Source organism: Bufo gargarizans, chromosome 3, assembly GCF_014858855.1.
Source record: "Bufo gargarizans isolate SCDJY-AF-19 chromosome 3, ASM1485885v1, whole genome shotgun sequence".
Classification (NCBI taxonomy): domain Eukaryota; kingdom Metazoa; phylum Chordata; class Amphibia; order Anura; family Bufonidae; genus Bufo; species Bufo gargarizans.
Genome location: NC_058082.1, coordinates 468,747,271 through 468,891,449, shown reverse-complemented (window position 1 = coordinate 468,891,449; position 144,179 = coordinate 468,747,271). Strand labels below are relative to the sequence as shown.

Sequence of the window (144,179 nt, the reverse complement as noted above, 5' to 3'; positions counted from 1 at the left end):
GGGCAGCTTGGGAGGGCCTCGGAGCAAGGCACTGTGCGCAGGTGGGATCTAATTGACCGCACAGCATCTTTTGGTTGCAGCGAGTGCAAGCAAAATAAATGACAATCCCAGGAGGGGGGTTAGGGACTGGGTCCTGTCTGGCAGAGGACATGAGGGCTAGGATGGACCCTGTAAGAAAGAAAAACAGCCAGCCGAAGCTGTCCTACCGGACCCCAGGTGCTGTGTCCCAAAGAAAGCAGCAGCGGGTTCAGAAGACCGTGAGGTGCAGCCAGGTGGAGGAGACCGCTCTCTCCTCGGTGCTTCCATCAGAAAGATCCGCCCCTCAGGCAGAAAGCCCGCACCAGGACGGGATTGGAAGATAGAAAAAAGGTTCCTTTCACAGTCCTCCCCAAGAAGGAGTGTCCACAAGAAGCACCGGAAACAGGCAGGGGGCGGGACTATCGTGGCCGAGTAGGCCAGAAAAAAGCCGGGGCCTCGATTTGCGAGCGCACCCGGAAGTCGCCGACTCCGAGGCCCGCCGGAAACTAGAGAAAGTTGTTGGGGGGAGCAGGAGGATAAGCGACGGCCGAGGAAGGGGACCAGGAAGAGGCAGGAGCCAAGCGGCAGGCAGGGAACACTGCGGCCTAGGCCGGGCAGAAGCCAAGATTACAGGCCAGGGTGGGCGGAGGCCGGGAGGCCAGACAGGAGCAAGAATGTGACCCCCAAAGAGCCCCTAAGAACCTGTCTGCCCCAAGAGAGGTGACCACCCGAAGGAAAGGGGGACAAGGACGCCCTGACTATGAAGAAGGACCCCCCCCCTATACTGGGAGAACTGGGGACCCACTAGTTTAAGTTTACCCCAGGGAAGATTGTAGGTACTTACCCTCAGACGTCTTCAGGCGCAGCTGGGACACCCCATCGGCAGACTCAACAGGGGAACCTGGCAATGCCGCATCCACCGCAGATGCAGTTCTGGGGACTGGGCGACCGGCTAGGTACAAAGTACGTGCCCGCAGGGGGTGCAACTATGGTGGAAGTCCACTATGGAGCCCCAGCCTGCTGAACACCGTGGAAGAAGAAAAAGGAAAAAATATAAGAAAAAAGCAGCAGGACCTTCAAAGAAAAGTGCAGGTCATGTCTGCCTCCTACTGACACTAGAAAAAAACTGGTTAGTTCCAGCAGGTGCAGTGGGTATAGCCCAGATGGGTGGAGCCAACACTTTTCTTTCTAGTGTCAGCCTCCTAGTGGCAGCTGGGCATATTCCCCATGGTGCTGTGTCCCCCCAATGCCATTCACGAGAAATGTGTACTGTATCATAATAAAAAAATCTCTCTCCCTCTATCCCTTGAAGCGAAGAAAAATGGGAAAAAAAAAACTGGCCTATATTTAAAAAGACTGGAGCTTTGCGCAGCAGTCTAAAAATTCCGAGCCGTTGGCATCAGATGAACTGGAATTAATAAGAGATACTCATTAATTAATGATAATACATCGGGTGCAGGCCCATATACCAAAAAAAATAAAAATTGAGATCTATTGGTCTAAATTTCTTATATAAGTTGTGCTGGAAAATCAATGAGCTTCATTTATAAAACAAATAAAGATCTTGCTGCACATAGTAACCACAGCTTTCCATTTCAATAAAAGAGGAGCTATTATTGGTTGTAGTGGGCAATAAGCCTTATGTTACATAGGTTTGCTAAATAAAGCCTATTGCTTGAAAAAAATTTGCTTAACCCTTTCATGATCAAGGGTAATTTACCCCCTTCCTGACCAGGCCTAATTTTGCATGTGTCACTGTGTGTTTTAATAACTTTGGTACACTTATTTATCCAAGCCATTCTGGGATTGTTTTCTCGTGACACATTGTACTTCGTTGAACGAAATAACAACCGCACTCAACTTGAGTTCTGATTAGTTTATTTTTATGGCAACTTCACCAATTTGTGACGTTTCGGTCATAGGACCTTTATCAAACACAAGTTGCCGAGAAGAAATAACGTAGGGAAAGTAGAGCTGATGGTGTATCCACACCCATATGAACGCATATGGGTGCATATGGGTGTGGATACACCATCAGCTCTACTTTCCCTACGTTATTTCTTCTCGGCAACTTGTGTTTGATAAAGGTCCTATGACCGAAACGTCACAAATTGGTGAAGTTGCCATAAAAATAAAAATAAACAAATCAGAACTCAAGTTGAGTGCGGTTGTTATTCCGTTCAATGTGTTAGTGTGGCTGGGAAGCCAACACAACCAGCACCACGATCTCAAGAGACACGAGTGCCACGTCTTATCTATACATTGTACTTCGTGATAGTCATGAATTTGAGTCAATATATTTCACCTTTATTTATGAAAAAATCCAAAATTTACCCAGAAATTTGAAAAATTCACTGTTTTCTAAATAGTGATGCCTCATAAAATATTTATTAATTAACATTCCCCATATGATTTACTTTAAGTTGGCATCATTTTAGTAATGTAATTAAAATTTTTTAGGACGCTAGAAGGTTTAGAATTTTAGAAGCAATTTTTCAAATGTTTAAGAAAATTTCCAAAGTCAACTTTTTTAAGGACCAGTTCACTTCCGAAGTCACTTTGTGGAAACCCCCATAAATGACCCCATTGTAGAAACTACACCCCTCAAGTTACTCAAAACTGATTTTTACAAACTTTGTTAACCCTTTAGATTTCCCCACAAGAATTAAAACAAAAGAAAGGTAAAAAGTTAAAAATATTTTTTTTTTAAGATTTACAATTCTTTATTCATTTTTCACATAAGATAGCAAGGGTAAACAACAAAACAAATCTGAATATTTATTTTCCTGATTCTGAAGTTTGCAGAAACACCTCATATGTGGTTGTAAAATACTCTATGGGCACAAAATAAGGCTCAGAATGAAAGCAGCACAATTTGGTTTTAGGAGGACAGATTTTGTAAGACTAGTTTTAGGGTGTCATGACACATTCAAAGAGACCGTTAAGTACCTTTGTAGTGGATATCCCCAAAAGTGACCCCTCAAGGAATTTGTCATAGAATTTAGAGATACATTGCTGTGAAAATAAAAAATAAATTTTTTCAATAAAATGTCACTTTATCACCAAATAGTTTATTTTCATAAGGGAGAAATAGAAAATTGTGCCCCGCAATTTGTTATTCATTGTCTCCTGAATGCAGCAACACCGCATATGTGGTGGTAAACTGCTGTATGACCACCCCAAAGGGCTCAGAATGGAAGCAGCTCTATTTGGCTTTTGGAAGGCAGATTTTGCTGGAATGGTTTTCTGGCGCCTTGTCACATTTGAAGAGATCCTGAGGTACCCCAACAGTGGAAATGCCCCGAAAGTCACCCCATTTTGTAAACTACACCCCTCAAGGAATTTTTGAATAGGTAGAATGAGCACTTTGACACAACAGGCTTTTTGTAGAATTTAGAGACACATTGCTGTGAAAATGAAATATTGCATTTTTTTCCATTAAAATATAATTTTGCCGCAAATTTTCATAAGGGGGAACTGGTGAAAAAGCAACCCAGAATGTGTTACCCATTGCTCTTGAATACTGTAAAACCCCATATGTGCTTGTAAACTGCTGTATTGGGCATGTCGTAGAGCTCAGAAGTGTCAGAGGTTTTTGGATAGCAAATATTTCATATGTTTGCTGACACCATAGTGTGGTTGTTGGTGTTCTGAAGTGCCAAAACGTCAGAAACACCCTCAAAATGACTAACAAATCTATCTCTATCTCACACTATTTTTATTTTTTGAATAAATTTGTATTTATTGTACTGATGCAGCAAAACAATAAAATCCAACATACACAAAATTTGCTAAAAGTTATATTTCTCTGGAACTAATAAAAGTGAAGTTATATGTAAAACAGTTACATGTTTATAAGCTTAAAAGCTACAGGTTTAACAAGAAAATAAGTCCTTTAAAATGTAACACTTGTGTGATAGTCATGGAAACATTTTTTATACAGAGTCCAGGCTTTGATGGGCATTCCGGGCAGTAGTATCTGGAGTCTTTCCTGACGCCACGTTTGGAGCAAACCCTGCACTTTTTTGGGGGATGATGACCATATTTATTTGCAGGAAGGATGTCAGGAAAATGTCGGCCATGCAGCCTGCTGACTGTTTCTGAATGAATAGTCAAAGGAATAGTACTGGATGGCTAAAGTAGAGATATAATTACTTGTTCCTGAAACTTTAGAAAGAGTTCCTTGTTTCCAGATTTTTTATAAATCACGAAAGAATTGTACGCTGCCAATTGTAACAAGTATAGACATACTTTTTTATACCAGTACTTCGATCTACGCATGACCAAATATGGCCTAAGCATCTGGTCATTAAAGTCAACTGCCCCCATAAATTTGTTATAGTTCACCACACAAGCAGGTTTCTCGGCACGCATACTTCTGCGGGTGACTGCCACTGGGACTGTTGTATCAGTGTGAAGGGTACTGAGCAGAAAAACATTTCTCCGGTCTCTGTACTTTACTGCCAGCAGTTCTGAACTTCTGAGACATGAAGATTCTCCTTGGTTTAGTCTTGTGTTTACAAGAGACTTTGGGAAGCCTTTTCTGTTGGATCTCACTGTTCCACAACAGACTGTGCCCGCCATATACAGATGTTTGAAAAGTGGGACACTTGTATAATAGTTGTCCAAGTATAAATTATAGCCTTTTTGTAAAAGTAATTTTCCCATTAATTCCCATGTAGGTCGGGCAACCAGAAGGACTCAGCTGAGTGTCTTTTCCCTCATAAACTCTGAAAGCATAAGTGTATCCACCTGCCACTCTCACATAGTTTATAAAGCTTGACTCCATATCTTGCTCGGAATATATTGCTTAAAAGCAAGGCGGCCTGTGAAATGGATGAGGGATTCATCAACAGCAATGTTTTTTTGAGGAAGTGGTTGATGAGAGGCCTTATTTTATGTAGTCTGTCTTGACTTCTTCCATCTCGTCTGGGACAAAGGGTGTTGTCGTTGAAATGTAAAAATCTCATTAAAATTTCATACCGTGCCCGAGCCGTCACAACAGAAAATATTGGCCTATGATGAATTGGGTTGGTAGACCAGTATGACCTCGGTTCAGATTTCTTAGCGAGTCCCATGTTAAATGTCAGGGCTAGAAACGGTTTTATTTCAGGCACAGTAGTTGGTTTCCGGTAGTGGGGTTTGGCATAGAAGGAAGAAGGATTACTTGCCAGAAACTGCTGGGCATATAGGTTTGTTTGCAGTACTATTTTCTGTAGAAGCTGTTCTGTTCTAATAAGCTTGAAAAAAATCAATAGGAGCAACATTTTCTGTAGGCACATTTACACCAGCTTGTGCCGTGAATGGAGGAATAGCAGGTCCGTAAATGTCTGAATGTGACCACACTGGATTGCTGATTTCAAAAGGGCAACTTTCCATAGGTGTCAAGGGTGTAAGGTCCTGCTGTCGGTGCAGACTTCCACAAGCCATTACAGGTGCCAGTTCTGTCATCTGTGTATCTGCGCGACTAACAATTGTCTTCCATTGGTTGATTTGACTTGTAGAGGTGCTGGTGCTACCTGTGCATTGTTTGGTGCTGCTAACAGACCTCAGATACCTTCTCTGTAGTTTTATGGCTGGGACATCATCATCTGAACCACAGTCTGAACTAGAAGTTAATGTATGACTGCTTTCCAAAGGCTCATAGTCAGCGTCAGAATTTTCTAAACTACTTTCCTCATCAGAGGAACAAAGCATGGCATATGCCTCCTCAGCTCTATACATTCTAGGTGACAAGTCTGATGCCGAGTACCTGATAAATAAAAAGAATATCCTTTAAATGTACTTAGTAGTAGCTAATTATTAATTTCCTTTAAAATATTATACACTGATTTAGCAATTTATTATGACCACCTTAGGCTTCTTTCACACTGGCATTAGGATTGTCCGGCAGGCTATTCTGGCAGGGGAACACTTTGACCTTCTACTTTCTAACCCTATTCCCTCTAGTGGGCTAACTGCTTGCTACTGTTTAAAACACATATGGACGCACACCCTGCCTACCAGGATTGGAGCCTCAATAGACATAAGGTATAAGGGCTCATTCACGCGACCGTGCCGTGTTTTGGGGTCTGCAAATGGCAAATCCGCAAAACACGGATACCGCCCGTGTGCCTTCCGCAATTTGTGGAACGGAACAGGAGGCCTATTATAGAAATGCCTATTCTTGTCCGCAAAATGGACAAGAATAGGACATGCTATATTTTTTTTGCGGGGACACGGAACGGAGAAAAGGATGTGGACAGCACACGGAGTGCTGTCCGCATCTTTTGCGGCCCCATTGAAGTGAATGGGTCCGCACCCGAGCCACCAAAACTGCGGCTCGGATGCAGATTCGAAATACGGTCGTGTGCATGAGGCCTAAAACTGAAGAAAGAAAGAAATGGCTCTATGCATACCAGTCTCCGTCTCTGGCACGCTGTGATGAGAGGGAGATGATAGTAACTTTATATAAGTTTATTATTCATACACAAACTTTTGTATAATTACTGTGACTGGATGTTACAGCGCTCACATGCCCTGGAGACCATGCTGATTGGTCTGGAGGCAGCAGGAGCCACAGAGGGGCTATGGGGCTATTGCATCTCCCTCTCCAAACAGCCCTTAGGAGAGGGAAATCATTCAAACATTGGTGAGCGCTGTAACTGGAAATTACAGCGCTCACGTGCCCTGGAGCTGATCGGTCTCCAGGGCTTACAGTTTAACATTGTGATGGCGATGATTAGTTTAAATACCAATCTCCCTCTGCGACCGGCAGTAATGAGAGGGAGAAGGTACATGCATTTGTGATCGCTCTGACTGCTTGTCCGGAGACCAGGAAAAAAGGTCTCAGGGTAAAGCTTCATATTCTTGGCTGTCAGAAGGGAGCTCAGTCATGGAGCTTCTATGTACAGGGGCCACGCACGGGGGGGGGGGGGGGGGGAAGCTGCAGGATGTTTCAGAACGTCCATTCAGAGATAGAGATCCACCTCCCAGACGTTTATAGTCAATGGGCAGACGGGAGGTGGTTAAAATGATTAAACATACCATGTCACACTGTTTTTCCAAAATGGCATTTTTTAAGTCTCTGCACATGTAATGCCACTTTCACCAATTTGATCAGTTTGTTTACCTGAAAAGAATGGCGTAGTATTAAACAAGCAGGTAGTGCTCAAACCCACATGCAGTTGTGCATATATATAGAGGAGCAAATCCTGCACTTGTGGCCCGTTGCTAATGACGATCCCCAGCAAAAATGCATACAATGGAGGATGCCCGCAGTGAACCACAAGTACCACAATAGACATCCTACACAAGATGGCAATTGTGTGGATGTGATAATCAATATAACAAAATAATAGCAAAGACAGGTGCACTCTGCGGACTTACTAAACCCTCAAACTGATTTTAAAATTGAGAGATTAGCCAACATGTCCTACAGTGTAGCACATGTCTGAGCCCGAGCACCGCGCCAAGGTTTCTCAAGTAGCTCGGGACCTAACACTCACCTACCTGTGCCGTATGGGCAATACCAGGAGCCAGTGGGCAAATTACAGGAGCATAAGGCCGACTCACAAACAGCTCACCAGCTACCTCCAGCATGTGACCATGCTTGCAATGGGAGGAGGGAGGAGTCTGCGAGTCCCACTCAAGACTGGCTGATATGGCCCAGGCCTCACAGGTGCACCTAAATGTGGCCTGTAGATGGAAAACAGGCACATTTAAATTGGAGTTTATACACCTCCAGGCATCTCTATATATACACAAACTGAAAAGAATGGCGTGGTATTAAACAGGCAGGAAATGCTCAAACCCACATGCAGTTGTGCATATATACAGGGGAGCAAATCCTGCACTTATGGCCCGTTGCTAATGACGATCCCCAGCAAAAATGCATACAATGGAGGATGCCCGCAGTGAACCACAAGTACCACGGTGCTCGGGCTCAGACATGTCCTACACCGTAGGACATGTTGGCTAATCTCTCAATTTTAAAATCAGTTTGAGGGTTTAGTAAGACCGCAGAGTGCACCTGTCTTTGCTATTATTTTGTTATATTGCCAGTTTGTTTACCTTGATAAAAATGTACAGAAAAAAGATAATAATACACTTAATAAAATGGATGCAAGCATTATATATGGACCAAGCCCTCTCTCTGATGTAATAAAATCTGAGACACTTAGCCAATATATTTTGATCAAAACACATCTGTGCCCACCTACCTAAGTCTACCTTCAAGTGTGAATGCGCTCCTATTTTATCTTGGGAGTAGCATTCCTTTGCACTTTTGCCCTTCTTATCCAATAGAGTGCCTTGATTAGGTGGTACATATGGCTGTGCTTGCTCCTCCTCTCATTGGTTGCTTGATGCACATGGAGGTGACTAGGAGCAGCACACCATATGTGCGGGGTCTGCGCTCCTGAATATAGAAGCCCAACGGCTTAGGTAGGTTTAGCGTAGGACCAGCCTGACCTGAGACCACCTTGGCGCTTGGTAGGTGGGCACAGATGTGTTTTGATCAAAATATATTGGCTAAGTGTCTTGGTCCATATATAATGCTTGCATCTATTTTATTAAGTGCATTATTATCTTTTTTCTGTATTTTTTTTTTTCCATTAATGTGGCCAGGGACATCCGCACATTTGTCTGTTGTATCGTGCAGGATGTTTTTATCTTAGTTTTTCTTTGATTTTTCAGTTTGTTTACCTTTGAAAAAAAAAAACTGTTAACCCCTTCAGGACCCTGCCATTTTTCACCTTAAAGGGATTCTGTCACCTCCCCTCAGCCAAAAAACGATTTTAAAGCAGCCATGCAGCACAGCTTACCTGGATTAGGCTGTGCTCTTTTATCTTGAAATCCGTCCAGCAGTTACTTCAAAAAACGACTTTGATCAATAAGGAAATGCGTCCTGAAGGTGCCCAGAGGGGCGTTTTTTTCTTCTTAGAGAGCCCAGTACCGCCCCTCTTTCAGTGCCCAGCCCGCCTTCCTTGTACTTTCTAACCGCCGCCCCCAGCCTGCCACAGCCTCTCCTGCCTCTCCTCCCCCTCCCTCACGCCGAACGAAGTCTCGCACAGGCGCAGTACCCACTGAGGGCTGCGCCTGTGCGATCATCAGGAGACTGAGGGCGGCAGCTTCATCTTCGTCACTGGGCATGCGCCGAGCCCAGTGACGTCCGATATTAGCTCTTTCGCTCAGTCAGCCTGGTAGGAAGCGCAGAGGATTGCCGATCGGCTGCTGCACCCTGCGCTTTCTCCAGTCTGCCTGCCTTTACTTAATATAATAAGACCTAATTCGCCCCAACAAATACTTATTTCTTTCCTGAAGGGAGGGTGGGGAAAGAAATCGCTGGCCGTCTTCACTGTGGCAGGCAGACTGGAGAAAGCGCAGGGTACAGCAGCCGATCGGCAATCCTCTGCGCTTCCTACCAGGCTGACTGAGGGAAAGAGCTAATATCGGACGTCACTGGGCTCGGCGCATGCCCAGTGACGAAGATGAAGCTGCCGCCCTCAGTCTCCTGATGATCGCACAGGCGCAGCCCTCAGTGGGTACTGCGCCTGTGCGAGACTTCGTTCGGCGTGAGGGAGGGGGAGGAGAGGCAGGAGAGGCTGTGGCAGGCTGGGGGCGGCGGTTAGAAAGTACAAGGAAGGCGGGCTGGGCACTGAAAGAGGGGCGGTACTGGGCTCACTAAGAAGAAAAAAACGCCCCTCTGGGCACCTTCAGGACGCATTTCCTTATTGATCAAAGTCGTTTTTTGAAGTAACTGCTGGACGGATTTCAAGATAAAAGAGCACAGCCTAATCCAGGTAAGCTGTGCTGCATGGCTGCTTTTAAATCGTTTTTTGGCTGAGGGGAGGTGACAGAATCCCTTTAAGGACCAGGCCATTTTTTGGAAATCTGACCAGTGTGACTTTATGTGGTGATAACTTTAAAATGCTTTTACTTATCTAGGCCGTTCTGAGATTCTTTTCTCGTCACATATTGTACTTCATGACAGTGGTTAGATTGAGTTAATTTTATTTATTAAAAAAATGTCAAACTTACTAATAATTTGGAAAAATTTCCAAATTTCAATTTCTCAACTTTTATAATAGATAGTAATACCTCCAAAAAATTAGATTTTTGCGAACTCACCTGTAAAATCTCTTTCTTGCTTGATTCATTGGGGGGACACAGGACCGTGGGTATAGCTTGCTGCTGCCACTAGGAGGCGACACTAGGCTGAAAACTGTTAGCTCCTCCCCTGCAGGCTATACCCCCTCCAGCCTGGAGGGAGCATCTCAGTTTGTGCTCCAGCAGTAGAGGAGACCAGATTAAAGTGAAAATCAACAGAAAACTGCACACTGTCATGAGCCCGAACCAAACACAAGGTCCCAAAAGGCAAAACAGAAACCCCACTTGCCTTACAACAATATGTGGGTGGGTGCTGTGTCTCCCAATGAATCAAGCGAGAAAGAGATTTTACAGATGAGTTCACAAAAATCGCTTATATCATTGGGGGACACAGGACCGTGGGACGTCCTAAAGCAGTCCCCGGGAGGGAAACAAAATTCTCCCAAACAAATTCTCTATGGAAGTCACTGTACTGCGGCCTGCAGAACCCTGCGGCCAAGAGAAGCATCCGCTAAGACCAAAGAATGCACCCGGTAAAATTTAGTAAAGGTGTGTAGAGAGGACCAAGTCGCTGCTTTACACAACTGAGATGCTGAAGCGTGGTGGTGATGTGCCTAAGAAGCCCCGACCGCTCTGGTAGAGTGAGCCGTGATCTCGGGTGGAGGAACCTTGTCCCCGGAAAGATAGGCCTCGGCAATGGCCGAGCGAATCCACAGAGCAATAGTTACCTTTGAAGCCGCCAAACCTTTTTACGAGGGCCTTCCGAGATAACGAACAGAGCGTCAGTGCCTCTAAATGGGGCCACCACAGACAGATCTTGAAGGCCCGTACTACATCCAGACGATGGAGGGAGACCTCCCGCGAATGTGAAGGCTGAGGGCAAAACAATGTCCTCGTTCACGTGAAAGGCAGAAACAACCTTTGGTAAAAAAGATGGCACTGGACGAAGAACCTCCTTGTCTTGGTGAAACACCAAAAAGGGTTCCTTGTAGGAGAGAGCTGTCCAGTTCCGAAACCCGTCGAATAGAGGTAATGGCCACTAAAAAGGCCACTTTCCAAGAAAGTAGACGGACTGAAACTTCACTCAGAGGTTTGAACGGCGCTGCCTGGAGTGAACCGAGAACCAGGTTTAGGTCCCAAGAGTGTAATGGGGGCGGATATGGGGGAACGTCGTGAGCTACTCCTTGCAAGAAAGTCTTGGCCGAACCTAGGACGGCTAGAGTACGTTGGAAACAAATGGATAGGGCCAAGACCTGCCCTTTGAGGGAACTGAGAGCCATGCTGAGGTCGAATCCTGACTGAAGGAACGCTAGCACCGTCGGAAGGGAAAAACGCCTGGGAGGAAGAGCTCGTTCCTCGCAGAAGCGCAAGAAGGATTTCCAGGTCCGGTAGTAAATCCTAGAAGAGGAAGGTTTCCTGGCCCTAATCGTGGTTCGAATGACCGCATCAGAAAAACCTCAGCAGAAAGGTTTCAACAGCCACGCCGTTAAACGTAGCGTATCTAAACTCTAATGGAAGACTGGGCCCTGGGAGAGTAGATCGGTTTTGAGTGGTAGAGGCCACGGAGCATCTCCTAGCAGAAGAATGAGATCTGAGTACCAAGCTCATCAAGGCCAGTCTCGGGCGATCAGGATTGTCTTAATGCCTTCCTTCCTGATTATGCGTAGGATCTGAGGTAGAAGTGGTAACGGTGGGAACACGTAAACGGTGGGAACGCAAAGCTGTCCCAAGGTGCCACAAGAGCGTCCACGGCGTGTGCTGTTGGATCCCTTGCGCGAGAGAGGAAGCACGGGAGCTTGTGATTGAACCTGAACGCCATCAAGTCCACTTCCGGACATCCACACCTCCGGATGGATGGACCACTCCCCCGGGTCCACTGTTGTCCGGCTGAGAAAGTCTGCCATCCAGTTGTCCACTCCCGGGATGAAGACTGCCGAAATCATCGGAACATGGGACTCCACCCGCTGTAAAATCTTCGCAGACTCCTGCATCACCGCAAGGCTGTGAGTCTCTCCTTGGTGGTTGATGTAGGCCACAGCTGTGGCATTGTCTGATTGTACCATGATCGAACGACCCTGCAGAAGTGGAGTCCAATGGATAAGGGAGAGATAAATGGCCCAGAGTTCCAATATGTTGATGGGAAGTTTGGACTCCGATGGAGACCAAATGCCCTGGACCGTCCGTGTGGCGAGAACTCTGCCCCAACCGCGCAGGCTGGCGTCGGTTGTAATGATCGTCCATATCACTGGAAGGAAGGATTTCCCCGCCAACAGATGCACAGACTGTGTCCACCAACTGAGGGCTGTACGTGTTTGGAGGGACAGCCGGATCCGCTCATTGAAAACACCTTGTGTGAAATTGAGCGAAGGGAATGGCCTCGAAGGAGGCCACCATCATGTCCAGCACCCGCATGCAATTGCGGATAGACTTATTGCGGCGTTGGAGTAATATGCGTATAGATCTCTGAATGTCCACGCTCTTGTCCAAGTGGCGGGCGTACCACGGCTGCACCTGAGTCTAGTATCATGCCCAAAAACCTGATTTGTGTGGTGAGAGACAAGCAGGATTTCCGCCGATTGACTAGCCACCGCGGACAGAGTGCTCAAAGTGATCTGAAGACTCTCCTCGCATTGGGAGACCGTAGACGCTTTGATCAAGATATTGTCTAGATACGGGAGGAGAGTAATACCCCTGGAGCGCAGGAGACCCAGGAGGGGGGCAAGTACCTTTGTGAACACTCTTGGAGCTGTCACTAGGCCGAATAGCAGGGCGACGAACTGGTAGTGACATGAATGAATGGCAAAACAAAGAAAACGTTGATGAGCGGATGCAATAGGAACGTGTAAGTAGGAGTCTTGGACATCTATCGATGCCATGATTTCCCCCTGTACCAATGAGGCAATCATGGAGCGGAGTGACTACATCCTGAACCGTTAAATGCGGAGGATGCGATTCACTATCTTGAGGTCCAGCACTGGGCGGACATCGCCTTCCTTTTTGGGTACTACGAAAAGGTTTGAATAGAAACCCGTAAATCTTTCGTGTAAGGTGACCAGAATTATCACACCCCGTATGAGAAGGGACTGAACTGCTTGGAAGAAAGCAGCCTGTCCGAACTGGATCCTTGGGCGGCTGGGAGAGGAAAAAAACGGTTGGGTGGGATAGACTTGAATTCTATCTTGCATCCTGATGTCACTACCTCTCGTTCCCAAGCGTCCGATATATGAGTTCGCCACATTTCCTTCATGCTGAGGGATGTTTGCCGGGAGCGGAATGAGGCTGTTGTGCTCGCAGACGCCATGCTGGCTGGAGTTTGAATAATGGGCCCTTTCGTTGGTCCTGATTGGGTGGTCTAGCTGCAGATGAGGCCGCCAGACGAGTGCCCGCAAACCTACGAAAGGACTGGTAACGGGAAGATGTGACCCTAGGACGAAAGGAACGCTTCGCCTTGGGTTGCGGTAAATGGGTGCTTTTTCCTCCTGTTGCTTCCGAAATAATGTCATCTAGCCGGGTACCAAAGAGTCGAGACCCGGCAAAGGGAAGTCTTGAAAGAGAACATTTGGAGGAAGAATCTGCCGACCAGACTTTAAGCCATAGCTCTCGGCAGATAGGTACCGCGAGAGCCGAGGAGCGGGCGACCATCGTCCCCGCGTCCAGAGCCGCTTCGCAGAGGTACTTTCCTGTCTGGGAAATATGTACCGCCAAGGATTGGAGTTCCGCCGGAGGAAGATTGGTTGCAAGGTCTCGTCGGAAAAATCGTTGTGTACGGGGAAGGACTTAGGGGTCTGCCTTGCATGCAAAAACGACATTCCCTGGTGGCTGGAGTGTCCCGGATAGCTGAAATCAGACTATCCACCATAGACGCAATCTGTGAAGACTGCTCCAGGTCCATCTCCGTATCTGAATCCGCAATCTCACCATCTGATAGTGCGTCACCTAAAATGGAGGACGTCTGAGATCGGGACCCGGGGGGGGGGGGGTGATGCAGAGGTGTCGGAAGAGGAATGACTACCTGATCTGGGACGCTTGCTAGTAAGCCTGCTCCTGGTTTGTGCGCCTTGCGAAGGTGAGGGCTGCACTGTGGGTGATTTCTCTCCCAAACGACCCAGTAATGAAAGGGTGCAATGGGAGACTTTGGAGAGGTCTTCTACTGCCCAGGACAGGGACCTTGCCCAGTCAGGTTCTCCATAGCCAGAGGGGTCTTGTACTCCTGTGGGTTGTGACAATATGAATGGATGGCTCTGTGGGGCCGCCTGACATGCAGAGCATAGTAAGAGTGACTGGCCAGAGGGAATTTAACAGAGCATGAGGTGCAGGCAAAATAAGTGGTCCTGCAGGGTGCCTGGGGAGGGGTCTTGGCTGGATCTGACATTGTGTGGATTCTCTATGCTGGAGGGGGTAGCAATCTCCTACCATTAGAAGTCCCAGGTCCTGTGTCCTTGTGGCAAGGGAGCGCTGGAGAGATCTTCTGGACTGCCGCGGTGGGAAAATAGGCTCCGCCTCCCTGTGCAGGTCGTGTGAGGAAAGGCCGGGAAGAAGCCCCGCCCCGATGCTCGCATGTTAGGAGACGCCATGAGACGGGAAGGGGTCAGTATAGCGCCGGACATACTGCCTCAGGAGAGTAATGCCCCTGGAAACTTATGAAGTTGAATGGGGAGGAAGCGTGCTGAAGAGGGAGAGCTCGGACCGCTCTCCTTGTAATTGCAGAGACGCTGCAGCCGCGATGCTGCCGACATTAACCCCCGCAGTCAGGGCCGTTTGAAGAAATTTGGGGGCCCCAAGCATAATAGACATGGAGGCCCCCCCCCTCCCCACCTTACGCACGCAAAGCCTACAGGAACCACAGTATAGCCATACAGTTTAAGTTCACCCACACTTTATATAAATAAAAAAGGAGGTTTACAGTGCAAATACTGCTGTTGCATTTAATGTGCATGAAATTTGAACATTTTCAACAAATGAACATTTGCAAAAAACACCACTGTACCATACAATCCAATATACATTAAAAAAGTGCACAATAACTAAATCCAACATACTTAAAACACACACATTAACATTTTTCAGTTCTTACAAACATGTGCAAATGATCTAAAACTGCTGTTTGCGAACCTTGTTTTCTGCAGAGGCAATCACAATGTCCTCCATGTCCAAAGACTGGCGAACATCACTGCTCAATTGATGTAAGTGCCAGTCCTGTGAGCCTTTCTTGGCCCATGGTGGACCTCATGTAATTTCAGCTGAAAAGCTCCTCTCACCAGAGGCCACTGACACAGGGAGAGTCAGGAGTAGATGCAAAGCAATGCTTAAATTACTGTACAAATCCAGTAGCTTCTCACTGTATATGTAATTAAGCATGTCAAATGGGGAAGTGGCTACATGGTCTGGAAAAGTGTAGAGAGATGAATTGATCTCAAGTGCCAAGTCATCAGCATCAATGTCATGGAGGGTTTGTCCTTCTTACTCCCCCTCCCCGTGTCCTTCTTATTCCCCTCCCCGTGTCCTTCTTATTCCCCTCCCCGTGTGCCTTCTTACTCCCCCCTCCGTTCTTATTCCACTACCCCATGTCCTTTTTAGTCCCCCCCCTCCCCCTCCCTGTGTCCATCTCTACCTCCTCTACCGAGCTCTCCTCCTCTACCTCCTGGCTGTCACTCAGTCCGGCCGGGAACCGCGTGGTACAGGTCAGGAGATTCAGTTTCCTGTTCCCGGCCGGACTAAAAGGAAGTGAGCGCTCACTCAGTGTACAATTCCTATCAGTCCGGCCGGGAACAGGAAACTGAATCCCCTGTTCCTGTACCGCGCGGTACCCGGCCGGACTGAGTGACAGAGGAGGAGAGCTCGGCCACGCTACAGAGCAGCAGTCAGCACAGCAGAGGAGGAACTCGGGAGGTAACCAGGAGTGCTGCAGCCGCCTGAGGCTCTCTATAGAGCGCTCAGGCGGCTGCAGCCTTAAAGGAAGCAAAACAAGCACCGGCTCTGCTTGGGGCCCCGGGCCAGCTCGGGGTCCCAAGCATTTGCTTGTTTTGCCTGTCTGTTAGCGACGGGCCTGCCCGCAGTGCCATACCGTCGCCGCCGGTGAGGATGCGAACACAGGAGGAGGTAGATCGCTGCCCCCGCAGACAGGGGTGAGGAGCCGAGAGAGGGGGAGTAATACTCACCTGTCTTCTGTGAACTTCGCCCTTAGATGTCGTCCCAGCAGGTCCACCCAATGACCGCTGGCAGAAGGCATCAGGGGTCTGGGCAGGGTAGGGCTGGTGAGTAGGTGGCCCTATTGCTGGTGAGAAGCAGGGGAGCGAGGCTGACCTGGTCCACTTGTCTTCTTGGGAGGGGCAAGGTGGTGGGACAAGCGACAGCAGCTAGCCTCCCAGGGAGACAGAGACGCCATGCGAATCTGTGCCCCATGAACCTAATAGAAATAAAAAATTAAATAAAATTTCTAAAAGAGGTCTGCCTCCTACGACACTAAGCTAAAAACTGAGATGCTCTCTCTAGGCTGGAGGGGGTATAGCCTGCAGGGGAGGAGCTAACAGTTTTCAGCCTAGTGTGGCCTCCTAGTGGCAGCAGCAAGCTATACCTACGGTCCTGTGCCCCCCAATGATATGAGCAAGAAATAGTTCTTACTTTACATTCCCCAAATGTCTACTTCATGTTTGGATCATTTTGTGAATGCCATTTAATTTTTTGGGGACGTTACAAGGCTTAAAACTTTAGAAGCAAATCTTGAAATTTTTCAGAAAATTTCCAAAACCCACTTTTTAAGGACCAGTTCAGGTCTGAAGTCACTTTGTGAAGCTTACATAATAAAAACCACCCAAAAATGACCCCATTTTAGAAACTACACCCCTCAAGGTATTCAAAACTGATTTTACAAACTGTGTTAACCCTTTAGGTTTTCCACAAGAATTAAAGGGGTTGTCCAAATTATATTTATTGATGACCTAGCCTCAGGATAGGTCATCACTATCAGATCGTCTGGGGTCCAAAAGCCGTGCCAGCGCTGCCTCCTCTTCATTGTTTACCTGCTCGCCGTTGCTTCTATACACTCTTCAAACAGCTGATCGGCGGGGATGCCGGGTGTCGGACCCCAGCCGATCTGATATTGATGACCTATCCTGAGGATAGGTCATCAATAAATATAACTTGGATAACCCCTTTAATGGAAAATGGAGATGAAATTTCAGAATTTCACTTTTTTGGCAGATTTTCCATTTTAATCAATTTTTTTACACTAACGAAGCAAGGGTTAACAGCCAAACAAAACTCAATTTTTATTGTCCTGATTCTGTAGTTTACAGAAACACCCAATATGTGGTTGTAAACTTCTGTACGGGCACACGGCATTGCGCAGAAGGAAAGGAACGCTATATGGTTTTTGGAAAGCAGATTTCACTGGGATAATTTTAAGCTGCCATGTTACATTTGAAAACCCCCTGATGCACCCTAGAGTAGAAACTCCCAAAAAGTGACCCCATTTTCGAAACTATACAAAACTGATTTTACAAACTTTGTTAACCCTTTAGGTGTTCCACAAGAATTAATGGAAAATAGAGATACAATTTCAGAATTTCACTTTTTTGGCAGGTTTTCCATTTTAATCAATTTTTTTACACTAACGAAGCAAGGGTTAACAGCCAAATAAAACTCAATATTTATGGCCCTGATTCTGTCGTTTACAGAAACACCCCATATGTGGTCGTAAACCGCTGTATGGGCACACGGCAGGGCGCAGAAGGAAAGGAATGCCATAGTTTTTTCAGTTTTTGGGCGATTGTCTTAATTAGGGTATCATTTTTGCGGGATGAGATGACTGATTGGCACTATTTTGGGGTGCGTATGCCTTTTTGATCGCTTGTTGTTGCACTTTTAGTGCTGTAAGGTGACAAAAAATTTCTTTTTTGACAGTTTTTTTTTGTTTTGTTTTACGGTGTTCACCTGAGGGGTTAGGTCATGTGATATTTTTATAGACCTGGTTGATACGGACTCGGCGATACCTAATTTGTCTACTTTTCTTTTTTTTCCTATTTTTACCAAATTTTTTTTTTACTTGAAACTTTATTTATTTTTGTAAAACTTTTTTTTTACACTTCCCTGTCCCACTCTGGGACTTCAACTTTTGGGGGTCTGATCGATCCCCTTTACAATGCATCACAATACTTCTGTATTGTCATGCATTGGCTGTAAGTGTATTATACACTGTAATACACTTACAGCCTGTTTGCCTGTGAGATCCAGGGGGCTGGATCTCACAGGCTCTCCCGGAAGGCATCAGGCTGCCTTCCCTGCCATCGGGTCTCCGTCACAGCAGCACGGGGACCCCAAGACAGCTCCGATACCCGCAAGGACATCGCACATCAAGGGTTAGTGCGCCGGCATTGGTGATTTCAGTGACTGCTGGACCCCTGCCGCAGATCGGGCGGGCGCAGCTTCTGCACCCGCCCGATCACAGCACCGTACATGTACTGCGGGGGTCCTCTATAGGTTAATGGTATTTTATATAGTTTAAGTATCAAGCATGGTCCAGGACAAAGATGTTAAAAGAAAATCCTCATCCCCCATGTGCAACTAAGAATTGATTCCCCGTTGATAGTGCTGCCAGAGATAGATGAGTGCAGAACGCAGCCATCTCCAGGAGTCTCATAGAGATGAAATAAAGGCCAAAACCATGACTAGAATCTGCACTCTAGATCATCCCTAATACAGCAAAAGCTTAAATGTAAATTGGCTATTTGCCTCTTGCTCCTGGTAACCCTGCCCCTGTACGTGCCTTTGGAGCAAACACAGACTGAAATAGGAGGGATGTGCAGTACGCAGCCCTGCAGGGTATTGCGATGGTGAGGTCACGGTTAATAGGCAAACGAGGGTTGCTCTTGGTTACTCACAGTTTATGGGAGACCCTGGGACGCCGTACAGCAGTGATGGAGAGGCTGGCACAGGAGACCTCTGGGGCACTCTCAGTATATAGGGAGGTGGTAGGTGAGGTGCCCTGGATGTTGCAGGTTTAAAGTGCCGGTGGCAAGATCCCTTTAAGTTTGTGACGCCAGTGCCGGTAACAGTGGCACACCGATTTATGATAGGAATAATTGAGGAACACGTTGTTATGGTGAACCAAAACTTCCTTTTACTGGAAACATCAACTATTTACAGTCTTTTGTAAAGTCCCATACATTGGCAGCATGATAAAGTAAACTCCAGCTAAATTTGCGCTGAAATTCTTTGTATTTATTGTAATGCAGCAAAGTAACACTTTGTGTGACGTTTCGGCTAAATAGCCTTTATCAAACTGTGTAAATACAGAAAAATACAGAAAAGTACAATCAATGAGTGTGTGATTAAATCAACAAAATCACATGATTACAGACAACAAATATACATAGATCCGAACAAGGTGAATGTCAATACGTTTGGAAGAAATAGACTCGCAGGGTCTTGATACAGAGTCCGGGTGTAGGCTGAAGAGTCACTTCTTATGGAGCGTGGTTAAGAAAATGTATCATATGATATGGGTATAGCACTGGTTAACATACAATACAGCCAAATGAAACAAAGGTCCAGAAGTAGCCCCCTTGCATATGACATTACATATGGGAGTCAGGGGTATCATTAAATATATAGCCAGTCAGTAGGAGGTGAAAGGGAAGCTTCAAAAAGATAGAGCACACTATATATAGTAGGAAATGAGGAGAGGTCTGGGGATGCCACTTACCAAGAGCCGCTCTGGAGGAAGGAGCCAGTCAGTGCTGCGCAGAGAAAAAGTAAAGCATGCAACTGCATGCGGTGGATACGTGCGCACCATGTTGAGGTTGAGGCGGTGCATATAAGGGCCCACAGAGCGGGAACAGCACGTCCGGTATCGCAAAACCGGAAGTGCTGCGTTCCAAATGCGGTTCAAGCACCGGAAGTGACGCTGGTGTGTGTGATGCGGTTCATCTGTGTTCCACGGACAGGAAGTGCGTTCCACTAGCCGGAAATAGATGATATGATGTACTAAGAGGTGTTGGACCCATATCAATGTATCGTGGATGTGGAAAGAGAAAAAGGAAAAACTGAGGGAGGAGGGTAGGGGGGAAGGAGAAGGAAACAGTAATATATATATATATATATGTGTGTAATATCATAAACACTATAGGTATACACTATATCATGAACTCTATTATGGTCAACTATAAAAGATCATAAATATAGAAGGATAACTTCTACCAAGATCAACTATAAAAGGATACAGGTCTCCGATGTGGATAATGTTGCTATGGTACCTCTAAAGTAAATGAGTATATTGTTAAAGTACAGTAAGGGCTCTTTCACACTTGCGTTGTCCGGATCCGGCGTGTACTCCATTTGCCGGAAGTGCCCGCCGAATACGTAACACCGCAAGTGAACTGAAAGCATTTGAAGACTGATCCGTCTTCAAAATGCGTTCAGTGTTACTATGGCAGCCAGGACGCTATTAAAGTCCTGGTTGCCATAGTAGTAGTGGGGAGCGGGGGAGCAGTATACTTACCGTCTGTGCTGCTCCCGGGGCGCTCCAAAATGACATCAGAGCGCCCCATGCGCATGGATGACGTGATCCATGCGATCACGTCATCCATGCGCGTGGGGTGCCCCGACGTCACTCTGAAGCGCCCCGGGAGCCGCACGGACGGTAAGTATACTGCTCCCCCGCTCCCCACTACACTTTACCATGGCAAACAGGACTTTAGCGTCCTGGCAGCCATGGTAACCATTCAGAAAAAGCTAAACGTCGGATCCGGTAATGCGCCGAAACGACGTTTAGCTTAAGGCCGGATCCGGATTAATGCCTTTCAATGGGCATTAATTCCGGATCCGGCCTTGCGGCAAGTGTTCAGGATTTTTGGCCGGAGCAAAAAGCGTAGCATGCTGCGGTATTTTCTCCAGCCAAAAAATGTTCCGGTCCTGAACTGAAGACATCCTGATGCACCCTGAATGGATTTCTCTCCATTCAGAATGCATTGGGATAATCCTGATCAGGATTTTTCCGGCATATAGCCCCGACAACGGAACTCTATGCCGGTAAAGAACAACGCAAGTGTGAAAGAGCCCTAAACTAGGGAAGATCGGTAGGGTTAATTAACTGTGAAAAAATGAAAACGTCAAAAGTGGCAATTGGGATCAAGTATTCTAACCACGGGAATATAGGATCCATAGTGGTAAAGTGATGCGGGTATGGGTACAAGGGGAGGAAAGATAATGATGGTAGGTGTAGAATTATGTGTAATGGTAAGCGGCTAAGAGGACAATTTTTTACGTGCAATGGAAAGGGTTAAATAAAGCTCTGAACTTTGTAGTCCCTGTTCAAACCTTTAGGTTCCAAACAATCTAAGGTGTGTATCCAGAAAGATTCTCTTTTTTTGAGTTGTGCAATGCGGTCATATCCATGTCTGTGTGAAGGGATGTTCTCAATAACCTGGAATCTGAGCTGAGAGATATTGTGGCCCATCTGGTGGAAGTGGAATGGGACTGGAAGTAAGAGATTCTGGTGTCTGATGGATGACTTGTGTTGGCATATTCAATCCCTCACTTTTTGTGTGGTTTCCCCAATGTAAATTTTGCCGCATGGACATTTTAGCAGGTAAATGACAAATGAGGAATCGCACGTGAAGAAATCTTTTATGGGAAAGCGATGACCAGACCTGGGGGTGGTGAAAGTAATTTTCCCTAACTGGTTTTGAGCACCTGCTGCAACATCATGGCAAGCGGAACCTTTTCCTTTGCACAAGGTGAAATCACTTCCATGCTTTCCCAAGTCAACATTTCAGGAGATTTCCTGCAAACCTCTTCTTCAGAACTCAAATCAAGGGATCTTGAAAGAGAGTCCCGAAGGCTGATGAATTACGAGTTACATTGTGTCACATTGGCCGAATATCTGAAAGTCGAACGGATACCCCGCTGCCTCAGAATTTGCACAAGACCGATGTTCTTCAAGGACGATTCAGAATTTAGCAAAAATTTTGAAATGATCCTGAACAAATGTTCATTCGACCTGATGGCACTGACGCTGTCATACCTACAAGAAGCCATAACCAAAACTCAGATGGAAATAAAGACGATTGAAGATCAGCTCACAGCAATCCTACCACCTGAAGAACTTCGCCAACTACAAACAAGAATACAAGAATCGAATCCACACTCCAAAGACACAGAAAAGAGATAGAGAACACAAAACTGAATAAATTTCTCTGCGATACAGAGGACTATAGACTCAATAGAGTCTACAAATGGCCTGACTACAACCGTAAATCCACCTACAGACCAAAATACCGCTCACAATCAAGGGATTCGTCTCATTCAAGTGTCAACAGCGATTCACAGATTCAACCTGATGCACAGACCCAACGCTTCCCAAGAGGACGACGAGGGAATCGAGGAGGACCAGTCAACACAGCACGGGGACCCATTACTACAAGATCTCAGGTATTATCACTAGTTGTGAACATTTCATCACACACACTGGGACCAGCTGAGATGGCCCTTCTCGAAAAAGGCTTATCATACTGCCCGTCGGTCCAAGTGGACTCCTTCCAATTGGACTTAGACCTCTGCAGACTTTTTAGGAACATTCGTCTCAAAGCACACTTTGCAGAACAAGAAGGCCCAACTCGGACCATTTCCTGTTCTTCTAAGCCCACAGGTTTCTATCAGCAGCCTGGGACTAAGGAACAAGAGCCATTACATGCCGCCCAAAAACAAACCCGCAATAGAAACTTTCATCTCACTGGTTAAAAAAGATGTCACCAAGTTCAAAAAAGATCTGTCCACAGGCAAATACAAATTTCAAAATAACCTAGATGCAACACAGCGACAGGCACTTACTTTCCTCCGTAAACAAAAAAACATCATTATAAAACCAGCGGATAAAGGGGGAGCAGTTGTCCTCCTTGACAAAACCCAATACAAGGCAGAAATTTATTGTCAACTACAGGACGAAACAATATACAAAAAACTCTGTTCTGACCCCACATACGCAATCGGAGACAAAATCCACAAGGTTATCACCGTTACCATGCATCGAACACTATTGACAATGCCACCCTCACTTTCCTCACCAACAACAATCCAGTTATTCCGGTCCTCTTTACAAAAACCTACACCAACCCCCAGGTCGTCCAATGGTTGCTTCCACTAGCTCACTTCTGTCCCCATTATCTATCCTCTTGAAGAAAACACACCACTCATCAAAAAGACGAGATCATTCATTTTGGATACTTCTGAATTCCTGAGTCTCATTCACAATTTCCCACCATTACCACCCAACAGTATTTTATTTACATGGGATGTTACCAGCCTTTATACCTCCATACAACACCACAAGGATCTTCATGCAGTCTCCAACTGTCTCCATTCCAATTTTTCCAACCAGGATACCATATCTTTCTATATGGATATCCTTGAATTGGTCCTGACAAATAATTTTTTTCTATTTGAGGACACATTTTACCTACAGTGTAAAGGGACCGCAATGGGGTCCAACGTGGCCCCTCCATATGCAAACTGTTACATGGCAGAATTCGAAGAGACACATATTTACCCCCAACCCTTATTTCATTGATCATGCGCTCTTATGGAAGCGTTACATTGATGACATTTTTTGCATATGGAGGGGCCCCGTTGAGTCCCTCACCGAATTCCACAGCTTCCTGAACAACATCTATCCGGAACTTCAATTTACCGTCCATTTTGACACTTCAACCATCAGCTTTCTAGACACGACAGTCATCATAACACCCACAGGCACACTGACCACTGATCTCTATAAAAAAAACAACGGATCGCAATAATCTTTTACATTACACCAGTTTCCATTCTCCTAACACTAAAAAAATCACTTCCCAATTCACAATACTCCCGCTTAAAACGGATCGTGTCCAACAGCTCACAGCGTGAAATCCGACTTGCTGAAATGAGAGACAGATTCAGAGAACGAGGGTACCCGGAACATGTCCTTAGTGACACTAGCCCCATAACTCTGCGGTCCACTAAGACTACCACTAAAACTACCCTAACCCGCATCCCATTCGTACACACTTACCATCCCAGTATCAAGAAGGTTCTGAACAGTATCCGCAACCATTGGCCGATATTACAGAAGGCATTTCCCAAGATACAAGAATTCACAAACCCCATTCTGGCATGCAACCTCAGACCCAAAAATCTTAGGGACCATCTAGTAAAAGCTGACATTGGCCCATTACTCAATATACCTAAACAGAGGTTCCTAGGCACACCCAAGTCTGGCACCTTTCCATGCCTCCACTGTTTTCAGTGTTCCAACATTCTCAAGGGCTCTTACTTCCACCACCCCCAGTCTGGTCATCGCTTTCCCATAAAAGATTTCTTCACGTGCGATTCCTGATTTATCATTTACCTGCTAAATTGTCCATGCAGGCAAAATTTACATTGGGGAAACCACACAAAAGTGAAGGGATCGAATATGACAACACAAGTCATCCATTCAGACGCCAGAATCTCTTACTTCCAGTCCCATTCCACTTCCACCAGATGGGCCACAATATCTCTCAGCTCAGATTCCAGGTTATTGAGCACATCCCTTCACACAGAGGCAGATATGACCGCATTGCACAACTCAAAAAAAGAGAATCTTTCTGGATACACACCTTAGATTGTTTGGAACCTAAAGGTTTGAACAGGGACTACGAAGTTCAGAGCTTTATTTAACCCTTTCCATTGCACGTCAAAAATTGTCCTCTTAGCCGCTTACCATTACACATAATTCTACACCTACCATCATTATCTTTCCTCCCCTTGTACCCATACCCGCATTACTTTACCACTATGGATCCTATATTCCCGTGGTTAGAATACTTGATCCCAATTGCCACTTTTGTCATTTTCATTTTTTCACAGTTAATTAACCCTACTGATCTTTCCTAGTTTACTGTACTTTTACAATATACTCATTTACTTTATAGGTACCATAGCAACATTATCCACATCGGAGACCTGTATCCTTTTATAGTTGATCTTGGTAGAAGTTATCCTTCTATATTTATGATCTTTTATAGTTGACCATCATAGAGTTTATGATATAGTGTTTATGATATTACACATATATAGAGATATATACAGTACAGACCAAAAGTGACACACCTTCTCATTCAAAGAGTTTTCTTTATTTTCATGACTATGAAAATTGTAGATTCACACTGAAGGCATCAAAACTATGAATTAACACATGTGGAATTATATACATAACAAAAAAGTGTGAAACAACTGAAAATATGTCATATTCTAGGTTGTTCAAAGTAGCCACCTTTTGCTTTTGATTACTGCTTTGCACACTCTTGGCATTCTCTTGATGAGCTTCAAGAGGTAGTCACCTGAAATGGTCTTCCAACAGTCTTGAAGGAGTTCCCAGAGATGCTTAGCACTTGTTGGCCCTTTTGCCTTCACTCTGCGGTCCAGCTCATCCCCAAACCATCTCGATTGGGTTCAGGTCCGGTGACTGTGGAGGCCAGGTCATCTGGCGCAGCACCCCATCACTCTCCTTCATGGTCAAATAGCCCTTACACAGCCTGGAGGTGTGTTTGGGGTCATTGTCCTGTTGAAAAATAAATGATGGTCCAACTAAACGCAAACCGGATGGAATAGCATGCCGCTGCAAGATGCTGTGGTAGCCATGCTGGTTCAGTATGCCTTCAATTTTGAATAAATCCCCAACAGTGTCACCAGCAAAGCACCCCCACACCATCACACCTCCTCCTCCATGCTTCACGGTGGGAACCAGGCATGTAGAGTCCATCCGTTCACCTTTTCTGCGTCGCACAAAGACACGGTGGTTGGAACCAAAGATCTCAAATTTGGACTCATCAGACCAAAGCACAGATTTCCACTGGTCTAATGTCCATTCCTTGTGTTCTTTAGCCCAAACAAGTCTCTTCTGCTTGTTGCCTGTCCTTAGCAGTGGTTTCCTAGCAGATATTCTACCATGAAGGCCTGATTCACACAGTCTCCTCTTAACAGTTGTTCTAGAGATGTGTCTGCTGCTAGAACTCTGTGTGGCATTGACCTGGTCTCTAATCTGAGCTGCTGTTAACCTGCGATTTCTGAGGCTGGTGACTCGGATGAACTTATCCTCCGCAGCAGAGGTGACTCTTGGTCTTCCTTTCCTGGGGCGGTCCGCATGTGAGCCAGTTTCTTTGTAGCGCTTGATGGTTTTTGTGACTGCACTTGGGGACACTTTCAAAGTTTTCCCAATTTTTCAGGACTGACTGACCTTCATTTCTTAAAGTAATGATGGCCACTCGTTTTTCTTTACTTAGCTGCTTTTTTCTTGCCATAATACAAATTCTAACAGTCTATTCAGTAGGACTATCAGCTGTGTATCCACCTGACTTCTCCACAACGCAACTGATGGTCCCAACCCCATTTATAAGGCAAGAAATCCCACTTATTAAACCTGACAGGGCACACCTGTGAAGTGAAAACCATTTCAGGTGACTACCTCTTGAAGCTCATCAAGAGAATGCCAAGAGTGTGCAAAGCAGTAATCAAAGCAAAAGGTGGCTACTTTGAAGAACCTAGAATATGACATATTTTCAGTTGTTTCACACTTTTTTGTTATGTATATAATTCCACATGTGTTAATTCATAGTTTTGATGCCTTCAGTGTGAATCTGCAATTTTCATAGTCATGAAAATAAAGAAAACTCTTTGAATGAGAAGGTGTGTCCAAACTTTTGGTCTGTACTGTATATAATATATATTTCTATATATTATATATATTACTGTTCCCTTCTCCTTCCCCTCTACCCTCCCTCCCTCCGTTTTTCCTTTTTCTCTTTCCACATCCACGATACATTGATATGGGTCCAACACTTCTTAGTACATCATATCATCTATTTCCGGCTAGTGGAACACTTATCGAACGCAGATGAACTGCATCACACACACCAGCGTCACTTTCGGTGCTTAAACCGCATTTGGAACGCAGCACTTCTGGTTTCGCAATACCGGACGTGCTGTTCCCACTCTGTGGGCCCTTATATGTGTAACATCCTGAAGTATGTCACTAAACTTCTGTCACCCTGCTTCATAATATGTTAAGTGTATATTATCATCTTGTGTAATCTTGCTTTACATTTACCAATATATGTATTTTTAGGCCTGTATTATGTATTAGTTGTCATTTCAATGTACACCACCAGGTGGCAGCAGTGTGTAACAGGTCATAGTTAGTATCTCTAGCCTGGAATAGTCCATTCCAGGTTAGCTCCCCCCTTTCTGAGGAGGAGTGGAATGTTCCCACTTCCTACCTCATGGGGAGGAAGGAAAGTTCTAAGCAGTGTACCAGCCACCCCTGCTGGGGTAGGTTGCGTTAGTAGGAGCTCCCAGAAACAGGGATCATAACCCTGGATCCAGCCTCGGCTGAGGTAAAGATCCATTTCCCCAGGCTGAGTCATCTACCTCAGCTGGTGGACAAAGAAAGCAGCCCTCTACAGAACTATAGATCTCCAGGAAGACACCACCATACCCTGCGAGCAGTCCTGTGAGTACAGATCCAAAGACAAAGAGAAGATAGATACCTCTTCAGCTAGTCAGGCCCAAACAAAGCAGACTAAAGACAGAGCAGAAGATAGATACCTGCCAGATTCTACTAGGCGTATGTACAAGAAGCAGAATAGATATAAATTCCTGCCACATATTGCCAAAACCTGCTGGGACCCAAGACTAAAGCTGTAACTTGTATGGATCAAAGCTGCATCACCAAGTAAACTCAAGTTGGACTTTATTACTAGTGATGAGCGGCAGGGGTCATATTCGAATTCGCGATATTTCGCGAATATTTTGTAGAATAGTCGTTGAATATTCGCAATTTTTTTTACTCGAAAAATTGGCAAGGTAATGATTGTGTAATATGCAAATTTTCATAATTCGATTTTTTTATTGCGAATTTTTAAACTTACAACTATTAGACAAAGAAGATTATAGCACTATATTAGCTAAATTGCTCTATATTCGATTTTTTTCGATTATTCGCTATATTGCTATAACTTCCTTTTTTCGAATATTCGTAATATTCTAAAACAAGAATATATAGCAATATAGCGAATATTCGAAAAAAATGAATATAGAGCAATTTAGCTAATATAGTGCTATAATCTTCTTTGTCTAATAGTTGTAATTTTTTTCTCATCTGAAGTTCAGATTGGAAAAAAATTACAACTATAAAAAAAAAAGATTATAGCACTATATTAGCTAAATTGCTCTATATTCTTTTTTTTTCGAATATTCGCTATATTGCTATAACTTCGTTTTTTCGAATATTCGTGATATTCTAAAACAAGAATATATAGCAATATAGCGAATATTCGAAAAAAACTCCTAAAGTCTTTTTCTCTACTTTTTCTCTGCGCAGCACTGACTGGCTCCTTCCTCCAGAGCGGCTCTTGGTAAGTGGCATCCCCAGACCTCTCCTTATTTCCTACTATATATAGTGTGCTCTATCTTTTTGAAGCTTCCCTTTCACCTCCTACTGACTGGCTATATATTTAATAATACCCCTGACTCCCATATGTAATGTCATATGCAAGGGGGCTACTTCTGGACCTTTTTTTTATTATGTGGACCTTTGTTTCATTTGGCTGTATTGTATGTTAACCAGTGCTATACCCATATCATATGATACATTTTCTTAACCACGCTCCATAAGGCCCCTTTCACACGGGCGGGTGCGATCCGTGCGGCGAACGTATGGCACCCGCACTAAATCCTGACCCATTCATTTCTATGGGGCTGTGCACATGAGCGTTGTTTTTAACGCATCACTTGTGCGTTCAGTTGAAATCGCAGCATGCTCTATATTGTCCGATTTCGACGTGACGCAGGCCCCATAGAAATGAATGGGGTGTGTGAAAATCGGATGGCATCCGCAAGCAAGTACGGATGCCGTGCGATTTGCACGCACGGTTGCTAGGAGACGATCGGGATGGAGACCCGATCATTATTATTTTCCCTTATAACATGGTTATAAGGGAAAATAATAGCATTCTGAATACAGAATGCATAGTAAACCAGCGCTAGAGGGGTTAAAAAAAAAAAAAAATTTAACTCACCTTAGTCCACTTGATCGCGAAGCTGGCATCTCCTTGTGTCTCCTCGGCGCTGAGCGGCTGAACAGGACCTGGGGTGAGCTGCTCCATTAAATATCGGTTAAGGACCTTCGATGACGTCACTCCGGTCATCACATGGTCTTTTACCATGGTGAATCACCATGGTAAAAGATCATGTGACGTACCATGTGATGACCGGAGTGACGTCATCGAAGGTCCTTAACCTGTATTTAATGGAGCAGCTCACCCCAGGTCCTGTTCAGCAGAGCAGACACAAGGAGATGCCGGGCTTCGCGATCAAGTGGACTAAGGTGAGTTAAATTATTATTATTTTTTTTTTAACCCCTCTAGCGCTGGTTTACTATGCATTCTGTATTCAGAATGCTATTATTTTCCCTTATAACCATGTTATAAGGGAAAATAATACAATCTTCAGAACATCAAGCCCGAACTTCTATGAAGAAGTTCGGGTTTGGGTACCAAACATGCGCGATTTTTCTCACGCGAGTGCAACGCATGACAATGTTTTGCACTCGCGCGGGAAAATCACGCATTTTCCCGCAACGCACCCGGCTCTTATCCGGGCAAAAAAACTGACGCCCGTGTGAAAGAGGCCTAAGAAGTGACTCTTCAGCCTACACCCGGACTCTGAGTCTATTTCTTCCAAACGTATTGATATTCACCTTGTTCAGATCTATGTATATTTGTTGTCTGTAATCATGTCATTTTGTTGATTTAACCACACACTCATTGATTGTACTTTTCTGTATTTACACAGTTTGATAAAGGCTATTTAGCCGAAACGTCACACAAAGTGTTACTTTGCCGCATTACAATAAATACGAGGAATTTCAACGCAAATTTTGCTGGAGTTTACTTTATCATATATACGGGGTGGGATCCCGACTCCACGCAGCAACACCTGGTGTGCCACACTGGTTTACTACTCCATACATTGGCAGCAGTCACAAGCAGGCTCATTAAAATGGCAGACAACAATGGTCTTGCAAGATACTCAGAGGGTTAATATACTTACAGATCAGGCTGCAACTTTCCTCAGAAATCCAGTCTGTCTCAATCCCAAGGCCCGTATGCCCTAATGCTGGCTTTATCCTTGGTAGAAAACTTCCTCAGGTATATATATATCCTTGCTTTAGGTAAAATCCTTCACCCCTCAGGTCGGCTGGTTCCTCTTCTGCTCTGCACTTTGCTTTGGGAACTGCAGGTTTCTCAGGAGGTAACTCTTCCCCTGGTGGTCAGCTAGAAGCCTGGGCTGTCTATCTGCATGTCAGAGTCTACACCTCAGCTCCTCTCTGGCTAAAGTGTCCTCTTGCTTCTGACTCTGCACACAGACTAACCCTTCCCTGTCTGGGCCTAACTACCGTGTTTCCCCGAAAATAAGACATCCCCCGAAAATAAGACCTACTCCTAGTTTTGCCTCTCGCTATAATATAAGGCATCCCCCCGAAAATAAGACATCCCCGATAATAAGGCATCCCCTGAAAATAAGGCCTCCCCGATAATAAAGCCACCCCAAAATATAAGGCCCCCGAAGCTACGGTATCGTAAGGCGTCTGACTCCTCTGGACCCTACAGGTGCCGCAGCGCAGGCGGTGCGAGGTCTCTTTTTATTCGCGCTGCCGCCTTCTTCCGCCCGCTGCTCGCTCTGCCCTGACGGAGTCTGGCTGACTCACAAATTGGCTGGCATGGACACAGGGGTGGGGGGGACGGACTAAATACGGTAATCCACTGGCAAAGGGGAGGGGGGTCATTTAAAATGACACAGGGGAATCAGACGGGAGAATCAAAATGACACAGGAGGATCAGAAGAGGGTACTAAAATGGTATGGTAATCATTTTAAGTGATCCCCCTCCCCATCCTGATACCCCTGTGCCATTTTAAGTGATCCCCCTCCCCACCCCGGAATGAAATTTGTGATTTCAGCCTAAGGCCTCATGCACACGACCGATGTTTTGGTCCCCATCTGAGCCGCAGTATTTGAGGCCTCATTCAATTCAATGGGGCCGTAAAATATGCGGACAGCACTCCGTGTGCTGTCCGCATCAGTTGCTCCGTTCCATGGTCCAAAAAAAAAAACTGTCCTATTGTCCGTTTTGCGGACAAGAATAGGCAGTTATATTAATGTCTGTCCGCGCAGTTCCGCAAATTGCGGAATGCACATGGACGACATCCGTGTTTTGCAGATCCGCAATTTGCAAACCGCAAAACACACAACGGTCGTGTGCATGAGGCCTAAGGGTGCTCACACAGGACTCCAGCTCGTCTGACGCAGCTTGTCATGCTGTGTCTTTAGGACAGGTTTTCTGTTTACTAACTGACCGCCCCCGATACATGACAAGCAGTGACACTTTTTCATGTACAGGTTCAATGCAACAACCCCTTGAATATTGTTTGTAGTGGTACATACAGCATGCTTCCTGCTATCAGACTGTACAGCAGTGGGCACTGTGTGCTCGTCTCCTCTGGCTCTGCTGGACGGCAACCCCTCTGCTCTGCCATCCTGCTCTCAAGAACAAAATCTATGGGGTGAATAGACAGAAATGTGTTACCACAGACCAGCTACAGGAGAAGAAAATGTAGGATGTTTCACAGAAACCTGGATACACCCAGCCACAGACAGACAGCATCCACCAGTCCAGGCCCTAACACCCAAACCCCCCCCCCCCCCCCACACACACACGCTTACACCCCCTGCCCCTCATTGATCTGCACCCTCATGTAGGGTGACCACATTTCCAAACTGCCATTCAGGGACACCCGCCCCGGCCCCCCCGCACCCATGTCCACTCCCCAAAAAATATGATTTTTGATACTTTTTTTAAAAAATTAAGTCACTTAGTGACAGCGGCGTACTTTGTACTTACGCTGGCAAGTTCATTGCATCGAAGTTATGCTTGAGATTGCTATAAACATAACTGCCTGTGCATTGTTCAGTAATTTGTGATTGTGCCCTGCACACAATCACTGGCTACCTAAAACAGGTCATATTTTTAATGTGTTAGACATCTCTTAAGAAAATAGAAATAAGAAATAGAAAAAACAAACAGAACAAGTTGCAATAAATTAACAGATTTTTTTATTGTTTTTTTTTTTAATGAGCAAGAACTTTTAGAAACTAGGTATAAACTAGTAACCATATATAAAAAAACACAAACAAATCCACATATTTCTTAATGTGTAAAAAACAGATATATTACTATAAATATATTCTTGAAAATATATTATTAACAAAACAGTCAACTATAATATAGTAGTAAATACTGTATAATATTTCTGGAATATTAATGCTGTGTCTAATTCAGCTCACATGGCAATATGACCATAACCAAATCTTTCCATGTTGGACACCAGCTCAGTATCTTTTGTTTTCAACACTGTCTAAAAGTGTATTTCTTATCACTTCTTGCACATTGCAAGAGTTTTTTATTTTGTTTTACGAAGCTGTAAAAAGATTGACAGCCCATGTCAAAATTGATTTTAACCTGAAGTTCAGATTTTATTAGATCAATGCTGCATCTGTTTCTTGTGTCAGACCAGCACATTCCCATCATGCTGAAGACCCTTTCAACTGCTGCATTTGAGCATGGGATGCTAATGATGAATGAAACCACTTTCAAGAGGTTTGGCAGTTTTTCAGGTCCAGCCTTCATGAATATTGTTGACCATTTAACATCTGTGTTCAGATCATTATCCGCTTCAGTACTGGTCAAAAACTTTTGAAAGTGTGGACAAACACAAGTATATTCTTCATAAAGGTAGTCTATTGAAACAGAGTCTAAATTCAGAGCTTTAACTGATGCCACCAGATTGTCAAATGTAAGGTTCTCCTTCAAATTCAAGCATTGAATTTTAGACAAATAGTTTTTGTCTGAAAAATCAAACCACTGTTCTAAATACTGAACAGCTCTTTGATAAAATTTTAGGAATTCGGATTCAATTTTTTTTGCTTGCAGATGAGGTAGTTTTTTCAAAGATTTCCCAACTAGATATCCAAAAAAATGATCTATCTGTCGTTGGCTTAGTTTGTTCTTGACTGATGTCATGATCTCATATACATCAACTGCAATCAAGTCATTTCTCTCCAGTTTTAATATGGCTGTCTGAAAAATAGGCAAGCAGTTATGTAAAAACTGCAGATATAACTCAGGAACTGATGGCGTGTCCAGTTCTGTGGTCTCACCGTCTTCATCCACAATAAATTGCCATATTACTTTAGGTGTTTCGTCCTCACTAGAGTTGAGCGAACACCTGGATGTTCGGGTTCGAGAAGTTCGGCCGAACATCCCGGAAATGTTCGGGTTCGGGATCCGAACCCGATCCGAACTTCGTCCCGAACCCGAACCCCATTGAAGTCAATGGGGACCCGAACTTTTCGGCACTAAAAAGGCTGTAAAACAGCCCAGGAAAGAGCTAGAGGGCTGCAAAAGGCAGCAACATGTAGGTAAATCCCCTGCAAACAAATGTGGATAGGGAAATGAATTAAAATAAAAATTAAATAAATAAAAATTAACCAAAATCAATTGGAGAGAGGTTCCATAGCAGAGAATCTGGCTTCCCGTCACCCACCACTGGAACAGTCCATTCTCAGATATTTAGGCCCCGGCACCCAGGCAGAGGAGAGAGGTCCCGTAACAGAGAATCTGTCTTCATGTCAGCAGAGAATTAGTCTGCATGTCATAGCAGAGAATGAGGCTTCACGTCAGCCACCACTGCAACAGTCCATTGGCATATATTTAGGCCCAGCACCCAGGCAGAGGAGAGAGGTCCCGTAACAGACAATCTGGCTTCATGTCAGCAGAGAATCAGTCTGCATGTCATAGCAGAGAATCAGGCTTCACGTCACCCACCACTGCAACAGTCCATTGTCATAAATTTAGGCCCAGCACTAGTGTTGAGCGGCATGTCCCATATTCGAATTCGCGAAATTTTGTGAATATTCGAAAGAATATTCGTAAAATATTCGCGATTATTCAAATTCGTTATTATTTCGCATATGCGATAATTCGAATTTTCGCATCGCATAATACATATGCTATGCAAAATTCACATGTGCGCTAATGAAATCGCCTTACGAAGATTCGCAACTCAATTCAATCACTAATGTATGAATGCAATGCCCTTTGCCTCTGTTCTGGGACAAGTGTAGATATTCGCATGTGCGCTAATAAAATCGCCTTACGAAGATTCGCACCTCAATCACTTTCTAGGGAATGTGAGACTTTTGGGAATCAATCGAGATACAGTGGGGGGTGATGACAGTAGTTGACAGAGTACAGATCAATGTAATCTGTAAGGTGGAAAGTAAAATAAAAAATACGAATATTCGTAAATCGAATTTTACGAAGTTCTACGTATTCGCGAATATGGTGCTATACTATATGAATGCACAGGCCTTTGCCTCTCTGTTCTGGGGACAAGTGTAGATATTTGCATTTGCGTTAATAAAATCGCCTTACGAAGATTCGCAGCTCAATTCAATCACTAATGTATGAATGCAAAGCCCTTTGCCTCTGTTCTGGGACAAGTGTAGATATTCGCATGTGCGCTAATAAAATCGCCTTACGAAGATTCGCAACTCAATTCACTAATGTATGAATGCAAAGCCCTTTGCCTCTGTTCTGGGACGTGCCGATATTCGCATGTGCGCTAATAAAATCGCCTTACGAAGATTCGCGCCTCAATCACTTTCTAGGCAATGTGAGTAAGATCTGAGCTGTTGGACCTTTGGGAAACAATCAATTATATGTGTACTGTAATTTTGTGGGGGGGGGGGGGAAAAACAAAAAACGAATATTCGTTTTTACGAATATATAGCACTATATTCGAAATATTCGCGAAATCGCGAAGTTGCGATATTCGCGAAAAAAATTTGCTTTTCGAATATTCGCTCTCAACACTACCCAGCACCCAGGCAGAGGAGAGAGGTCCCGTAACAGACAATCTGGCTTCATGTCAGCAGAGAATCAGTCTGCATGTCATAGCAGAGAATGAGGCTTCACGTCAGCCACCACTGCAACAGTCCATTGGCATATATTTAGGCCCAGCACCCAGGCAGAGGAGGGAGGTCCCGTAACAGAGAATCTGTCTTCATGTCAGCAGAGAATTAGTCTGCATGTCATAGCAGAGAATGAGGCTTCACGTCAGCCACCACTGCAACAGTCCATTGGCATATATTTAGGCCCAGCACACACACAGGCAGAGGAGAGAGGTCCCGTAACAGAGAATCTGGCTTCATGTCAGCAGAGAATCAGTCTGCATGTCATAGCAGAGAATGAGGCTTCACGTCAGCCACCACTGCAACAGTCCATTGGCATATATTTAGGCCCAGCACCCAGGCAGAGGAGAGAGGTCCCGTAACAGAGAATCTGTCTTCATGTCAGCAGAGAATTAGTCTGCATGTCATAGCAGAGAATGAGGCTTCACGTCAGCCACCACTGCAACAGTCCATTGGCATATATTTAGGCCCAGCACCCAGGCAGAGGAGGAGAGGTCCCGTAACAGAGAATCTGTCTTCATGTCAGCAGAGAATTAGTCTGCATGTCATAGCAGAGAATGAGGCTTCACGTCAGCCACCACTGCAACAGTCCATTGGCATATATTTAGGCCCAGCACACACACAGGCAGAGGAGAGAGGTCCCGTAACAGAGAATCTGGCTTCATGTCAGCAGAGAATCAGTCTGCATGTCATAGCAGAGAATGAGGCTTCACGTCAGCCACCACTGCAACAGTCCATTGGCATATATTTAGGCCCAGCACCCAGGCAGAGGAGGGAGGTCCCGTAACAGAGAATCTGTCTTCATGTCAGCAGAGAATTAGTCTGCATGTCATAGCAGAGAATGAGGCTTCACGTCAGCCACCACTGCAACAGTCCATTGGCATATATTTAGGCCCAGCACACACACAGGCAGAGGAGAGAGGTCCCGTAACAGAGGATCTGGCTTCATGTCAGCAGAGAATCAGTCTGCATGTCATAGCAGAGAATCAGGCTTCACGTCAGCCACCACTGCAACAGTCCATTGTCATAAATTTAGGCCCAGCACCCAGGCAGAGGAGAGAGGTCCCGTAACAGACAATCTGGCTTCATGTCAGCAGAGAATCAGTCTTCATATCATAGCAGAGAATCAGGCTTCACGTCACCCACCACTGTAAGAGTCAATTTTCATAAATTTAGGCCCAGAACCCAGGCAGAGGAGAAAGGTCCCGTAACAGACAATCTGGCTTCATGTCAGCAGAGAATCAGTCTTCATATCATAGCAGAGAATCAGGCTTCACGTCACCCACCACTGCAACAGTCCATTGGCATATATTTAGGCCTAGCACACAGGCAGAGCAGAGAGGTCCCGTAACAGACAATCTGGCTTCATGACAGCAGAGAATCAGTCTGCATGTCATAGCAGAGAATCAGGCTTCACGTCAGCCACCACTGCAACAGTCCATTGTCATAAATTTAGGCCCAGCACCCAGGCAGAGGAGAGAGGTCCCGTAACAGAGAATCTGGCTTCATGTCAGCAGAGAATCAGTCTTCATATCATAGCAGAGAATCAGGCTTCACGTCACCCACCACTGTAAGAGTCAATTTTCATAAATTTAGGCCCAGAACCCAGGCAGAGGAGAAAGGTCCCGTAACAGACAATCTGGCTTCATGTCAGCAGAGAATCAGTCTTCATATCATAGCAGAGAATCAGGCTTCACGTCACCCACCACTGCAACAGTCAATTTTCATAAATTTAGGCCCAGAACCCAGGCAGAGGAGAAGGTCCCGTAACAGACAATCTGGCTTCATGTCAGCAGAGAATCAGTCTTCATATCATAGCAGAGAATCAGGCTTCACGTCACCCACCACTGCAACAGTCCATTGGCATATATTTAGGCCTAGCACACAGGCAGAGCAGAGAGGTCCCGTAACAGACAATCTGGCTTCATGACAGCAGAGAATCAGTCTGCATGTCATAGCAGAGAATCAGGCTTCACGTCAGCCACCACTGCAACAGTCCATTGTCATAAATTTAGGCCCAGCACCCAGGCAGAGGAGAGAGCTCCCGTAACAGAGGATCTGGCTTCATGTCAGCAGAGAATCAGTCTGCATGTCATAGCAGAGAATGAGGCTTCACGTCACCCACCACTGCAACAGTCCATTGGCATATATTTAGGCCTAGCACACAGGCAGAGCAGAGAGGTCCCGTAACAGACAATCTGGCTTCATGTCAGCAGAGAATCAGTCTGCATGTCATAGCAGAGAATGAGGCTTCACGTCACCCACCACTGCAACAGTCCATTGGCATATATTTAGGCCTAGCACACAGGCAGAGCAGAGAGGTCCCGTAACAGACAATCTGGCTTCATGACAGCAGAGAATCAGTCTGCATGTCATAGCAGAGAATCAGGCTTCACGTCAGCCACCACTGCAACAGTCCATTGTCATAAATTTAGGCCCAGCACCCAGGCAGAGGAGAGAGGTCCCGTAAAAGAGGATCTGGCTTCATGTCAGCAGAGAATCAGTCTGCATGTCATAGCAGAGAATGAGGCTTCACGTCACCCACCACTGCAACAGTCCATTGGCATATATTTAGGCCTAGCACACAGGCAGAGCAGAGAGGTCCCGTAACAGACAATCTGGCTTCATGTCAGCAGAGAATCAGTCTGCATGTCATAGCAGAGAATGAGGCTTCACGTCACCCACCACTGCAACAGTCCATTGGCATATATTTAGGCCTAGCACACAGGCAGAGCAGAGAGGTCCCGTAACAGACAATCTGGCTTCATGACAGCAGAGAATCAGTCTGCATGTCATAGCAGAGAATGAGGCTTCACGTCAGCCACCACTGCAACAGTCCATTGGCATATATTTAGGCCTAGCACACAGGCAGAGGAGAGGTTCATTCAACTTTGGGTAGCCTCGCAATATAATGGTAAAATGAAAATAAAAATAGGATTGAATGAGGAAGTGCCCTGGAGTCCAATAATATATGGTTATGGGGAGGTAGTTAATGTCTAATCTGGACAAGGGACGGACAGGTCCTGTGGGATCCATGCCTGGTTCATTTTTATGAACGTGAGCTTGTCCACATTGGCTGTAGACAGGCGGCTGCGTTTGTCTGTAATGACGCCCCCTGCCGTGCTGAATACACGTTCAGACAAAACGCTGGCTGCCGGGCAGGCCAGCACCTCCAAGGCATAAAAGGCTAGCTCTGGCCACGTGGACAATTTAGAGACCCAGAAGTTGAATGGGGCCGAACCATCAGTCAGTACGTGGAGGGGTGTGCACACGTACTGTTCCACCATGTTAGTGAAATGTTGCCTCCTGCTAACACGTTGCGTATCAGGTGGTGGTGCAGTTAGCTGTGGCGTGTTGACAAAAGTTTTCCACATCTCTGCCATGCTAACCCTGCCCTCAGAGGAGCTGGCCGTGACACAGCTGCCTTGGCGACCTCTTGCTCCTCCTCTGCCTTGGCCTTGGGCTTCCACTTGTTCCCCTGTGACATTTGGGAATGCTCTCAGTAGCGCGTCTACCAACGTGCGCTTGTACTCGCGCATCTTCCTATCACGCTCCAGTGCAGGAAGTAAGGTGGGCACATTGTCTTTGTAGCGTGGATCCAGCAGGGTGGCAACCCAGTAGTCCGCACAGGTTAAAATGTGGGCAACTCTGCTGTCGTTGCGCAGGCACTGCAGCATGTAGTCGCTCATGTGTGCCAGGCTGCCCAGGGGTAAGGACAAGCTATCCTCTGTGGGAGGCGTATCGTCATCGTCCTGCCTTTCCCCCCAGCCACGCACCAGTGATGGACCCGAGCTGCGTTGGGTGCCACCCCGCTGTGACCATGCTTCATCCTCATCCTCCTCCACCTCCTCCTCATCCTCGTCCTCCTCGTCCTCCAGTAGTGGGCCCTGGCTGGCCACATTTGTACCTGGCCTCTGCTGTTGCCAAAAACCTCCCTCTGAGTCACTTCGAAGAGACTGGCCATGAAAGTGCTAAAAATGACCCCTCTTCCTCCTCCTCCTCCTCCTCCTCCTGGGCCACCTCCTCTTCCATCATCGCCCTAAGTGTTTTCTCAAGGAGACATAGAAGTGGTATTGTAACGCTGATAACGGTGTCATCGCCACTGGCCATGTTGGTGGAGTACTCGAAACAGCGCAACAGGGCACACAGGTCTCGCATGGAGGCCCAGTCATTGGTGGTGAAGTGGTGCTGTTCTGTAGTGCGACTGACCCGTGCGTGCTGCAGCTGAAACTCCACTATGGCCTGCTGCTGCTCGCACAGTCTGTCCAGCATGTGCAAGGTGGAGTTCCACCTGGTGGGCACGTCGCATATGAGGCGGTGAGCGGGAAGGCCGAAGTTACGCTGTAGCGCAGACAGGCGAGCAGCAGCAGGATGTGAACGCCGGAAGCGCGAACAGACGGCCCGCACTTTATGCAGCAGCTCTGACATGTCGGGGTAGTTGTGAATGAACTTCTGCACCACCAAATTCAGCACATGCGCCAAGCAAGGGATGTGCGTCAAATTGGCTAGTCCCAGAGCTGCAACGAGATTTCGCCCATTATCACACACCACCAGGCCGGGCTTGAGGCTCACCGGCAGCAACCACTCGTCGGTCTGTTGTTCAATACCCCGCCACAACTCCTGTGCGGTGTGGGGCCTGTCCCCCAAACATATGAGTTTCAGAATGGCCTGCTGACGTTTACCCCGGGCTGTGCTGAAGTTGGTGGTGAAGGTGTGTGGCTGACTGGATGAGCAGGTGGAAGAAGAGGAGGAGGAAGCCGAGAAGGAGGAGGTGGCAACAGGAGGCAAAGAATGTTGCCCTGCGATCCTTGGCGGCGGAAGGACGTGCGCCAAACAGCTCTCCGCCTGGGGCCCAGCTGCCACTACATTTACCCAGTGTGCAGTTAGGGAGATATAGCGTCCCTGGCCGTGCTTACTGGTCCACGTATCTGTGGTTAGGTGGACCTTGCCACAGATGGCGTTGCGCAGTGCACACTTGATTTTATCGGATACTTGGTTGTGCAGGGAAGGCACGGCTCTCTTGGAGAAGTAGTGGCGGCTGGGAACAACATACTGTGGGACAGCAAGCGACATGAGCTGTTTGAAGCTGTCTGTGTCCACCAGCCTAAATGACAGCATTTCATAGGCCAGTAGTTTAGAAATGCTGGCATTCAGGGCCAGGGATCGAGGGTGGCTAGGTGGGAATTTACGCTTTCTATCAAATGTTTGTGAGATGGAGAGCTGAACGCTGGCGTGTGACATGGTTGAGACGCTTGGTGACGGAGGTGGTGGTGGTGGTGTTGGTGGTACATCCCCTGTTTGCTGGGCGGCAGGTGCCAACGTTCCTCCAGAGGCGGAGGAAGAGGCCGAGGCGGCAGCAGCAGAATAGGCCGAGGCGGCAGCAGCAGAAGAGGTAGCAGGGGGAGCCTGAGTGACTTCCTTGGTTTTAAGGTGTTTACTCCACTGCAGTTCATGCTTTGCATGCAGGTGCCTGGTCATGCAGGTTGTGCTCAGGTTCAGAACGTTAATGCCTCGCTTCAGGCTCTGATGGCACAGCGTGCAAACCACTCGGGTCTTGTCGTCAGCACATTGTTTGAAGAAGTGCCATGCCAGGGAACTCCTTGAAGCTGCCTTTGGGGTGCTCGGTCCCAGATGGCGGCGGTCAGTAGCAGGCGGAGTCTCTTGGCGGCGGGTGTTCTGCTTTTGCCCACTGCTCCCTCTTTTGCTACGCTGTTGGCTCGGTCTCACCACTGCCTCTTCCTCCGAACTGTGAAAGTCAGTGGCACGACCTTCATTCCATGTGGGGTCTAGGACCTCATCGTCCCCTGCATCGTCTTCCACCCAGTCTTGATCCCTGACCTCCTGTTCAGTCTGCACACTGCAGAAAGACGCAGCAGTTGGCACCTGTGTTTCGTCATCATCAGAGACATGCTGAGGTGGTATTCCCATGTCCTCATCATCAGGAAATATAAGTGGTTGTGCGTCAGTGCATTCTATGTCTTTCACCGCTGGGGAAGGGCTAGGTGGATGCCCTTGGGAAACCCTGCCAGCGGAGTCTTCAAACAGCATAAGAGACTGCTGCATAACTTGAGGCTGAGACAGTTTCCCTGGTATGCATGGGGGTGATGTGACAGACTGATGGGGTTGGTTTTCAGGCGCCATCTGTGCGCTTTCTGCAGAAGACTGGGTGGGAGATAATGTGAACGTGCTGGATCCACTGTCGGCCACCCAATTGACTAATGCCTGTACCTGCTCAGGCCTTACCATCCTTAGAACGGCATTGGGCCCCACCATATATCGCTGTAAATTCTGGCGGCTACTGGGACCTGAGGTAGTTGGTACACTAGGACGTGTGGATGTGGCAGAACGGCCACGTCCTCTCCCAGCACCAGAGGGTCCACTAACACCACCACGACCATGTCCACGTCCGCGTCCCTTACTAGATGTTTTTCTCATTGTTATGGTTCACCACAACAACAAATATATTATTTGGCCCAATGTATTGTATTCAAATTCAGCGGGATATAAATTTGAGGCCTAGTATTTAGGCGCTGGGTGACCGGTATGGATTTAGTGACAGAATTAGACTTGGAAATGCACAGAAGCGTGTGTGTGAAGTTATTCTGAATGACCCTATGTGCACCTTGAATATTATATACCCTTTTTGGGATAGATTTCAAATAGCTCTGATATAGCAGGAACCACTAAATTATGAAATTGCTAAATTGGGAATTGTACTTCAACCCAGAACAAAAAATGTGCTTTGACGGGCACTAAATAACTTTCCCAGCCACAACAGGACAGCGGTAACGAGAGATTTAGAGGGATTTAAATTTGAGGCCTAGTATTTAGGCGCTGGGTGACAGGTATGGGTTTAGTGACAGAATTAGACTTGGAAATACACAGTAGCGGGTGTGTGTGAAGTTATTCTGAATGACCCTATGTGCACCTTCAATATTATATACCCTTTTAGGGATAGATTTCAAATAGCTCTGATATAGCAGAAACCACTAAATTATGAAATTGCTAAATTGAGAATTGTACTTCAACCCAGAACAAAAAATGTGCTTTGACGGACACTAAATATCTTGCCCAGCAACAACAGTACAGCGGTGGGTAACGAGAGATTTAGAGGGAATTAAATTTGAGGCCTAGTATTTAGGCGCTGGGTCACCGGTATGGATTTAGTGACAGAATTAGACTTGGAAATGCACAGAAGCGTGTGTGTGAAGTTATTCTGAATGACCCAATGTGCACCTTCAATATTATATACCCTTTTAGGGATAGATTTCAAATAGCTCTGATATAGCAGAAACCACTAAATTATGAAATTGCTAAATTGGGAATTGTACTTCAACCCAGAACAAAAAATGTGCTTTGACGGACACTAAATATCTTGCCCAGCAACAACAGTACAGCGGTGGGTAACGAGAGATTTAGAGGGAATTAAATTTGAGGCCTAGTATTTAGGCGCTGGGTCACCGGTATGGATTTAGTGACAGAATTAGACTTGGAAATACACAGTAGCGGGTGTGTGTGAAGTTATTCTGAATGACCCTATGTGCACCTTCAATATTATATACCCTTTTAGGGATAGATTTCAAATAGCTCTGATATAGCAGAAACCACTAAATTATGAAATTGCTAAATTGGGAATTGTACTTCAACCCAGAACAAAAAATGTGCTTTGACGGACACTAAATATCTTGCCCAGCAACAACAGTACAGCGGTGGGTAACGAGAGATTTAGAGGGATTTAAATTTGAGGCCTAGTATTTAGGCGCTGGGTCACCGGTATGGATTTAGTGACAGAATTAGACTTGGAAATGCACAGAAGCGTGTGTGTGAAGTTATTCTGAATGACCCTATGTGCACCTTCAATATTATATACCCTTTTAGGGATAGATTTCAAATAGCTCTGATATAGCAGAAACCACTAAATTATGAAATTGCTAAATTGGGAATTGTACTTCAACCCAGAACAAAAAATGTGCTTTGACAGACACTAAATATCTTGCCCAGCAACAACAGTACAGCGGTGGGTAACGAGAGATTTAGAGGGATTTAAATTTGAGGCCTAGTATTTAGGCGCTGGGTCACCGGTATGGATTTAGTGACAGAATTAGACTTGGAAATGCACAGAAGCGTGTGTGTGAAGTTATTCTGAATGACCCTATGTGCACCTTCAATATTATATACCCTTTTAGGGATAGATTTCAAATAGCTCTGATATAGCAGAAACCACTAAATTATGAAATTGCTAAATTGGGAATTGTACTTCAACCCAGAACAAAAAATGTGCTTTGACGGACACTAAATATCTTGCCCAGCAACAACAGTACAGCGGTGGGTAACGAGAGATTTAGAGGGATTTAAATTTGAGGCCTAGTATTTAGGCGCTGGGTGACAGGTATGGGTTTAGTGACAGAATTAGACTTGGAAATACACAGTAGCGGGTGTGTGTGAAGTTATTCTGAATGACCCAATGTGCACCTTCAATATTATATACCCTTTTTGGGATAGATTTCAAATAGCTCTGATATAGCAGGAACCACTAAATTATGAAATTGCTAAATTGGGAATTGTATTTCAACCCAGAACAAGAAATGTGCTTGAACGGACACTAAATAACTTGCCCAGCTACAGCACTAGGGACAGATTTAGCTGGATATAAATTTGAGGCCTAGTATTTAGGCGCTGGGTGACAGGTATGGGTTTAGTGACAGAATTAGACTTGGAAATACACAGTAGCGGGTGTGTGTGAAGTTATTCTGAATGACCCAATGTGCACCTTCAATATTATATACCCTTTTTGGGATAGATTTCAAATAGCTCTGATATAGCAGGAACCACTAAATTATGAAATTGCTAAATTGGGAATTGTATTTCAACCCAGAACAAGAAATGTGCTTGAACGGACACTAAATAACTCGCCCAGCTACAGCACTAGGGACAGATTTAGCTGGATATAAATTTGAGGCCTAGTATTTAGGCGCTGGGTGACCGGTATGGATTTAGTGACAGAATTAGACTGGGATATGGCCAAAAAATAAACAGACTATTGCTGGTTAAATGCACTTGGTGTGACAGCTTCACCCTGATGTAGGCTTTAGCCAAAAAACAACCACACCATTGAGGGTTAAATGCACTTGGTGACAGGCGCAGCTTGCCCCTGATTTTGTATATGGCCAAAAAATGAACAGACTATTGCTGGTTAAATGCACTTGGTGTGACAGCTTCACCCTGATGTAGGCTTTAGCCAAAAAACAACCACACCATTGAGGGTTAAATGCACTTGGTGACAGGCGCAGCTTGCCCCTGATTTTGTATATGGCCAAAAAATGAACAGACTATTGCTGGTTAAATGCACTTGGTGTGACAGCTTCACCCTGATGTAGGCTTTAGCCAAAAAACAACCACACCATTGAGGGTTAAATGCACTTGGTGACAGGCGCAGCTTGCCCCTGATTTTGTATATGGCCAAAAAATGAACAGACTATTGCTGGTTAAATGCACTTGGTGTGACAGCTTCACCCTGATGTAGGCTTTAGCCAAAAAACAACCACACCATTGAGGGTTAAATGCACTTGGTGACAGGCGCAGCTTGCCCCTGATTTTGTATATGGCCAAAAAATGAACAGACTATTGCTGGTTAAATGCACTTGGTGTGACAGCTTCACCCTGATGTAGGCTTTAGCCAAAAAACAACCACACCATTGAGGGTTAAATGCACTTGGTGACAGGCGCAGCTTGCCCCTGATTTTGTATATGGCCAAAAAATGAACAGACTATTGCTGGTTAAATGCACTTGGTGTGACAGCTTCACCCTGATGTAGGCTTTAGCCAAAAAACAACCACACCATTGAGGGTTAAATGCACTTGGTCGCAGCTTGTGCTGGCGCACCACAAGACACAAAATGGCCGCCGATCACCCCAGAAAAATGAGACTGACAAACGGTCTGTGCAGCCTAAAAACAGTGAGCAATTGAGGATCAGCAGCTCAATGATCCACAGCTGCAGATCGATCAGTTAATCAAGTCCTTTGGAGGAGTTAATCTGCCTAATCTCGCCCTACTGTCGCAGCCGCAACCTCTCCCTACGCTAATCAGAGCAGAGTGACGGGCGGCGCTATGTGACTCCAGCTTAAATAGAGGCTGGGTCACATGGTGCTCTGGCCAATCACAGCCATGCCAATAGTAGGCATGGCTGTGATGGCCTCTTGGGGCAAGTAGTATGACGCTTGTTGATTGGCTGCTTTGCAGCCTTTCAAAAAGCGCCAAGAAAGCGTCACAAAAGCGCGAAGAAAGCGACGAACACCGAACCCGAACCCGGACTTTTACGAAAATGTCCGGGTTCGGGTCCGTGTCACGGACACCCCAAAATTCGGTACGAACCCGAACTATACAGTTCGAGTTCGCTCATCCCTAGTCCTCACCAATACTTTGGAAGTAAGCTTTTACAGCTGGCCAATTTTTTAAAACTCTCTCGATTGCTGGATAAAGAGACAACCATCTTGTTGGTACATGGCGAAGAAGTTCTGACCACTCAAGGTCAACAAAGTCAAACATTTCTTTTAGTGTGGCAACTCTCTTGGCTGATATTGAAAAATAATTGTATAATTTCAAAATTAGACTTTCCACATCAAAATTTAAGACATCTGAAGCTTTTTTAGCTGTATTGTGAAGTATGTGAGCAGGGCAGCCAGCTGGCAATATCCGCTGATTTGCAGCATGAAGCTTCTGGTACACACCGTTATGCTTACCAAAGTTTACACTTGCATTGTCAGCAGAATATGCAGACATCATATCCACAGATAAGCCATTTGTTGTAATCACATGTAAAATTTTCTCTGAAATTGCAGCAGCACTTTCCTCACCTTCATAAAAATCCAACAAGCTTGTTACAACTCCTTTGGAGGGCTGAAAGTAACGCAGAACTAAGGGGAAAAGTTTGGTGTGTCCATGGTTAGATGCATCTGATCCAACACTAAAATAAGCATAATTGTTTTTTAAATCTTTGACTACCATTTCCACACTGTAAGGAGCCAGCACATTTGTTACAATGGCTTCAGCTTTTGTACGACCACATGACATCTTAGTGGCTTTAGCAGAATCCTGAAATATAACAGGAAGTAGTTTCATGGTGCAGTCCAAAGATCTATATGAATGACTGTGGCACACGGAATGGTAAACCATTGATATTTCAGCTGCTATTATGTCATCTTGCATTGCCATATCCTTAGAGGGAATCATGAATTTGGAAAGCATCCCACTTTGTTTTGCAGCCCGATTGGCATTTTTGTGACTTTCGCTAGATATGTGGTTTTTTATATCACCTTCACCACCATGACCAATTCCAAACTCCCGCCTACACAGAGTACAATATGCTCTATGATAGTTACCAGTCACTGCTGTAATGCATGAATACATAGTTTTCCATAAGTCTCGAAAACGGCACAATCGCTTTATCCTCTTTGATTTAGAAGTCGATGGCCTCTGTTCATCCCCACTGCTATCCATCTTAGCACCAGTTGCACGATGTGTGAATTATCCTATAGTAATGTATGAAATGGGCAAGCCAACTTGTAATACAAAGTATTTATCAACATGCCACAGAGCTCCACAGCCATAAAACTCTACAAGCTAGTCTTTCATTGAAAATTTATCTCACCTGATGTACTGATGGCCTATTTCATTTCTTGAGACACTAATGGCACACAAAGAAAATCAGGCGAACACCTTTGTCCAAGGAACGATTGTACGATTTTCCAAAAGTGTGTATACAACTTTTGACAGCCGATTACGAACACAAATTTCCAAAGGGAAAAACGCCAAAATTACTCGTATGGGAACAGAATGGACCATTTTCGCATGAGAAATAGCAGATACAAAAGACTGCGCATGATCAGAAACAACAAATAACACGAGAATTTCCGTGCATTATTTCTATCCTCGGTTCCGACTTGCTGTAAAACATTGATGAAAACCGGCCGATCGTTTGTCAGATTTTCTCATAGTGTGTATAAGGCTTAACAAGCCAGAACTGTACAAAAAAACAAAACAAAGTACCCCTTTTTGGAAAGTAGACATTACAAGGTATTTAGTAAGAGGCATGGTCAGTTTTTTCAAGTTGTCATTTTTTATTTGCAAAATTAAGATTTTTTTTGTTTTCACCAAATTGTCATATTCACAGGTTATTTCTCTAACACAGCATATGCATACTTGCAACTACACCCCAAAATACATTCTGCTACTCGTCCTGAGTATGGCGATATCACATATATGAGACTTTTACACAGCCTGGCCACATAAAGAGGCCCAACATGCAGGGAGCACCTAATTTCCTAACTACCTATTACACTTTGGAAGGCCCTGGAGCACCAGGACAATGGAAATGCCCAAAAAAAAAAAAAAAAAAAACATTTTGAAAAGAAAACACCCGAACATATATTCTATGAGACATGACGAGTCTTTTGAACCTGTCATTTTTTTTCACACGTTTTTGGAAAATGTGGAAAGAAACTTTTTAACCATGAGGCATCAGTACAGTTATGTGTAGCCCACAGTGACAGTAATGCTGAAATGTTCATCTGTTCACTACAAATAATATGTGACGCAGGATCTGACAGTTACAGTTATTTAATGGATAGTAAAATCTCATGGACAAGAAAATATTTTAAACATCATTTTTAACAGGAATTTTTATAAGAAGAAAAAAAAGTTAAAATGTTTTTCAACAACTGAAATTTTTCAGCATGCTCTTAAAGTGGTTGCAAACCTATTTTTATAACATTATGCTACATGTAAGCCTATATTAAGGCTTACATGTAAATACCCTGGATATCTCCTAAACCTGCACAGTTTAGGAGCTATCCCCCTGTGTGTGCATGTGCCAAAGCGATTGGCACATGCACACTGAAGCAATGGCACGTCGTGCTGTTGCTTCAGTTAGATGTGCTGTTACCGGCGGCTCACTTTAAATAATTTGACAAATAGGTCAGTTTTTTTTTTTTGTTTTTTTTTAACAAGAGACATGGCAATATGTTTAATTGCCAATTACCTGTACTGACCTGTAGATAAGCAGATAACACACGACCACCCCAGGTGGAATATTGGCAATTTCTCCTGTCGACCGGAATCTCCTCTGTACTTATCTGCCAGCTAGTAAGATCTTCTCGAGAGACATATATAAAGAGAGAGAAATACGGAAGGTGCTCAGTCTTTTTTTATAAAATTTTCATGAGAGAAACACATGGTCTGCCATTGCTGACCTCTCCTCCTGAAAATGCTGTTAGTCTAGCATGGTGATTCTCTGGCCTTGAAACATTCAGGCACTGAAAAGCAAGCATTTTTATCTGCGTATGTGTTTTGTGTCATGGCTGACACCAGTGGACTACTACGGCAGGTCATGCTTCAGGGACACTGTAGCATTTGCTATTTATTGCAGAAAAAAATACATATTGTAAATTTTACAAGATGCACAAAACCACCACGTATATGGCAAAAAACTCTAACGCTAAACTGCATTTTATGTAACATCTTAGCGTTTTTTACATTTGGGAAAAGCCACAGTGAAGGACCTTGTGAACTAAGCATAAACTTTGTTCTGAGGTAAATTTTGTTAATAATACAAGAACTGAAAGAAAAGTACAGCTTTTATTCACGTTTCAAGTTTTTTTTTTTTTTTACCTCATACGTTACAGGGTACTAAAAGGGTTAATGAGCGTTTGCCAGCTGCAGGCATGGGTTCCATGGGCTTCACGTCACATTGCGTGCGTTCACTTACACCGTGGCTGTCCCTGTTGTTTTGCCCGCAGTTAAGATGGCCACGTTACTATGTGTTTCGCTGATGACGTCAGACGCAGGCCGGTTCTCCGTGTGAGTTGCTGGGCGGGGCTGCCGCGGAGCCTGGAAAGTTTTATCAAGTAGTAGGAGAGTTTTGGCGGCGGCAGGAGCCGGGTTTTCTCCATGAAGAAGAGGAAGGTGAGGCGCGAGTCCGGCACACTGGGGGCGCTGTGTGGATGGAGGGGAGGGGGCGACGGCCTCAGGGGCAGAGCGGTGCCCCCGGGTTATGGGTGAATATGGGCACCAGGATGTTGGGGAGCAGTGCTGTGTAATGGGGCGCTGCAGCCAGGGCATTGGGGGTGCAGGATCTAGTGTGAACTATGGCCGGATAGTGAGCGGTAGGGTTGTCAGGTCACGTGGGCTGTCTGGTGGTGGCACTAAACATAGCCTTATCCAGGAAAGGGGGATATTTTTTTCACAAGTTTTTACTAGTTTGGGGAAAAGTTTGGTTTTCCCTTTCACTGCAGCCCAGTAATACAGAGCAGACAATATACTATAAAGTGTCTCCTGCTAGGAGTATATAATACAATCACTTCCATAAACCTCCACTCCACTTGTAATTGTAATCTATGGCTCATCCCTATACCCCTAATAATTAGGGGTATAGGGATAAGCCATAGATTACAATTACAAGTGGAGTGGAGGTTTATGGAAGTGATTGTATTATATACTCCTAGCAGGAGACACTTTATAGTATATTGTCTGCTCTGTATTACTGGGCTGCAGTGAAAGGGAAAACCAAACTTTTCCCCAAACTAGTAAAAACTTGTGAAAAAAATATCCCCCTTTCCTGGATAAGGCTATGTTTAGTGCCACCACCAGACAGCCCAAATGGACAGTAGAGTGAAACGTTGTAATAAGAAGTTAAGAATTGTCATCATTCATCATCCATTCCCGCCAGCCAGTTACCTCAGCACAGCTCACTGCAGTGCTCACATCACTGCGCCGCCTACTCTCAGACTCACAGTCCTGACGTCATCAGCCAGCGACCTAGGCTAGTGGCGCCGTTAAGTGACGTCGACGGTCACGCTGGGAAGCAGATCACCTCACAGTCACCGCCCAAAGGTTTCTATCCGGGTAGGTGATTGGACTGTCTGTAATGCGGTCGGCGGCTGCGGCTCAGGTCATTCCGGGACACTAAATTGTCCCGGAATGAGGGTGACCGGGACCCGGGACAGACTCTCCAAATGCGGGACTGTCCCGGGCAATCCGGGACATGTGGTCACCATACCCTCATGTCCCCCAGAATAAACCACATAAAGCCCCCCTCACAGATGTACACCCCATAAAGCCCCCCCCCCCCCCACAGAGATCTGCACCCTCATGTCCCCCTCACAGATTTACACCCCATAAAGCCCCCCTCACAGATCTGCACCCTCATGTCCCTCAGAATACACCACATGCCCCCTCCTCACAGATTTACACCCCATAAAGCCCCCCTCACAGATTTACACCCCATAAAGCCCCCCTCACAGATCAGCACCATCATTTCCCCCCTCACACATTTACACCCCATAAAGCCCCCCCTCACAGATCTGCACCCTCATGTCTCCCAGAATACACCACATGCCCCCCTCACAGATACACTTGCACTCTATGAACCCCACTGCCCCTCATATATGAGCTCCATCTGCTCCCCATGACACTCTGTGCACTGCAGCACATCCTCCCTCACACTGCTGCTTGCAGGCACACAGCCCCTCCTCCGTCCACAAGCTGCTGCAGTCAGGTTTGTCAGCACTTCCCACATTTGGTCATGTGACCATGAAGGAGCATGTGACGTCACAGACCTCCTTCTAACAACTCTACCATCTACCGTTGCAGTATATTGTCCTCTGTAGTGTATATATATATACAGTATACTGTCATCTGTAGTGTGTATATATATATATATATATATATAGTATACTGTCCTTTGTAGTGTATATATATATACAGTATACTGTCATCTGTAGTGTGTATATATATATATATAGTATACTGTCCTCTGTAGTGTATATATATATATACAGTATACTGTCATCTGTAGTGTATATATGTATATATAAATATACAGTATATTGTCCTCTGTAGTGTATATATATACAGTATACTCTCATCTGTAGTGTATATATATATATACACAGTATACTGTCCTCTGTAGTGTCTATATATAAATATACAGTATACTGTCCTCTGTAGTGTATATATATATATATATACAGTATACTGTCCTCTGTAGTGTATATATATATATATACAGTATACTGTCCTCTGTAGTGTGTGTGTGTATATATATATATATATATATACACACACAGTATACTGTCCTCTGTAGTGTGTATATATAAATATACAGTATACTGTCCTCTGTAGTGTATATATATATACAATATACTGTCCTCTGTAGTGTGTATATATAAATATACAGTATACTGTCCTCTGTAGTGTATATATACAGTATACTGTCATCTGTAGTGTGTATATATACAATATACTGTCCTCTGTAGTGTATATATATACAATATACTGTCCTCTGTAGTGTATATATATACAGTATACTGTCATCTGTAGTGTGTGTGTATATATATATATACAGTATACTGTCCTCTGTAGTGTATATATATACAGTATACTGTCCTCTGTAGTATCTATGTATACAATATACTGTCCTCTGTAGTGTATTTATATACAGTATACTGTCCTCTGTAGTGTGTATATATATATATATATATATACACAGTATACTGTCCTCTGTAGTGTATATATATACAGTATACTGTCCTCTGTAGTGTGTATATATATACACAGTATACTGTCCTCTGTAGTGTGTATATATACACAGTATACTGTCCTCTGTAGTGTGTGTATATACAGTATACTGTCCTCTGTAGTGTATATATATACACAGTATACTGTCTTCTGTAGTATATGTGTATATATATATATATATATATATATATATATATATATATACACACAATATGCTGTCATCTGTAGTTAGGGGCGTTGCTAGGTTAAAATATTCAGGGCCTGGGCCCCTGATGTTTGGTCCCAGGCCCCAAATGTCCAGCCTGCCAGCTAGATACAACTGTATTGCCATCCTCAGGACGCAATACAATTAAATCGAATGCACTGAAAGAGCTGAAGGACCCGTGATGACCTCACAGGTCATGTGATGAGTTCTAAATGCAGTAGCTGAAAAGGACCTGGGATGATGTCACAGTCATGTGACCAGTGCCGGAGAGGACGGCTCAGCAGTGAAGAGAAGTCATGGGAAGAAGCTGTGGCGAGGTCTGCTACATGAGGAGAGGTAAGTGAAGGGAGAGGCAGAGCAATGTTGGGAGTTGTAGTTATTTAACTGGTACTGTATGTTATTTACACAGCAATGCATGTTGGAGGTGGCTGGGGCAGGATTATGTTATTTACATGGGACTGCATGTTGGAGGCTGCTGGGGAGGGGGTGATATTCTTTACGTGGGACTGTATATTGGAGGAGGCTGGAGAGATTGTGTGATGGTATTTACATGGTGGAGGTAGGGAAATAATGTTATTTACATGGGACTGTATGGTGGAGGGGCTGAGGAATTATAATTTCTGAGGACTGTAAATAGAGGAATATAGCTACAGGGGGCACTGCAGGGGTCATTATAAATATAGGAGGGACTTATACAGCCGCCTTATTTCTACTAAGAGCACTATGGGGGCCTTATTACTACTGAGGGGTCTGTAGAGAGCTTTATTACCACTGGGGGACAATCCTAGGCGTGCGCACGGGGTGTGCCTGGGCACACCCTAATCAAGCCTGATGGCCGGAGAATACTAATGAAGCACTTCCATTGTGGAAGCTCTCATTAGTACCAGAGAACCAGGAAGCTGTGAACGCTCTGTACTTACAGCTTCCTGGTCCTCGGCTGTCGGCTGTGCACAGCGTGAGGTGCTTTGTGACGTTGCGCTGTGCGCGCCAGTTCAGAGCACAGCCGACAACAGGAGGAAGAGGATCGCGGGCGGCGAGGAGCGGCGGCATCCAGGAGCAGAGAGGTAAGTGTTTTTTTATTTTATAAAAAAAAGAGGCTGCTGGGGGCATAATGGAGGCTAATGAGAGGCATAGGGGCTGATAATGGGGGCTAATGGCATAAAGGCTATATATATATATACGCGCGCGGTGTGTGTTTGTGCTTTAGGGTGCACACCTTAATGCAATAGGCTGCGCACGCTCCTATTGGCTGAGAGAAGTTGTCTGGACCGAATGGAGATGATGACAGAGAAGATCTACATCGGAGGAGACGTCACCTGGAGGCCCTGGATGTGAGCGGTATGCGCTGCTGTATAGTGAGTACAGGAAAATGTCTTTAGTGATTGTGTTTGCGGGAGGGGGGGGGTCATCGGTCAACTTAGAGAATTGGGCCATATGCATTGGGGCTTGGGCCCCGGATCTTTTGAGACCCTAGCAGCGCCCCTGTCTGCAGTATATATACAGTATACTGTCCCCTTCCGTGTCAATAACTTTACACAGTTTAGTGTCATCTGCAAAAATTGACATTTTACTGTGCAAGCCTTCTACAAGATCATTAACAAATATATTGAAGAGAATAGGGCCCAATACTGACCCCTGAGGTACCCCACTAGTGACAGTGACCCAATCTGAGTGTGTACCGTTAATAACCACCCTCTGTTTTCTATCACTGAGCCAGTTACTTACCCACATACAGACATTTTCTCCCAGTCCGAGCATTCTCATTTTATACACTAACCTTTTATGCGGTACAGTGTCAAATGCTTTGGAGAAGTCCAGATACACGACATCCATTGATTCGCCGCTGTCAAGTCTAGAACTTACCTCCTCATAGAAACTGATTAAATTAGTTTGACATGACCGATCCCTCATGAAGCCATGCTGATATGGCGTTATTTGCTTATTTCCGTTGAGATGCTCCAAGATAGGATCTCTCAGAAAACCTTCAAACAGTTTACCCACGACGGATGTTAAACTTACCGGCCTATAGTTTCCGGGCTCTGTTTTTGGACCCTGTTTGAATATTGCCACCACATTTGCTATGCGCCAATCCTGTGGGACATTCCCTGTCAGTATAGAGTCTGCAAATATCAGAAATAACGACCTGGCTATGACATTACTAAATTCCCTTAGTGTACATTCACACAACCATTTTTTATTTTTCCGCATCCGATCCGTTTCCGCATTTAGCGGAATACATGCGGATCCATTCATTTCTATGGTTGAATATAATGTGCGGACAACGTTCAGTATGTTGTCCGCATCCGTTGTTCCGTTTTTATGTTCCGCTAAAATATAAAACTTGTCCTACTATTGACCGCAGATCTTGGTCCGATGCCCCATTTAAGTCAATGGATCCGCAAAAATCGGAAGACATACGGAAACATTTCCGTATGTGTTCCAATATTTGCGGATCTGTTTCCGTTTTTTTATTTACATACATTATTGTAGGCTCTGCCCTCAGGGGTTGTGGCTTAAAATTCAAATCTACCTAGCCATAACGATTTGTGAGCCCCCTAAAATCAACATGCCTAGAATTGATGTGTCAAAACTCATAGGACCAGATTTATCACGACTCTGACAGCTCACTCCACTTTCACATATGGCTAAAGTCAGTTTTATGATTGGCCCTTTAAGACTGTAATAAATGTGGTTTGACAGTAGCAGTTTATCCGTCAGTAAGCAGCTTTACAAAAGTCGCACATCTTTACGAAAAAGTCGCACGTTTTTAAAAAAAAAGTCGCACGTTCTATTAAAAAGTCTCATAAGATAAGCATGGTCCTCACTGGAGTGAAATTGCGACTTTTTAAATAGTCCCAATAGTAAATCTGTCTAGAGATTAATTTACATAAGAAAACACGCCCACTTTCAGAAAACTGGCGAGCATAGTGCAGAGCAGAAAAAAGTCGCAAATTTGTGCGCAGTTTTAGCGTTTGGGACTTTCTTTGGGACTTTTTCACTGCATTATTCTGACCTGAGCTAATGATAAATCTGGCCCATAATTCATGAAAGGCCTGAAATCTGGAACTCCAGGCAAGATCTTTATCATGATCGTGTTCGAAAGGACCGGGCATGGGAAGAGGTGGCGCAGGAGCTGGTGCCAGATGATTGGGCGAAATGCAGATCGGACAAGCGTTCAGGAATTAGTAAGTATACATCATTTTTATATATTCATGTAATTTTAATCTGTGTATAAAATCTATAGTTATTATCAAGTCCCTGATTGCGATCTCTAGGGCAGTGTTCAGACGCCTGCACAAGAAATTATCATGGGCCTTGCAGACTTTAGTTTTTTGCAAAATCCTTTGATGCCCATCACCTTTTATATAAAGCATCTCTGCACATTTGCTAACTTTCCTGCGCCACTTTGCTCGGCCCTTGTTTATGTCTTGTGCCCACGTCTGCAAGGATGGAGCACTGACCTTGCAAAACTAATCAGGGGATGCTATGGGACTAGCTATGGTTCTGTCTGACATGAACCTTCTAGAAAATCATCACAGATGGCTTTCAGAAATGTTCATTGGGCTTTGCAAAATGACATTGCAGACTTTAGTTTTTTTTTAAATCCTTTGATGCCTATCACTTTTTACATTGGCTACTTTCCCACTTGCGGTAGGACGGATCCGACAGGCTGTTCACCATGTCGGATCTGTCCTTCCGCTATTTTGCCGGACCGCTGCTCTGTCCCTATTGACTATAATGGGGACGGGGGCGGAGCTCCGGGGCAGCACGGCGGTGCACGGCGAAAGCCGCAGGACTAAAAGTACTGCATATCCAACTTTATAGTCCAGCAGTTTTCGCCGTGCTGCGCTGGAGCTCCGCCCCCGTCCTTATTATAGTCAATAGGGACGGAGCGGCGGAAGGACGGATCCGACATGGTGAACAGCCTGTCGGATCCGTCCTGCCGCAAGTGTGAAAGTAGCCTAATACATCTCTGTGCATTTGCTAACTTTCCTGCGTCACTTTGCTCGGCCCTTGTTTATGTCTTGTGCCCACGTCTGCAAGGATGGAGCACAGTTTTCTATCCTTTGAAGATGTATGAAATAGAAGATGTCATTTAAATCTTGTAAAATGAGAAAATCATAAAAAATTTAAAATATTAATTTTTTTTTTTCTTTTTTCCAGTTAAACAATTGAAAACAAAATGGAATTCCTGTCGGTATCAATTCAGATGAGAATTTAATGCCAGCAAAGGGCATAGCGGCGATGGGAAGCCCAAGAAGAAGCCATACTTTTATACATAGGACTTACAGTTCCTGTTGCCTGTAATGGACCTGCGACTGTAAGTTTCCAGTAACTGAATGGAAACTGGGGAACATGGCGTGAGCAGTCCATCGTATCCTAACCTGGCATCCTGCTGAGAGTTTGAGCGCACAGCGTCATTGTTTTCTATGACGCTGCGGTACAGTAATACACTGATATAGATCATACGAGTGTATTACTGTACGGCTCACGAAGCGCGCGGCGTCATAGAAAACAATAAAACAACGTGCTGTCCTGCTCTCTGCAGGATCCCAGGTTGGAATACCACGGACCACTCACATCCGTGTCCAAAGGCCATGTGCGTTTGGCATAAAAATTGATGTTGATCTAATGTTGCCCTCTCAGCATAGATCATTACCATATGATAGTCTTCACTAGAGTAGCGTGATGACATATTATTTTATTCTATCTGACCCCATAGTAATGACCTCATTAGACAATAGTGAAACAGAGAAAAGGCTGCAGCGTTTACCAAGCGTCACGGCCTCGTCAAACAGCAGAATAGTGACGGTCGGGATAGATCTATCAAGAGCTATATTTTTTTAGACAAAATATTTACATGTAGTTTTCATCTATTTCAGGACTGTGGACAATCTGCAGGATGATGAAGCAGAGTCATCCTCCACAGACATTGAAGAGCCTGCAACACCACCAGCATCTTTTCAAGCCCCGGCTGGACCATCAGAGGCTGAGGAAAGGCCGGGTGATGAAAGCCACCAGGAGAATTCACCGCCACAGCCAACCAGGCGGCAAAGTACAAGAAGGAGGGAGGAAGTACGAGTCAACCTACATCGCAGATGTCCAGGAGAGATTTCATTGATTCCCAGGTCTTCGAATATTTAAATAAAAATAAAAGCGAGACCCGGAGGATAAAATCCTAAGAAGCCTGGCTCCAGGGTTATCTAGAATACCGTACCTCCAGACGGTCATACATTGGTCTTAAATGTGTTCTCATCGGTTTTGTATCTTTTCGAGGGGGATAATATGCCCCTTGACATGATTCAAATGATTGATAAAGAAAAATTGTGGCAAGCACATATCCGGTCACAAATAAGGCCACAAACGCCACCTGCGGAAAGTGTGGCACACTTTTCGGTTCCGGGCCCCACACATCCTGGCAGTTCTACAACAGCTCAAACTGTGTACAGGGGAACAGGTCCATACACTAGGGAGCTGTTTGATTTGTAATTGTTTTTTTTTGGGGGGTTTATATTTTCATAAAAAGTTAATTGAAATCTTCTATGTTGTGTCATTATTTATATTTATCTATAAAATTTATTTTGGACAACGGTTTTTATAAAGTGCCAGGGTCCTGTTCTTCTAGGGAGGCTCACACCGGTATTAGTGTACTCCTCACAATCTCATATACCCTCCAGTAGAAGTAATGGTGTAGGTTGCGGCTCTGGGTTAATCATTATATTATTAATATTTTAGTATTTAGTGAATGTGGAGAAGTAGTGTAGCCAATAGCCAATCCAGGGATATATGAAACCCGCTTTATTAAAAATAAAAGATTACTATTTTAGGAATATTCAATATATAGTAAGGGGCTTCACTTTACATAAAATGTTTATGTTTAAAAAATAATAATAATATTGGTTAATAGCCATGTGGTATTAGAGGGTATTTTTGTAATTTTGTAAAAATTTAACTCAAATTCATATTAAAATATTACATGATCTATATTGTTAGAAAAATTAAAAAAAGTGCATATAGGCCATGAATAGTTTAAATCAGGGCTTGACAAATTTCCTTGGAATCTAGGAGCCAGCTAAAAAAGTTAGGAGCCGTTTTTTTTTACCTTTTTATAAAGCCGTTTTTTTTCAGCGACAAAAATAACACCTCTTAAATTAACATATAAAGAAGTCTAGACCCAAACAACATGGGCATTGTTTATTATCAGTGTGCTTTGACGTCACTGTGTGTGTAATCCCTGCGCTGTGACGTCACTGTGTGTGTAATCCCTGCGCTGTGACGTCACTGTGTGTGTGTAATCCCTGCGCTGTGACGTCACTGTGTGTGTGTAATCCCTGCGCTGTGACGTCACTGTGTGTGTGTAATCCCTGCGCTGTGACGTCACTGTGTGTGTGTAATCCCTGCGCTGTGACGTCACTGTGTGTGTGTAATCCCTGCGCTGTGACATCACTGTGTGTGTGTAATCCCTGCGCTGTGACGTCACTGTGTGTGTGTAATCCCTGCGCTGTGACGTCACTGTGTGTGTGTAATCCCTGCGCTGTGACGTCACTGTGTGTGTGTAATCCCTGCGCTGTGACGTCACTGTGTGTGTGTAATCCCTGCGCTGTGACGTCACTGTGTGTGTGTAATCCCTGCGCTGTGACGTCACTGTGTGTGTGTAATCCCTGCGCTGTGACGTCACTGTGTGTGTGTAATCCCTGCGCTGTGACGTCACTGTGTGTGTGTAATCCCTGCGCTGTGACGTCACTGTGTGTGTGTAATCCCTGCGCTGTGACGTCACTGTGTGTGTGTAATCCCTGCGCTGTGACGTCACTGTGTGTGTAATCCCTGCGCTGTGACGTCACTGTGTGTGTAATCCCTGCGCTGTGACGTCACTGTGTGTGTAATCCCTGCGCTGTGACGTCACTGTGTGTGTAATCCCTGCGCTGTGACGTCACTGTGTGTGTAATCCCTGCGCTGTGACGTCACTGTGTGTGTAATCCCTGCGCTGTGACGTCACTGTGTGTGTAATCCCTGCGCTGTGACGTCACTGTGTGTGTAATCCCTGCGCTGTGACGTCACTGTGTGTGTAATCCCTGCGCTGTGACGTCACTGTGTGTGTAATCCCTGCGCTGTGACGTCACTGGTGTGTAATCCCTGCGCTGTGACGTCACTGTGTGTACAATCCCTGCGCTGTGACGTCACTGTGTGTACAATCCCTGCGCTGTGACGTCACTGCGTGTGTACAATCCCTGCGCTGTGACGTCACTGCGTGTGTACAATCCCTGCGCTGTGACGTCACTGCGTGTGTACAATCCCTGCGCTGTGACGTCACTGCGTGTGTACAATCCCTGCGCTGTGACGTCACTGCGTGTGTAATCCCTGCGCTGCAGCTGACTGAACTGAGATCCCTTCCCTTACCCATTCAAGACTCCTGAATGGGTAAATTATATGATAGCGTATCTAAATGTTCCTATACGGAGATATATTCTCTTCAGGAGACCAGGAAAGCTGGGTGACAGACAGCCTGTATACCACACAGCTCTCCTAGGAGCTGCCACCCGGCTTTCTGTGTGGTATACAGGCTGTCACCCAGCTTTCCTAGAAAGGGACAGAACTAAGAAGTGGCCGAATAGTAACTGCAGGGATGGAGGACGGTGCAGGAATGGCCACCAGTTGTGGCTAGCAGGAGCTCCGGCCTATTGACGGCAGCAGGTGTGCAGCTCCCCCCTGGGATCATGGCCGTAGCAGGCAGACATTACAAACTTAGTGCAGAGCGCCTCATTTACAGCAGCAGAGCCGGCCGGATTGTCTTACCTCCACTTGTCCGCGAGTGCAGCGCCGCTAACTGTGCTCCCGCTCTGCCTCCCCTGCACTAACTCCTCTCTCCCCGCCGAGGCTCTCTGACCGGCACACGTGCTCTGATGATAAATATCGGCCGGGCTCCTGTAACTGCCCTGGAGATGACGCACGCTGCGAGAGAGAGAGGCCAAACCACGATGCAGCCGAAAGCTAAGGGGTCCGGGCAGGGTGGCAGTCCGAGCCTGGGCGCGCCGCGCAAGTGATTAAAAAAAAAAAAAAAGGTTTCATTTTGCTAGCGGTCCTAACTCCTAACCCTCCAGTGTCTGCGCCCGGCTGCTGGGCCTATTTTCAAGCAGAGGCAAATACCCAGGCACCAGGGCAAAATTCCTAGTCGCCATGGCGACCTGGCGCCTGGGATTTGTCGAGCCCTGGTTTAAATAAATATTTATAACGCTAATATTACAAAAAGTACCCCAGCCCGCAAGCCCCCGTCAAGGGTCCACATTGTCTTGCAAGTCCCTAAACTATCTAAAAAAAATTAAAAAAGGGAACTAACTAAAAATTTTGGGGGAATTTTATTAATTTTAATACAGAGACCAGATCAAATCAACGACCACCACGGATGGCATCCATCTGCCACGGCAATGCACCCTCTGGACTGCAAAAGTAGTCCGCATAGCGTTCCCGAACAGCTAGTCCAGCTGTTCCAGGTCTTCCATGTCCGACTTGTTCAAAATTGACAGGTGTGGTAGTCAAGTTTTGAAGCTGTTCTGCATCCAAGGGAACATCGTGGATCCTGGTGAAATTGTGTAAAACGACACAAGCTTGTATCACCAGGGTGACATTTTCCGGATCCATTTGCATTGACGACATGAATACTCTCCACTTAGCAGAAAGTATACCAAATGCGCACTCGACATACCGACGGACACGAGTCAGTTGGTAATTGAATATGCGCTTTCGGTTGTCTAAATCGCGTGTGGGGAAGGGGCGCATCAGATTGGGTGATAATGCAAACCCTTCATCAGCAACAATTATAAATGGAACCGGGGGACCTGCTGATCCGGGTAGTGTTCTGGGCTCTGGTAGGGCTAACTGATTGGCGCGAAGTCGCTCACCTATTCTGGAGGCACAAAAGATGCGGGAGTCTGATGCACTTCCATAGGCCCCGATATCGACAATTACGAACCTGTAATTACTGTCAGCCAAGGCTAACAGCACCACAGAAAAGTACTGTTTGTAATTAAAGTACCGGGACCCTGAGTGAGGCGGCTTCTTAACACGTATGTGTTTGCCATCAAATGCCCCTACGCAGTTTGGAAATTGTGCAGAATTTAGAAAACCCTCGACGGTACGTAGCCAATCTACCGCCTCCCTGTAGAAACGCTCTTTTGAATGATAATTGGAAGGTTATTACTTTGTGGTCACTATTTCCCAGGTGTCCCCCAACCTGCACGTCTGTTGTTCTGTCAGGTCTATTGGTTAATACTAAGTCCAGTATGGCCGTCCCTCTAGTCGGGTCCTGAACCAGTTGGGAAAGGTAATTGTCTTTGGTTATTGCCAAGAACCTGTTTCCTTTATGAGATGTACAGGATTCAGATTCCCAGTCTATATCGGGGTAGTTGAAGTCCCCCATAATAACCACCTTGTTATGATTTGCCACCTCGTCTATCTCGTTTAGTAGTAGATTTTCTGTGGACTCTGGTACATTAGGAGGTTTATAATAAACCTATTAGTAATTTATTATTGTTTTTGCCTCTATGTATCTCTACCCACAGTGACTCCACATCAGGGGCGGACTGACAACTCAAGCCACACCCACATATCACTCAAGCCCCACCCACATATCGCGCCGGCTCCAGGCTCATGTGGGCCTCCCTATACAATGATAATTCTGTGAGTACAGATAATATAGTAGATATCCCCTGCAGTCCTATGTAACAACACAGATAACACAGTAATGGCTGTTAGTGTTACCTGCAGTCCTATGTAAAAACACAGATAACACTAGTCCTGATAATGTGTTAGTGTTACCTGCAGTCCTATGTAAAAACACAGATAACACTAGTCCTGATAATGTGGCAGTGTTACCTGCAGTCCTATGGAAAACCACAGATAACACTAGTCCTGATAATGTGGTAGTGTTACCTATGTCCTTAGTGTGCCTCCCTGTGTCTCTCCCACGGACTCCATGCTGGCGGTGCTGCCTCCTCTTCCATCTTCTTCTTCTTGCCCCGCACAGAACGTCCTTCTGCGTCAAGACATAGGAACACTGTGGGCATGGTGATTATGATAGACACAGGGAGAGACACACAGGGACAGACACACAGGGACAGACAGACACACAGGGACAGACACACACAGGGACAGACAGACACATAGGGACAGACAGACACACAGGGACAGACATACAAGGACAGACAGACACACAGGGACAGAGACACACACACACAGGGACAGACAGACAGACACACACACACACAGACAGACACACAGCTAGGCCTCACCACACTCCAGCCAGGCTCCTCTCCGTACAGGAACACACAGGGTCACTAGTGGGGTGACAGGAGGAGGGGGGAACAGGGTCACTAGTGGGGTGACAGGAGGAGGGGGGAACAGGGTCACTAGTGGGTGACAGGAGGAGGGGGGAACAGGGTCACTAGTGGGGTGACAGGAGGAGGGGGGAACAGGGTCACTAGTGGGTGACAGGAGGAGGGGGGAGCAGGGTCACTAGTGGGGTGACAGGAGGAGGGGGGAGCAGGGTCACTAGTGAGGTGACAGGAGGAGGGGGAGCAGGGTCACTAGTGAGGTGACAGGAGGAGGGGGAGCAGGGTCACTAGTGGGGGGGAGCAGGGTCACTAGTGGGGTGACAGGAGGAGGGGGAGCAGGGTCACTAGTGGGGTGACAGGAGGAGGGGGAGCAGGGTCACTAGTGGGGTGACAGGAGGAGGGGGCAGGGTCACTAGTGGGGTGACAGGAGGAGGGGGGGAACAGGGTCACTAGTGGGTGACAGGAGGGAGGGGGGAGCAGGGTCACTAGTGGGGTGACAGGAGGAGGGGGGAGCAGGGTCACTAGTGAGGTGACAGGAGGAGGGGGGAGCAGGGTCACTAGTGGGGTGACAGGAGAAGGGGGAGCAGGGTCACTAGTGGGGGGGAGCAGGGTCACTAGTGGGGTGACAGGAGGAGGGGGAGCAGGGTCACTAGTGAGGTGACAGGAGGAGGGGGAGCAGGGTCACTAGTGGGGTGACAGGAGAAGGGGGAGCAGGGTCACTAGTGGGGGGGAGCAGGGTCACTAGTGGGGTGACAGGAGGAGGGGGGAGCAGGGTCACTAGTGAGGTGACAGGAGGGAGGGGGAGCAGGGTCACTAGTGAGGTGACAGGAGGAGGGGGAGCAGGGTCACTAGTGGGGTGACAGGAGGAAGGGGGAGCAGGGTCACTAGTGAGGTGACAGGAGGAGGGGGGAGCAGGGTCACTAGTGAGGTGACAGGAGGAGGGGGAGCAGAGTCACTAGTGGGTGACAGGAGGAGGGGGGAGCAGGGTCACTAGTGGGTGACAGGAGGAGGGGGGAGCAGGGTCACTAGTGGGGTGACAGGAGGAGCGGGAGACAGGGTCACAAGTGGGGTGACAGGAGGAGGGGGGAGCAGGGTCACTAGTGGGTGACAGGAGGAGGGGGGAAGCAGGGTCACTAGTGGGTGACAGGAGGAGGGGGGAGCAGGGTCACTAGTGGGGTGACAGGAGGAGGGGGGAGCAGGGTCACTAGTGGGGTGACAGGAGGAGGGGGGGCAGGGTCACTAGTGGGGTGACAGGAGGAGGGGGGAGCTGGGTCACTAGTGGGGTGACAGGAGGAGGGGGGAGCAGGGTCACTAGTGGGGTGACAGGAGGAGGGGGAGCAGAGTCACTAGTGGGGTGACAGGAGGAGGGGGAGCAGGGTCACTAGTGGGTGACAGGAGGAGGGGGGAGCAGGGTCACTAGTGGGGTGACAGGAGGAGGGGGGGGCAGGGTCACTAGTGGGGTGACAGGAGGAGGGGGAGCAGAATCACTAGTGGGGTGACAGGAGGAGGGGGGAGCAGGGTCACTAGTGGGGTGACAGGAGGAGGGGGGAGCAGGGTCACTAGTGGGGTGACAGGAGGAGGAGCAGAGTCACTAGTGGGGTGACAGGAGGAGGGGGGGAGCAGGGTCACTAGTGGGGTGACAGGAGGAGGGGGAGCAGGGTCACTAGTGGGGTGACAGGAGGAGGGGGAGCAGGGTCACTAGTGGAGTGACAGGAGGAGGGGGGAGCAGGGTCACTAGTGGGGTGACAGGAGGAGGGGGAGCAGGGTCACTAGTGGGGTGACAGGAGGAGGGGGGAGCAGGGTCACTAGTGGGGTGACAGGAGGAGGGGGAGCAGAGTCACTAGTGGGGTGACAGGAGGAGGGGGGAGCAGGGTCACTAGTGGGGTGACAGGAGGAGGGGGAGCAGAGTCACTAGTGGGGTGACAGGAGGAGGGGGAGCAGAGTCACTAGTGGGGTGACAGGAGGAGGGGGGAGCAGGGTCACTAGTGAGATGACAGGAGGAGGGGGGAGCAGGGTCACTAGTGGGGTGACAGGAGGAGGGGGGAGCAGGGTCACTAGTGAGATGACAGGAGGAGGGGGGAGCAGGGTCACTAGTGGGGTGACAGGAGGAGGGGGGAGCAGAGTCACTAGTGGGGTGACAGGAGGAGGGGGAGCAGAGTCGCTAGTGGGGTGACAGGAGGAGGGGGAGCAGAGTCACTAGTGGGGGGACAGGAGGAGGGGGAGCAGTATCACTAGTGGGGGGACAGGAGGAGGGGGGAGCAGGATCACTAGTGAGATGACAGGAGGAGGGGGGAGCAGGGTCACTAGTGGGGTGACAGGAGGAGGGGGGAGCAGAGTCACTAGTGGGGTGACAGGAGGAGGGGGAGCAGAGTCACTAGTGGGGGGACAGGAGGAGGGGGGAGCAGGGTCACTAGTGAGATGACAGGAGGAGGGGGGAGCAGGGTCACTAGTGGGGTGACAGGAGGAGGGGGGTAGCAGAGTCACTAGTGGGGTGACAGGAGGAGGGGGGAGCAGAGTCACTAGTGGGGTGACAGGAGGAGGGGGAGCAGAGTCACTAGTGGGGTGACAGGAGGAGGGGGAGCAGAGTCACTAGTGGGGGGACAGGAGGAGGGGGAGCAGTATCACTAGTGGGGGGACAGGAGGAGGGGGGAGCAGGATCACTAGTGAGATGACAGGAGGAGGGGGGAGCAGGGTCACTAGTGGGGTGACAGGAGGAGGGGGGGAGCAGAGTCACTAGTGGGGTGACAGGAGGAGGGGGAGCAGAGTCACTAGTGGGGGGACAGGAGGAGGGGGGAGCAGGGTCACTAGTGAGATGACAGGAGGAGGGGGGAGCAGGGTCACTAGTGGGGTGACAGGAGGAGGGGGTAGCAGAGTCACTAGTGGGGTGACAGGAGGAGGGGGGAGCAGAGTCACTAGTGAGATGACAGGAGGAGAGGGGAGCAGGGTCACTAGTGGGGTGACCGGAGGAGGGGGGAGCAGAGAACTGTGAGACTGGACAGAACCATGATTAGGGGAGGGGGGAGGGTTCCAAGGCCCAGGGTCAGATTTTCTCTCAGACCAGTCCAGTCACATGAGTCCGTGGCTCCGCAGGGTCCTTGGGCAGCGCGCTCCGCTCTCCTTAATACAGCCACTTCCGGGAGCCTGCCCCTCCTCCTTCCAGCTGGCTTCCCCTGCCTGACCCGACCTCTATCGCCAATACCCAACCAATAACAAAGCTCCTTTATTAAGCTTTGTTATTGGTTATTTCAGGCACAGGCAGCATCGCCTGGTCTGTGGCCCTTCACAGTAGCAATGCCCTCTCTGTGCCCCCCCTCACAGTAATAATGCCCTGTGCTTCCCCTCACAGTAATAATGCCTTGTGTCCCTTCACAGTAATAATGCCCATTGTGCCCCCTTCACAGTAATAATGCCCATTGTGCCCCCTTCACAGTAATAATGCCCATGGTGCCCCCATCACATTAGCAATGCCATTGTACCCCCTCCAGAGTAGAAATGCCCATTGTGCACCCTCTGTGTTAAAAAAAACAAACAAAAAAAAAAACACAGTGGGCCAGATTTATCATGACTCTGACCGCTCACTCCACTTTCACATATGTCTAAAGTCAGTTTTAGCCAAGTCAGATTTATGATCGGCCCTTTAAGACTGTAATAAATGTGGTTTATCCGTCAGTAAGCAGCTTTACAACAGTCGCACGTCCTTATGAAAAAGTCGCATGTTCTATTAAAAAGTCTCATAAGATAAGCATGGTCCTCACTGGAGTGAACTAGCGACTTTTTAAATAGTCTCAATAGTAAATCTGTCTAGAGATTCATTTACATAAGAAAACACGCCCACTTTCAGAAAACTGGCGAGCATAGTGCAGAGCAGAAAAAAGTCGCAAATTTTTGCGCAGTTTAAGCGATTGCGCAAAAATTTGAGACTTTTTCACTCCATTATTCTAACTTGAGCTAATGATAAATCTGGCCCAGTAAGTACTCACTTTGTCCGGCTCCTGAAGCTCACAGTCCTCTCTCCCCTGCAGGCACAGGTCGCTCTGCAGCACTGTGTGGGTGGGGCTTATGCAGACTCCCGGGCTGTAGGCTCCACCCACACAGGCTGGCAGCGCGATCCGTGCCTGCAGGCTGAATGATGGAGCGGGGAGAAGTCTTCCTGCTCTACCATTCAGAGTGCCGCCGGCCTGTAGGAGCGTAGGGAGCTGAGCGGTGAGTGACAGGACCCAGCTCCCTGCGCTCCAGCAATGAGCGCTTCCATCTGTATTGATGGAAGCGCTCATTGCTTCTGGCACCCCAGTGAGAGCCTGCACCCAGGGCAGACTCCCCCCTCCCCCTTAGTACCCCACTGAGTAAAAGTTATTGCGACCTCTGTCTGCAGGAGTGAGCGGGCCCCCTATTGGCCGCGGGCCCTCGGTCCATGCCCGAGTGCGCAAATGGTCAGTCCGTCCCTGCTCCACATGTTCATGTCCCTCACTTATATATTCACGGACTGTGGGCTTTAGACAGGACTTTACATAAAGGCAGACCCCTCCCCCTCTCCGGTTTTGGCGATCCTTTCTAAACAGACTGTAACCCTGTACATTAACTGTCCAGTCATAGCTATCATCCAGCCATGTCTCAGTTATTCCCACTATGTCATGTCCTCCTCACACATCACTAAATCCAGTTCACCAGTTTTATTAGTCAGGCTTCTGGCATTAGTATACATACATTTATAAGGTTTCCTTCTGAACTGTTCTAGGTGTGTGTATATATATATATACAGGTCCTTCTCAAAAAATTAGCATATTGTGATAAAGTTCATTATTTTCTGTAATGTACTGATAAACATTAGACTTTCATATATTTTAGATTCATTTCTCACCAACTGAAGTAGTTCAAGCCTTTTATTGTTTTAATATTGATGATTTTGGCATACAGCTCATGAAAACCCAAATTTCCTATCTAAAAAAATTTGCATATTTCGTCCGACCAATAAAAGAAAAGTGTTTTTAATACAAAAAAAGTCAACCTTCAAATAATTATGTTCAGTTCTGCCCTCAATACTTGGTCGGGAATCCTTTTGCAGAAATGCCTGTACACGGTGGCTCTGGATGTTTCTACTCCAGACTCAGTCCACTGCTTCCGCAGGTCCCCCAAGGCCTGGAATCGGTCCTTCTCCACAATCTTCCTCAGGGTCCGGTCACCTCTTCTCATTGTGCAGCGTTTTCTGCGACACTTTTTCCTTCCCACAGACTTCCCACTGAGGTGCCTTGATACAGCACTCTGGGAACAGCCTATTCCTTCAGAAATTTCTTTCTGTGTCTTACCCTCTTGCTTGAGGTGTCAATGATGGCCTTCTGGACAGCAGTCAGGTCGGCAGTCTTACCCATGATTGCGGTTTTGAGTAATGAACCAGGCTGGGAGTTTTTAAAAGCCTCAGGAATCTTTTGCAGGTGTTTAGAGTTAATTAGTTGATTCAGATGATTAGGTTAATAGCTCGTTTAGAGAACCTTTTCATGATATGCTAATTTTTTTAGATAGGAATTTGGGTTTTCATGAGCTGTATGCCAAAATCATCAATATTAAAACAATAAAAGGCTTGAACTACTTCAGTTGGTGAGAAATGAATCTAAAATATATGAAAGTCTAATGTTTATCAGTACATTACAGAAAATAATGAACTTTATCACAATATGCTAATTGTTTTAGAAGGACCTGTATATATATACACATACACCCCTTGAATGACCAGTAAGCAGGTCCCAGTATATTAATATATATATCAGATAGGTATGTATGCCCCTGTATTTACAGCGCCGGAGATACGCGGTCACTTCAAAGGCTGGAGGATGGAAGCGCAGGCTGGTGCGGTGACGTCATATCACCGCGCCAGCCCACATGTACTTGCCTGCAGTACAGAAAATGCTCGGGGGCGAGCGCAGCCGGATTTAAATAGTCCGGTGGCATAGCGCTCAGGAGTTGAGCCAAGCAGCCCCAGCAAGAATCATCCTCTGGAAAACGGGAATCCACATGCAAGAATTAACCCCTGGAGGACCAGCATAGAAGCGAGGCTCTTCCCCTAGGAACGAGCATTAATCCCTGGCTTGCTGATTAACCCTTTCCCTACCCCCTAGACCAATGAGCATTAACCCCTGCATTATCTACACCTTATCTCCCACTACCACCAGTCCCTGTAATAATACCCCTACATTATTGATCCTTTTATCCCTGCCATAATCCCACTGCATTACCACTAATACCTTATCCCTGCTATACCCCTGATTGCATTTAACCCTTTCTACCCTGTACGGACAGCTTAAAGTTAGGTTTGGGAGGGTGCTGCTATTATGTGTGTGTGTGTGAGTATGTTTAGATTTTGGGGTGGAATTGTATAGTGTTAGTGTATGTAGGTTGTATTATAGTGCTGTTAGTGTATTACCGTGTGCATGTATATATATATTTGACTGTAGATTTGTAATTATTTAATAAATACCTTATTGGTCAAGCACGGTTTTTAGTTCTTTTATCGCCGCCGTAATTCATCGCACGCAGATCAGGAAAAGGAACCAGGAAGTTTACAAAGAATAAATAGGTGGAGTCAACAATATATGATTTACGCCTATTTATATTAATCAAAAATATTAATAATCCAGCATTGAAGTATTTTTAATGCCGGATCCGGCACTAATACATTTCAATGTAAATTAATACTGGATCTGGCATACCGGCAACTGATCCGTTCAGTGACTGAACTGAAGACATCCTGATGCATCCTGAACGGATTTCTCTCCATTCAGAATGCATGGGGATAAAACGGATCAGTTATTTTCCGGTATAGAGCCCCTAGGACGGAACTCAGTGCCGGAAAAGAAAAACGCTAGTGTGAGAGTACCCTAATAGAGGTGGCCTTTGTACCTAGCAGAATACTTTGCTGCCCTCTGGTGGCGGTGACATTACTGTGCAGGCCCATCAACCAGCATTTTACTGACATCTAGTGGTGAATTTAGTTGTTACACATAATCCTAAATACCAGTGACAATTCATGATATCGCACCTTGGGATGCTGGGGCTCCCACCAGACACTTATCGCCCAACACACAGTGCTCGTCATCGGACAATCCCTTTAAGGAGGAAATGTTGTGAATGGCCATTTATACAACTATGAGGTTTCCCTCCTTGTGACCCAGGAGCTCCTGTTTTGGGCAACACCAGGAAACCAAAGACTGATCCCTGAACTTCACCTCTGTGATCGGCTTAGTAAGTCTCTTTGCAATCAACATGGGTAACGTTCAGGGGTAGGAATCACAGAAAGGAACAGTTCATTAATACATTTTCCAGAATGACAGTGATTCTACATTAACATGAGAAAAGTCTGGATACCAGCAGCCCCCACTATGGGATGCTCACTGAATACACAATTATATTACTTCATTGACAATCCATATGCAGTGAGCTCCCCCTAGTGGTGGCTGCAGGTATCCAAAATTATTGTATTTAGCTACGAGAAGAGAAGCAGCAGATGTAAAGCTCTGGCCCCCTTTGAAGACATTTTAAAGAGGACCTGTGTACTGGTGCAGAACCCCAATCAACCAGACAGAGGCTAAACAATAGTGGATTTATTAAATAAACGGCAGTACAGTCCAGACCAGTAAGCATATACAGGTAACCAACCCGAATAATAACCTGTGCAGGGAAACACCAAGGGGACAGCCAGCGACCAGGCCAAGGTTCATATGCGCAGTATTAGCCCGTGTAAGGTGGTACCTAGGGATGAGGCCCGTCAGCGGCCGGTGTAGCAAATAAGATGCGCGTACGTTTGGCCGCGTATCCTTTTGCGAACCTCCTCTCAAGCGTGCACGCTGACGCTCGAGCGGCCCAGCATGAATACGCGATCGCGTCGGCATGGACGCCGGAACGGAACCCGCAGGTGAAACTGGAGACAGGACCGGCCGCTGCGTGCCGCCACCAGTCCGGTCAATCTGCCTCCAAGAGTCTTCCCCTCCGGCGACCATGCGGACGCACTACTAGCATCTGCCTGCAAAGGAGTCAGAATGGAAGATTCCCCAGGCACATGCGTGACCTGTCCCGCTACTCCAACGGGGTCCCCCGCAGGCCAAGCCCCACGAGGACCCCTGGGGGCCCCAGTGGATCGCGGAACAGCAGAGTGTCTTACAACCTGTTAGCATGATCATCCCTATACTGCCTGGCAGGGTTGACCCTGCTGATTAACCACCCCCTGGATTATGAAAAGTGGTTAAATTATTTTGGCAAAAATGTAAATTAGGGCTTTAGTGCACCAAGGGGCAGCCCCATCCCCAGCAATTCTCTCACCCAGCCCTCTAATTGCGCATCAGCGCCACAATTTATGCGCATGCGCAGTAAATCTGCTTTAGCTGAACACATGCTGAGAGGACGCTGATGACTGGCCCTGTCAGTCAGGGGAGGGGGACATGGAAAGCAGAGGAGCTGAGGTGCAGTGCAGGGTTACCTCCTGCCCCTCAGGGCACTGAAGTCCTGATCTACATGTAGAAGACACTTCTGTATTCACTGGAACAGAGCAACAGAGTTTCCTTGTCCAGGGATTGGTTTAATCAGCAGGATTGACCCAACAAGGTAGTATGTCCAATTCAATTGGGTTGATCCTGCTGACAGGTGCTCTTTAAGAAATCAGCCAGCAAAATTTTGGATCTATTTAGATACAAAAAAAATTGGATTAAACTTCAGTATCAGCATTTTGGAGACTGGAAAATAAGGAGAGGACCCTGCTGCTGATAATACAGACAATCCGGTAATCCGGCACATCCTGCCACCTGAAGAGATGCTGACGCAGAACCGGTGGCCACTAGTCTATGAATACAGCTGAGAACGAGAGGGACCCGGGGCGAGACTGTCCCCAGTGTGGTACAGAACTCGTGAGAAAGAATCGTCACCTCCGAGACCAAGCTTCAAAATAGAAGGTGATATACACGCTGCAGGGCAGCACAGATCTCAGGCCTGATAGTTTGTTACAGTGTATCAGTGGAGGAGAAAATGTGCCATCTGGAGTCCAGTTTACACACCTCAGCTGCTGCAGAGCCTGATAATACACACCTCAGCTGCTGCAGAACCTCCTAATACACCCCTCAGCTGCTGCAGAACCTCCTAATACACCCCTCAGCTGCTGCGGAACCTCCTAATACACACCTCAGCTGCTGCAGAACATCATAATACGCACCTCAGCTGCTGCAAAACCTCCTAATACGCACCTTAGCTGCTGCGGAACCTCCTAATACGCACCTCAGCTGCTGCAGAACCTCCTAATACGCACCTCAGCTGCTGCAGAACCTCCTAATACGCACCTCAGCTGCTGCAGAACCTCCTAATACGCACCTCAGCTGCTGCGGAACCTCATAATACACATCTTGGCTGCTGCAGAGACTGATAATACACACCTCAGCTGCTGCAGAACCTCCTAATACACCCCTCAGCTGCTGCAGAACCTCCTAATGCACCCCTCGGCTGCTGCGGAACCTCCTAATGCACCCCTCGGCTGCTGCGGAACCTCCTAATACACCCCTCAGCTGCTGCAGAACATCATAATACGCACCTCAGCTGCTGCAGAACCTCCTAATACGCACCTCAGCTGCTGCAGCACCTCCTAATACACACCTCAGCTGCTGCAAAACCTCCTAATACGCACCTCAGCTGCTGCGGAACCTCCTAATACGCACCTCAGCTGCTGCAGAACCTCCTAATACGCACCTCAGCTGCTGCAGAACCTCCTAATACACACCTTAGCTGCTGCGGAACCTAATTGCTGGATATGATTTCCCCCTTACTCTTCAAAATGAAGTTCTGCCGCAGATATGTTTATTAAAAAGACACAATGTACCCCTTACTATAAATGATAAAGAACGGCATTCACCGCGGAGTTCTGTGACCTGTGTAACTGCGGGGGGGGGGGCTATATCCCATATATAACGTCCAGTAATGCAGTGTGATGTAGGATTGATCAGATCGGACACAATGAGGTCGCTGCCCGCACGCTGCACACCATCCACCCCCGGCCACGTATGTGTAACTACGTACATGGTGGCTCATGACATCAATGTCACTTGTAAATCCGGCCACAGGCCAAACAAGGTGACGGATACAACAAGAAGGAATGGGCTCCCGGCCAACATCACAATGTGGCCACCCCTGCCAGCGGTTACACCACCACCAGGGCCAGTACATACACAGTGGCCTGGGTACAGCCCGATCTCTCCATACACCCACTTATCAGATGTAGGGGCCACCATGGCGGTAGGTACCTGGCATATAACTTCAGTTACAAGGGTTGAGTCCCAGCGCTATAGCAGGTGCCATGTATATGTGGAGTAGGGAATGGATAGTACTTACCCAGACCAGATAGGAGCTGGTGTAGATTTCAGGTATAATGAATACATGTACCCAGCGGACATGGGGCTGCACCGTCGTCCACTTTTCTGTAAAGTGCCGAGTGCTGTGTAAACCGCTTAAAAAGTTGCAAATTTTGCAAGCTTTTGAAGCTAGAAAGCTGGGGTAATAGAGGTGGCCTTTGTACCTAGCAGAATACTTTGCTGCCCTCTGGTGGCGGTGACATTACTGTGCAGGCCCATGTACCAGCATTTTAGTGACATCTAGTGGTGAATTTAGTTGTTACACATAATCCATATGCAGTGAGCTCCCCCTAGTGGTGGCTGCAGGTATCTAAAATTATTGTATTTAGCTACGAGAAGAGAAGCAGCAGATGTAAAGCTCTGGCCCCCTTTGAAGACATTTTAAAGAGGACCTGTTAGCATGATTATCCCTATACTGCCTGGCAGGGTTGATCCTGCTGATTAACCACCCCCTGGATTATGAAAAGTGGTTAAATCATTTCAGCGAAAATGTAAATTAGGGCTTTAGTGCACCAAGGGGCAGAGTTTTCTCACCCAGCACACTAATTTCACATCAGCTCCACAATTTATGCGCAGTAAATCTGCTTTAGCTGAACAGATGCTTACTGTACATGTGCTGAAATTTGGCCCCCAGTGTACTATTTGTGGGCCAGCTGAGAGGACGCTGATGACTGGCCCTGTCAGTCAGGGGAGGGGGACATGGAAAGCAGAGGAGCTGAGGTGCAGTGCGGGGTTACCTCCTGCCCCTCGGGGCACTGAAGTCCTGATCTACATATAGAAGACACTTCTGTATTCACTGGAACAGAGCAACAGAGTTTCCTTGTCCAGGCATTGGTTTAATCAGCAGGATTGACCCAACCAGGTAGTACATCCAATTAGGGGTGGGCGATATGGCCTAAAATCTATATTGCAATATAATTTTAAGCATGTGCGATATATATCGCAATATATTCTATATTTCGGGGGGGTTAAACTTTTTTTTTTTACTTTTTATTTAATAACTATTTGCCTCCTTAGGGGATAGAACCCTTGTCCTATTCACCCTGATAGAGATCTATCAGGGTGAATAGGACTTCAGGCTCTCCCTGCTGCCCTGTGCATAGTGCACACAGCAGCAGGGAGCTGACCATGGCAGCCAGGGCTTCAGTAGCGTCCTGGCTGCCATGGTAACCGATCGGAGCCCTGTGATTACACTGCTGGGGCTCCGATCAGAAGCTGCCACTGCACCACCAATAATTTAATCATGTGGAGGGGAAGGGGCCCCAATTAATATAATACTTAGAAGAGGGGGAGTAGAAGGGAGGGCATGTGGCCACTGCGCGACCAATGAATATACGTAGTAATATGCCTGAATAGAAAGGTAGCCTGCATGTGCCGGCCATATCCCATACCTGGCCTCTATTACTGCGCACCGTGATCCGCCGCAATTAACCCCTCAGGACCTGAGGGGTTAATTGCAGTGGATTACGGCACGCAGTAATAGAGGCCAGGTATGGGATGTGGCCAGCACATGCAGGCATATTAACTATATTCATTGGTGGCGCAGTGGCCACAGTCCTTCCCCCTCCTCCTCCTAGTCTGTTCTCATTGGTGGTCAGCAGCAGCCGCAAACAGTGGTGAGGGAGGGACTCCCTCCTTCTCCACTGTGCCGGCTCAGGAGAACATGGTGCGAGCCGAGAGCGGAGCATGCCATGTTCTACCGCGATATAAATGTTGGCCAAATTTATATTTTTTATATAGCCCACCTCTACGTCCAATCCAATTGGGTTGATCCTGCTGACAGGTGCTCTTTAAGAAATGATCCAGCAAAATTTTTAGATTTATTTAGATACAAAAAAATTTGATTAAACTTCAGTATCAGCATTTTGGAGACTAGAAAATAAGGAGAGGACCCTGCTGCTAGGACGTCCTTACGTGCTGGACTATCATAGGACTACAGTGCCTTTCAAATATTTTGTTACATTACAGCCTTAAGTTCAATGTTTTGTTAATCTGAATTTTATGTGCTGGATCAGAACACAATAGTCTAAGTTGGTGAAGTGAAATGAGAAAAATATATAAATAAAACTATTGTTTAGAAATAGAAAACAGAAAATTGGCATGTGCGTACAGTCATGTGAAAAAATTAGGACACCCTTTGAAAGCATGTGGTTTTTTGTAACATTTTTAATAAAAGGTTATTTCATCTCCGTTTTAACAATACAGAGAGATTAAAGTAATCCAACTAAACAAAGAAAACTGAAGAAAAGTCTTTTCAAGATCTTCTGTAAATGTCATTCTACAAAAATGCCTATTCTAACTGAGGAAAAAGATAGGACACCCTCACATGTATTCCCTCTTAAATTGGCTCAGATCTCACACAGGTATATCACACCAGGTGCACATAATTAGTAGATCGTTACTCTGCATGTTGAATGAGGCTTGCCCTATTTAAACCTCAGACATTTAGTTTGGTGTGCTCCTGACTGTTGAAGTGAGAGTGAGCACCATGGTGAGAGCAAAAGAGCTGTCAGAGGACTTCAGAAAAAAGATTGTAGCAGCCTATGAGTCTGGGAAGGGATTTAAAAAGATCTCAAAAGATTTTGAAATCAGCCATTCCACTGTCCGGAAGATAGTCTACAAGTGGAGGGCTTTCAAAACAACTGCCAACATGCCCAGGACTGGTCGCCCCAGCAAGTTCACCCCAAGAGCAGACCGCAAGATGCTAAAAGAGGTCTCCAAAAACCCTAAAGTGTCATCTCGAGAACTACAGCAGGCTCTGGCTACTGTTGATGTAGAAGTACATGCCTCTACAATCAGAAAGAGACTGTACAAGTTTAACTTGCATGGGAGGTGTGCAAGGAGGAAACCTTTGCTTTCCAAGAGAAACATCGAGGCCAGACTGACATTTGCCAGAGATAAAGTTGACAAAGACCAGGACTTCTGGAATAATGTTCTTTGGACAGATGAGTCCAAAATTGAATTATTTGGACACAACAGCAGAGGACATGTTTGGCGTAAACCAAACACAGCATTCCAAGAAAAGAACCTCATACCAACTGTGAAGCATGGAGGTGGAAGTGTCATGGTTTGGGGCTGCTTTGCTGCAGCAGGACCTGGTCAGCTCACCATCATAGAATCCACGATGAATTCTACTGTGTATCAGAAGGTGCTTGAAGAACATGTGAGACCATCAGTTAGAAAATTAAAGCTGAAGCGGAACTGGACCATGCAACATGACAATGACCCAAAACATACTAGTAAATCAACCAAAGATTGGCTGAAAAAGAAGAAATGGAGAGTCCTGGAATGGCCAAGTCAAAGTCCAGATTTGAATCCCATTGAGATGCTGTGGGGTGACTTGAAAAGGGCTGTACGTGCAAGAAACCCCTCAAACATCTCACAGCTGAAAAAGTTCTGCATTGAGGAGTGGGGTAAAATTTCCTCAGACCGATGTCGAAGACTGGTAGATGGCTACAAGAACCGTCTCACTGCAGTTATTTCAGCCAAAGGAGGTAACACTCGCTATTAGGGGCAAGGGTGTCCTATCTTTTTCCTCAGTTAGAATAGGCATTTTTGTAGAATGACATTTACAGAAGATCTTGAAAAGACTTTTCTTCAGTTTTCTTTGTTTAGTCGGATTACTTTAATCTCTCTGTATTGTTGAAACGGAGATGAAATAACCTTTTATTAAAAATGTTACAAAAAACCACATGCTTTCAAAGGGTGTCCTAATTTTTTCACATGACTGTATGTATTCACCCACTTTGTTAGGAAGCCCATAAAAAAATATGGTGCAACCAATTACCTTCATAAGTCACATAATTAGTGAAATGATGTCACCTGTGTGCAATCTAAGTGTCACATGATCTGTCATTACATATACACACCTTTTTTTGAAAGGCCCCAGAGGCCTCAACACTTAAGCAAGAGGCATCATTAACCAAACACTGCCATGAAGACCAAGGAACTCTCCAAACAAGTAAGGGACAATGTTGTGGAGAAGTACAAGTCAGGGTTAGGCCCCATGCACACGGCCGTGTTTCACAGCCGTGTGCGGGCCGTGGAACCGCGGCCTGGATCCCTCCTGAGAGCAGGAGCGCACGGTGTCACTGGTTGCTATGACGCCGTGCGCTCCCTGCTGCCGCCGCAATACAGTAATACACTGGTATGATCTATACCAGTGTATTACTGTACTGTGCCGGCAGCAGGGAGCGCACGGCGTCATAGCAACCAGTGACGCCGTGCGCTCCTGCTCTCAGGAGGGATCCAGGCCGCGGTTCCACGGCCCGCACACGGCTGTGAAACACGGCCGTGTACATGGGGCCTTAGGCTATAAAAAAGAAATATCCAAATCTTTGATGATCCCCAGGAGCACCATCCAATCTATCATAACCAAATGGAAAGAGGATGGCACAACAGCAAACCTGCCAAGAGATGGCCACCCACCAAACTCACAGACCGGGCAAGGAGGGCATTAATCAGAGAGGCAGTACAGAGACCTAAGGTAACCCCAGAGGAGATGCAGAGTTCCACAGCAGAGACTGGAGTATCTGTACATAAGATGACAATAAGCCGTATGCTCCACAGAGTTGGGCTTTATGGCAGAGTGGCCAGAAGAAAGCCATTACTTTCAGCTAAAAATAAAAAGGCGCGTTGTGAGTTTGTGAAAAGGCATGTGGGAGACTCCCAAAATGTATGGAGGAAGGTGCTCTGGTCTGAGGAGACTAAAATTAAACTTTTCGGCCATCGAAGAAAAAGCTATGTCTGGCGGAAACCCAACACATCACATCACCCAAGGAGCACCATCCCCAGAGTGCAACATGGTGATGGCAGCATCATGCTGGGGGGATGGGACTGGCAAACTGGTCAGAGTTGAGGGAAAGATGGATGATGCTAAATACAGGGATATTCTTGAGCAAAACAAGTCCCACTCTGTGCGTGATCTGAGGCTCGGACGGAGGTTCACCTTCCAGCAGGACAATGACCCCAAACACACGGCTACAGCAACACTTGAGTGGTTTAAGGGGAAACATGTAAATGTGTTGGAATGGCCGAGTCACAGCCCAGATCTCAATCCAATAGGAAATCTGTGGTCAGACTTAAAGATTGCTGTTCACAAGCGCAAACATCCAACCTGAAGGAGCCGGAGCAGTTCTGCAAGGAGGAATGGTCAAAAACCCCAGCGGTAAGATGTGGCAACTGCTCATAGAGAGTTATCCAAAGCGACTTGGAGCTGTGATTGCCACAAAAGGTGGCTCTACGACGTATTGACTTTAGGGGGGTGAATAGTTATGCACATTGACCTTTTCTGTTATTTTGTCCTATTTGTTGTTTGCTTCACAATAAAAAAAAAAAAATTAAAATCATCTTCATAGTTGTGGGCAAGTTCTGTAATTTACATGAGGCAAATCCTCAAACAATCCATGTTAATATCAGGTTGTGAGGCACCAAAAAAAAAAAAAAAAAAAGTCAAGGGGGTGAATACTTTTGCAAGGCACTGTATATGTGGACCGGATTACATTACTATCCTAGCTGAAGGCAGCAGGAGGCCATTAGACTGACTTGTATCCACGCTCTGCAGAGAGATGTGTAATTTATTAGGAAGTTCCAGCTAGAATAAACCATGTGACGCACGTCGGCGACAATAAATTAAATTTCACGAGGTGAAAAATAAAAATAAAACATCTGAATGATAATCATTTGCTCCATGATCAGACCTGGGGGAGAAAAAATAATCACCAGTACATAGAAGATTTGATGACAACCAATATGGTCGCCATTACAGCTCCCAGCTTTTCCAGACTTCTGTCTTTCCATGCAGATCAGCATTCTTGGAAAGTGTGTGACAACCACTGTGGGATCTGTCATGGCAGCCACATTGGTTGTCACCCAGGTTTTCCAGTATCCTGTCTAATTGTGCATGGAAATCTAGGAGGAGTTTGGGAAAGGTGAGTGCCAACCCACATGGCTTCCATTACTGCCCCATGATTGGCTGTCACCCAGCTTTTCTAGAACCCAGATCTGCCGATTTTGTACCAATCCTGTAATACCATTCGAGCAGGAGTCTGGGAAAGCTGGGTGACAAACGATATGTATACCATTACATCTTCCATACTGGTGGTCACTGGAGATTTTTATGTTTATTTTTTTTTTTAAAGGGGAAATGTCCCTTAAACGTCATTAAATTTAACAATGAGATTTATTTCATGGTCGTCTCGACCTCTTGATTTCCACAATCTCATGATGTCATCAGGCCAAAAAAATAAAAAAAAAGTCTGATTATTAATTACCCCATTAGTCCAGTTCATAGCTTAGTCGGCGACTAATTGATAGCTTAGTAACTGTACATCTGTTCTTGTGAGTCCGCTTCACCCGCTTGTCCGGTCTGTGCGGGAGAAGTGTGCGGCTCCTGGTCTGTTTGCTCCGAGGCCGGTTCTTCCTCCGTTGGAGGCGGAGTTTCCCCCACAGGTACCGCCCTCCACGTCAGAGGTCCCTCGGTTGCGATCTGCCCTCCCAGCGGAGCAATGGAGTTCACAAAGGTGGTGAGGTTGATGAAGTGGGCGACGGGATGAGGCCCGGCAGCTTCCGGCGCTGCCGTTATTGCCAGCTCGGCTGGCCGGTTGTGAAGCACGGCGCTGTCGCTCACGGCGTCGAAGGTCACAGTCAATATGGAGCTGTCGAGCTGGAGCTGGCGGTCAGGAGCCGTCAAGTGGCCCACCGCCACTGGCTGCAAGCTGGCAAACTGAGTGCCTGCCGTGGTGGTGATAGGAGTGACCGTTATGTTGGTTAATCCCACGGTGCACGATGGGACGGGGACATTTCCATCGCTGATCATCACCACAACCTAAAAAGACAGATATGTTTTTAAAAATAAATGCAAAAGGGGCAGAACTGCGCTGTCTATGTTCTAGAGCGCTAGCACGCCCATTACAATTGTGACCTCAACACCCCCTTTAATTATGCCAGTGTACCTCCTGTTGCCAATGTTGTCAGAGCCCCGCCCCCTGTACATGCTAGTGCAACAATAGTCATCACTGCACCCAAGATCTCCGAGCAATGCTGCAGGCAAGATGTCCGGCCCTGGCAATCAAAGGGGTGAAGGGGGCCCCTCATCGTTGGTTACCTCTAATGAATGAATCTATTCGCACATCTCTAATTCTGAACTACAGGTGGTTATACTCCAGTGACATCCAGAGCTGTATTCCCAATTCTGCTTGTGGTCACAGACATCTCCACAGACCCACCCCAAGAAATTTTGTGGGGCTTCTGGGATGCACCCTGTTGCACTGCATTTTGTAAAATTCAGGTGGGATTTGTAAATGCAGCTCTAGATGCGAATAGAGTAGAAGAAAGGATATAATTAAGAAGTAGTGGAATCCATTAAAATGACCCTTCAGTAAAATACCTTTACCGTTATGGAGCTCTGCTTTGTGCTGATACTATTAGGCCTCGTTCACATTTCCATGTCAATGTCACGTCCATAATTATTATAATTTTTTTAAAGTATGGGTTTCATCTGTGAAGGATCCGTATGTTTGTTTTTACCCTTCATGTGTCATCCGTAATTCACTGAAGTTGCTCAGCTGAAAATTAATTTCCAAAGAATCTCCTATCAGTCTTCAGTGAAAAACGGACGCAACACGGATGACAGTGATTTTCACGGACCCATAGACTTCAAATGGGCGTGCTTGGCCCGCATTATGGATCAAAGTAGTTCATGTGCCCATGTTTTTTTTTTACTAACCCACGGTCAGTAAAAAAAAATACTGAAATGTGAACAGACACATTTAAATCCATGGGTACGGGTGCACACGTCAGTGAAAAACGGAAATGTGAACGAGGCCTTATTCCTCCTGGAAACTCATGATTATATGCACAACTTGATGTTACCATTCCCTATTAATGAGGGGGGGGGTCTCTACACATGCTGCCTCTGTCCAATCAGTGCCGGCAGCGTCACCATGTACATCACTTGTATCTCTACCCCAGCACACAGGGGGACAGTGGCTGACCTGTTGCAGGGTCTCTACGGCGGAGCCGTCCTCTCCATTGCCACTGCTGAATTCCACCTCCTTGTTACCATACTGTGTAAACTGGGAGTCCCCGTGCACTGGTTCCTCCATCCCGCCTCTGGCCTTGACATGCTGCGTGTGAGCGGTCACCAGCCGTAGCGGTTTACTCCTTGGCATTTCTTCGTCCTCTTCATCTAACACTGGCTGTGAGGAGAGAAAACCATCCACATTACAGTCACCAGGTAAATGGAACACCGAGGAGGGAGCCAAATCCCCGCCATAGACCAAGGTAAATGATACAATTCTAGTAGCCAGCAGTCACCACTAGGAGGAGCTCACTGTACAATACTGTGTCCATTGTATGTATGCATTGAGCGCCATCTAGTGGTGGCTGAAGGCAGCCAGAAATATGAAAAAAATTATTATATGCAGAGGTTTTGGAGTGCTGTGCCCTATAAATATATACTATTTGTGAGATAATCAGCACAGAGCACTGGATTGAGTTAAGTTAAAATGAGTTTCCACCACTGAGCAACATTTAGTTAAAGGTGTTCTCTGGACTACAGATATTGAGAACTTATCCGCCGTGAAGAACATCAATAGTATTGAGCGAATCAAAGTATCCAAATGGACTTCGATCAGAATTTCAGGGAAAATTTTATTTTCCACGAAGATAAACAATTAGAACTTTCAGGGGTTTAAATAAAAAAATAAAAAATCATACTCATCTCATCCATTTGAGCGCAAAGAGGCCGCAGCAGCCATCTTGATTGAAGTGCGTGAAATCTCCGGCACAGCGACATACAGGATCTTCAATCAAGATGGCCAAAAAGGCCTCTTCACGATCAAATGGATGAGGTCTTTATTTATTTTTCACGATTAACTCCTGAAAGCCCTAATTCTTTATCTCAGATGCCGCGATGCGCTGGATGTTATACAGTGTACAGAGCTGGAGGCAGACAGCTCCATACCCTGCCTAGTGGCCATGCCAGGTACTGCAGCTTAACGGAGTACGAGCAGGAGCACGTATTGCAGATCCTGCCCGTGCCCCCCCAGGTTTAGCTGAGCGGGCTCCTGCCTGTGCCTGCTTCGCTAAGCTAGGAGTCCTGCATGTCCGCTTTTGGCACAGGCAGGAGCCCCTACAGAGAGATGAGGTATAATGGAGAGATCTGCACCTGTTCTGTGTTTCTGACCCGCACCTGGTTTTGGCTCCCAATCACTGAAGAAAATCACTGATCAAACACTGATGACTGTGTGAAAGCAGCCTTTCGGAAATTACTTGAAAGAATTCCCCTTTTAAGGTCAGTGTCCTAGGATTATTTAACAAATAAGACGCCTGTCCCAATGCACAATTCTATTTAAAGGGGTCCTGTGGGATTTACATAATGATGACCTATCCTTAGGACTCCTGGCAATCCCGCCAACCAGCTGTTTGAGAAGACTGCAGCAATGTGGCCTCCTCACCTCTTAACAAGCACAACGCCGTCCCTTAGAGAGTGGTTGTGCTTGGTATTGCAGCCCAGGCCTATTCACTTGACTAGGACTGAGATGCCTGATGAGGATAGCTCATCAAATATGTAAATCCCAGAGAGCCCCTTTAAAAGTCAGGGTACCACGGAAATTATTTATTTCCCTGGACAAAAGAGAAATAACTAAAAATCACAACATGAAAAAGGATGAAATCAATGGACCTGTGTCATTTTTCAACCAATGTAACTATGTCGCATTATAAAAAGGCACAAAGTATTGCTTTTTGCAGACACAAATCACCGGCAAAAAATTCTTCATTGGGACTTCCAAAAAGGTGCAAAACATTTTCTAATTTCTTAACACGCCTTCCTGTAACCACCAGGTAATTATTTTTTCAGTTTGCTCAGACAATGTCCTTTTAAATTGGTCATCCAATGTTATAAAATATAAAACAACCCACACATTTACAGTGGATATAAAAAGTCTACACACCCGTGATAAAAAGGTCAGGTTTCTGTGATGTAAAAAAATGAGACAAAGATAAATAATTTCAGAACTTTTTCCACCTTTAATGTCACCTATAAACTGTACAACTCAATTGAAAAACAAACTGAAATAAAATAATATGGTTGCATAAGTGTGCACACCCTTAACCTCTTCAGGACACAGGGCGTACAGGTACGCCCTTATGTCCTGGTACTTAAGGACACAGGGTGTACCTGTACGCCCTGTGTATTTCCGATCACCGCCGCGCAGCGGGCCTTGGTCGGAAGCCGGTGCCTGCTCAAATCATTTCGGCGATCGCCGCAAACCGCAGGTCAATTCAATTGCGGCTTTTATCTATTGCGGCGGTGGGCGGTGCCATCGGGTCCCCATTGGGCTGTGGGGGGGACCCGATGGCATGGAAGGCAGCGCGATGCCTTCCTGAGGCATCTGCGCTGCCTTCTGGTGAAGAGCCTGTGAGATACAGCCCCCTGGATCTCACAGGCCCCGGAAGCTGCATGAGTAATACACAATATTACTCATACAGCCAATGCATTCCAATACAGAAGTATTGGAATGCATTGTAAAGGATTAGACCCCCAAAAGTTCAAGTCCCAAAGTGGGACAAAAAATTAGGTGGAAAAAAAAGTTTTCCCCAAATAAAGTTAAAAAAAATTGGTAAAAAATAATTTTCTCGTAGTAGGCATTGGGGGACACAGCACCATGGGTATATGCCCAGCTGCCACTAGGAGGCTGACACTAGAAATAAAAAAAAAGTGTTGGCTCCGCCCAGGTGGGCTATACCCCTCTGCCAGAGCCGAGAGAGATCAGTCGGTACAAAAGCAGTAGGACCACCTGAACCAAAAAGAAAAACTGAAAGCCAACAAGTCTTCAACTGGGGAAACCCGACAACCACTTAGGCAAACGCCGGGACCTCAAACAAGAAGAAACTCAAGAAGGGTAGGATCTGTGTCCCCCAATGCCTACTACGAGAAACGGATTTTACGGTGAGTACAAAAAATCTATTTTTCTCGTGCATGGCATTGGGGGACACAGCAACACCAGGAAAGGCGAACGGCAAGAAAGCGCCGCCAGTTCGGAGACTCGGCGGATGGAGGTGACGGCCACGAGGAAGGCCACCTTAAACGATAGAAACGACAGAGATCTCTGACAAGGTTTCGAAGGGTGATGACTGAAGGGCGTCGAGGACGAGATTCAGGTCCCTTGGCTCCACCGGAAAGCGAAAGGGAGGGGCTCGGCGAGCAACACCCTGTAGAAAAGTCCTAATCTGAGCCCGCGAGGCCACAGGACGCTGGAAGAGGACCGAGAGGGTCGAAATCTGCCCCCTGAGAGAAGCCAGGCGAAGACCCTTCTCAAAACCGGCATGAAGGAAGGCCAGAATGTTAGGGACGGAGAAACGGAGAGGGCGAAAACGCCCGGATTCGCACCAGGCAAAATACGCTCTCCAGGTCCGGTAGTAGATGCGGGCCGACTGGGGTTTGCGAGCGTGAAGCATCGTCTGGATGACCGAGTCCGAGAGGCCACGGGACTTCAGGACCGCGGTCTCAACAGCCACGCCGTCAACGAAGCTGAGGTAAATTCGGGTGGAACAGAGGGCCCTGAGAAAGGAGATCGTGGCGCAGAGGGAGTTGCCACGGAACGTCGGCGAGCATAAACACCAGATCTAAGTACCACGCTCTGCGCAGCCAATCCGGAGCCACCAGGATCGCCGGAACATGGGCTGCCTTGAGACGCTTGAGTACTCGGGGCAGGAGAGGAATGGGGGGAAATAGGTACAGAAGGTCGAACTGAGACCAAAGCAGAACTAGGGCGTCGACCGCGAGAGCCTGAGGGTCACTGGACCGCGCGACATAGCACGGGAGCCTGTAGTTGAGGCGCGACGCAAAGAGATCCACGTCTGGAGTTCCCCAACAGTGACAAAGTTGGAGGAACACTTCTGGGTGGAGAGACCATTCGCCCGGGTCGACGAGCTGACGACTCAGGAAGTCTGCCGCCCAATTGTCGACCCCGGGAATGTGTATGGCGGAGAGGACGGGGACGTGCTTCTCCACCCACTGCAGGATACGGGAGGCTTCCTGTAGGGCCATCACACTACTGGTGCCGCCTTGGTGGTTCAGAGAGGCCACGGCGGTGGAATTGTCCGTCTGAACCCGGATCGGGAGACCGCGGAGACGTGGGGTCCAGTGAGACAGTGCCAGGAAAATTGCCCTGAGTTCAAGAACATTGATCTGCAGGGAGGACTCCTGAACAGACCATGGACAGTGAGGGACTCGAAGACCGCCCCCCAACCCGAGAGGCTGGCATCCGTGGTGATCACCCGCCAACTGGGGGTGGAAGGAAGGACCGGCCCAGGGACACTGTCCGAGGATTCAGCCACCAGGAGAGATCCTGGCGAAGCTGGGGAGGGAGACGGGTCTGGCGATCGAGGCCTGCCGGGAACTTGTCCCACCTGGATAGGATGAACAACTGAAGGTCCCGGGAGTGGAATTGGGAATAGGGAATGGCTTCGAAAGAGGCCACCATCCTCCCCAGGACGCGCATACACATCCTGATGGTCAGAGAGGACGGGTCGCAGAGACGAGTCACCCCCGCCTGAAGAGAGGCAATTTTCTCTGGGGGAAGGACTTGGAATGGTTGATGAGCCATCTGAACTGGGCAAGAGCCGAGAGGGTGATGCGTAGGCTGGACAGGTTGTCCTCCAATGACTGGGCCCGAATCAGAAGGTCGTCCAGGTAAGGCACCAAGGCGACCCCCCTGGCACAGAGAAGGGCCACGAGAGGCACTAGTACCTTTGTGAAGACCCTCGGAGGCCAGGCCGAAGGGTAGGGCGACGAATTGAAAATGAAGAGAACCCACAGCGAAGCGAAGGAACTTTTGATGGGAGAGGGCAATGGGGACGTGCAGATAAGCGTCCTGAATGTCGATGGACGACAGGAACTCGTCCGCCTCCAAGGAGGCGATCACCGACCGGAGGGATTCCATGCGAAAATGACGGACAAAGTGATTGAGCGCCTTCAGGTCCAGGATTGGACGGAGCGAACCGTCCTTCTTGGGAACCGTAAACAGATTCGAGTAGAACCCCTGAAAGCATTCTGATTCCGGAACCGGAACGATGACCCCTAGATGAGCTCCTCCAAACGCTTCCCAAAAGAGGAAGAGAAGGGAAATTAGAGCCTTCTTGGAGGCGGAATCCACCGCCCAAGAATGAAGCGAGATGGTGCGGCGAATAGCCACAGAGTTAGCTGAAACTAACTAACTAAACTTGGATGCCTGGTAAATTTGAGAGGCAAGCACCGCCAGTTCCCCCTGAACCGAGTCTGGAGGTAAGGCTCGGACAAGCTGTTTTGCCCAGATAGCGCAGACCTTGGCCACCCAGGAGGCGGCAAACGCAGGACGGATGGCGGCACCCGCTGCCACGAAAGCCGCGTCGGCCAGTGGAAGAGTAGTAGCTTTCGCCAGGCGAGCAACCTGAGGGTCTATCTGAGGAGGAACCGTCCAGAGGTTGACTGATTCCTCAGAAAAAGGATGAGGGACATCTGAGGCCTTGGTAAGGTGAAGGCGCCGATCAGGGTGACGCCACTCCTTAGCCAGAAGTGCGTCAAGATCCTCGTGATTTGGGAAAACCACAGTGGAACGTCTAGAACGGCGGAAGGACACCGACACCTGGGAGGAAGAAGGATCGTCCTGCACATGGAGCGTGTCCCGGACGGCTTTATTGAGATCCTGTATGGCCGCAGACATCGCCGAGCACCGCTCTGATTCAGAATCAGAAGCAGAGGAGTCCCCAGGAGCGGCGGAAGCGGCTGAAGAAGAAATCTCGCCCGTCTCAGACTTATCCGGGGAATGATCCGAGGAAGCTGAGGAAGAGTGGGACCCGGCTGAGGTCGCTTGCAGGATCGCGTGCCAGAGCGAGAACGGACGTCCCCAGCGGGAGAGTCCCTGCTAGAGACGGCCGCAATCTGGGCAGGCAGACGGTCCAGAGACTGCGCCAGGGATTGGGAGAGACTGGCAAGGTTCCCTATGGCTTGGGACAGGGTAGCAGCCCATTCCAGAAGAACCGACACGGAGGGGACCGCAGGTGCGGCCTGGGGTTGAGGCACTGCGCACAGAGGGAGTTAGACTGGCCGCATGGCAACTTCCGCATGGGAACACAGCGCCGAGAGGGATTGGCAGAACGCCGAAAATGATCCCCAGAAAAGCGGGCAGAGGCCGTGGAAGAGCACTCCCTTACAGTAGAACTAAGGTAAAGTCTCCCCTACTCGCCGCATGTCAGGAGCGCGCCCATCTTAAAGGGGCCGGACCCAGAAAAAAACATGGGCCTCCTTGCGGGAGCCCTGTCTCCAAAATGACCCCCAGGAGATAGGAGAAGTGCCTCAGGCACAAGAGGCCAGGGAGAGGAAGGAGGGAGGGGGAAGGGGACTACAGGGTCCCCGCAATGGATCCGGATCCCTACTTACCTTCCGACGTCTTCAGGCGCAGCAATGACCACCCCCTCTGCGGACTCAACACGGGAGCCGTGGGTCCACCGGAATTCCACTGCGGAAGCAGTTTTAAGTGGGGACTGGGTGGCTGCCAGTTACCTGAGTACGCGCCCGCAGGGGGGCAACTAAAGTGGAACACGATAGAGCCACCCCTGCAGAGAAAAAAGAGAAATGAAAAAAAATAACTAAATAAATAAATTAGCAGGATGAACTGCGAAAAAAAGATAGCAGGTCATGTCTGCCTCCTACGGACACTAGAACTAGACTGATCTCTCTCGGCTCTGGTAGAGGGGTATAGCCCACCTGGGCGGAGCCAACACTTTGTTTCTAGTGTCAGCCTTCTAGTGGCAGCTGGGAATATACCCATGGTGCTGTGTCCCCCAATGCCATGCACGAGAAATAAAAACTGTGCTAAAGAAACTATTTTTTTGTCACCTTACATCACAAAAAGTACAACAGCAAGCGATCAAAAAGGCGTTTACCCACCAAAATAGTTCCAATCTAACAGTCACCTCATCCCGCAAAAAATGAGCCCCTACCTGAGACAATAGCGCAAAAAATAAAAAAAACTATGGCTCAGAATATGGAGACACTAAAACAACATCAATTTTTTTGTTTTAAAAAAAGCTGTTATTGTGTAAAACCTACATAAATAAAAAAAGTATACATATTAGGTATTGCCGCATCCGTATCGACCAGCTCTATAAAAATATCACATGACCTAACCCCTCAGATGAACACCGTAAAAAATAAAAACTGTGCTAAATAAACCATTTTTTGTCACCTTACATCACAAAAAGTGTAATAGCAAGCGATCAAAAAGTCATATGCACCCCAAAATAGTGCCAATCAAACAGTCATCTCATCCCACAAAAAATAAGACCCTACCTAAGATAATCGCCCAAAAACTGAAAAAAACTATAGCTTTCAGACTATGGAGACACTAAAACATGATTTTTTTTTTTGTTTCAAAAATGATATTATTGTGCAAAACTTAAACCTCATGCACACAACAGTATTTTTTCACGGTCCGCAAAACGTTGTTCCGTGATCCGTGTCCGTTTTTTCTTCCGTGTGTCTTCCTTGATTTTTGGAGGATCACCAGACCAGAAAAGTGAAAAAAAAATAAAAAATCGAAGTCAAGTTTGCCTTGAAAATGATAGGGAAAAAAAACGATCACGGATGACAATCTTGTGTGCCTCTGTGTTTTTTCACGGACCCATTGACTTGAATGGGTCCGCGAACCGTTGTCCGTCAAAAAAATAGGACAGGTCTTATTTTTTTGACTGACAGGAAACATGGATCACGGACGCGGATGACAAACGGTGCATTTTCCGAGTTTTCAACGGACCCATTGAAAGTCAATGGGTCCGCAGAAAATCACGGAAAACGGAACAACGGACACGGATGCACACAACGGTCGTGTGCATGAGGCCTTACATAAATAAATAAAAAGTATACATATTAGGTATCGCCGCGTCCGTGACAACTTAGTCTATAAAAATACCACATGATCTAACCTGTCAGATGAATGTTGTATATATCAAAAAATAAAAACGGTGCCAAAACAGCTATTTCTTGTTATCTTGCCTCACAAAAAGTGTAATATAGAGCAACCAAAAATCATATGTACCCTAAACTAGTACCAAAAAAACTTCCACCCTATCCTGTAGTTTCTAAAATGGGGTCACTTTTTTGGGGTTTCTATTCTAGGGGTGCATCAGGGGGGCTTCAAATGGGACATGGTGTAAAATAATAACAGTCCAGCAAAATCTGCCTTCCAAAAACCGTATGGCATTCCTTTCTTTCTGCGCCCTGCCGTGTGCCCGTACATCGGTTTACGACCACATATGGGGTGTTTCTGTAAACTACAGAGTCAGGGCCATAAATATTGAGTTTTGTCTGGCTGTTAACCCTTGCTTTATAAACGTAAAAAAAATATTAAAATGGAAAATCTGCCAAAAAAGTGAAAGTTAAGGACTCAGCCTTATTTCACCTTAAGGACCAGGCCATTTTTTTAAATCTGACAAGTGTCACTTTAACCCTGCTTTCACACCTGAGCGTTTCTCAAACGCACGTTTTACGCGCGTTTTTGTCGCGCGTTATGCACGTTTTTTGTAATAGTAAACGCGCGTTTGTGTGATTGACTGCAGTGTCCTATGGCCACAAACGCGCATCAAAACGCCCCAAAGAAGCTCAAGAACTTGATTATGCGTCGGGCGTTTTACAGCGCGATCGTACGCGCTGTAAAACGCCCAGGTGAGAACCATTCCCATAGGGAAGCATTGGTTTTCATGTGTTGAGCGTTTTACAGCGCGTTTGAACGCGCTGTAAAACACTCAGGTGTGAACTTAGGGTAAGTGCTAATAACTTTAAAACGCTTTGACTTATCCAGGCCATTCTGAGATTGTTTTTTCGTCACATATTGTACTTCATGACTAGTAAAATGAAGTAAAAAAAACTACTTTTTTTATTTGTAAAAAAAATACGAAATTTACCAAAAATATGAAAAAAATTCAGGTCAGTAAGTTCAGGTCTGAAGTTACTTTGCGAGGCTTACATAATAGAAACCACCCAAAAATGACCCCATTCTATAAACTACACCCCTCAAGGTATTCAAAACTGATTTTACAAACTTTGTTAACCCTTTAGGTGTTCCACAAGAATTAATGGAAAATAGAGATACCATTTTTGGCAGAATTTTTTTCTGGTTACAAAGCAAGGGTTAACAGCCAAACCAAACTCAATATTTATGGCCCTGATTCTGTAGTTTACAGAAACACCCCATATGTGGTCGTAAACAGCTGTACAGGCACACGGCAGGGCGCAGAAGGAAAGGAATGCCATAGGGTTTTTGGACGGCAGATTTTGCTGGACTGTTTATTTTGACACCATGTCCCATTTGAAGCCCCCCTGATGCACCCCTAGAGTAGAAACTCCCAAAAAGTGAACCCATTTTAGAAACTATGGGATAGGGTGGCAGTATTGTTGGTACTAGTTTAGGGTACATATGATTTTTGGTTGCTCTATATTACACTTTTTGTGAGGCAAGATAACAAGAAATACCTGTTTTGGCACAGTTTTTTTTTTTTTTTATTTACAACATTTATCTGACAGGTTAGATCATGTGATATTGTTATAGACCAGGTTATCACGGATGCGGCGATACCCAATATGTATCCATTATTTTTTTTTTATGTACGTTTTACACAATGATTTCATTTTTGAAGCAAAAAAATAAATCATGTTTTAGTGTTTCCATAGTCTGAGAGCCATAATTTTTTCAGTTTTTGGGACCCCCCGCGCATTTAGCCGAGGTGCCTGCTCAAGGATTTGAGCAGGTACTTTGTTCCGATCACCGTCCGCCGGGCAGCGGTGATCGGAACACCACATGACGTACCGGTACGTCATGTGTCCTTAAGGACTCGGGAAACATGCCGTACCGGTACGTCATGTGTCCCTAAGGGGTTAAACTAATACTTTGTTGAAGCACCTTTTGATTTTATTCCAGCACTCCGTCTTTTTGGGTAGGAGTCTATCAGCATGGCACATTTTGACTTGGCAAGATTTGCCCACTCTTCTTGGCAAAAACACTCCAAATCTGTCAGATTGCGAGGGCATCTTCAGATCACCCCACAGATTTTCAATCGGATTCAGGTCTGGGCTCTGGCTGGGCCATTCCAAAACTTTAATCTTCTTCTGGTGAAGCCATTCCTTTGTTGATTTGGATGTATGCTTTGGGTCATTGTCATGCTAAAAGATGAAGTTCCTCTTCATGTTCAGCTTTCTAGCAGAAGCCTGAAGGTTTTGTGCCAATATTGACTGGTATTTGGAACGGTTCATAATTCCCTCTAGCTTAAAGGGGTTGTCCGGGTTCAGAGCTGAGCCTGGACATACCCTTATTTTCACCCCGGCAGCCCCCCTGAGGCTAGCATCGGAGCATCTCATGCTCCGATGAGCTCCCTTGCCCTGCGTTACATCGCGCAGGGCAATTGATCTTTTATTTACAATAACACACTGCCGGGCGGAAACTTCCGTCCAGCAGTGTGTTCGGTGACATCACCAGCTCTGATGGGCGGGCTTTAGCGCTGCCCTAGCTGTTTTACTGGCTAGGGCAGCACTAAATCCCGCCCATCAGTGTCGGTGACATCACTGGGGTTCCTGTCGGCCCTATGGAGAGCCCTGGTACGTCACCGGATCTCCAAAAAATGCCTTTGCCCTGCGCGATTTAGAATGTGTCCCGGAGGGCATAACGGGAGAACGGAGCGGCGCCCGGGGATAATAGTAAGTGCAGTGAGATCCCCGGGTGCCGCTCTCCATATCAGCATACTTGGTTCACATTGTTTTTACAGGTGAAAGGTCCTTTTTAACTAAAGCCCCAGTTCCAGCTGAAGAAGAACAGCCCCTTGGCACGACGCTGCCACCACCATGCTTCACTGTGGGGATAGGGTTCTTTTTGTGATGTGCAGTGTTGTTTTTGCTCCAAACATATCTTTTGGAATTATGGCCAAAAAGTTCAACCTTGGTTTCATCAGACCATAACACCTTTTCCCACATGCTTTTGGGAGACTTCAGATGTGTTTTTGCAAAATGTAGCCTGGCTTGGATGTTTTTCTTGGTAAGAAAAGGCTTTCCACCGCATAGCCCAGACATATGAAGAATACGGGAGATTGCTGTCACATGTACCACACAGCCAGGACTTGCCAGATATTCCTGCACCTCCTTTAATGTTGCTGTAGACCTCTTGGGCGCCTCCCAGACCAGTTTTCTTCTCGTCTTTTCATCAATTTTGGAGGGACGTCCAGTTCTTGGTAATGTCACTGTTGTGCCATATTTTCTGCACTTGATGATGACCGTCTTCACTGTGTTCCATGGTATATCTAATGCCTTGGAAATTCTTTTGTCCCCTTCTCCTGACTGATACCTTCTAACAATGAGATCCCTCTGATGCTTTGGAAGCTCTCTGTGGACCATGGCTTTTGCTGTGGGATGTGACTAAGAACATTTCAGGAAAGACCAACTAGAGCAGCTGCACTTTATTTGGGGTTAATCAGAGGCCCTTTATATGATGGCCGGTGTCTGCTGACTCCTATGTAACATGATTGTCAATGTGATTGCTTAATTCTGAACACAGCTACGTCCCCAGTTATAAGAGGGTGTGCACACTTATGCAACCACATTGTTTTAGTTTTTTTTTGTTTTCTTCCCTCCACATAAAAGATTTCAACTTTTTTTTCAATTGAGTGGTACAGTTTATAGATCATATTAAAGGTGGAAAAAGTTCTGAAATGATTTATCTTTTTCTCATTTTATTACAGCACAGAAACCTGGCATTTTAACAGGAGTGTGTAGACTTTTTACATCCACTGTACCTGCTCATCCTCTGCTGATCCAAGGCTCCCGGCGGTCTTTGATTCTAGTACTGCAGTGATGACTTAGGGTCCATTCACACGTCCGTTTTTTCTTTCCTGATCTGTTCCGTTTTTTCAGGAACAGATCAGGACCAGATCTGGACCCATTTATTTTCAATGGGTCCTGGAAAAAATCGGACAGCACAATGTGTGCTGTCCGTTTCCGTTGTTCCGTTCCGCATGTCCGTTTAAATATAAAACATGTCCTATTCTTGTCCTGAAAAATCGGATCCTGGTACAATACAAAGTCAATGGATCCGCAAAAAACGGATGACATTCGGATGTCATTCCGTATGTCATCCGTTTTTTGCGTATTCCGTTCCTGGAAACACATAACAAATTTTTTTTTTTTTTTTTTTTTTTTTCAATTTTTTTTTCAAAGAAATCCAAACAACTTTATTTGATTATTGAAATGTATACATGCTCCCGTTTTTTGCAGATCCGCAAAAACGGATGACATACGGAAACATTTTCAGGAACAACGGATCCGCAAAAAACGGACCGTTTTTCAGGATGAAAAAAAACAGGACGTGTGAATGGACCCTTAACCGACTACTCCCCAAGACTGCTGAGGACAGGGACTGGCTGCGGGAGTCACGTGGAGTAGCCTGTGACGTCATTGCTGCAGCAGTTGATAAATAAATGGCTGCACAACATTTCACATACAAACAATAGAGCTGAGAAATGGGGATCATTCTAAATTAAAGTGGCATTATACCTACTATAAATGAAAAAAATAGAAGCTCTTTGCGCACATTTTTGATCAAACGTGTGTCGGGCCCATCTACCAGGCGTCAAGGTGGCTTCCGCAGACGGGTCCCTAACACTAATATACCGCCTCTCTTGGACTTACCTAAGCCTACAAATTTCAGGGCAGTGTTGGAACCATTGTCCATATATAATGCTTGCATCTACTTTATTAAGTGCATTATTTGCCTTATTTCTGTGATTTTCTTCAGTAATGTGGCCAGGGACATCCGCACATTTATATATCATACCGTGCAGGAGGTTTTTCAGTGATTTTTTTTTTTGTCAGTGTAGGAACCAGCTACATTTGTACTCTGCTTAATTTACAATGATCCCCATTTCTCAGCTCTATTGTTTGTATGTGAAATGTTGTGCAGCCATTTTTATTTTTATCAGCCATGTTTGCTTGATGGATCTGCACCTGTGACTATGCATATTGATGTGCTAGTCTAAATTTTCTTGCAGTCATTGCTGCAGCTCCATAAACAAAGACCACCGGAAGTGCTGGGAAAATGAGTAAGTATTTCATTTTTTATTTTGTACCTTTTTTTTTTTTAGGGTCTCAGTAGACTCCAGGCAAGGATACTTATCTCTTGGCCAGAGTGTAGAGCAATTATGAAGAGCGTCTCTCGCTCTGGAGGACCCATCCTGTATTACACAGAAAACCCACTGATGTGGACACTGGTAATGCTCAGTTTCCCCTGCGGGGGCGCTGCATGGGAACGGAACACTTTCTGCCAAGGTCTCCCCACAGATGACAGCTGATTGTTGGGGGTCACAACAGAGGGAAACAATGTGATCTGCTTATTGTCAATGGGGTCAAGTTCCACTTTAAGTTATTTTCTGAAATGACAGATAAAGGGACCAAGTGAGCTGGAGCCGACGTTTTCTAGGAATACACACTGATAACCTATCCTCAGGACAGTTTGTCAATGTGAGGTCAGAGAAGTTCCGACTCCTGGGAGCCCCATCAATCAGCAGGCCTAGTAGTGAACAGTGCATGCATGTTAGCCCCATTCAAGTGAATCGGGCTGAACTGCAGTACCAGGTGTTCATACAGGAAGACCACCGCACATCTGCTATAGGACCCCCCATAAAGAATATGCGCTGGCCCTATCCCCTTTGTGCAGTACTTCCTTCTCCAGTAAGGAGGTGGGTGACTAGTGTAAGAGTCATGGAAAGGGGGTAGAAGATAAGAAAAGGTGTTAACACCCAACACTATATTGGGCGTCCATTTAGATACTGGGGGCAGTCACATGCTCTGCCAGGAAAAATATAGCCGTGCGAAAGCAAGAGAAGATCAGTGGGGTCCCAGAAGTAAAATCCCCACCGATCACACACCGATGTCCTATTGCAGACGTTTCAATTTAAAGGGGGTCTCAAATTGGAAGATAACAGCTGGAATCCCGCTCAGAGGCGTCACAATCACTGGTTAGTAGACCACCACCACCACCACTTAGGAAGAGAGTAGAAGGGATGTATTCGCCCCAGGCGGGCGCAGAGCTTTGTACTGGTTACCTGAACGACTGAGGTTTCGTCAATGGAGGCCTGCTCTTCTAGATCGTTCAAATCTTCTATCCGCAAAGAAAGGACCTGATGTGGATTAGGTTCATCTCATTAAATCTTTACATGGAAGTTCCAGTATCAGGTGCATCAGAGAGAGCAGGTGATGGTCTGTGAGCTGGGCCCCCCCTTCTGATCACAATTAATACGACCACTGCAGCCACCACTAGAGGGAACATGCTGCATTTGGTCTTATACCAAAGTGCAGTGTATACATAGTATGCGGTACGCTCTTAAGCGCTCCCTAGTGGTGGCTGCAGGAGACAGAATTGTATCATTTAAAGGGGTTATTTCAAGGCTATAAACTGCCCCCCCCCCCATATGCTGGGCCCCTCACAATGAATATACCGGTACTTACCTGGCTCCAGCACCGCCACTGTTGCTTCTACCCGTGCACGGATAAAAACATCCGGTGTCGGAAGGGAGCAGCCAATGGCAGGCGGGGACGAACCTCCATAGCATCGCGGGTGATGCTAGGAGCGGCTCGTCTCCCTGCCCCCAACACTAGATGTTTTCATCCGTTCACGGGGAGAAGCAGCAGCGGTGGTGCGGGGAGCGGGGAACCAGGTAAGTATCTTCAATGTGAGGGGCCCGGGCATATGGGGGGGGGGGGGCAGTTTATAGCCTTGGATAACCCCTTTAACTCTATGACTACAGGGGGATTTGGAGCTCAGACTGCGATAGACATATTACGGAATTAGAAGCTGGACGGTCATTTTAATGCAGAATTTCACATAATTATAGTGTAAACCATATGGTCAAGGAGACCTGATGGGGACAGTTCACTTTCAACTAACAAACACTTTTTTGATAATGCAGGATTAAGCGTCTGGTCAATGGGGTCTGACTGCTGGCGCCCCCACCGGTCATGAGTGGGGGTCGTGTCTCCTCATAGGAATGGAGCAGCGGTCGAGCATGTGCACTGCTGCTTCATTCATCTGTGTGGGACTGACGGAGATCGCCAAGTACAACACTCCACCATCTATGTCAATACTACATAGATGAATAGAGAGGCCGTGGACATGCTCAGCTGCTGTCGAGACCCTTGGTCTTGTGATCCAAGGGGATGTCAGCAGTCAGACCCCCAGTGATCAGACACTCATCCCCTATCCTCACGGTCCAACCCCTTTAAGAACCTAGAGAATGATCCTTTTTTTGCCTCACAGCCTACTTATACAATGTATGGCCCTGCTATGCTTCCCCCCTACATGCTGCAATCAGCTTTGATTACAGCATACAAGGGGGTTAAATAACAGATCAGAGCTTTATCGCGTCAGGACCATGGCCGTATATTACACAATGACAATGGCGTCCCCTGTGGACAATTACAGCACGCATTGTCGAGGGTTAATGACCAGGGCACAGTCAGGAGTAGTTGGTGGGGGGGGGGAGGGGGGTCTTACCTCGGGGTGCTTGCGCCTCAGGTGGCGACTCATGGACGCCCGGGTGGAGACCTTGGTTCCACAGAGATTGCAGCTTTGAGCCTCCACCTTGTCGTGTGTGAGCTGGATGTGCTTCTGGAGCATGTACTCCGTGACGTACTTCTTATCACACACCATGCAGGTCCACTTCTTCCCCACTACACCAGAGACACAGCAGAGCCAAGCATGTTATATGCACTTCTATGGTCCTGATCACAGCACACAAACTTACCATATACTAGAAAGCATGACCCGCATTTAAAATGGGGAGGAGACAGACATTCTTGCATCAGTTTGAGTAGAGGAACCTGCTTTATCCACCGTCATATTGATGCGGAGGACCTCAGTGGATATAGAGAGGCTGACACCTTCCCCTCTGCACATCTGTGGGAAGGGGCTCCGTCTGAAGCCTCAATTAGGGCTCTTTCACACTTGCGTTGTTCTGTTCCGGCATTGAGTTCCGTCGTCGGGGCTCTATGCCGGAAGAATCCTGATCAGTTTTATCCTAATGCATTCTGAATGGAGTGAAATCCGTTCAGGATGTCTTCAGTTCAGGACCGAAAAGTTTTTTTAGCCGGAGAAAATACCGCAGCATGCTGCGCTTTTTGCTCCGGCCAAAAATCCTGAACACTTGCCGCAAGGCCGGATCCGGAATTAATGCCCATTGAAAGGCATTGATCCGGATCTGGCCTTAAGCTAAACGTCGTTTCGGCGCATTGCCGGATCCGACGTTTAGCTTTTTCTGAATGGTTACCATGGCTGCCGGGACGCTAAAGTCCTGGCAGCCATGGTAAAGTGTAGTGGGGAGCGGGGGAGCAGTATACTTACCGTCCGTGCGGCTCCCGGGGCGCTCCAGAGTGACGTCAGGGCGCCCCACGCGCATGGATGACGTGATCGCATGGCACGTCATCCATGCGCATGGGGCGCTCTGACGTCATTCTGGAGCGCCCCGGGAGCCGCACGGACTGTAAGTATACCGCTCCCCCGCTCCCCGCTACTACTATGGCAACCAGGACTTTAATAGCTACTACTATGGCAAATGGAGTACACGCCGGATCCGGACAACCAACGCAAGTGTGAAAGAGGCCTTAGAAATTCACCATCACAGAAACCTGAAGAACCCATGATAAGTCAATGGGGTACATCAAGCACTGCTGCTGTCTGTCATGGTTTGAATTTTTTATTTTTATCCTCTGCTCCCGTGATGGAGCAAAAAAAATTAAAAATGTTTTAAACGACAATGTGAACAGCGCCAGAGATTTGTGTCCCCCAGTGAAGGAAAGCCTAGCTACGATACGAGTCCTATGCTGTTTCGTCCAGTGATATAAGGACTTTATGGCTTCTCCCTTGACTCAAAATACATCTCGCAGCTGTGTGCCGTTGTAGCAGAGCTGAATTAGGCTACTTTCACACTTGCGGCAGAGTGATCCGGCAAGCAGTTCTGTCGCCGGAACTGCCTGTCGGATCAGGCAATCTGCATGCAAACGGACAGCATTTGTAGACTGATCTGGATGGGGATCAGTCTCACAAATGCATTGCAAGACAAACGGATCAGTTTCTATTTTTTTTCACATTTTTAAAGGTCTGTGCATGTGCAGACCGGAAGGACAGATCCGGCATTGCAGTATTTTGAATGCCGGATGATATATATTTTAATGTAAATTAATGCCGGATCCGGCATTCTGGCAAGTGTTCTGGAATTTTGGACGGAGATAAAACCGTAGCATGCTGCGGTATTATCTCTGTCCTGAAAAGTCAAAAAGACTGAACTGAAGACATCCTGATGCATCCTGAACGGGGATAAAACTGATCAGTTCTTTTCCGGTATAGAGCCCCTGTGACAGAACTCGGTGCCGGAAAAGAAAAACGCTAGTGTGAAAGTACCCTTACTCTGACACAACAAGATGCGACAAACTCTGCTCTGCTACCTCAGTATATAAATATATAGTGATAGACTTCAACCACGTCATACTACAACAGAATTCAAACCTGAACCTTTAACTTTGGGGGGCAACAGATTATGCACAGATGTCAGCAGTTTCAATCCAGCAGTGATGGCGCTAAATGGCCCTTACCCCGAGCAATAAGACACCATGGAACATGTGCCAACCACAGACTCACCAGTATGCACCAGTTTATGGGTCTCCATTGTGTTCTTCTCACTGAACGTTTTCCCGCACAGCTCGCACATGAAGTCCTTCATACCTGCAGAAAATACAAGAGGTAAGAGGTTAACACACACACACACACACACACACACACACACACAGGAGCCGTAGTATATACAGGATATATACACATCTACTCAGGAGAGGCCAATCAGCACAAGTGTTAGACACAGAGATGCCCTCCTGTGTCAGCACCTGGTACTGCAGCTCAGCTGACAGTTACTTGAATGTAGAAACAGATATGGCCACATGAAAAATGATAGGGGACCACAGTGGTCTTGGAAGGGAACTGTCATTCTACATGAGGAGTACCAGAGACGGAGCACCCACGTCACAAACTGATGGCCTGTCCTCAGGATTGCAGCCAGTCCTAGTCTACTTCTGCTAAATGGACAGTATGGGGAATATATATGCATATGCTATTCTGTAAGGACTATGGGGGTGATTTACTATCAGAAACACAAACATATCAGGTGTATTTCTGGAGCGGATTGCAGCGCAAATAACTTTTGCGCTGCAATCTGACTTTTCCCCCACTCAAACCAGGTTCTTAAAAAAGGGAGCCGGCTTACATTCAGACCGACAGTTGATACGCCGAAGTTATGTAGAGGCGCCAGCTAAATGACTTATTAAGACTGGTGTCTAAAACGCCAGTCTTAATAAATGACCCTAATATATTATATACACACACACACACACACACGGTTTATAATATATATAGTGGGGTTTCGCTCTGGTAGACAGGATTAGCGGACGCAGTATAGAGGCAACAAGTTATTTGGATCAATCAGTTCAGTGTTTTATTCACACTTTAAGCAAGTGACAAAACAAGCAATTATAATCAAGCATAAAGTCACCTTGCGGTGTTGGTGGTAATTCACACCATGCAGCAATTCTGCCTCAAGGAGTCCTTGCTGATAGCAGAGCCAACCCGTTTTCACGCCAAACAGGTAGCAAGATTTCATTCAGACACAAGGCTCCCAGATCCAAACACAGAGACCTCACTAGTGAGCACAACTGCCTATTTAAGGACAGCCAGCTGCTGCCAAAACCCAGATCAGCATTTAAAATCCGGTCCGGTATTTGACCTCACCTGGCTATAAATCAGCCCAGCAGCACATGCTGGGAGGAAAATACCTGCCTTCCCAAACAAAACCCCTTGCTATGTCACATACCACCCCCCCCAACCCCCCCTTTGTTCAACTCTGAGGGGGTGAACACATGCCAGACAGTCTACCCGGGACAGGGCATCCGCTTTTCCCTGTAACCGGCCTGCCCTGTGTTCTACTGTAAACTTAAAGTTTTGCAAGGACAAGAACCATCGAGTGACCCGAGCATTCCTCTCTTTGGCCTGGCTCATCCACTTGTGAGGGGAGTGATCGGTCACCAGATTTTCTCCCCAATAAATAATAGCGAAGAGATTCTAGTGCCCACTTGATAGCCAGGCACTCTCTCTCTCCACTATACTATACTGGGTCTCGGCTGGGGTGAGCTTACGACTGAGGAAGAAAACTGGATGCTCCTCCCCGTTGACTTCCTGAGACAGTACAGCACCGAGGCCTACTTCGGAGGCATCGGTCTGTACTATAAAGTCGGGGCATCACCAAAACCGGGGACCCGAACAGGGCCAACTTCAAAGTGGAGAAAGCCTCTTCCCCCCGATCTCCCAGCGAACCGTCATTAACTTGTGTACCTTCAAGAGTCCTGTCAAGGGCGCAGGCTAGAGTAGCAAAGTGGGGAACAAACCTCATGTAATAGCCCACCATTCCCAGGAATGACTTTATTTGTCTAGTGGTGACAGGTGGGGGCCAATTCCTTATCGCCTCTATTTTGTTCACTTGGGGTTTGATGACTCCACGCCCAATGACATACCCCAGGTACTTAGTCTCTTCTAACCCTATCGCACATTTTTTGGGGTTAACGGTTAGTCCCGCTTTCCGAAGGGAGTCCACTACAGCCTGCACTTTGGGTAGGTGACTTTCCCAGTCAGTACTGTGGATGACAATATCGTCCAGGTAAGCCGAAGCGTACCAACGATGTGGACGAAGCACGATGTCCATTAGTCGCTAAAAAAGTGTCGGGGGGGCCATGCAGACCAAAAGGGTAAGACCTTATATCGATACAGCCCCTCAGGCGTGATGAAGGCAGTTTACTCTTTGGCTCCCTCTGTTAAGGGCACCTGCTAGTACCCTTTTGTGAGGTCCAAAACACAAAAATACCGGGCTTGTCCTAACCTCTCGATGAGCTCATCCACCCAGGGCATGGGATACGCATCGAATTTGGAAACCTTGTTAAGTTTTCGAAAGTCGTTATAAAACCACAACGTCCCAACCGGCTTGGGTATCCGTACTATAGGACTGGCCCACTCACTTTTTGACTCCTCAATGACGTCTATCTGCAACATTAGCTGCACCTCCTCCGATATGGCTTGTCGCCGAGCCACGGGTACCCAGTATGGTTTTAATCAGACTTTTGTCCGAGGCTCAGTGACAATGTCATGCTGGATTATGGAAGTGTGTCCAGGGAGGTCCGAGAACACATGCGTGTTCCGACTAACGAACCTCCTGAGCCTGTTTAGAGGAGAGGCTGTCAGCAATTTTTACTGGCAGCCGCCTCTCTTGCATCAGACAGAGGGGCCTGTACCTCTTCTCCTAGAAAACCCAGCCGCGGGCTGTCTTCCGTACAGGTTTCCCTATCTTTCCATGGTTTGAGTAAATTCACATATTAAACCTGCTCCGGCTTTCGATGCCCTGGCTGGTGTACCTTGTAGTTTACATCTCCAATTTTCTCGAGTACCTCGTAGGTCCCCTGCCACCTAGCCAGGAACTTACTGTCCACGGTCGGCACCAGAACCAAAACCCGATCACCCGGGTTAAAGATCAGGACCCGAGCCTGCCGATCTTGCATCTGGGTAACGTACTCAATGACACTTTGATGTGGAGTGGGTTGTTGTTCCCACGCCTCTTTGGCCACATCGGTGTCTGCCATATAACAGTTCGAAGGGCCAGAACCCAGTAGAGGCCTGGGGCACCTCTCACACTGCGAACATGAGATGGGGCAGAAGAAGGTCCCAGTTAGGGGTGGGCGATATGGCCTAAAATCTATATTGCGATATAATTTTAAGCATGTGCGATATATTGTTTTCTATATTGGGGGTGTTTAAACTTTTTTTTTTTTTTTACTTTTTATTTAATAACTATTAGCCTCCTTAAGGGCTAGAACCCTTGTCATATTCACCCTAATAGAGCTCTATTAGAGTGAATAGGACTTTACACTGTCCCTGCTGCCCTGTGCATAGTACACACAACAGCAGGGAGCTGACCATGGCGCCAGCCTCTCATGTGCCCCGCAGTCTCTCATGTGCCCCCCCAGCCTCATGTGCCCCCCCAGCCTCTGCTCTGCCCCCCCCCCCAGCCTCTGATCTGCCCCCTCTGGTAACGCAATATCATTGGTGGCAGTGGGCAGTTCCGATCGGAGTCCCAGCAGTGTAATGCTGGGGCTCCAATCGGTTACCATGGCAGCCAGGAGTCACGCTACTGAAGCCCTGGCTGCCATGGTATGCCGGTCTGGTAGAACGGTTGGTAGAACGGTTTAACCTAACATTAAAAAATATGTTGAAAAGGGTGGTGGCTAAAGATGGGAAGGACTGGGACTAGGGGTGGGCGGTATAGGCGATATAAGCATTAGCAATGCGCCGCACAGACAGAAGGAGCGCCCGGCGGCCACGGTGCACGTGAGTATAATGCTGCTCACTAACATACCATGGCAGCCAGGGCTTCAGTAGCGTGACTCCTGGCTGCCATGGTAACCGATCGGAGCTGCCCACTGCCACCAATGATGAGGGGGACCCTGTGGGATATGGCCGGCACATTCATTGGTGGTGCAGTGGCCACAGTCCCTCCCCTCCTCCTCCTACTCTGTCCTCATTGGTGTTCAGCGGCAGCCGCGCACAGTGGGGAGAGACTCCCTCCTTCCTTCACTGTGCCGGCCGGCTCAGGAGAAAATGGTGCGCGCAGAGCGCGATCATATCGCGGTTCGGCGATATGGCGATGTGGCCCAAATTTATATCGCATATCGCCTATACCGCCCACCCCTAGTCCCAGTCCTTCCCATCTTTAGCCACCACCCTTTTCAACATATTTTTTAATGTTAGGTTAAACCGTTCTACCAGACCGTCTGTTTGCGGATGGTAAACGGACATCCGTAGCTGTTTTATGTGCAGCAACTTACAGAGTTCCTTCATCACGTTGGACATAAAAGGGATTACCTGGTCAGTCAGAACCTCTTTAGGTAGTCCTACTCGGGAAAACATCTCCATTAAAGGGGGTTCTACAGTTTGTTTTAAATGATGATCTATCCTCTGTCCCCCCAGGACCCCCGCCGATCAGCTGTTTGAGAAGGCAGCGGCGCTCCAGCAGCGCCGCGGCCTTCTCACTGTTTACCTCAGGGCCAGTGACGTCACGACTAGTATCAACTGGCCTGGGGGCGGAGCTAAGCTCCATTCAAGTGAACAGAGCTTAGCCCCACCCAGGCCAGTTGATACAAGTCGTCACGTCACTGGGCCAGCGGTAAACAGTGAGAAGGCCGCAGCGCTGCTGGAGCGCCGCTGCCTTCTCAAACAGCTGATTGGAGGGGGTCCTGGGTGTCGGACCCCCGCCGATCAGAAGCTGATGATCTATCCAGAGGATAGATCATCAGTTAAAAATAAACTGCAGAACCCCTTTAACTCCTTAGCTATGAGTTTGGCCAAGGTATAACGCAGTGGCACCGCCTCCGGGTACAGAGTGGCGTAGTCTAGAATGACTAAGATGTGTTGATACCCTCTGGTGGACTTTGGTACTGGGCCTATGAGGTCCATAGCTATTCGGTCAAACGGTACTTCGATAAATCGGGAGAGGTACTAGGGGGCAACAGAAATGTGGCTGGGGGCTAGTTATCTGGCAGGTCGGGCAAGACTTACAAAACTCTTCCACTTCTTTGAATATGCTGGACCAGTAAAACCGCTGTAAAATCCGATCCTGATTTTTCTGCAGCCCCAGGTGAGCCCGAGAGCATGTTGGTGGGCTAGATCTAACACAAGCCTGCTATAAGCCTTGGGGACCACCAACTGTTTAATAGGCTCACCCCGTAGTTGTTTTACCTCATACAACATATCCTGATGAAGCACAAAACGGGGAAACACTGACACTGCCCCAGATTGTTGTGGTTCACCATCTACTATTAACACATTTTCCCAGGCGTGGGATAGGGTTGGGTCCCGACGTTGGGCGGTACCAAAATTATCCCCGGAAACATTGAGGTCTGCCAATTCAGGACCCGAAGGCAAGTCCTTCATGTCTGCCACCATCACACTTAGCGGGGTTGTCTCCCCCTCTTCCACCGAAGTGACGGTCACCCCTACCACTGGCCCTTCGGTCTCGGGTTCCGAGGGTTCTGGTCTGCCCCCTGAGCCGGGCCACTCTGCTAGGGTTATCCCTGTGTCATGGGTATCAGTCACTCTCATAGCAGGCTATAGTGCCGGGAAGTCTCTCCCTATTATGAGTTCATAATGAAGATTTCTGGCGACAGACACCTCATGGGGCCATCTACTGGCCACCGTGGTTAGAGACACCAGAGCAGTGGGGTAGTCTTTTAAGTCTCCGTGGATGCACATCACCCCGACTTTCCGGGCAGTATACTCAGGGGACCGCACCAGGGTAGCCCTTACTAGGGTCACCAGACTCCCTGAGTCCATGTCTCCCACTTCCACCTGGCACAAGTGATCTAGAGACTCTGGGGTACCTGTTGCACACAGCCTCCTGGCATATAGCGACTGACGGTAGCCATAGTTAGTGTCCATAGGCTCAACCCGATGGGGACAGTCAGGCCTTACATGGCCAGGCTCCTGACACCGCCAGCAGACTATCGGAGCCAGGTCCGCCGTGGGTACATCCCGGGCGGGTTTTATCGGCTCAAATCTTCGGGCCTGGGGTGGAGATTTCCATGGTTTGCTGACCCCACCCCCCTCCCGACAGAACCCTCCTTAAGATTCCTGGCAGCGTCTTAGCGTTCCACCAGGTCCACCATCTCAAGGGCATTGCCAGGAGACACCTGACATATCCAGTGCTGCAGAGGGTATGGCAAAGCCCTCCAGAACATATCAGCTAACATACAATCCAGCATAGCAGTGGGACTCAGCACGTCAGGCTATAGCCATTTTTGCAAGAGGTGAAGTAAGTTATAATACTGGGGTCTCACAGGCTCAGCCGGCTTAAACCCCCACTGATGTACCCGCTGGGCCCGGACCAGCACATTCACCCCAAGTCTTGCCAGAATCTCACCCTTGACTTCGCCTCGCCACTTGATTGTCCGGCAAGTCGAAATACACCCGCTGGGAATCAGATGCCAGGAAAGGAGCGACGACCTCAGCCCACTGGTCACGGGTAGCTTTTCCCTGATGGCCACTTTCTCGTATATAGTCAGGTAGGTTTCGATGTCGTCTGCGGGGGTCATCTTAGGAATCGCAGCACGGACTGCTTTCCGGGCATCGTGGACGCTCGGGATTGCTCCTGCTGTCGGCAAAGCCATCACGTGTTGTAGCAGCAACTGGTTGGTCTCCTGCTGCTGCTTATTAGCCTCACGTTGCTGCAGGTTTGTCTCTCGTTGCTGCAGATTAGCCTCCATGAGGGCCTTCACATCAGCCACCATTTGGTCGTGGGGCACTGGTTGTAATACAGCTGGTTTAATGTACGACATACAACAGTGTCTGAAGAAATGCAGAAACCAAAAATATTGGCGTTCACGCCAGCCTCACTGCTTGTGCCCGCATCCTCCACCAATTGTGGGGTTTCGCTCTGGTAGACAGGATTAGCGGACGCAGTATAGGGGCAACAACAAGTTCTTTGGATCAAACCGTTCAGTGTTTTATTCACACTTTAGGCAAGTGACAAAACAAGCAGTCATAATCAAACAAAAAGTCACCTTGTGGTGTTGGTGGTAATCCACACCATGTGGCAATTCTGCCTCAAAAAAAGAGTCCTTGACCATAGCAGCAACAACTTGTTTTCATGCCAAACAGGTAGCAAGCCTTTATCCAGACACAAGGCTCCCAGAGCCCAACAGAGAGACCTGGCTTCTTAGCCCAGCTGCCTATTTAAGGACAGCCATGTGCTGCCAAAACCCGGATCGGCACTTAAAATCTGGTCCGGTATTTGACCTCAGCTGGCTGTAAATCAGCCCAGCAGCACATGCTGGGAGGAAAAAATGGATTTTTTGTACTCACCGTAAAATCCTTTTCTCGTAGTAGGCATTGGGGGACACAGCACCATGGGTATATGCCCAGCTGCCACTAGGAGGCTGACACTAGAAACAAAAAAGTGTTGGCTCCACCCAGGTGGGCTATACCCTTCTGCTAGAGCCAGAACAACTCAGTCAGTACCCAAAGCAGTAGGAACGCCACACCTGAACCAAAAAGAAACGGAGTGCCAACAAGTCTTGAACTGGGGAACCCGACAACCACAAGCAAACGCCGGAACCACGAACAAGAACAAATGCTCCAAGGAAAGGGAGGGATCTGTGTCCCCCAATGCCTACTACGAGAAAAGGATTTTACGGTGAGTACAAAAAATCCATTTTTCTCGTGCGTGGCATTGGGGGACACAGCACCATGGGACGTCCCAAAGCAGTCCCTGAGGGAGGGAAGAAGATCGCCAGACGGCAACCTAAAGCACCGCTGCCTGCAGAACCTTACGCCCCAGGCTGGCATCAGCAGAAGCCAGGGAATGAATGTGGTAGAATTTAGAAAAAGTGTGAACTGACGCCCAGGTGGCGGCCCGGCAAAGCTGGGCAGCCGAAGCCTGATGACGCACCGCCCAGGAAGCTCCGACTGCCCTAGTCGAATGAGCGGTCAACCTGGAAGGGGGAGCGCGACCCTTCGCGGCGTAGGCCTCCTTGACAGCCGACCGAACCCAGCGAGAGATGGTGGCCTTGGAGGCAGGCAGACCTTTACGAGGACCCGCCGGAACCAGGAAAAGAGAATCCGAACGACGGAAGGGTTCCGTGAGGCGAAGGTACCAGCGGAGGGCCCGAACAACATCCAGGCAATGGAGAGACTTCTCCCGAGGGTGAGAAGGATTAGGGCAGAAGGAAGGAAGGATAATCTCCTCATTGATGTGAAACGGGGTGACAACCTTAGGGAGAAAGGAAGGAACGGGACGCAAAACGACCTTGTCCTGATGGAACACCAGAAAAGGCGACCGGCAGGAGAGCGCCGCCAGTTCGGAAACCCGACGGATAGAGGTGATCGCCACAAGGAAGGCAACCTTAAATGACACAAACGGCAGAGAGATGTCTGCCAAGGGCTCAAAAGGAGAGGACTGAAGAGCATCGAGGACAAGATTCAGGTCCCACGGCTCCACCGGAGGGCGAAAAGGAGGGGCTCGGCGAGCGACACCCTGCAGAAAAGTCTTAACCTGAGCCCGCGCGGCCACAGAACGTTGAAAAAGGACCGAAAGGGCAGAAATCTGCCCCCTGAGAGAAGCCAGGCGAAGCCCTTTATCAAAACCAGCCTGAAGAAAGGCCAGAATATTAGGGACCGAAAAAAGGAGGGGACGAGAACGTGCGGACTCGCACCAAGCAAAATACGCCCTCCAGGTCCGATAGTAAATACGGGCCGACTGGGGCTTCCGAGCGCGAAGCATCGTCTGAACGACAGAGTCCGAGAGACCACGGGCCTTCAGGATCGCGGTCTCAACAGCCACGCCGTCAAACGAAGCTGCGGTAAATTCGGGTGGAACAGAGGGCCCTGCGAAAGGAGATCGCGACGCAGGGGAAGACGCCATGGAACGTCGGCGAGCAGGAACACGAGATCTGCGTACCACGCCCTGCGGGGCCAATCTGGAGCCACCAGAATCGCCGGCACCCGGGCCGCCTTGAGACGCTTGAGCACTCGAGGCAGAAGAGGGATGGGCGGAAAGAGATACAGAAGGTCGAACTGAGACCAAGGCAGAACCAGGGCATCGACCGCAAGAGCTTGCGGATCCCTGGACCGCGCAACATAGCGCGGAAGTCTGTGACTCAGGCGAGACGCGAAGAGATCCACGTCCGGAACTCCCCACCGGAGACACAGTTGATGAAACACCTCCGGGTGGAGAGACCATTCGCCCGGGTCGACGAGCTGACGACTGAGAAAATCTGCCGCCCAATTGTCGACCCCGGGAATGTGGACGGCGGAGAGAACGGGGACGTGGTCCTCCGCCCATCGCAGGATCTGAGAGGCCTCTCGCAGGGCCATCACGCTCCTGGTGCCCCCCTGATGATTCAGATAAGCCACGGCGGTGGAGTTGTCCGTTTGAATCCGGATCGGGAGGCCGCGCAGACGAGAAGTCCAGTGCGACAGTGCTAAGAAAATTGCCCTGAGTTCGAGAACGTTGATCTGCAGGGAGGATTCCTGAACAGACCACAGACCCTGAACCGTGAGGGACTCGAACACCGCTCCCCATCCCGCGAGGCTGGCATCGGTCGTGATCACGCGCCAACTGGGGGGGAGGAAGGACCGGCCCAGGGACACCGTCCGAGGAAGCAACCACCAGGAGAGATCCAGGCGAATCTGAGGAGGGAGACGAACAAGGCGCTCGAGACCCTCCGGGGACTTGTCCCACCTGGACAAGATGAACATCTGAAGGTCCCGAGAGTGGAATTGGGAATAAGGAATGGCTTCGAATGAGGCCACCATCCTCCCCAGGACGCGCATACACGTCCTGATGGTCAGAGAGGACGGCCTGCGGAGAAGATGCACCCCCGCCTGAAGAGAAGACACCTTCTCTGGGGGAAGGAACACCCGCCCGAGGCGAGTATCGAAAAGCATGCCCAGAAAGAGCATCCTCTGGCGTGGGACAAGGGAGGACTTGGAGTGGTTGACAAGCCACCCGAACTGAGCAAGAGCCGAGAGGGTGATGCTCAGGCTGGACAGATTGTCCTCGGGAGACGGGGCCCGAATCAGAAGGTCGTCCAGGTAAGGCACCAAGGCGACCCCCCTGGCACGAAGAAGAGCCACGAGGGGAGCTAACACCTTGGTGAAAACCCTTGGTGCGGAGGCCAGACCGAAGGGAAGGGCTACAAATTGGAAATGAAGCGAACCCACCGCGAAGCGAAGGAACCTTTGATGGGAGTGGGCGATGGGAACGTGGAGATAGGCATCCTGAATGTCGATAGACGACAGGAACTCGCCCAACTCCAGAGAGGCGATCACGGACCGGAGGGACTCCATGCGGAAATGACGGACCCGGACAAAGAGATTGAGCGCCTTCAGATCCAGGATAGGACGGAGTGAGCCGTCCTTTTTGGGGACGGTGAATAGGTTCGAGTAGAAGCCCCGAAAACGTTCTGACTCTGGAACCGGAACGATGACCCCCAGAGCGCGCAGGGAATGAATGGCCTGAAAAAACCTGTCTGCCCGGGCGGGAGACATGGGGGGGGACGTCAAGAAGAAACGACTGGGCGGAAGGTCGGTGAATTCGATTCTGTACCCAGAAGAGACCACCTCGAGGACCCAGGCGTCTTCTACGTTTGCCCGCCAAACATCCCGAAAGACGAGCAGGCGCCCTCCCACCATGACGGGGATCGCGTCATGCTGAAGGAGGCTTAGTGGACTGGGGACGAGCGGGCTTGGGTTTGGCGTGCCAAGAGGGCCTGGACTTGAAGGAAGGCCTGGAAGGCTTCTTGTCGGATCGGGCAGGAGGGGCCCGAAAGGACCGAAAGGACTGCGTCCGGGAGGACGACCCGGGGAAACGACGGCGGCGAGGCTGACTCTGAGGAAGAAGAGAACTCTTACCTCCAGTGGCCTCGGAGATGAGCTCCTCTAAGCGTTTCCCAAAAAGCTTTCCACGAGAAAGGGAAGAGAGATAAGAGCCTTCTTAGAGGCGGCGTCCGCCGCCCAGGAACGAAGCCAGATGGTGCGGCGGATAGCCACAGAGTTGGCGGCCGCACGCCCAGAGCGGCGAGCCGATTCCATAGAGGCGTCACAAAGAAACTTGGAGGCCTGATAGATCTGGGAGGCAAGCACTGCCAAGTCCCCCTGGTCAGAGTCAGCAGGTAAGGCACGGAGAAGCTGCTTTGCCCAAACAGCGCATGCCTTGGCGACCCAAGAGGCGGCAAACGCAGGGCGGATGGCGGCGCCCGCTGCGATGAAAACGGACTTGGCCAAGGAGTCGACCCGTTTATCAGCGGGATCCGACAAGGAAGCCGCATCAGCCAGGGGAAGCGTAGTAGCCTTCGCCAGACGAGCGACCTGAGGATCCACCAGGGGGGGAATCGTCCAGAGATTGACCGAATCCTCAGAGAAAGGATAAGGCACATCAGAAGCCTTGGTGAGATGAAGGCGCCGGTCAGGGTGACGCCACTCCTTGGCAAGGAGAGCGTCCAGATCCTCGTGATTGGGAAAAACCACCGTGGACCGCTTAGAGCGGCGGAAGGACACCGCCTCCAGGGAGGAGGACGAGGGGACGTCCTGTACGTGGAGTGCGTCCCGAACGGCCCTGATGAGATCCTGCACGGCTGCCGACATCGCCGAACACCGCTCAGATTCAGAATCTGAAGCGGAGGGGTCCCCAGGAGCGGCGGAAGCGGCTGAAGAAGAAATCTCACCGGACTCAGACCTAGCCGGAGAGCGATCCGGGGAAACTGAGGAGGAGTGGGACCCAGCCGAGACCGTACGTGGTCGTTTGCGGGACCGAGAGCCGGAGCGAGGCTGGGAACTGTCGCCAGGCGCATCACCAGCGGTAGAGGCCCTGCCAGAGGCGGCCGCAATCTGGGCAGGGAGACTGTCCAGAGAGTGCGCCAGGGATTGGGAGAGGCTAGCAAGGCTACCTATGGCCTGGGACAGGGTAGCAGCCCATTCCGGGAGAACCGACAAGGTAGAGGCCGCAGGAGCGGACTGGGCGGGCCCGGGGGTGAGGCACTGCACACAGAGGGACGTAGGCTGGCCGCATGGGAACTTCCTATTACACACAGAGCAGGCGTAATGAGTGGAAATGGCGGCGGGGGGAGTGGGGGCCTGACCAGAGGAAGACATGATGGCGGTGGTGGAACCTGAAAAGAAGAAGTCAGCCAGAGGCTGCCTACCACGACCAATGGTGCTGTGTCCCAGAAAACCGACAGCTGGAGGATCCGGAGCGCAGAAGAATATGGCGACGCACGCGACCGCTCAGCTCAGGCACAGAGAAAGCCGGGGCAGAAGAAACGCCCCCCTTAGCAGCCCGCGCTGGCGCTGGATTGGGCGGAAAGAAGAGGGACCTCCGGAGGAACGCCCACAAGGGGAGGGGCAAGAGAGGAAGCCCGGGAAGCCCAGGAGGCGGAGACGACGCCCGCCCATGTGACCGCGGCCTAGGCCGAGCAAAAGCCGCGGCCTCCAGTATGTCAAGGCGCAGTCGGTTTATCAAAACCAGCCACGAGAGAGGAGAGCGCCGCCGCCGGCAACCCCCGCCCGCCAGCGCAGGAGAAAAACTACAGTCCGCGCCGAGGACAGGCAGAGGAGGGGACACAGTCACCAGAGGTAGGGAGAGGGCGAAGGCCGAAACGGCCGTCTTAAAGGAGCCGACTCCATTAAAAAAGCTCCAGAAGGGGGACCCCCCCCGAGAAGGAGAGTAGGAGAGTGAAGGCCCAGCTATACTAGGGGGGAATGGGGGGGGGGGGGGCTGAGCTCATACTCACCCTCCGATTAGTTCAGGCGCAGCATGACCACCCCCTCGGCGGACTCAACACGGAAACCGTGGGTCTGCCGGAATCCACTGCAGAAGCAGGTCACGTTGGGGACTGGGTGGCTGCAAGGTACCCGAGTACGCGCCCGCAGGGGGGCAACTAAGGTGGAACACGATGGAGCCGCCCCTGCTACCTGTAGAGGAAAAAATTAAAATAAAATAAAAAATTAGCAGAAAAAGGACCTGCTAGCAGGTCATGTCTGCCTCCTACGGACACTAGAACTAGACTGAGTTGTTCTGGCTCTAGCAGAAGGGTATAGCCCACCTGGGTGGAGCCAACACTTTTTTGTTTCTAGTGTCAGCCTCCTAGTGGCAGCTGGGCATATACCCATGGTGCTGTGTCCCCCAATGCCACGCACGAGAAATACCTGTTTTCCCAGACCAAACCTCTCACTGTGTCACAATATATTTGGTACATTATACACACACACATTGTTCTAAAAACGATATATAGGTTGTTATATAAGGACTGTATATGTACACACCATTCTCACCTGTGTGCCGCTTGTAATGCTTCAGCATGTTCACCTTCTGTGCAAACTTGCGGTGGCACTCGATGCACTCGTACTCTTTAATCCCCTTGTGCAGCTTCATGTGATGCCGCAGAGCGTGCTTCGTCTTCATCCCTGCGGAAAGAATGGGGAGAACTAGAACCAGGAGATCCCACCGATTTATCCACTTTTGGACTTAAGAACCACCCAAATTTTTTCGGTTTTGCCTTACAAGAAGCATTCTCATGCGTACACATCTTTAACATCAAGCACAGATACGTGACCCGTATACTAATCTCATCCAGTACCTTTCCCACACTCAGCGCACAGGTATTCCCGGATGTCGTCGTGGACTCTCATGTGTTCTTTCAGCATGTCCTTCCTGGCAAAAGATTTCCCGCACTGCTCACAGCCATGGCTTTTCACCCCTGAAAGAGAAAAAGTTTTGCGAGTGACCTCTGCATGCCCGGAACTTCCTCAGGGGACAATAGGATGCAGGGTTTCCTGTAAGTTACCTGAATGTATGAGTTTGTGTCTTTCCAGGTTTCCTATGCTATTGAAGATCCTGCCACAGACCTCACACGGGTGAATGTACCTGCAGAGAAACATACAGAGCAGTCGTGAGTCTTTGGACCAGAGGACAAAGCAAAAAGTAAGAAATGGAAATTAAAGGTGTACAAATTCAGCTCTCACGTTTCCAGTAACTTTGTCTCAGAAAATGCATAAGGCCATAACTGATCGGGGTAAGGATCTGACCTCTGGTACCCCACCGATCCTGTAAATGTAGGGGGGTCTACAGGTGGTTTACTGCTGCATTCCCTTCACCATTTTCCCCTGCACAGTGGCGCCCTGGCCAAGGAAAACTCAGAAGGGGGTGAAGCGCTAAACCAGCACGTTTAGAATCAGTGGGCGTCCCGAAGTGACAGCCTATCCTAGCAATACGCTATTATATTATAATAAAACGCTTATTTGTACCTCTTTTTGGTATCTATATTAAAGTGATTATCCCACAGAAAGTCACCTATACAGGACAGGTGACAGATGGCAGTGATCCCAGGGACGGAGGGTCCCCTCTCTGTGTTCACCAGCAGTGCGCGTGCTTGACCAAAGCTCCATTCACCTCTATAGACGGCACTCCATTACTGCCATAGAGGTGAATGGACGGACGTGCACTACTGCTCCATACATTTTCTGATTTAACCCCTGAAAGGCTTATACTGCCAGCAGTTCATATGGGATACCGAATGCCCCAAAGATGGAGGAAAGAGCAGAACTAGACAGAACCAAAACCGAAGAACGAGATGGGTGCAAGAGGGTGTAATACGCACTCACTTCTGCACATCGGGATCCGGTAGATTCTCCCGATGGATCACCATGTGTGCATGGTAAGTTGCCTTGAGTGCAAATTGCCTGTGACATATACTGCAGTCATAGCCATTCTCAGCATGGACATCCATAATGTGCTTCAGGTATTCCTTACCCCGAGCAAAAGAGATCTGTAAAACGTACAGGACATGAGAATTCTGCCGATAAACTGATCTCAGATGTACCCCCTCCAACCCACAAATATAATATCACAAGGACCTATTGCTCCACCAGCAGAATAGTGAGTGCAGCTCTGGAGTATAATACTGGATGTAACTCAGGATAAGTAATGTATGTACACAGTGACTGCACCAGCAGAATAGTGAGTGCAGCTCTGGAGTATAATACAGGATGCAACTCAGGATCAGTACAGGATAAGTAATGTAATGTATGTACACAGTGATTCCACCAGCAGAATAGTGAGTGCAGCTCTGGAGTATAATACAGGGTGTAACTCAGGATCAGTACAGGATAAGTAATATATGTACACAGTGACTTCACCAGCAGAATAGTGAGTGCAGCTCTGGAGTAGACACGTAATGTCTGTACACTGTGATATTCATTCTACACAAACTGTTGCATGTGATTTTGCTATGACCACTGCTCCGATAGAATTTGTTAACCATTAAGGATACCTACCTGGCACCTCTTACAACTGTACTTGTGGGGTTCAGAGTCAACGCTGCAGTCCGAGTTGTCATCATTGTCTTCAGAAGAAATGCCAATCTTTCCAATGAACTCTTCCCTCTGCTGGTCGTTCATCAAAGCAATATCCTAAACATGAATGATTGGCATTAGGAGCAGTCTGTGCCCTCAGGTAACACTCGGGGCAGATGATCGGACAGAACAGATACCTTGAAGTGAATGTGTATGTGATCTCGTAGAACATCCACCCTGAAGAACCTACGGCCGCAGATCTCACAGGTGTATTTTTTATCTCCGTGTGTGAGGAGGTGTTTGTTCATGTTGCTCCGGCATGAGAACATCTGTGCATGAAACAGAAGAGTCATAAGCAAAATTCTGGAGTACGCCAATTGATTTCAGCACGGTAACCATTCTTACTTAGAGGGGTTGTGCAGTGTCAGATATTGATGCTGTATCTTCAGGATTGGCCATAAATATCTGACACTGCACAACCCCTTTAAAGTTAATGTCTAGCTTTTATAACCATGTTGTTTTTAGGTCCAATACAGAGTTTTTCTAATCCAGAACGCTAAATCCCCTGCCCAGCCCTGGAGGAAAATGATAAAAAAAATTCCACCACTAGGGGGAGCAGAGGAGCTTATTGCATACTGTTTAAACAGTGAAACCCATAATGTAGTACGCAGTCAACCATTATGCTCCTCATAGTGGGGACTACCGACAGGCAATGTTATCATGTACATCTATGTCTATGCAGGCGATTTGGACCTCTGTATCAGATAAATGGAGCTCTAACTGCTATGAAAAGATATTAAAGAAAAATAATCTGCACAGAATGTTGGACCTGTTCAGATCAAAAGAAGAAAATTATGTCCAAGGGTGGACGTGCATTTTACACAATCCAAATAATTTTAACTTACTTTCCCGCAGACCGGACAGGCCGACGGCTCTTTCTTGTACTTGATGGAACTGTCCGTAGCCTGCTGAATAGCCGACTCCCGTTTCACTCGTCTCACTCCTGTAGGTGGCGCCAATGAGACTGAGGATTTAAAAGTAATTATTTTCCCCATATACAGCCGTGTTCAAAATAATAGCAGTGTGTTTAAAAAAGTGAATAAAGCTCAAAATCCTTCTAATAGCTTTTATTTCCATACACACAAATGCATTGGGAACACTACACATTCTATTCCAAATCAAAACATGAAAAATATATATTTTAAAAAAAAATTCCTCCAAAAAAAAATAAAAAATAATTGAAGAAAAGTGAATATTAGACTGTTCAATAAAATAGCAGTGTTTGTAATCTTCGTTACATACTCAAACCTTCACTATATAAACTGAAAAATGTTTGAAGATTTTGCTTTCCTCTGAATCCCTTCACTAATATTTAGTTGTATAACCGCTGTCTCTGAGACCTGCTGGACGTCTGTGCTGCTCGGAGTCACCACCTTCTGGCCCCTGTGAACAGGTATTCCAGCCCAGGATGATCGGACTACATTCCACAGTTCTTCTCTATTTCTTGGTTTTGCCTCAGAAACTGCAGTTTTGATGTCACTCCACAGGTTTTCTATTGGATTACGATCCGGGGATTGGGCTGGCCGCTCCATAACGTCAATCTGGTTGGTCTGGAACCAAGATGATGCCCGTTTACTGGTGTGTTTGGAGTCGTTGTCTTGTTGGAGCACCCATTTCAAGGGCATTTCCTCTCCAGCATAAGGCAGCATGACCTCTTCAAGTATTCTGATGTCCTCAAACTGATCCATGATCCCTGGTCTGCGATAAATAGGCCCAACACCGTAGTATGAGAACCATCCCCATATCATGATGCTTGGCCACCATGCTTCACTGTCTTCACAGTGTACTGTGGTGTGAATTCAGTGCTTGGGGGTCGTCTGACAAACTGTCTCCGGCCACTAGACCCAAAGAGAACAATCTTACTTTCATCAGTCCACAAAATGTCTCTTTAGGCCGTCAATGTGCTCTTTGGCAAATTGTAACCTCTTCAGCACATGTCTGTTTTCCAACAGTGGGACTTTGCGGGGGCTTCTTGCAGATAGCTGGGCTTCACATAGGCGTCTTCTCATTGTAACAGTACTCACAGGTAACTTTAGACCTTCTTTCATCTTCCTGGAACTGATTGTTGGCCGAGTCCTTGCCATTTTGGCTATTCTTCTATCCATTCGAATGGTAGTTTTTCGCTTTCTTCCAAGTCTTTCAGGTTTTGGTTGCCATTTTAAAGCATTTTAGCTGAGCAGCCCATCATTTTCTGCACTTCTTTATATGTTTCCCCCTCTCCAATCAACTTTTTAATCAAGGTACGCTGTTCTTCTGAACAATGTCTGGAACGACCCAATTTTCCTCAGAATTTCAGAGAGAAATGCACTGTAACCAGCAAGTTCAACATTTGCTGCCTTCCTTCCTTAAATAAGGGCAATAATTGCCACCTGTTTTTCAAAGAATGAATGACCTCACTCATTGAACTCCACACTGCTATTATTTTGAACACGCCCCTTTCAATGAGTGATTGAATTACAGAGAATCAGTAGCATGCATGTCATGACATTGGGTTTCTATTACTCTACTACACCTGCTAGTAAATTATTTGCCATGTAGAAATATAATTTCTACCAAAAACAGTGACTGATCAGGTTAGTGATGTCTGACTGCTATTATTTTGTACACAACTTTGCATGTCACCCCATCTCCTAGTGCTATGCTGCCATTCACTGATGGTAATGTAGTGCTTAGGCTAGTTTCACACTAGCGCTTGAGATCCGACAGGGAACAGACGGCCGGATCGCTTTGTATTCCGAAAATGTGTAAGTCTCCGTCGGGCCCCGTTAACTATAATGGGGACCGGTGGAGATCAGGCGCACAGTGGTTTTCTTCCAGACGATTCTCTGGATATTTGCCTGAACGCGTCCGAATCTCCGCCGGTCCCCATTATAGTTAACAAGCCCGGACAGGAATTTACAGACTTCCGGCAATGCCGAAATGCAGAGAGATCTGTCCGGCTGTTCCCTGCTGGATCTCAAGCGCTTGTGTGAAACTAGCCTTAATACTGCATCATCACTAAGTTCTGCAACTTTCCAGCATGCTTTCCACTGCATTGCCTTACCATTTACACAATGTCTGCTTGCTGTAAGTGAATGGGAATGCAACCTATTGCTAGAGGATGAACCCTGTACAGACCTAATACTGCTCACAGCTGAGGGTCTGTTAGAATTGTATCCAGTCTAGACAATCATTTGTGAGATAAAGACTCATGATTGACACACTGTATCAACTTTTAATTATGCCGTTTCAATAGCTCTGCTTGCTGTCAGTGAATGGACACAATTACATTTTCATTCAACGTAATATTTTCTATATGCTACTAAATCAGAAGTTAGAGCAGCCGATAAAGGCCGGCAATTGGGACTTTTAGAGTCTCTTAAAGCTTTCTTATAAAATGTATTACCCTGGGCGATGGCATATTTTTCGTATGGCACAGATCCATTATCTGAGCACTATGGGATCAGGTACTTACCTTCTAGATGTCTGCGGTGATGTTCCAGCATCACATCCCTCCTGTAGAAGAGCTTATTACAGATCTCGCAGGCAAACTTCTTCTCGCCGTGTTTCTTCTTGTGCTTGGAGAGGTTGCTGTTGGTGGAGAAGGATCGGTAGCACATCTCACACTGGAACGACTTGTCGTCTGTCCATTAAGAGAAAATTTAAGTGATGTACTACAGAGGATGCGCTACACCAGCCTAATGTCAAACCAGATCTGAGGTGGCTTCATATTATCATTTAGGCCATTAAAGGGCCAGTACACCCATTGCCAGAGGTATATGGATGTAAACAGAGCTGGAGCATATGACAAAGCAGAGATCATGGGAGTGTGGAAAGGAGTTGAGCTGCAATACCAGGCGTACACCATGGACAAGGGTGGAGCTATTGCCATTAAATCTTATGATCCCCCTTAAAGAGGTCATACAGGATTAGAAAAACATGTCCACTTTCCTCCAAAAGGAAAAAAAAAAACGTATCCGTCCATGGGTTGTGCCTGGTATTACCTTTCATTTCCAATAAAGTGAAAAGGATTGGGAGGGGGGGGGGTCGAGATGCAATACCACTGACAACCTGGGCACAGGTGTAACACCATTTTTGTAAGAAAGCATCTCCTCAATACATCCTAAGTGACATGCCAGGCATTCATCTAACAAGGTTGACATCATTCAAAGATCGACCCAATGGGACAGATTTATGAAGATGTTCCAAATTTATTAACAGGTGCATGCCTCTTAAAGGGGTTGTCCAACAAAAAATAGTCTACAGTTTTCAAACCAGCACCAGGACCTGAATACTTTTGGAATTGCATCTAATTAAAAATTTAGCTTAGCTACTGAGTTATTCATTAAACTGTATCTGTATAGCGCCACCTGCTGTTTGTTTTTTTTCTTATTTCTTTGTCCTGCTCACTGAGGTGGACGCACATGCTCAGTTTCATCCTTAAACTGCCCCCCTCCCCCAAGCTTTGATAGGGAGAGCTGAGACACGCCCCCGAGCTGTGATAGGGAGAGCTGAGACACGCCCCCTGAGCTGTGATAGGGAGAGCTGAGACACGCCCCCTGAGCTGCAGCAGAAAAGACACACCTCTTGAGCTGCCACCTTGATATAAATCTAGCAGAGCAATGAATGTGGAGATCTCTGAATCCATGTGAGGTACAGGGCTGGTTCTAGCTTTGTTAGAAGGAGATTGTCATGTACTATATGTCTGATTGTCATTTTTTATATTAGTTATGAGAGAACCCCTTTAATAAAATGTTTGGGTCTTAAAGCCAGAAATTAGAATCTTTCCCTGCAATGGTGAGGTGTAGATTTGGCCATTTTATAGCTTTAAAAAGGGGCTGTCTCATCTCAGACATTGTCAGAGAGGTGGGATCTGCACCCATCTCCTGAAGGGGCACCCCAAAGGGAGTGAAAGCGTACCGTGCATGCGCAGCATGTTCTCCATTCATTGCTACAGGAGTTCCGAAAATAGTAAAGCACTGGCTCGGCTATTTCCGACAGTCCCCTGGGGGTGCATGGAGGGTGGTCATACATGTGCTGTGTGTTCGCCTTCACACCTCTCTGATACCAATGTCTGAGATAGATTTAACCCTTTAAACTTCAAATGAGTTTAATAATCCCCACCCTCGTCTTAAAAATGTCAAGAGGAGGACATGGCATGCCCAGTACTTTGCACATTTTAATGTCACAAATGGAGGAATTATTTAACAAGACACTGCTCCTACCTGTCCTGCAGTTGTGGAACTCCAGAAAGGCCTCCACCATGAACGCCTTCTCACAAGTGGCGCAGCGGTACCTGTACTCGCCATCGACCTGGAGATCACAAAACCTTTACTGAATAACATACAGGTTATATTCTGCCTGTTCCATAGCTCCTGTGCGGTGCACTGCAGGGATTTCTGGCTTACGGCGACACACTGTCACAGCGCGGGGGGAGGGGGGGGGCTCAATAAAACTACTGCCAACTGATTTCATTGTGAGACATATAACCATCATATTTCAATGAAAACAGCCAGAAGAACCGTAGGAAGGCATTACAAGGACTTACATTTAGGGTCCATTCACACATCCACAAAATGGGTCCGCATCCATTCCGCAATTTTGCAGAACAGGTGCGGCCCGCATCCGCGGATCCGCACTTCCATTGCACAAAAAAAATAGAACATAGGCATTTTCTATGAGTGTGCAGGCGATGTGCAATCCGCAAAATGCGGAATGCACATTGCCGGTGTCCGTTTTGCGGATCTGCAAAACACATACGGACGTGTGAATGGACCCTAAGAGTTATAACCCAGGTAACATTAGGGCATGTGTGTACTAGTAGCTCAGCATAAAGACACGATGGGGGGGGCATGGGTGATCATGATCAATCACTGCTCAACACCAGTTTTTGGTGGCAAGAGGTCACAAACTTTGTCACAAGTGCCAGTTTGTGACATCTTCACTTTCTACGACACCGTCACCACCTTTCCAAAAAGGTGGGTGGGAGAAGGTGGGCAGGACCTCCTCGGCCCGACTTATTGAATAGCACCAGTAAATATTAAGAGGAGGCCCGACATGTGCCTCATTAGGCTTGCTTTTTACGCCAGTGTTTGATTGCCACTGCGCAGTCGGAGGAAGCACCTAATTTATAAGGGGCAGGCCTCATCATAAATTAAGACGCATCCTTAATTCCGGAAGTCTGTTCTGTCGGAGAAACAGACTGCCGGAATTCACTGTATCTGGCATACATGCCGGCCCTCGGCTGAGCAAAAAAAAAAATGCTACATGTGATAGAGATGTGCATATATGTATATAATTTTTCAGAAACCAAGATGGCTCCCATATCCTGTTGCTTGAAGCCAAGAACAAAGGACAGCATGAGGGTCTCAGCCCATCCTGGAAGACCCCTCTTCTGGAGGGGTCATTTGTGATATACGATGTACCACTACTGACACAATGTACTCCTCCCCCTCCCCCACTATGTATAGGAATGTTCTGTGTAATAAGCAGGAGCGCACGGTGTCATTGGTTGCTTCATGCCGCCACTGCACTACAGTTATACACTCGTATGGTCTATACGAGTGTATTACTGTAGTGCAGCGGCGCATAAAGCACACGGCGTCATAGCAACCAATGACGCAGTGCGCTCCTGCTCTCAGAAGGAATCCAGGCCGTGTTGGCTACTTTCACCCCAGCATTAATATTTTCCAGTACTGGAGTTCCGTCATAGCGTCTCAGTAACTGGAAAAAAACGCTTCAGTTTTGTCCCCATTCATTGTCAATGGGGACAAAACGTAACTGGACAGAAGGGAATGCTCCAAAATGCATTCCGTTCCGTTCTCATAATGGCGAGCAAACCGCGGCATGCTTTCCGTCCTGGGATGCGGAGCAAGACTAATCCATCATAACCCACAATGCAAATCAATGGGGACGGATCCGTTTTCTCTGACACAATAGAAAACAGATCCGTCCTCCATTGACTTTCAATGGAGTTCATGACGGATTCGTCTTGGGTATGTTGAAGATAATACAACCGGATCAGTTCAAAATGGATGCAGACGGTTGTATAATCAGTAACGGAAGCGTTTTTTGCTGAACCCTGCCGGATCCAGAAAAAAAGCGCTAGTGTGAAAGTAGCCTAAGAGCTCATGCATGTATCGTATTACAGTAGCTGCACTGTCTCGCTGAAGCCCTTTCTTTCTTCAAACCCTAGGACTGCAGGGAACATATACTAGTGGGGATGAAGTGCCGGCTCCTGATACGACTATTGATCCTTGATGTCTCTGCTGACAACTCAAAAATTATTACTAACTAAAATAGCGTTCTTCGTATGTCACTAGTCATCAGGGATCTGCAGGACACCTTGGACAGTTAGGCTTCATTCAGACGTCCGCAAAATAGGTCCACATCCGTTCCGCAATTTTGCGGAACGGGTGCGGACCCATTCATTCTCTATGGGGACGGAATGGATGCGGAAGGCACACAGTGTGCTGTCTTCATCCGCAATTGCGGAGCGCGGCCGCGATCTTCGGGTCCGCAGCTCCGCAAAAGATAGAACATGTCCTATTCTAATAGGCATTTCTATAGAGGTGCCGGACGGGTGCGTGTGGATCCGCAATTTGCGGGTCCGCAACACACCACGGACGTGTGAATGGAGCCTTATTCTCTTGGTTTGAGCACGCTGTGGACGCTTTTCTGCCATTTCATAACTCATAATCCTGTCTTATTATATGGATTCAGTTGTAGGCATGACCGCGCAGACCCACAAAAGGAGTATTCCTGTAACCTGAAATTCACCTCTTTACACAGGATATACAGTAGATCAGTGGGGTTTAGTGATGAGCAAACTTGTGTGTTCAAGCTCGCCGTACAAGGTTCAGGTTATCTAAGAATTCCATTAGGGATTCTGCTACCACGGACCATAAGCACGTACGAGATATGCAGAGCTGCATTTTCTTTAACAGTCATTTAAAATAATAAAACTGAAAAGCAGCAGAGACCTTATGGTCCCATCCCCATATAACTAGGACATCAGTGGTCTTCTCACCTCGTTCCTGCTGTGCTTGTACGACACGTGCTGCTTGAGACTCTCTTTACGGCTGAAAAGTTTTGCGCACTCCTCGCATTTAAAGAGCTTGTCCCCTGAAGGAAGGAAAAAAACAAGCACGCGCTCTAGAGTCAAACTTGAGCTGATGTATGTGATGGCAGAAATGCACATGGCCGTCATGACATTTTCACGTAAGGTTGAGACTCACAATGAGACCCTACCGAGAGACATTTGATGCGACAACCTTCTTCAGGTCACATGAGACATCACCGTGTAGACCTAGCTGTACTATAAACTTGGGTCCAATATTTCACACAGTTCTCAAACTCTGAGAACAAGATGTATTGTTTCCATTAACTCCTTCCCAACCTCTGCCAAATAAGTTTTTCCCCGGGAGCACCGTACACCTGGGAGCCTCCCCCTGTTTATTAGCTGTGACAGCCTCAGGCCTTCAAATTGCTCCAAAGCCAGCTACAGTGATGTTCCTGAAGAGCCATGCCTGTTACAGGGCTCCAAAAGAAATATAATGAATCTTTGGACAAGCAGTCTGTTGATTGCATGTTAAAGTCCCCTAGTGGCACCAAAAAAAAAAGTTAAACATTTTAAAAAATATATAAAACGTCTAATCACCCCTTTTCTCAATAATAATAATAATTTGCACTGCCACGTCCCAAAATGCTGAACAGTGAATGCGTAATGGGGAAAAATTTTTAAATAATAATCAAAATGGTCAATTCGCTGTTTGTTTTTCGTTGCTTTACCTCCCATAAAAAAATGTAATGTAATAAAAAGATCAAGAAGTCATATATATGTTATCAATAAAACCTACAGATCGCCCAGCAAAAATAATAATACATTTTAAAAAAATGCACCCTCAAACAGCTCTGTAGGTCAGAATATGGCAATGCAAAGGTTTTATTTTGGGGGGGGGGGGGGTTTTAAGGGGTTTTCTGACACTAAGTGATAACCTACCCTCTAGATAGCCACGGATCACATACTGAGGACCTTTCTCATAGCTTACCTTGTAATGTCACGTTCATTGGTCACGTGGTCTAGGCGCAACACAGTCCCATTAAAGTCAAGGGCACACAAATGATCTTCGCTACTTATGATCCTTTGTTCCCCAGTTTACACGAGGGATGTGCTGCCAACAAATGAGCACTTTTATGCGCACATAACAGATGTGACCGGTTGGGAAACAAACATTGACTCGTTTCCCAGCTGATTGCTGGACGTCTATGATCATTCTCCCAATCCTCTGCCCCTGTAAGTAAAGGTCCTCTTACCGTGGGATCGGACATGTCGGCTCAGGTTGCTGCTGTTCCGGAAGACCTTGCTGCAGATATTGCACTGAAAGACCCGCTTGTGGTCTCCGAGTTGGCGCACAAACTTTCTTTTCATGCCGTGGCGGGGCCCTGACAGCAGCCTCTTCATGTTATTGTTCCCCTGGTGAAAAGCAAATCTGTACGGGACAAGCAAATGCGAGAGTCAGGACCTCAGTACCAGACAAAAAGTAAATCACTGCAAGCATGCTCAGAATTTCTCTCACCAGTGCCTTTCACCCATAGGAGGATCTCCCATCCTACCTGAAGCACGCCATCCCCAAATTAAAATAATCAACCAAATCAGCCATTCTGTCCTGCAGCTTCCTAGTTATATCTGCTTCAGGCCAAGCAATATGGATGCCACAGATGTATGGTGGAGGTTCAGGAGACGGCAGGGACTAGCTTGCATTCCCCCACTCACTTGGACACTGGTGATAAGTTGCTGTTGGTGGCGGCCGGTAGTTTTCCCAACATCAGTTCCATGAACTTGTCATCGGAATCGTGAGGGAGAGGAACGTCGTCGGGAGGAATCTCCGTGATTATTTCCGCCACGCGGTCTGGTGGAAAGACTGGACTGTACAGAATGGGATGGTGCGCTGGAAAAAAAATATATATACGACAGATTTGATGGTAAACAGGACGTGGAATGGTGGGTAATGAAATACACATCCGCTTGCTGCCATTGAATGAAAACCCATGCAGAAGCTGAACTCTGTCCCGATCTAACAGTCCTCATGCCAGTATCCATCAGTCCTCCTGTTGACTGATATATTCTTCCTGTAACAAGACTGGTGTGCGACCATAACAAAGCCACAGAAGATCTCTCTATGTTGTTAGTCTTCATGCCTCTGATAATGTGTATTCTGATTCATTGACTGCAAGCTTAGATACTGAAAAGTATGAACTCCGTAAAAAGGTCATTAGAAAGCTGAAGAACACTTTTCTAGAATTATTAACCTCATAACAGTCCCGTTAAAATTGGAAAAACCCTCCCAAAAAAAGTCACTTTTTTTCTTGTAGATATTTAAAGGGGTTCTCCGGGAAATACTTTATTAATATATTCTCAAATACCTTACATTCGTTATAATGGCTCGTTTATTCTAGGGAGCAATCATTAGGGGATGGCTGCCGTCCTATTAGTACACAGAAAACCTGTCCTAATCACACAGCAGGACAAGTTACTTCAGACACTGAGCTAAAGAGCTGCCTCATCCTCCTCTCTACTTGTCAGGGATTATGATCCCGAATACAGATGATAACATCTTTAGCTGAATCTCTGTAGGAACGGAGTTCATGAGCAGATGTGGCTAATGAGCAGCACTTGTATGTAGTCTCTATTACCACAGTCCGTCCTCTCTGTACTTCATGTCTCCTGATGAGCTCCATTCCAACAAAGATTCAGCAAAATATCATATTAAACTGTATTCAGGATCATAATCCCTGACAGTCAGAGCAGATAGGAGGATGAGGCAGCTCTTTAGCTCAGTGTTGTGAAGTAAATTGTTCCCTGTGTGATTAGGACAGGTTTTATGTGTACTAACAGGACGGCTGCCATTTTGTTTCCCCTGATGATTGCTCCCCAGACAAAACGAGCCATTATAGCTGATGATAGGTATTTGGGAATATACTTATAATAAAGTAATATTTACGTATTTTCATTTTCTTAATTCCCGGAGAACGCCTTTATTGTGTGTCTGTAGTAAATCTTGTTGGCGCACAACTCAGGGGAAGCTATTGAATTTTTAAACCCTTAGTGACATCCATTCATTAAAACCAAAAAATGTTTCCCCTTTTGTGCTCTAGCAGTCATATCTTTTGAATTTTTCTTCAAAATTTTTATTTTGCGGGATTAGTTGTAGTTTTTTTTTTTTTAGGAACCATTTTGGGGTACATATTCTGTATTAAATAACTTATTTTATTTTTAGGGGGAAAGATAAAAAAACTGCAATTTTTATATTATTTTGTGGATTTTTTTACGGCATTCACTGTGTGGTAAAAATAATATAATTTTATTATCTGGGTCACTACAATGATGATAATGTCACATTTCTATATTTTTTATTCTTCTCCTGCAGCCTGTCAGCTGCTCCCTAATTCTCTCCCAGACTGATGGGGAGGGGGGGGGGGGGGGTCTGCTTTATCTGGTTTGGTACCAGCTAGATATATTGTTTGAAAGCTGACATTCCAAGCTTTCAGACAATACCAGAATGACAGCAATATGTTCAGTACATGGGAAGATATCACTGATAGAAAACGGGATGCAGTGAAAGTAAAAGCAGGTTTTACCAGCAACTATTCCCGACTCGATTTCTAACAGGGATTTCTCCTCTGTTGCTTGGACTTTAGCTGCTATTTCTTGTATGAAAGCCTGGAATGTCAGCTTTCAAACAAGACCAGTGTCATGTTTCTAGCTGCTACTATTCAGGAGATAGCAGCATCTAAAGCAGCCCTCACCCGTCCTCTTTCTGCCCAAGCTCAGCTCCTGCAGAACAGTAAACCGTATTTTTCGCCCTATAAGACGCACCTAGGTTTTTGAGGAGGAAAATAAGAAAAAAAATATTTTGAACCAAAAGGTGTGCTTTTGGTGGGTTTTGAACTAATTGTGGTCTGTGGGTGGCGCACTGTTATGGGGGATCTGTGGGTGACGCACTGTTATGGGGGATCTGTGGGTGGCGCACTGTTATGGGGGATCTGTGGGTGGCGCACTGTTATGGGGGATCTGTGGGTGGCGCACTGTTATGGGGGATCTGTGGGTGGCGCACTGTTATGGGGGATCTGTGGGTGGCGCACTGTTATGGGGGATCTGTGGGTGGCGCACTGTTATGGGGGATCTGTGGGTGACGCACTGTTATGGGGGATCTGTGGGTGACGCACTGTTATGGGGGATCTGTGGGTGAAGCACTGTTATGGGGGATCTGTGGGTGGCGCACTGTTATGGGGGATCTGTGGGTGGCGCACTGTTATGGGGGATCTGTGGGTGGCGCACTGTTATGGGGGATCTGTGGGTGGCGCACTGTTATGGGGGATCTGTGGGTGACGCACTGTTATGGGGGATCTGTGGGTGACGCACTGTTATGGGGGATCTGTGGGTGACGCACTGTTATGGGGGATCTGTGGGTGACGAACACTGTTATGGGGGATCTGTGGGTGACGCACTGTTATGGGGGATCTGTGGGTGACGCACTGTTATGGGGGATCTGTGGGTGACGCACTGTTATGGGGGATCTGTGGGTGACGCACTGTTATGGGGGATCTGTGGGTGACACTTATTGGGGTCTCTGGATAGCACTGTTATGAGGATCTGTGTATGACAGTTATGGGGGGGATCTGTGGATGACACATATATAGCATCTTATGCTATGTGTCATCCACAGATCCCCTCCATAAGTGTCCCTGTAGTGAATGACCCTCAATACACGCTGGGGGCCGGCATCTGGTTTTATAATGACAGCGGGGCCCGTGCAGTGACTGTATTCTACTACACGGGCCCCGCTCACTGTATAATCGTATCTTTAATAGTTAATTGTAATTGTATGTAATCGCATAAGGAGCGCTGTGTATTACCGGTACTTACAACTGCAAGCGCTCGCCGCTCGGTAGGTAGCAGAGAGGAGGGAGGCCGGGCGCTGGCAGCGTGAGTCATACGTCATGCGCCCACGCCGCCTGCTTCATTCATAAAGTGGGCGGCGCAGGCGCGTGACGTATGACTCACGCTGCCAGCGCCCGTCCTCCCGGCCTGCCTCCTCCCTCCTCTCTGCTACCTACTGAGCGGCGAGCGCTTGTAGTTGTAAGTACCGGTAATACACAGCGCTCCTTATGCGATTACATACAATTACAATTAACTATTAAAGATACGATTATACAGTGAGCGGGGCCCGTGTAGTAGAATACAGTCACTGCACGGGCCCCGCTGTCATTATAAGACGCACTGCTATTTTCCCCCCACTTTTGGGGGGGAAAAGTGCGTCTTATACGGCGAAAAATACGGTACTTTCCCTACTGCCCGAGCTGGACTCGGGCAAAACAGTTAGGTGGTTAAATGGGAATTCCAGATTTTTTATATTGATCACCTAGTCTCAGGATAAAACAGTTAAAGGGGTTATCCCACAGTTTTCTAATCAGCGCCTGGATCTTAATTCTTTTATAATTGCATGTAATTAAAAGTTCTAAATGGCCAGTGAGTTACTCAATAAAATGTATCTGTACAGCGCCACCTGCTGTTTGTGTTTTTTTTATTTTTTATTTCTTTGTCCTGCTCACTGAGAAGGCCGCACATGCTCAGTTTCATCCTTCAACTGCCTCCTGAGCTGTGATAGGGAAATCATGGACACGCCCTCTGAGCTACAGCAGAAAGGACACTCCCCTTGAGATGCCAGCTTGATATAAATCTAGCAGAGCAATGAATGGGAAGGTCTCTGGATCCATGTGAGGTACAGGGCTGGTTCTAGCTTTGTTAGAAAGAGGTTGTCATGTACTATATGATGTCTGATTATTTTTTTTTATAATAATCATGGGAAAACCCCTTTAACAGAGCTGGAAGCAAAAGGCTCTGTCCACTGTGTAGTGACCATGCCAGTAGCTGCTGAAAACTGCTGATTAGTGGGGGTGCAGGATCTGTGGGACGTCCACCAATCTGAAGTATAGGTCATCAATAAAACATAAAGGGGAATTCAAGCTTATTATAAAAATTATATCAATATAGGATGGGAGCAGCGGCGCCCTCACCTGGCGGGCTATCATCCTCCACAATCACTAAAGGAATGTCGCGCTTCACAGCTTTCGACTTGCGGCTCCTCTTCGGCTTCTTTTTCAGCTCTTCCCCGACAGCGGGGGTATTGCAGTCCACAGGCTGCTCAGATGGAGCCATCACTGCACCCGCCTCTACATATGTGGGATCACATTCTTCGGAGGGGGGAATCCCTTTTGTTTGCTCCAGGTGACTTAATAAATGCTCTGAAATATGAAGAAACATCACAGAGAGAGAAAAAAGAAAGTATTGTGCTGAATATACAGGTTAGGCAAAGCCTAGAAAATCTACTATTCAACATACAGATGTAGCAGTGCCGAGTCTGTCGTCTGTCCATGTTTTGTGAAGCACTGTAACGTAGCACATTCTCTGCGCTGTAAACATGGCCGGGAGTTGGCCCCCCCATCGTTTACATACTGGTGACCTATCCGGAGGATAGTTCATCAGTATAAGGAGCATTCACACAACCGTGTGAAGCCCGTGCTGCTGACCGCATTTTTAGATCCGCAATACACAGGCACTGTTCCGTGTGCATTCCGCATCACAGATATGGACCCTTTATTTCAATGGGTCCGCAAACCCAGGGATGCGGAACGGAAGCACGGAACGGAACCTTACGGAAGCACTACGGAGTGCTTTCTGAGGTTCCGTTCTGCGCTTCCGCACCGCAAAAAGATAGAGCTTGCTCTATCTTTATGCGGAACGGAGAGTTCGCGGACCCATTCAAGTTAATGGGGCCGCGATCCCTATACGGCTGCCACACGGCAGGTGCCCGTGCTTAACGGACCGCAATTTGCGGTCCACAGCACGGGATTCACACGGTCGTGTGAATGCTCCCTTACAGAGTCTTGAATTCTGTGTTACTAGAGTTCAGTAAGATCGTGAGCGACTCCTAGTGGCGACTGCAGGTAGCCTGCACGTTATAATCCATGTCTGTGCAGGAGGGTTGGAGCAGTGTATCTCTGACCGCCAGAAATAATCTAAAATTAATCAGCACATGACTTCTTCAGATAAGAAAAATATATATATATACGGTAAATGGTGTTTTAGAGGTGGACAACGCTGAATCACGTGTTCTAGGCCCGTACCTGTGAGCAGACTGGGTTCCATGAAGGTTGTGCTGCACACTTTACACGCCCACTCGCAGGTCTCCACGTGTATAATGTCGCTGTTCTCCTGGCAGCTCACTGAAGTAGACAAAAAAAATAATATAAAGTATTAAAGCCGTACCTTTCATGGATTTTTTTTTTAGTTTAATTAAATACCTTTCCTTACCAGGTACCCAGTTTATTTTTTTTATTTTTTTCAAATATCGTCTCCTTCTCCCTGGCTGTGCCACGGTCCAATCGCAGCGGGGAGCGGCACAGCCAGGGAGAAACCCTAGCGTCTCCTCCTCCCTGTACCGATGCTCAGTATTAACAAACCTGGCGGAAAGAAGGCGAGCGTAGAAGTGATATTTGAAAAAAATAAATAAAAATAAAACAGGCAGGGTGGCAGCATCAGCGGGGTGTACCTCGCAAGGAAAGGTATTTATCTGAGCTAAAAAAAATCCATGACAGGTCCTCTTTAAATACTACCTGTATAAACATCCCACTCTGATGTCAGGACTATACAGAGATGAGCGTCACTGCATCAGTGCCGCTTATCTCTCCCTGAAAATGTAGTCCGTCACTGATCACTTTTGAGGATGTGCCTCCACTGACTATAGTGGCATTTTTTTTTTAAAAAGGGGTTCTTCAGCAGCTGCAGAGTTATAAGGTCCAGTGCCCCAGCGGCCAGAGGGCGGCTTACCAGAAGTGAACGCTGCCGGGGGACGGATCATTTTCATCTTCTTAGAGGTCACCGAGACAAGCTGGTTGGATTTTGAAGAGGTCGGGTTGACTTCTTTCTCAGGTGTCAGAAATCCCATCTCTGCAAGGAATAGAATAAATGACCCCCTCCGTGCTGCCCCCTGCTGGCAATGCCGCCCCCCCCCCCCCCCCAATACAGCTCACCGACTATTACATTACCATTGTGAGACGGCATAGGAGGCTTTAACAAAGGCTTCTCCATCTTCCTTGCATAGAAGGCTGCGTACCACACCCGCAGCTCCATACCGGCGGCGATGTCCCGAGAGGTAGTGAAGTAGATGTCATTACCCTGCTGGAACGCTGTCAGGTTCTGGTGGTTGAAGTCCGACGCTGGTCTGACCAGCATCATCCAGTTACACTCATCCTCGCTGGAGGTATCAAACAACACGACCAGCTCATCCTTCTGGAACACCTAAGATGAAACGAGACAAGTCCAGCAGACTAGTCCCCCCTCTTCCCGCCTGCAAATATTTAGAACCCTCCTCATTCACCAAAAAGTCCATCTGCAGCAATACAGTAAATAGTAGGGGAGGAGGGGATGCAGCTGCAGTTTCTCTCTGAGACAGCATGCTGCGAGAGGGGAGAAAGAGAGGCAGTGACATCTAACTAGCCCAGCAGCTAGGCAAAGGGCCTGCACAATCTACAAGTTAGGCCTCATGCACACGACCATTCCGTTTTTTGTAGTCCGCAAACCGCGGATCCGCAAGACACGGATGGCGTCCGTGTGCGTTCCGCAATTTGCGGAACGGCACGGACAGCCTTTAACATAACTGCCTATTCTTGTCTGCAAAGCGCGGACAAGAATAGGACAGGTTATATTTTTTTGCGGGGCTACAGAACAGAGCAACGGATGAGGACAGCACACGGAGTGCTGTCTGCTTCTTTTGCGGCCTCATTGAAGTGAATGGGTCTGCACCCGAGCCGCCAAAACTGCGGCTTGGATGCGGACCAGAACAACGGCCGTGTGCATGAGGCCTTCGACACAGAGGATACGCTTACCTTCAGCAGAAAGACCGGATTTTTCTCCAGCTTGTCAGTTCTCTTACATTCGAATGGGCCAAACTGAGTGCGCTTGACAAGCGGGGTGACTGCAAACACCCCCTCTTTGCCATCTCCTATGTGTCTGATCTCCAGATTGGTGGGAAGCGAGGACCTGAAGAAAGACCAGCCATTAGTAAATGAACAGGATCAGTGGGGAAGTTGGGGGTGGGGCTACTGAGGTATGGAGGCGGAGCCAAAACACCAGTGCAGTAACGTCCCGTCCCAATATTGAGACGTTACTAACCGGTAGAGGAGCCATCACTGACTGATCACTCTTTCTAGGTGTGTGAAGACAGCTGAAGCCATGATGGACCTGCTTTAACCTCTTGATCATCGACAATACACCGGAGCAGCACTCAGCCATCATTTACCAGTCCAGCTCCTGACCTCACAGCCGGGATGGGCTGTTTGAAGTCAGTGGCAGTAGCGCCGTAGCAGTGATCTCGCACCACTACACTGCGGACAGTGCTGTGCAGCTCCAGCGCTGACGTCTGGGGTGTCAGACACCCACCGATCAGCTGAGGATAGGCCATCACTTACTAAAGTCTTCACAATCCCTTTAATATGTCATTTACGTGTTTGATGCGCCAAGTTGTGGCCCCCAGCCCCTCGGAGCACCAGATCTCCTGTGCTATGCACTTTTTACCACTACATAGCCTGGGCCAGGTCTCACGACTGCAGCATAGTCCACACCATCGGTGCATTCCCCAGCAGCGCACATGACTACTGCGCATGCGCCAATGACACTGTCCTCCATAGGAACAAAGCGAGCGTCTCCTCTTTTGGGTGGGGGATGACATCACTGGTGCACGCTGCACTGCTGGGGAAGCAGAGGCTAATGTACTGCACAGCACAGATAGTGTAATCTACAGCGCAGGCGCGAGATTACAGAAGCGGGCTAACTGCACAGCTGTACAGTGTGTGCACCCTCAGTGCACCGAGTGAATAACTTACATAATAATAAAGTGAATTTGCTCATAACAGATTGTTTTACTCTGGAGGATTAACCCTTCCAGCCAACAAGCCTGGCTTAATAGGGATGATCCTGCTGACAGGTGCTCTTTAAGAGGATTAACATGATTATTTCCTTATTAGGTCTCCACATGACTATAATATTCTGAAGAATTGATTTACTATTAATGGTATGGTATAAAAAAGTAAAAAATAAATAAATAAAATGTAATAAAAAATAAATAAATATATATATATATATATATATACACAGTCATGTGAAAAAATTAGGACACCCTTTGAAAGCATGTGGTTTTTTGTAACATTTTTAATAAAAGGTTATTTCATCTCCGTTTCAACAATACAGAGAGATTAAAGTAATCCGACTAAACAAAGAAAACTGAAGAAAAGTCTTTTCAAGATCTTCTGTAAATGTCATTCTACAAAAATGCCTATTCTAACTGAGGAAAAAGATAGGACACCCTTGCCCCTAATAGCGAGTGTTACCTCCTTTGGCTGAAATAACTGCAGTGAGACGGTTCTTGTAGCCATCTACCAGTCTTCGACATCGGTCTGAGGAAATTTTACCCCACTCCTCAATGCAGAACTTTTTCAGCTGTGAGATGTTTGAGGGGTTTCTTGCACGTACAGCCCTTTTCAAGTCACCCCACAGCATCTCAATGGGATTCAAATCTGGACTTTGACTTGGCCATTCCAGGACTCTCCATTTCTTCTTTTACAGCCAATCTTTGGTTGATTTACTAGTATGTTTTGGGTCATTGTCATGTTGCATGGTCCAGTTCCGCTTCAGCTTTAATTTTCTAACTGATGGTCTCACATGTTCTTCAAGCACCTTCTGATACACAGTAGAATTCATCGTGGATTCTATGATGGTGAGCTGACCAGGTCCTGCTGCAGCAAAGCAGCCCCAAACCATGACACTTCCACCTCCATTCATTCACAGTTGGTATGAGGTTCTTTTCTTGGAATGCTGTGTTTGGTTTACGCCAAACATGTCCTCTGCTGTTGGACTCATCTGTCCAAAGAACATTATTCCAGAAGTCCTGGTCTTTGTCAACTTTATCTCTGGCAAATGTCAGTCTGGCCTCGATGTTTCTCTTGGAAAGCAAAGGTTTCCTCCTTGCACACCTCCCATGCAAGTTAAACTTGTACAGTCTCTTTCTGATTGTAGAGGCATGTACTTCTACATCAACAGTAGCCAGAGCCTGCTGTAGTTCTCGAGATGACACTTTAGGGTTTTTGGAGACCTCTTTTAGCATCTTGCGGTCTGCTCTTGGGGTGAACTTGCTGGGGCGACCAGTCCTGGGCATGTTGGCAGTTGTTTTGAAAGCCCTCCACTTGTAGACTATCTTCCGGACAGTGGAATGGCTGATTTCAAAATCTTTTGAAATCTTTTTAAATCCCTTCCCAGACTCATAGGCTGCTACAATCTTTTTTCTGAAGTCCTCTGACAGCTCTTTTGCTCTCACCATGGTGCTCACTCTCACTTCAACAGTCAGGAGCACACCAAACTAAATGTCTGAGGTTTAAATAGGGCAAGCCTCATTCAACATGCAGAGTAACGATCTACTAATTATGTGCACCTGGTGTGATATACCTGTGTGAGATCTGAGCCAATTTAAGAGGGAATACATGTGAGGGTGTCCTATCTTTTTCCTCAGTTAGAATAGGCATTTTTGTAGAATGACATTTGCAGAAGATCTTGAAAAGACTTTTCTTCAGTTTTCTTTGTTTAGTCGGATTACTTTAATCTCTCTGTATTGTTCAAACGGAGATGAAATAACCTTTTATTAAAAATGTTACAAAAAACCACATGCTTTCAAAGGGTGTCCTAATTTTTTCACATGACTGTATATATATATATATATATAAAATGTAACTCTTTCCCTACCAGCACCTTACATGGCACTGAAGAGATGGGCAAACATGGTGCCCTCTCGCGCATGCAGCAGGCACCATGGCCGGCGGGTCTCCACTGTTTCAAACAGCAGAGACCTGCGGCTAATGAAAGCCTTTAGATGCTGTGATGGGTGACAAACCCGGAAGCTCCTGCTTCCGGGCTTCTTACCGGCATCCTCTGCGGCCAGTGAGGAAGCCGGTAATTGATTTCAATACGCTGGGTCTCTCTGAAAAGACCCAGGGTATTGAAGCTACAAGGGTTAAAATGGCCAATTTGCCATTTTTTCATTGCTTCTCTTACAAAAAAATATGTAATAAAATGCGATCAAATAGTTATACACGCTCCAAAATTGTGTCAAAAAAAAATTCGTCCTGCAAAAAATGAGCCCCCACACAGCTCAGTAGATATAACTGTAAAAGAGTTATTTGGGTCAGAATATAGGTATTTTTTTTCAAAGTTTTAATTTATTTTTACACTATTTAGACATAAAAACCTATACATATGTGATATCGTTGTAATCATACTGACCCAGAGAATTAAAGGCACAGGTCAGTTTGGCCGCAAAGGGAACGCCGTAGGGACAAAACCCATAAAACGTTCAAGGAATGGCGTTTTTCCAATTCCACACCATTTGGAATGTTTTTCCGCTTACCACTACATTGTATGCCATATTAAATGGTGGCATTAGAAAGTACAACTTGTCCCTCAACAAAATAAGCCCTCATATGGATATGGGAACAGAAAAATAAAAAAAGTTACGGCTCAAGGAATATAGGGAAGAAAAATTAAAACACTAAAACGAAAAAAACCTACAGTATCCTAAGGGTTAAATAAAAATATGTGCACACTACAGAATTTCGGAATCTCTCCAGGGCGCGCTACAGGGGGCCGCAGAAAAACTGCACTGAGAATTATGCAATTTTTTAAACCCTGTTCAGTACAGGACTGCAGCGTGTGAATGCGCTCATACGGTCCCACTCACCTCGCTCTGCTCAGCACAAACGAGTCCTGGACGGTCACCACGGGGCCCAGCTCCGGACACTCAGAGTCATGATACTGTCCACAGTCCTCACACCCTGCAAACGACGAACAGGCGGTATAAGATTAGAAAAATACTGCTGCTTTCTTCCAAAAACAGCACCGCTCCTGTCTACAGGTCGCGTGTGGTATTGCGGCTCAGCTCCATTCACTTCCAACGGAGTCGAGCTGCAATACCGGATATAACCTGTGGACAGGTGTGGCGCTGTTTATGGTGGAGGCTCCAGCGATGCACAGGAGACACAATCACAGGCTTTGGCACGGCGTCCAACCCCCCACGTGATTACATGAGGATGACGAAACTTACATATAAACACCGACTCCTCCATCTCTTCTTGTGCCATTGTTCACACCTGGAACGAGAAGAGGAACAGCGGGTAGATTACAGAGACAAGATGTGGCTATCTGTCGGCCATATTGGCTTTTACAAGGGTGATTTCTTCATCCTAATGTCACCCAGCCCCGTCCTCTGCTCCCCCTGGGAAAGCTATAACACGTATTTACACGGTTAAGGAATGGTAATGGAGGGTCTACATCCAGAATGTGAAAACTGCGTGTTAGAACCTTACTTCTAAGCTGAGATATGATCACTTGAAGTTAAAGGCCTGAAGCCTGAGGCTGCACTACTGAGAGTTTGTAGTAACACTCCCGTTTTGCCACATCTCGTGTGCGTTAGTGAGTACATCAATACGTTTGGGGCCACACAGGGTCTCCATGACACAAAATCTGACAGGAACAGGATCACTTGAAGTTACAGGGCCAAAACCTGAGCCATGTCTGATGACACGTCCCCTTTCTACCCGCTGTTGCCATGGAAACCTTGTATAAATCCACCATCCTACATGGTTATCTGTGTACTTGTGAGGAAATCCGTCCGTTTGGTCTCCATAATAACATGACACCTGACAGAAAAAAAGAGGATATGCTGTCCTAGTGCAGCCTCAGGCTTCGGGCCTGTTACTTCAAGTGATCACATTCTGGCCGATATTCTTATGCCTGTCAGGTGTAGGGTTATTATGGCGACCAAACCAACGGATTTCCTCACAAATATACGGATGACCGTGCCTGGTGGTGGATCCACACAAGGTCTCCACGGCAAAAGCTGACAGAAAGGGGACATGTTATTACAATCTATCAGTAGTGCAGCCTCAGGCTTTCGGGCCTGTAACTTCAAGTGATCCCATCTCGGCCTGCATTCTTATCCCTGTCAGTTTTTGTGTAATGGAGATCTTGTGTGTCTCCTAACATATTGATGTACTCAAAAACGCACACACAAGGTGTGTCTACAGAAAGTGTCTATGGGAGTGTCAGTAGTGCAGCCTCAGGCTTTGGTCCTATGTCTTCAAGTAATAATTGCTAAGCCTCTATTCTTATTCCTGTCAGGAGACCTTGGACCCGTGGATCCCAATACATTGATGTCCTCACATATACACATCCCAGTACAAGATGGCGGATAGACACAAGTCTCCATGGCAACAGCTGACAGAAAGGAGGCATGTCACCGAAATCTCTAAGTAGTGCAGCCTCAGGCTTTGAGCCTGTATCTTAAAGTAATATCTAAGCCTATATTCTTATTCCTGTCAGGAAACTTTGGACCCCAATACGCTGATGTCCTGACATATACACATTACAGTACTAGATGGTGGATCCATGCAAGGTCTCCATGGCAACAGCTGACAGAAAGGTGCCACCAGAATCTCTCAGTAGTGCAGCCTCAGGCTTTGAGCCTGTATCTTAAAGTAATATCTAAGCCTATATTCTTATTCCTGTCAGGAAACTTTGGACCCCAATACACTGATGTCCTGACATACACATTACTAGTGTTGAGCGAACTTGTGTTTTAAGTTCGGCGTCTAAAGTTCGGGTTATCGAAGTATCCCGTTATGGATTCCGCTACCGTGGACCATAACGGAATTTAGAATCCATAACGGGATACGTCGATAACCTGAACTCGAACTTTAGACGCCGAAACACAAAAATGGCTGCCGCTGGGCTGCGGTAAGTGGCTGTACATATAGCAGCAAAGTTGGAGGGAACGGACGACCTACAGATCTTATGGGGGCATGCCGACCCTCTCCCGCCAGATGGGGGTAAGACGGATCGGTCAGTTGGATTCAAACATGTCCGATCCTTAGACGCTGGCTTATTCCCCTCTTCCCCATTCAGAAGACATGCATGCTCGGCCATGCACAGGCGAGAGGAATACATGCTGGCAGAGCAGCCAAAGGGTTAGCACTGTGCTCAGAAGAAAGACTCACTCAGCTCTGCTACATCTGTGCACACACAAGAACAGCGGCACTAATCACTGACATAGCAGTGCATATGGCGGTACTATTAGAAAGCTACAATACCGCCATATTGGTTACCTCCCATATTATGGCTGCCCCCCAAGAGTAACCTGCCATATAGCACCGACTTTGTGTTTCAGTTTGTCACCTTTGAGACTTATGCTTGCTGTCAGTGAATAGAACCCATCACGTATCAATCCAAAGAGTGGAGAACCCGTGTTCAGACCCCACACGTCTCACAGCGTAAGGTTTGTTGCATTGCCGTTCAGTCCAGACCACCCCCTGTGGAGCTAAAAGCCCCCTGTCTTGTTCCTTACAGTGTATCAGCCAGTCTGGACTAGATACAGTTGTAACAACCCCTCAGCTGTGAGAAGCCTCCCAGGCGCTGGCTGTCAACAGGTGTTCTGTTCCCATTCGCTGACAGCAAGCAGAGATCTTGACAAACAGGAGGCATACTAGGAGATGGCAGAGTTTTCCAGGCTTTATTTACATAACACACTTATTTGCTGTCATCCCTGTCGTGACATAGATGACCACATGACTCCGCTCTAGGTTTATATCGCAATATGCGGACGACACATGACCCCGGGGATCTGGGGTCTGGGCAGGTGGCTCCGGGATCGGCCGCCACAGCCGGGTTTTGCCAGTGATCCCGGAGCTGCGGGGAAGCCGCCCCCTCCGGCTGCTGCAACAAAGAACAGGCGGCCTGGCAGCTGGAGCGGGGGGAGCGCAGACTGCAGCCTCCATCCCGCCCGCTCCACACCCTAACCCCCGCCGGGCCCGTCGCTTTCCCCCTACTCCTTCCTTCCCTGCACCCACCTGCACCCGGTACCTGCTCCGGGGAGGGGACTCTGCAGGTTTGGGGGGGGGGGAACCGAATCCAGACTCCGGGTTCCGATCCGTTCCGGAAATCACGCAGAACCGGAAGCTGCGCTCTCAGCGCGCAAGGCCTGCTGGGAAATGTAGTTTTTGTAGCCTAATGCGCACCTGGCGTCTTTATCATACAGATGTTAGGCGATTAGGTGTCCGACCCGCGACTTATAACGGGGCTCACCGTCACGTGATGGGATCACATGACAGATCAGGCTGACATCGGTTGTCACCCAGCTTTCCATGAGTCTGGGTGACAACAGGTGTCAAAGTGAATGACCTATCGGCTTCTTCTGCTGGGTGACAACCACTATAACCAGCATTACCACCCAGGGGTTGTCAGCCAGCTTTCCCTGTGCCTTGAAACATATATGGGGGTGATAGAGTTGCTAATGTTTAACCCCTTTGGGACTAGGTCATCGCCATATTCTAAAGTTTTTTATATTTCTGTCTACAGCGCTGGGTGGCGGCGTGTGTTTGGGGTACATCCAACTCATAATTTTTTTTCAAGGAGGGTAACGAGACAATCAGGGATGCCCAACCTGCAGCCCCCCAGCTGTTGCAAAACTACAACTGCCAGCATGCCCGTACACTCTACACCTATCAACTTACAGCAGGGCATGATGGGAGATGTAGTTTTACAACAGCTGGAGGGCCGCAGGTTGAGCATCCCTGGCTTATATCATACTCAGGGGTGTAACTAGCGTCGTAGGAGCTGAAGCTCCTGCTACGTGGCCCTGTGGCCAGCACGTATACCCTACAGTGGCACTGGCACAGTAGATAGACTTGTGCCGTATACAGCGCTGCATGGGAGGGGGGTGCAATTTATTGGCAACATAGCTCAGTGATGTCATCATCATATGACCATTGCAGGAAGAGAGAACTGAGCAGTGCAGAAGTGAAGTGGTGAGGGACCTGTGTGATGTCATCATCATTTGACTGCTGCAGGAAGAAGTGGCAAAAGGCCCTGTGTGCTGTCATCATGTGACCAGTGCAGGGAGAAAGAGCTCAGCTGTGCAGAGGAGAAGTGGAGAAGGACCTGTGTGATGTCATCATGTGACCAGTGCAGCCAGGAAGAGCTCAGCTGTGCAGAGGAGAAGTGGTGAAGGACCTGTGTGATGTCATCATGTGACCAGTGCAGGGAGAAAGAGCTCAGCTGTGCGGAGGAGAAGTGGTGAAGGATCTGTGTGATGTCATCATGTGACCAGTGCAGGGAGAAAGAGCTCAGCTGTGCAGAGAAGTGGTGAAGGACCTGTGTGATATCATGTGACTGCTGCAGGAAGACAGAGCTCAGCAGCACAGAGGTGAAGTGGTGAAGGATCTGTGTGATGTCATCATGTGACCAGTGCAGCCAGAAAGAGCTCAGCTGTGCAGAGGAGAAGTGGAGAAGGACCTGTGTGATGTCATGTGACCGGTACATGGAGAAAGAACTCAGATGTGCAGAGTAGAAGAAAGAACTCAGATGTGCAGAGTAGAAGGACCTGTGTGATGTCATCATCATGTGACCAGTTCAGAAAGAGAGAGAGTTCAGGAGGACCTGAGTGATGTCAGGATGTGAGAGGGTGGAGCTTTTATGCTGTGAGTAGAGGAGAGGTTGGTGGTTCTCCTCCTATATAAATTGTCAAAAACTAGGAGTTGTATTTGTGGCAGGCGCAGCACTATGAAGTGCCTTTTGCGCTGTGGCATTAGAAGAATTTTGGTATCTCTGACTTTTAGTCTAACCAGACTGTCTATTACTCCGTAATTCCTCTAGCGCCGTTCTATGGAAACAGTAGGTTTAACGAGCACACCAAATGCTGCAAATAACTTCTTTATTAACTTCAACTTTTCTTCATATATAACACTGCCGCCTTTACAGCATAGTCCATGTACAAAACACGTGTTGAAAAGATATCACAAAATGGCGGTATGCATAAGATGGTGGTTCAACTGTTCAATCTTGTCATTCAACACAAAATGGTGGATATATTTCTCTCTTGAGTATCAGTACTCTCACTTTGAGTTATTTAAGCACTTTATGATCTCTCTGAGAGGTATATCTGAGGTCTAACTAATAGTTCACTTGCAGTATGCAGTTAGCAGTGACTATTTGCAGATTGGTTGGTATGGTTGTATGCAATTTGGATTGCAATGTTTGCATGGTATTTGTAGTAGTTCACAGTTTGTAACTGTAGCTTGCAATTTGTATTTGTACTTTGCAATTGAATTTGTATGGTTGCAATTGGTTTTGCTGGCAATTTAAATTTGTGAACTTTGTGGTTTGCAGTTGTATTTGCAATAGAATTTTCAATTGGTGGAACTGTAAGTAAACACATATATATCTAGTTCAGTATACAGTTCTAAACACAATACTAACAATATGAAAATTATATAACTGTTTTAACTACCTATTTTTGGCCTCTTGTTTCCATAAAACTCAGCTCTCAGTGGAGTGAATGTCTCTTCAGCTCCTGTCTCTGGTGAATAATGATTCTAGCAGCTCCTGCTAGGGGAATTCCCAGACAGGCTGTCTGTGAGGCTGGCTGTGATTGGTGAAAACTCTTGGTGTGTGAGAATCTGGCTGTGATTGGTCTAGACTTCTGCCCAGCAACAGCAGATTAACACTATACTTTACTCGTTTCTGCTGTGTCACTGAGTTTACCTTACATTACAAAAATCTTTTCCTGCTTCTGTAAACATAAAATATAACAGTAATATGACATCCAAAACATGATGTCACAGTAAATAACTCTGCCTTTGTCTTTAACACATAAACATAGGAACTGTATTAAGGCTATTGGCAGGTTTAGCTGTATACACATATAAGCCATACTAGCAACCTAGGACAGGTCTTAGCTGGCCAGCTACACTCCCACCAAAATTACCTATAATTCTATGTTCTTAGTGGTAGGACTTCAACATGAATTTGAGGAATTTTACATCAGGTTCTCCACTTCCAAGCGTTTTTTATCACTCTCAAGTAGAACAACTAACTTCTGTATAGGACATTCCAACTTGGGCGGAGTAGTGAGACGATTTTCCTTTTTTGTCAAGTTTTGAGTCTCCTATTTGTAACAACACTCTTCTTACTAGTTTGTCTTCATCCTTTTGAACTTGAACTTTGGCCAATTTCCATTGACTTCTAGGTAAATCTTCTTCTTTCACTAACACTATGTCACCAACTTGGACATTTCTTCTGGGTGTTTGCCATTTACTTCTTAGCATCAGATTGGCTAAGTACTCTTTTCTCCATCTATTCCAAAACTGTTCTGATAGACATTGAACTCTTTGCCATCTCCTTTTAGCATATAAATCCTCTTTGGTGAGCTTGCCAGGCGGTAGCTGTATGTAATCCGACTTAAGGTGAAGTAGATGGTTGGGAGTTAAAGGGTCCAAACTGTTAACAATAGACATTACTTCATAGAACAGGGTCCTAAGTGAAGCATCTTCTATTCTTCCGGCGTTCTTTTTCAACACTGAACTTAGCACATTTCTTACAATTCTGATTTGTCTTTCCCAAACTCCTCCTGTATGGCTTGCATGTGGAGCATTCATATGAAAATCACACTGTTTCTCTAACAAATACTCAGTTGCTTTTTCTTTATCAATCTCTTTTAGAGCTTTCTTCAATTCCTTCTTTGCTCCGGCAAAATTAGATCCTTGGTCAGATCTAAGCTCTCTGACGGTACCTAATGGCTATGAAACATCTCAAGGCGTTGATGAATGCATCAGTTGACATATCCTCTAACATTTCCAGGTGAATTGCTCTGGAGCTCAGACATGTAAATATTAGTCCATATCTCTTGCACTCCTTGCGGTTCTGTTTGGTGATGAATGGGCCAAAACAATCCATTCCGGTATAAAGAAATGGTGGTGATGGGTTTACACGATCTGCCGGTAAATCTGCCATTCTTTGCTCTTCGGTAGGTCTACGTGCCTTTCTGCAGACTACACATTTACTTATATACTTTGCTATAACTTTGTTTCCTTTCACAATCCAGTAACCACCTTCTCTCAAACAGCTTTGGGGAAAGCTTCTTCCTTGATGCAAGGATTTGTGGTAGTGATCAATAATCAATCTTGTGAAGGTAGAGTTTTTGGGTAGAATTGCTGGATGCTTCACTCTGCTAGGTAACGATGCATTTCCCAGTCTCCCTCCCACCTTCAGTATACCATCCTGCAGAACAAGATTAAGCTTGTACAATGGGTGGTTGTTTGGAAGCCTTTTAGGTTCTTGACTAAGTCTCTACAACTCTTCACTGTAGAATCTTTTTTGAATGAGTCTTACGACTGTTTCTTCAGCTTTCATTCATTCTTCTACATTCAACAATACCTTCTTTCTGATTCCCTTTGCCAAACGTTGAATTCGAGCTACTACGTTTATGACTGTATTCCATTTTGAACATCTGGCTAGTCTTTCAAGTATGTCATCTTGACACTTGGCAGCAGTGCTTAATGTTTGTACAACTTTTACTTCTGGATCTCCCATAGACAATTCTGTGTAACCTTTACTAGGCGTGATTTTCCTTTTCCCAAAGGAACTCTGGACCTGTGAACCAATTTGAATTTTTCAATTCAGTTACATTCAGGCCTCTTGAAGCATGATCTGCTGGGTTGTGCTTTGTATCAATGTAATGCCAATGTTCTGGATTTATTATTTCCTGAATTTTCTCAACTCTGTTGGCGACAAAGATATGGAATCCTCGAGCTTCGTTGTTTATGTATCCTAGGACAACTTGTGAGTCTGTCCAAAAATATTCTTCATCTTTTTTTAATTCCAATTCTTCTCTCAGAAACTTGCTTACTGATGCTGAAACTACGGCTGCTGTCAGTTCAAGTTTTGGTATTGTCTGAATACTGGTAGGTGCAACTCTGGCCTTCCCCATAACCGGGGCACAGTGTATCTTTCCTTCTCCTATTACTCTGATGTAGGAGCACTGACCATAATAATAACTACTGGCATCTGAAAAATGATGAAGTTCTCTTTTCTTGTACTTTCTGAAATAATGAGGTACAAAACATCTGTGTATCCGAACTTCTCTCAAGTTTTGCAAGTCTCTTATCCAACTCTCCCACCATGGCCTCAAATTTTCAGGTATGGGCTCATCCCATCCCAACTTCTGTCTGTCTACATAATTCTTGTAGTATTTCTTTTGCTCTGAGGATTACTGGGGCCAAGAATCCCAATGGATCAAATATAGAAGCCACTGCGGAAAGAATGTTTCGTGTAGTTGCAACTTTCTCTTCAATAGATACTTCAAAGAAGAATTTGTCGTTTTCTACATTCCATTCAGATTCAAGTACGTTTTGAACTGGAAGATGATCACAATTGAGATCTACATTCTTCAATGTTGCTGCTTGTTCAGAGTCACTGATGGATTCCAGTACCTCTCTGTTGTTTGAGATGAATTTGTGAAGGCGCAGGTTTCCTCTTGCGCATAACTCTTGGCTTTCTTTCACTAGTTTGATTGCAGATTCTGTGGACTCTAGACTTATAAGACCATCATCTACATAAAAGTTTTTCTTCAGAAAATTTGCAGCTGATGGGTATAACGGTCACGTACACACACACACACAGGGGGGAGGATAGTATCCACTGCGCTCCACCCTCACCCCTGGCCCTGCCTACTTGCCTCACAAGTCCTGATGACAGGGGACAACTGGACGGCAGTCCCTAACTTAGGATACGTGCGGGAAGGACAGACAAGACAAATAACAGATAGTGAATGGACCGGGTCAAAACCAAGAGGACAACGCAGTACAGAGGGATAAGCAAAGAATGGTCAGGAGAAGCTGGGGTCATAAATACCAGGAGAGTCGAGAAGTACCAATGGAGTCCGCAAAGAATAGTCAGGTGGAAGCCAAAGTCAAAATACCAGGAGGGATGCGCAGTACAGGAGGAGCAGGCAAAGGATCGTCAGGGAGCAGGATCAGGTAAGTATACAGGTATCCAACAAACGCCAGGAACCTAAATTAACAGGCAACCTGTGGCCAGCAGGCTGCCTGTATTCATAGTGGGGAGTGAGGGTCATGTGACGTGGCTAGCGTCACATGACCGACCAGTCGAGCACAGAGTGATCAGCTCGGCGCTCAAGGCAGCCCTAGGAGCAGGGAGCCTCCCAGCTAGCAAAGCCGCCCTGGGAACGAGGTCAAACACAGATCCTCGCTCCCGAAGCTAAGCAGCAGGTCTGCGGCTGATGGGAGACCGAGTGCGCCTTCGGCCCCTCGTTACAATACCCCCCTTTTACGAGGGGCCACCGGACCCAAGACTTTCAGGGTGTTCTAAATAAAATTTTCGAACAAGTCTAGGAGCATGAACCTTCCTGGCAGGTACCCAAGATCTCTCTTCAGGTCCATACCCCTTCCAGTGAATCAGGTACTGCAAGGAATTACGCACCTTCCT

General features: G+C 47.0%; 1 protein-coding gene across 4 annotated transcripts; it reads right to left on the bottom strand.

Annotated features, from left to right (window-relative positions):
• Positions 1-78,175: 78,175 nt before the first annotated feature.
• Positions 78,176-137,858, bottom strand: PRDM15 (PR/SET domain 15). 4 transcript variants are annotated; one of them, XM_044283701.1, is made up of 25 exons: positions 137,747-137,858; positions 134,947-134,992; positions 134,584-134,677; positions 130,688-130,841; positions 129,848-130,100; positions 129,630-129,749; positions 128,927-129,025; positions 127,817-128,044; positions 123,513-123,687; positions 123,053-123,228; positions 121,767-121,861; positions 118,963-119,050; positions 117,213-117,380; positions 114,604-114,722; positions 113,896-114,027; positions 113,681-113,815; positions 113,009-113,172; positions 112,192-112,271; positions 111,985-112,104; positions 111,671-111,811; positions 98,405-98,488; positions 96,266-96,441; positions 94,818-94,892; positions 80,687-80,890; positions 78,177-79,518 (listed from the first exon to the last, which is right to left on the bottom strand). In XM_044283701.1, the coding sequence occupies exons 2-25, from the start codon at positions 134,981-134,983 to the stop codon at positions 79,009-79,011; spliced, it is 3,627 nt and encodes a 1,208-aa protein (XP_044139636.1). In that variant the 5' UTR covers positions 134,984-134,992; positions 137,747-137,858; the 3' UTR covers positions 78,177-79,008. The 4 variants fall into 4 exon arrangements, with proteins under 4 accessions (XP_044139638.1, XP_044139636.1, XP_044139637.1 ...); XM_044283702.1 differs by having other exon boundaries at positions 111,680-111,811; XM_044283703.1 differs by lacking the exon at positions 94,818-94,892 and having other exon boundaries at positions 78,176-79,518.
• Positions 137,859-144,179: the final 6,321 nt, after the last annotated feature.

Excerpts from the sequence above, each read along its gene's own strand:
- PRDM15 (XM_044283701.1), bottom strand. The coding sequence starts at position 134,983 with ATGGCACAAGAAGAGATGGAGGAGTCGGTGTTTATAT. Across the intron at positions 123,229-123,512 it reads AACTTATCACCAGTGTCCAA|ATTTGCTTTTCACCAGGGGA; the intron begins GTGAGTGGGGGA and ends TGTCCCGTACAG. Across the intron at positions 79,519-80,686 it reads CCGTAGAGACCCTGCAACAG|GTTGTGGTGATGATCAGCGA; the intron begins GTCAGCCACTGT and ends CTGTCTTTTTAG.